The sequence below is a fragment of the Pongo pygmaeus genome, chromosome 7, assembly GCF_028885625.2.
Source record: "Pongo pygmaeus isolate AG05252 chromosome 7, NHGRI_mPonPyg2-v2.0_pri, whole genome shotgun sequence".
NCBI classification, from domain to species: Eukaryota; Metazoa; Chordata; class Mammalia; order Primates; family Hominidae; genus Pongo; species Pongo pygmaeus.
In genome coordinates, this window is record NC_072380.2 from 10,242,875 (window position 1) to 10,364,770 (window position 121,896).

General features: G+C 44.9%; 2 protein-coding genes and 1 non-coding gene across 9 annotated transcripts; 1 reads left to right on the top strand and 2 right to left on the bottom strand.

Moving 5' to 3' along the window:
• Positions 1 to 18,234: 18,234 nt before the first annotated feature.
• Positions 18,235 to 101,905, bottom strand: PRSS55 (serine protease 55). 3 transcript variants are annotated; one of them, XM_054499907.2, is made up of 5 exons: positions 46,521 to 46,758; positions 42,550 to 42,742; positions 40,703 to 40,953; positions 39,200 to 39,342; positions 18,235 to 18,324 (listed from the first exon to the last, which is right to left on the bottom strand). In XM_054499907.2, the coding sequence occupies exons 1-5, from the start codon at positions 46,672 to 46,674 to the stop codon at positions 18,235 to 18,237; spliced, it is 831 nt and encodes a 276-aa protein (XP_054355882.2). In that variant the 5' UTR covers positions 46,675 to 46,758. The 3 variants fall into 3 exon arrangements, 2 of the variants coding, with proteins under 2 accessions (XP_054355882.2, XP_054355881.2); XM_054499906.2 differs by lacking the exon at positions 18,235 to 18,324 and adding an exon at positions 33,443 to 33,791 and having other exon boundaries at positions 46,521 to 46,768; XR_008504336.2 differs by lacking the exons at positions 18,235 to 18,324; positions 39,200 to 39,342; positions 40,703 to 40,953; positions 42,550 to 42,742; positions 46,521 to 46,758 and adding exons at positions 87,891 to 88,013; positions 88,546 to 94,350; positions 94,828 to 94,988; positions 97,947 to 98,160; positions 101,176 to 101,905.
• On the top strand, positions 24,664 to 89,099 carry PRSS51 (serine protease 51). Of its 5 annotated transcripts, XM_054499904.2 has the most exons (8): positions 54,245 to 54,368; positions 73,448 to 73,640; positions 74,281 to 74,368; positions 74,480 to 74,540; positions 75,520 to 75,662; positions 75,830 to 75,886; positions 75,977 to 76,039; positions 76,197 to 77,201. In XM_054499904.2, the coding sequence occupies exons 1-8, from the start codon at positions 54,248 to 54,250 to the stop codon at positions 76,248 to 76,250; spliced, it is 780 nt and encodes a 259-aa protein (XP_054355879.2). In that variant the 5' UTR covers positions 54,245 to 54,247; the 3' UTR covers positions 76,251 to 77,201. The 5 variants fall into 5 exon arrangements, with proteins under 5 accessions (XP_054355880.2, XP_054355877.2, XP_054355878.2 ...); XM_054499905.2 differs by lacking the exons at positions 54,245 to 54,368; positions 76,197 to 77,201 and adding exons at positions 24,664 to 24,877; positions 88,609 to 89,099 and having other exon boundaries at positions 73,448 to 73,528; positions 74,281 to 74,540; positions 75,830 to 76,039; XM_054499902.2 differs by lacking the exon at positions 76,197 to 77,201 and adding an exon at positions 88,609 to 89,099 and having other exon boundaries at positions 54,237 to 54,368; positions 74,281 to 74,540; positions 75,830 to 76,039.
• On the bottom strand, positions 95,780 to 95,886 carry LOC129043236 (U6 spliceosomal RNA). The gene has a single exon (XR_008504342.1). It is a non-coding gene; the product is annotated as a U6 spliceosomal RNA (small nuclear RNA).
• Positions 101,906 to 121,896: the final 19,991 nt, after the last annotated feature.

The following is a 121,896-nucleotide window of genomic DNA, read 5'->3' on the forward strand; positions in this document are numbered from 1 at the left end:
ACGGAAATAAGGGATTGGCATTTCTTGCCCCCTAGAAAAGCGGGACTTGCCGCTAAGGGTGAAGGAGAAGGGGTTGAGGGGTTCTTGCCCCTCCCCCAGAAAAGTGGAGAAGGGGTAGAGACATGGAGAGAAGGAGTTGGGGTACTTCTCCGTCCGCCAGAAAAGAGGGACTTGGCGCTAAGGGTGAAGGATGAAGGCAGGCGCCCTTGCGTGGTCTGACACCTCTCAAACCTGGGTGAATAATCAGAGAGATGTCCCTGCAATGATTAAACACCAAGGGAAGGCTGCCTTCCCTAGTCCGTGACTGGCGCCGGAGTTTTGGGTCCACAGATAAAACATGTCTCCTTTGTCTCCACCAGAAAATGAAAGGAATTGAAACTAAGAGAAGGGAGAGATTGAAGTGTGGTGCCAAGATTGAAAGGAGAAAGAGGTTGAGGGATAGTGAGGGAGGTTGGAGAAGAAAGTAAAAAGAGGCTGCTTACTGGATTTGAAATTGGTGAGATGTTTCTTGGGCTGGTCGGTCTGAGGACCTGAGGTCGTAGGTGGACTTTTCTCACAGAGCAAAGAGCAGGAGGATGGGGGATTGATCTCCCAAGGGAGGTCCCCTGATCCGAGTCACGGCACCAAATTTCATGTGCGTCCATGTGAAGAGACCACCAAACAGGCTTTGTGTGAGCAATAAAGCTGTTTATTTCACCTGGGTGCAGGTGGGCTGAGTCCAAAAAGAGAGTCAGCGAAGGGAGATAGGAGTGGGGCTGTTTTACAGGATTTGGGTAGGTAAAGGAAAAAGGGGGGTTGTTCTCTGGCGGGCAGGATTGGGGGTCACAAGGTGCTCAGTGGGGGAGCTTTTGAGCCAGGATGAGCCAGGAGAAGGAATTTCACAAGACAGTGTCATCAGTTAAGGCAGGAACAGGCCATTTTCACTTCTTTTGTGGTGGAATGTCATCAGTTAAGGCAGGAACCGGCCATCTGGATGTGTACGTGCAGGTCACAGGGGACATGATGGCTTAGCTTGCGCTCAGAGGCCTGACACGTACCTTAATTTGAAAATACGTTATTGCTAAAAATGCTAATGAAGTAAGCTCATGCTGTTGGAAAAATGGCACTGATAGACTTGTTTGATGCATGGTTGCCACAAACCTTCAATTTGTAAAAAAATGAAATAGCTATGAAGTGCATAAAGTGAAGAATAATAAAACGAGGTGTGCCTATAAAATGTTCTTAGGGACTATGGGGTGAGCTATCCATATACACGAAGCAGGGTCCCCAGGGTGGGGCAGTCAAGACAGGCTCTCTGGAGGTAAACCTTCTTACCTGGTCAACCCCCTGGGCTAGGGGATGAGTGACTGGTTCCCTGAGCAGGTCAGAACTATGGCTGGTCCAAGATCTCTTGTCCGTTCAGCTAGTGTGTGATGCAAACCATCTGCTGCGTAAAAAGCCAAGTCATTCATGAGATATTTCCTACCTCCAGAGAATGAACCCCCTCTTTCAGTGACAGGGCAGCATGTCTGCAAATGTGCTCCCCTGAAACAGTTAAAGCACAGTGTGGACTTCACACCCCAGCAGCCTCCCCAGCATCCAGTGACAGGAAGGCTGTCTAAGTGGGCCCCTCACCTGGTAGCAGGCAGGTATACATTCCGGGGCCTGTGTGGTGTTGCAATACACAGACCGTGGACATCTGTAGGAGGGTGGTGGACCCGTGCCCCACGGCCCCCATTCCTCCCTAAGGTCTTGTGCCAGGCCGACTTTGCTCATCTGTGTGTCCTGCCTGGTTCACGTGAACAAAGCCTGCCTTTCCCTGTGTGCAATTCCACAGACGTGTGTGTGATTCCGCAGACCTGTGTGTGATTCCGCAGACGTGTGTGTGATTCTGCAGATGTGTGTGCGATTCCACAGATCGCATCCTGTGTGGAATCTGGTTTTGGATCATTTCAGGTAGCACTGGGTGAGCAGGCCATCCCCACCTCCTTGTTCAGGAACTAAGGGCCAGCTTTGGCGAGGCAAGTGATGAGCTCAAGGTCACAGGGCGAGTTGGAGGCAGCAGCCTCCAGGTTCCTGGCTCTGACTTCTGTGATGTTCCCCTGGCGTGGCTGTGCCTTAGCTCCTGCAGGCGGATGGATGCTCCTCCTCAACTTCTAACCCAGTCCTCCCTGCTTCGCCGAGGCCCTCTTGACTCCAGTGTCTCTGCCCCCCATCACCTGTGGCCACCTGTCTCCATGTGCACCTGGATCCCCCCTCCTAAGTGTCTCCTATGGAGAATGAGGGGGCGACAGACCTGGGGGAGCTGTCATCTGGTGACCACCTTCTCTCTCCCACCCCTCACCACCTCCTTCAGAACAGATCTCACAGAGCTGGGGCCATAGGGATCAAGCCATGCTCATCACAGAGTCCCAGGAGCCCAGGCCCGAGGGGCCTCTGGTGGACATGGTGAGGTCAGGGGCACGGGGCAAGGCGCCGGGGCTGGGTGGGGGATGATTTGGCCCCAGTGGCCATCCCGAGCCTGAATGGATGGAAGTCCTGGCGGAAACACCTGGTGGGGACGGAAATCCAGGACAACTTTTATTATCCCTGTTCACAGGTCCATTCAGACTATATTGGGGGCTTCCTATTTCCTCTGCTGGCACCTCACACTCATTCATAACAAGAAAGGCCATTGTGCTCCTGAGTTATGGGCCCAGGAGCCCCATGGGGTGGGCATTAAACACATCAGCCCCAATACTTATTTTTAAAATCGTATTCCCTGCTGAGTTGCGATTCTTATTTTTTCCTCCTCCCACAAAGAAAACTTTATGAGTAGTTTTGTCCCAACTTTGAGGGTGAAAAATAAGTGAAGTCCCTTTCAGGCACCCTGTGGGATCCTGCTGATTGGGAGGGGAGCTCCCCGCAGCTCCACTCCAATTCCAGTCCTGGCTGTACCCACATAGTCGCTGCTTGGTGTTGAGTGAGGGATTTAACCCAATGTTCAGTCCCTAACTGTCAAATGAGGGAGTGAGCAAGATCTCTAGTGTCTCTTTCAGGTCCTAAATGCTATGATTACATGGAGCGTGCAATGAAGAGTGAAATCTTCCGCTGGGATGTGGCCCGTGGAGAGGAGCTCCACTCAGAGAAAGCAAGGAGCCAGGCCCGGTGACTCTTGCCTGAAATCCCAGCACTTTGGGAGGCTGAGTCAGGCAGATCGCTTGTGCCCAGGAGTTTGAGACCAGCCTGGGCAACATGGGGAGAACCTGTCTCTACAAAAAATAAAGTTAAAAAAATTAGGTGGGCATGGTGGTGTGCACCTGTAGACCCAGCTACTCAGGAGGCTGAGGTGGGAGGATTGCTTGAGCCCGGGAGTTTGAGGCTGCAAGTAAGCTATGATCACCCACCTGTACTCCAGCCCGAGCAAAAGAGACAGACCCTCTCTCAGTACACACACACACACACACACACACACACACACATACATACACACACACAGCAAGACATGGCCACAAACCTTGTTGTTCATCTCCATGCAAGAGTCAGCCACAGCTCCAGGAATCACAGCTTCCAACACAGACCCTGGCCAGCACCCCATGATACTAGGAGACTGTCTCCAGGGGTGAGGGTGGCTTTCAGCAGAGGCTCCATTTTCAAGTCAGACCCTCAATAAAGAGGCATCCAGCCTTGGTAACCACCAACAGAGCAGTGGCTGGCACTCTGCTAGGGCTCCCCTCCAGGGCTGCTGCCTGTAGCTGCTCAGACTCTCCTCCCCAAAAGGGAACTCCCGCACAACTGGGTCTTCCACCTGCCACAACTCGGTGTTGGTATAAGGCCCCATAATGGCTCCTCGAGTCACCGGGTCAGCTCCACAGAGCGTGCAACTCATGGGCAAGCGCCGTATTCAACAGAGCACCCGACCAGAGCAGATATGCATTTGTTTGTCTTTGTGTTTGCTCCTAATATTACCTGTTAAAGGAAAAATTATTTTGATGCATGTTTAAAGGGCAAGGAAGGCTTTACTCAGGACTATCTGGGCAGGTTTCAAGATGGTCACAATAGAGGAGAGAGATTGGCCCAACTTGGAACATAAGAATAAGTGGGGATTTATCACCAAAGAGCAGGTTAGGGGTTCAGTGGGTGGAAAATCACTAAGGGGAGATATCAACGGGCAGGGATTCTGGCAAAACTGACCTACCAGATTCTCGCTGAAGGCAGAGGCCAGGGTGACCAGACACCACGGAGGGGATGGGGCAGAGCAGGAAATTGACCTGCTGTCAAGGGTGACTAGCGGGATTCTTAATTAAACAGAACTCCATAAGGACAGACAAGGAAGCCCAAGGAGGAGTCTGTGCTGAAAAGAGGGCCCAGAGGAGCCTGTCTCATGTTTGACCATGGCAAGTGACTTGGTCCTGCCCCTGCCCAAACATGGGAAATGGATTTTCCAGGGAAAAACTATGCCTTTCTCTTCTGGGTCTTGATGATCCTGCAATTGATGAGTTCTCTCCTTTCTTTTCCTGGCAGGGAGAGAGTCCTGGCCTTGGGGGGAGTTGGGTCTGGATCCTGACTCAGTTGCCTTTGGATTCCGGAGTCCATGATGGGAGAAGTACTTTGGGAATGATGGGGAGAGCCCAGGGCTACTGGGTGCACCAGTCCCTCCCCCAGTGCAAGTAGCTTGCAGGAAGCTGGCTTTCTTCTTCTTCTCCTTCTTCTTCTTCTTCTTTTTTTTTTTTTTTTTTTTGGAGTCTTGCTCTGTCTCCCAGGCTGGAGTGCAATGGCATGATCTCAGCTCACTGCAATCTCTGCCTTCCGGGTTCAAGTGATTCTCCTGCCTCAGCCTCACAAGTAGCTGGGATTACAGGCACCTGCAACCATGCCTAGCTAATTTTTAGTAGAGACAGGGTTTCAACATGTTGACCAGGCTGGTCTCAAACTCCTGGCTTCAAGTGATCCACCTGCCTTGGCCTCCCAAAGTTCTGGGATTATAGGCATGAGCCACTGCTCCCAGCAAAGCTGGCATTTTTCTTTGTCTCTTTTTCTTCTTCCTTACTTAGCTGCTTGTAGCCAAGGGGAGGGGCCACATGGATTGTCAAGCCTGGGAGGAAAGGGCTGGGGTAGGACCTGTTCTCTGTGCAGAGACTCCTCGAACACTGCCTGCGGGAGTGAGCGAATGAAGAGCAGATGGGATGGGGGCAGAGACGCAGGGTGGGCAGGTCCCTGGGATGTGAGGCTTTGTGAGGTTGTGGGACCCTCGGCCCACTGTGGCTTCTGAGAAAGGTCCAGGTTCCCCTTGTCTGCCTTCTTAGCTCTGATCTGGGGTTTTTCTAGTTTGGCAGACATTGGAAGTGAAAAATGGAAAAGACAAGACACTGATAACCCTAATTACTCCTAGTCCCAGACCTCAGTGGGTCAGATTAGAGCCAGCCTTGGGGTGGGACAGCTGAGCAAAGAGGCCTCTGTAGACCAGCTCTGCTCTCTGCTGTCCTGGGCTGTCTACCTGCCCTCTTGGAAGGTCAAGGAAGCAAGGAGGGGCTGCCACATCTATCTCCAGCTGTGCTTCATGGTTTACTTACTTTGTCTCATCAACCACTGCGAAAGTCCTTTGATAGATTCTAACATCCACATTTTACATCTAAGGGCGTTGGGGTTCAGGGAGGTTAACCTTGCCCTAAGTCACACAACTGCAAAGAGGCTGGGCCAGGATCCCCGCCCTGATCCCCACCCATGCTGCCAAACCAGGCAGTACTACCCGCTCTGCCACAGTGCCACTGTGAGAACCCGGTGGGCGCGTCTTTGTGTGGTGTGGAAGGGCTTCCTAGGATGATCTGTGTCTCTCCCAGTCAGAAGATTCTTCTTCTCTCAAATCCCGATCACCTCTGTCTCTTTAAAACGAGGGGCTTCCTGGAGAAAAGCAAACAGACCAGCAATGAGCCAAAGGAAACCTCTGAAGAAGGAACGGGCTGTAGGGGAGAAGCACATGCCTCCATCTCTCCAGGGTGCAGCCAGTGCTTGCTGTGCTGGCCCCCCTCACAAGGAACCCTGCAGCCGGAACTGCAGACTTCTTATTCCTCCTGGGCCCAAGGGCCTTTCCTCACCTCATCCAGGGCACTCAGCCACTTGTAAGGCATGAGGGTGCGCACACACGCATGCATGGGGACACACACGCACACACATGCACACACATGCATGCCCACACATACAGGCACACATGCACGCACACACACAGGCATGCACACACACGGCACACACGTACATGACACACACACATGCATGGCACACACATATGCATGCACACACATGCACACACACACTACGGAGTAGAAGCCTAAATCTCAGGAGCACTCAGGGACACCCAGGACACCACACATCTGCAGGGCAAATGACTCGTGCTAAGTGGAGCTGTGGCTGCCATAAGGACAGAGGCAAGCGCTCCTCAGAGAAGCTTCCTCAGGGCAAGCGAGCTGTAAAACAGTTACCAGGTGGACTCATGGGGACATGGGCTGTGTCAGGGGCAGGTGGGAGGTAGAAATCCCCAGGAAGGAGGAGCTAGTTCCAGAGAGGGGAGCCCCAGCAGCTCATGGATTTTCTGAGCTGGAGCTGGGTAGGCCAGAAGACAGGAGGTGAGAGGGATTAGTGAGGGATGAATCGGATTTAAATGCATGGGCACTAGTAATGGGGGAGTGGGAAGAGTGGGGTGGGGGTGCTGAACAGTCCTCAAAGACTGGCTCTGAGTTTGGAGGAGCCCTCAGCCCCCCTGGCCTCCCCCTTCTTTCACAGGTTTGACCTGGGGGGCTCCTTGACAGGGCAGCTGGGCTCTGGTTGAACATGAGTGTGGGACGGGACTCCCTGGGTTCTAGTTTTAGCTCTGTCCAGGCTCCCTGGGTGGCCTGGGTTGGTCCCAGGGTGAGCTGAGCCCCAGCTTCCTGGCCCCGTCTCAGTGGTCTCCAGACACCCTCTGGCTCCTAAATGCCGCTGCTCTGCTTCTCGTGGTGGGAGTTTACAGCCTTCCCAGGGTTGTACGTCCACCTCCAGCACAGGGGAGCATCCTTTATTGACAGGATTTAGGCTTCAAGGAGTTTCCACCCTGGTTCTAGGGTCTGCCCTTGAGTTATTCAGAGTAAATATGCCCCTTGCTATCAGGCAGCCCCTGATAGATCAGGAACCCCCACCTGCCACCGCCCCACTGGCATCACGGTGCCCTGGTCTTCTCCGGGCCTGGCCTCTGGAGTCCACTTGACTCCTTTGCCTTCCATGGAACTTCCAGGCCTTTCTAGGGCCCCTCTCCCCTCCGCCTGGTCGGTCAATGTTCCTTTGAAGACATATGTGTCTCATCAGCTTGTGTCCCTGTGGCTGCAGAGAGTTGGCCCTTTCTCAGGACAGCCTCAATTTCTAAGATGCCACCCTCTTCCCCTCCAACCTCTCCCATGTGCCACCAATCACCCAAACTGCTCTTTGCCCAGGCGCTTCCTGGAACCCCGTGTCACTGTCCCCAACCAATACCGGGAAGATGGCCGGGGTCTAGGCTGGCTGCACCTGTTGTTAGAGGAGCCCCATTCCTTCTCTTGCTCTTTGAAGGGTTAACAGAACCTCGAGCCCAGAAGGCCAGGGTAGCAAGCTGGCTCCAGGGCAAAGAGAAACCCCCTGAGATCTGACTTTCTTATCCAGGCCACAGTGCTGAAAGTGAGCCAGTGGGGGGACGGGCCACAGCCAAAACCCAGCCACCCCAAGCAAAATTCTGAATGGGCTGCTCCACAATGTGCAAAGTTTGGTGGGGGTGGGGGGCCAGCCTGTTGACAAGTAGCAAGGTCACAGCCCCCGTTAGCACTGTAAACAGGGGCGCACAATGCCCTCCCTTCCTCCGGAGAGGCAGCTCCTCTCCGGGCCGGTCCCCTGGGTCCAGGCCTCCCTGTCCCCCATCCTTGCGGGAGTCTGACACTGAAAAGCCGCTGCTGCTTCCTCAAGGAAAAGCCGAGCCTTTTGTGAGCTCTCACTTCCTCCTTCTGTGGGAACCGCTCCTGGGCCTATGAACATCTGCCTGGGGCGTCTTTCTCAGAGGCCCGAGGTGGGAAAAGAGGAGGGGTGTTGGCTGCCAGGGAGGGGGCTGCAACCTGCAGGGCTGGGATTGTCATCATTAGGCTGAGGAAGAGAACAATGGGGGACCCCCAGCCCCCCCTGGCTTGGCTTCCCTCTTCCCACAAGCCTGCTCTTTTGTGCTTAGAGTGAGGCCAGGGGAATTCTTTTGTTTGCTTTTGTTTCCCTTGTTTTGTTTTGTTTTTGTTTGGCATTTGGCTCGCCCCCCCAGGTGGGGGGGTCGGGAGTGCGGAGGGGGTGGCCCAGGCAGAGGGGCAGCGATGGGGTTGGTGGGAAATCCCGCAGCTCCTCTGGGAGGAAATGTTTTGGGGGCTTGGTGAGGTGAGGAGAGTCAGATGCTGGGAGTTGGTGCCAGATGTTTCACTGCTGGGCAGACCCGGCCTCCGAGGTGTGTGCTCTCATCTGGGCAGCTCATGGAGGCCCTAGGCAAGTGCAGCGCGGGTGACAGGTGCCCCATGGTCATCCGAAGGGCCACTGGAGGTGTGGCCTAGAGCTCTCTCTGGAGGGGAAGCTGGAAGCAGCTCAGACTCGGGGACTCCGATACTTGCTTTCAGGCTGCATTCCAGAAAATGTGTCCAAGGAAGTCCTGCCCGTGTTCCCAGGGTGCCTGTCCCAGGGGTTCACCTTGTCCGCTGCCTGGACAGAGCCGATTTCTCAAGACAGAGCCGGCTGTGTCGGGGATCGGAGTTTTATTATTACTTTGTTGACGAAGAGAGTCAAACTCTGTAAAATATTTGAAGAGATTTGTTCTGAGCCAAATATGAGTGATGGTGGCCTGTGACCCAGCCCTCAGGAGGTCCTGAGAACATGTGGCCAAGGTGGTCGGGGCGCAGCTTGGTTTTATATATTTTAGGGAAGCACGAGACGTCAATCAAATATGTTTAAGAAATACATTGGTTTGGTTCAGAAAGGCGGGGCAATTCAAAGCTGGGGGCTTCCAGGCTATAGATAAATGTCAACATTTTCTGGTTGACAATTGGTTATCTGAAGACCTGAGACCAATGGAAAGGAATGCTTAGGTTAAGGGAAAGGATTGTGGAGACCACGTTGTATTATGCAGAGGAATCTTTCAGGTAGCAGACTTCAGAGAGACAGCAGGTTGTAAAATGTTCCTTATTAGACCTAAAAGGGTGCCTGGCTCTTGGTCAATTATCTACTGGATCTGGAAAGAAAGGAAGGAAGACAAAGGGGGAAGGGGATTCTCTATAGAATGTGGATTTTTCCCACAAAAGACTTAGCAGGGCAATTTCAAGGTATGAAAGGAAATATATTTTGGGGTTAAATATATTTTCCTTGTCTCATAATGTTATGCCAGAGTCAGACTGAAAAGTAAGTCACAAAATATAGGGTGAAATAAAACCCTTCTGATGAGAATTTATGGTTTATAGGGCATGGCTGCCTAGACCCCTTAGGTAGGAATTTGGCTAAGATGAAAAATCAGAGCTTAGTCCTCAACTTAAATCAGTCTCCCCAAGCATTCAGGGATTAGCGTTTTCAAGGATAATTTGGTGGATAGGGGCTCAGAAGAGGGGAGTGGTGATTGGTCAGGTTGGAGATGGAATCACAGGGGGTCAAAGTGAGTTTTTCTTGCTCTCTTCTGTTCCTGCGTGGGATGGCAGAACTGGTTGAGCCAGATTACCGGTCTTGGTGGAGTGCAGGGTCTGCAAGATACCTCCAGCACTGATCTTAGGTTTTACAATAGTGATGTTATCCCCAGGAGCGATCTGCGGAGGTTCAGACTCTTGAAGTCAGAGGCTGCATGACCCCTGAAGTGTAATTTCGAATCTTGTAGCTAATGTGTTAGTCCTGCAAAGGCAGACTGGTCCCCAGACAAGAAGGGGGTCTTTTTGGGAAACGGCTGTTATCAATTTTGTTTCACAGTCAAACCTTTTGAATCTTGTAGCTAATGTGTTAGTCCTGCAAAGGCAGACTGGTCCCCAGACAAGAAGGGGGTCTTTTTGGGAAACGGCTGTTATCAATTTTGTTTCACAGTCAAACCATGAACTGAGTTCCTTCCCAAAGTTAGTTTGCCTCTGCCCAGAAGTGAACAAGGACAGCTTAAAGGTCAGAAGCAAGATGGAGTCGGTTAGGTCTGATTTCTTTCAGTTTTGTGAGATCTCACAAGTCATAACTTCCTCAGTTATAATTTTGCAAAGGCGGTTTCACCAGCTGCAAATGCTATTTGCTCCTCATGGCTGGAAAAGACATGGAACACTCATCCCAGAACACCCAAGGGTGCCCAGAGAAGTCACACCTCTTGGGAAAGAAACTGCCTTGACTTCCATTCTTTGCAAGCTCTAGCATGAGGCTCAGGGCACAGGAACACTGGGCTATGGCAAAAGAGCACTGTTCTGGAGAAAAACCCCTCAGCCTCCAAGACAGAGTGCCAGCAGTCAGAGGAACAATTGCCCCCAGTCACAGAGCTCAGCCAGATCCCCCAATCAGCTGCATTTTATGCCAGTTTGCTACCCCTGAGACCTGTGTAGATGTCATTGTGGACACTGACATTTTCTTGAGCTCACACCCGAGTGGCCCACACATAAGTACATTAAGAAGACAGAGGAAACAGCCCACTTCAGTAGCTGGGAGATGATTCAGAAAGATTTCCCAGGAAGTATCCCTGAAAACAACTGAGCGCCTTGTGTTATGTGTGGATGAAATGAAGACCTCAGCTTCATGAGCTGACATTTCTGCCACATCTGGGATGCCTCAGTTTGGCTTCCAACGCAGCAATGCTCAGCCCTGACTACACAAGAGTCATAGGAGAGTTAAAACAACAACAACAACAACAACAACAAAACCCATCTCTACAAAGAGAGAGAGAGAGACAGAGACAGAGAAATTAGCAGGGCACAGTGTTGCAACCATGGTCCCAGCTACTTGGGAAGCTGAGGGGGAGGATTGCTTGAGTCCAGGAATTCGAGGCTGCCATGAGCTATGATTACACAACTACACTCCAGCCTGAGAGACAAAGCGAGACATTGTCTCAAAACATACCCCCCAAAACCAAAAAGCAACAACATCAACAAAGACATTTATTGTAGAAAAGAATTAGGCTGTATCTTATAAAACTGAAATGCAATTATCACAGAACCCAGCATTTGCACTCTTGGGCATTTATTCTAGAGAAATGAAAAGTTATGTTCACAAGAAAACCTGCACCTGAACATTCATAGCAGCTTTCTTTGGGACAGGCCCAAACTGGAAACAATCTGGATGTTCCTTCATGGGTGAGGGTGAAACAAACTGTGCTCCGTCCATGCTAGGGAAGTCTGCTCAGCAGCAAAGACGATGGACTCTTGTTGCGCATGACACCTTGGGAAGATCTCAAGGGAATGATGCTGAGTGAAAGAAGCCAGCCTCAGAAATGTTCTTGGAGAATGTGTGATTCCATCTAAATAACATTCTTGAAATATCAAAATCGGAGATGGAGAACATGAGTGGCTGTTCAGGGTTAGGAATGGGGATGGAGCCTGAGGGGTAACTCGATGGATGTCATTGCCCTGTGGTCATAAAGCAGTTCTGGCTGTTGTCACTTGTGATGGTCACACAAATATGCACACATAAGGAAATTGCACAGAACGATACACACCCACACCCACAGGCATGTAAACCAGTGAAATCTGAAGAAGTTAGGCCGGGTGTGATGGTGCATGCCTGTAGTCCCAGCTACTTGGGGGCTGAGACAGGAGGATTGCTTGAGCCCGCGAGGTCGAAGCTGCAGTGAGCTGTGTTCCCACAACTGCACTCCGGGCTAGGTGGCCAAATGAGACCTTGTATCAAAAAGAAAAAGAAAAAAGAGAAAAAGAAATACGAAGAAGTTCTGTGGATGGTACCAAGGTCGCCTTCCAGGTTTTGCCACCCTGGAGTTCTGCACGGCGTTACCATTGGAGTTGAGGAAAAGACGTACAAGCCTGCTGTTCATTGTTTCGCAAATTTCTGTGAATCCATAATTGCTTCCAAATAAAAAGTAAAAACCAAAACCTCAAACAAAGCATTCCAGCCTTCATCCCTACCTGCTGTTGAGTCAGATTCTTGTCAAGTACACCCATGGAACAAGGCCAAAGCCTCACACATGAGCCACTGTTAGAGCCTTTTATTATGCACAGAGACGGAGAAAAGAGTTAGGCCAAAGGTGCCATCTCCCCCCGAGCCTCGTCCCACACACTGGAAACCCTGACCAGGACACCACCAAGACAATGGGCCGGATGGCTGGGATAGGAGCTGTGGGACACCCCTTCGCTAGGGAGCTGGTTCTAGACTGCAGCAGAGTGGTTTTTTATCCTGCACCTGCACTCTAAGCACTGAGAGTGTGGGAGAAGACCTTTACTTCATTAGCCCTGAGGAGAAGGGAGGGGAGGTGGAGGTGGCTCCAGAGCAGCTCCTCATAGGCTCCCATCCTCTTGCGTTCTGGGGGATCACAAACTGTTCTGCCAAGACCCAGATAGGCAGTGCTTCGATGGAGCCTGTGTGGATCCACACAAGGTTGTCCGGGCACCACAGCAGAGCAGTTCCCATAGAACTCTGTTGGAGTGGGCCCTGGCATCAGTATTTGTAAAAGCCTCCCTGCTAATTCTGCTGGGAAGCTGGGCTTGAGACGTCCTGTCTAGCTTGGCAGTAGGAGGAGCCAGAAACCTGCTTTCGGCTTCTGCCTGCAGCGTGGCCCCAGGCAAGTCAGCATCCTGCTCCACTTTGGTTCCTCACCTGCAAAAGTGTGGGCCTGGCCAGCCTGAAAGGGAAAGCCACTGGGTGTAGGATTTGGAACTTGCTCCCTGGCCACTGTGGCACCTGCTGCTATGAGCTGCGGCACAGCCTCCCTGTTGGCAGAGAAATGGTCAGGACATGCAAAAGCCACAATCATCAACCATAGGCCCCAGTGAGGCCTTTTCCTGGCCATAAGCAGGACAGTGAGAAAGGCTGGGGAAAGAGTGCACCTGCTACCGTATGCCACAGCTGCATGCTGTGTCTAGAGCTTTCTAGAGCAACTCCTCCTTCAGATTGGGAGAGTCTTTTGCACATTCACATACATGTGTCTAAGAGGGGAATATGATGGTTTTCAGCTACACATAAAAATACATTAGAACAATGTCCTAGATCCTAGCTTATTAGCTTTCTCATTCATTCAGCTAATCCACGTGTCCATTCAATCCCTCATTCATTCAGTCCACGCACACTAAAATGTGACTCATCATCACCGAGCTCCACTTACATCAGGTTTCAACTTCTCACTTGGGATTTCACATTCAGGCTGGAACTCTGGGGCCTCTAGAAAAGTCCCAGCTCCTTGAGTGACAGAAGCAAATAAAAAGAAAAGAAAGCCCCAGCTCCTTGCTATTAGATCAGGGCTTGAAATATAACGAAGTAACCAGGATAAAGGCAAGGCTAGGGGCTTGGGGAAGAAGCAGGGAGCTGGGCTTGGGATACCTAGGAAGAAAAGTGCTGGTGCATGTGTTGGTAGCCAAATTATTGGTGCTTGGCTGGAGCAATCACATGTGCACGCCTGTGTCAAATGTCTGCGTCTGTCTGCGTCATTCGTGGCATGTTCACAAATGTCTGCGTCTGCCTGCATCATTCGTGGCATGTTCACAAATGTCTGCGTCTGTCTGCATCATTCGTGGCATGTTCACAAATGTTATGTGGACATGGGCATCCAGGGTCATGAAGGTTTAGGGAAGGCCCCGTTCAGCAGATGGAACAGTAGCTTATACTGCAGAACTTTCCAGAAACTTTACTGTGCGAACACAGTGAATCTCCAATATGAAGATGGAGACGCAACCCGGAGAGTTTCCCAAACATGCATTGATAAGGTTTGGATCTGTGTCCCTGCCCAAATCCCATGTCAAATTGTAATCCCCAGTGTTGAAGGTGAGGTCTGGTGGGAGGTGATTGGATCATAGGGGTGGAAACTTCATAAATGGTTTAGCACCATCACCTTGGTGGTGTCTTGTGATAGAGTTCTCATGAGATCTCATTGTTTAAAAGTATGCAGTACCTCCCCCCTCCTGCTTCTTTCTTGCTCCTGCTCCGGGCATATGAGATGTGCCTGCTTCCCCTTTGCCTTCTGCCATGATTCTAAGTTTCCTAAGGCCTCCCCAGAAGCAGAAGCCACTATGCTTCCTGTACAGCCTGCATAGCCATGAGCCAATGAAAGCTCTTTTCTTTATAAATTGCCCAGTCTCAGGAATTTCTTTATAGCAGTGAGAGAATGGATGAACACAGCCATGAACACAGAGCATCTCATGGGACCCTTGGAAGTGTTACCTGAGGGCAATGACAAGATCTGTTGGAAGGGACCACTGACTCTGGGTCCCTGGAGAGGCCAGGCTCATGCCAAGGGCCAGGCAGCCAGGTCAAGGGTGGGGACAGGAGGAAAAGGAGTCAGCTGGGATGGCAAGGGTGTGAGCTGGGAGGTTTTTGTAGGATTTGGGACCAGGAGTGACCTGAAAGTGACAGGAACACATTCCGTCGACTCTAGAGGAAAAGGCAGCTGCTTCTCCCTGGGTTCTGAAGGACTTGGGGCAACCCAACTTAGAGTGAAGGCCCACTCTAGAGAGCAGGAAGAAGAAGCCAGATATCTCATCTGCAGGGCACTAAGATCCTGGCAAGACAAGGAGCAGCCCTGGGGGCTGGCAGAGGCTTCCGTAACAGAGGCTTCTTCTAGACTCACAGCCCAGGCATGATGGGGCCTGCTTTTCTAGTCTGAACCAGAACCTTCCCTCCCATGGTTAATCCATCAACTTAGCAGTCATAAGAAACCATAACGGGGATTGCTGTTGGTAGAAGTATCAGAATCCAAAGGCCCAAGAGTCAGGAGCTCCAATGTTCAAGTGCGAGAGAAGATGGATGTCCCAGCTTGAGAAGAGAGAGAACGAATGTACCCTTCCTCTGTCTTTTTGTACTATCTGGGTCCTCAGTGGATTTGGTGATGCCCACCCACACAGGAGAAGGAGGATCTTTCTTACTCAGTCTTCATATTCAAATACTCATCTCTTCTGGAAACAGCCTTGCAGATACACCCAGAAATAATGCGTTCCCAGCTATCTAGGCATCACTTAGCCTAGTCAAGTTGATACATGAAATTAACCATCACACCCTCTTTCATCTTCTGAGATCCAGCATGTCCTCTCTTGCTACAAGGGTGTTGAGCACATTGTGCCCTTTGCCTGGAATGCTCTTTCCTTCATTGTTCTCCTACTTGTCACTTCCTATTTTGGTTTTAAAACTGAGTACTTCCATCTTTCTAAGAACAAGAGAATGAGTTTATTATTTTTTTCTTCTTTTCTCTTTCCTGCTTTTCCTCTGCTCCCCGCTTCCTACTTAACTCTTTAGAAGTGCAATTATAGCCTTTTACCTCCACTTCACCAGGTACTGTCTACAGGGCAAGTTCAGCTAACTAGGTGCTTAGTAGCTCCAGTGTGGAACTCTCTTGTCACTTTGAGAGAGAGCAATCTACAACTCAAAGTATCCCCAACATGAAACTCTCTCCCACCTGGAGATTGCCTCAAGACAGCAGTCTATCTACAACTCAAAATATGGCCAACATGAAACTCTCCCACCTTGAGATATTCAATCACTTTTACAACTTAGTTCTGCCCATGAAGGTGCCAACTCGACCACCTAGTAGATAAACCACCAAAGTGAATTACACAGACCCCTACCTGCCTGCTTCCTCCACTGCATGCCATTTATGTCAATTTTCCTTTTTTTTTTTTTTTTGAGACAGAGTTTCACTTTTGCTGCCCAGGCTGGAGTGCAATGGCGCGATCTCATCTCACTGCAACTTTCGCTTCCCAGGTTCAAGCGATTCTCCTGCCTCAGCCCGCCAAGTAGCTGGGATTACGGGCGGGCACCACCATGCCAGGCTAATTTTCTTGTATTTTTAGTAGAGATGGGGTTTTGCCATGTTGGCCAGGCTAGTTTCGAACTCCTGACCTCAGGTGATCCACCTGCCTCGGCATCCCAAAGTGCTGGGATTACAGGCGTGAGCCACTGTGCCCAACCTGTGATTTTTCCTTTTAAAAGCACCTGCTTTCTGTTCCAAAACGGAAGCAGCACCCTTAAGGCAGAAAGCCTGTACTTCTTCCCCTAAGCTAGCTCTATAATAAAAAGTCACTTTCTTTATACTCTTGTTAATTAAACTCTGCTAGCAAAGAACAACTGAGCCTGTGTTTTGGTTACAGTTTCAACGCCATGTTCACAGGAAGACTTCTAGGAGACTGTCCAGAAACCATCTCCTCCTCTCATCTCCACTTTCTCTCTACAAAGTCATGTTGACAAAAGGAGACAAACTAAAATATTTGAAGAGATTTATTCTGAGCCATATATGGGTGACCATGGCAGATGGCACAGCCTAGGAGATCCTGAGAACATGTGCCCAAGGTGGTCGGGCTTCAGCTTGGTTTTATACATTTTAGGGAGACAGAAGACATCAATCATACATATAAGATGTACATTGGTTGGGCACGGGGCTTCCACGTCATAGGTGGATTCAAAGATTTTCTAGTTGGCAATTGGTTGAAATAATTAAATTGTTATCTAAAGACTTGGAATCAATAGAAGGGAGTGTCTGGATTATGATAAGGGGTTATGGAGACCAAGGTTTTTATTATGTAGATGAAACCTCCAGGTAGCAGGCTTCAGAGAGAATAGATTGTATAATGTTTCTTATCAGACTTAAGAAGAGGCCAGACTCTCAGTTAATTCTCTCCTGGATCAGAGAAAGATCTGGAAAGGGAAGAAAATTATAGAATATAGATTTTCCTCACAAGAGACAGCTTTGTGAGACCATTTCAAAATATGTCAAAGAAATACATTTTAGGGTAAAAAGCTTCAATTTCTTTCAGGGCCTGCTATCTGTCATGTTGGTATCTTATTGCTACAAAGAGTCTGTTTGGTCAGTCTTAATGCCTCTGTTTTAATGTGAATGCTGGCCAGCTGTGCCTGAATTCCAAAGGGAGGATGGCATAATGAGGCATGCCTGATCCCCGCTTCCCATCATGCCCTGAACTAGTGTTTCAGACTAACTTTGGAATGCCCTTGGCCAAAAGGAGGGGTTCCATTCAGTTGGTTGGGGGGCTTAGAATTTTTGATTTGCATTCATGTTTATTTCAGATGCAACTTATGTATATTTGTGTAGTGATTTCATAGATGCTAGTCTTCCTCATACCGTATATGCTCCACAGAGCAATGCCTGTTCCTTTTTGCTCACTGCTCCATTCCCAGCCCCATGCCCATGGATGGCTTCTCAGGAGGCATCTGTTAAATGGTTGTGAGACAAATGGAGGACATAAGGACAAACAATAGGTGCAGGTGGTGGGGCTAAGCATTCAGAGTGAAAGGGATTGTAATTAAAACTTGTCTCACCCTTGGATCCTTTACAAAATAATTGTTGGGTTATTTTCTTGGTGATGCAGTGATCTGTTCTGATTTTAGAAAATGCATGCATCTTGGCTGGGGGATCTGGAAGTCTGGAGGGTGGTGGCCACAGAAGCAAAGACCATGCAGCGCAGGCAGAAGAAGTCCTTGGAGCCCTGTTCCCTAGCTTACGAGACCACATGCCCCAAACCTGGCTGGCCACCAGGGCTTGCTCTTTCCTGGGTGGTTCTCAGCAATTTCATGGAGGATGACCCAGAAGGCAGGAAGTCTACTGTCAGTTCTTGTGTGCCCTTGGGCAAGTTATCCAAACCCTTCTATGTCTCATTTTCTTAACTAGTCAATAGGTATAAATAGTAGGGCCTACTTCATTTGGCCATATTGAGGATTAAGTGGGATTTTACATACAGTGCTTAATAGTACACATAAAAAGTGTTAAATAAGTATCATTATTAAATCAATCATCATTCAAAGGTCCACCAAAGCAAGCAGACTCCTGGCCCCCTCTCTTGCCATGAAATAAAACCAATAGTCATAATCATGATGAGGCCTAATTCTCCTACCAAGGCAACTTGTTCTCTTTGCTAGTAATTGCCTGGATTTTCATTATTAGACAAGAAAAGGGAACCCTTTAGCAATAATTTGAGGCTACACCTATCACAAAGCATGAGCATCATCAAAATGGAGAGGCTTTGGTTGATTTTTTCAGTCATTTGGACAGAAAACGCCCTCAAAGATTTTCAACTCAAGGCTATGCCCAAGAGTATGTTTTCTGCCCCAAAAATGGCTCCATGTAGAAGAAAGAGCAAAGCATCAGTTTTGCAGATGAACGGTATGAGACCCAGGTGGCTTTGTTTGAGAGCTTCCGGTGTTCATTCTTTGTAAAGTGGGAAAATAGCTTTGCTTTTAAAAAAAAATTAAATATAATTGACAAAAAAATTGTATGTATTTATGATGTACAATGTGGTGCTTTGATTTATGTATACATTGTGAAATTGTAACTCCAATTAAACTAATTAACATATCCATCACCTTACATATTGCTTTTTTTGTGATGAGAACATTCAAGATCTCTTGTCTTAGCAATTTTCCAGTCTATAATACATTATTACTGTATTAACAATAGTAACCATGCTGTACAATAGATCTTCAAAATTTATTTCTCCTGTCTAACTGAAATTTTGTGCCCTTTGACCATTTCCCCCACCCCGGGTCTCATAACCACCATTCTACTCTGTGATTCTATGAGTTCATATTTTTTAGATTCCATATGTAAGTGAGATAATGCAGTATTTGTCTTTCTGGGCCTGGTTTAATTCACTTAGTCTAATGTCCTCTAGGTTCATCTGTGTCATTGTCAATGACAGAATTTCCTTCTTGTTTAAGGCTGAGTAGTATTTTATTGTATACATATATATCACATTCTCTTTATCATTCATCTGTTGATGGACACATATGTTGTTTCCATGTTGTATTAGTCCATTCTCACACTGCCATAAAGACATACCCAAGACTGGGTAATTTATTAAAAAAAGAGGTTTAATTAATTCACAGTTCCACATGACTGGAGAGGCCTCAGGAAACTTACAATCATGGCAGAAGATGAGAGAGAAGCAAAGGCATGTCTTACATGGCAGCAGGTGAGAGAGAGAGCAAGCAAAGGGGGAAGAGCCCCTTATGAAACCATCAGATCTCGTGAGAACTCACTCACTATCATCAGAATAGCATATGGAAAACTGCCTGCATGATCCAATCACTTCCCACCAGGTCCCACCCTCTACACATGAGAATTATGGGGATTACACTTCAAAATGAGATTTGGGTGGGGACACAGAACTAAACCACATTTCATGTCTTGGCTATTATGAATAATACAAGCATGAGAGTGCAAATATATTTTCAACATACTGATTTCATTTCCTTTGAATAGATACCCTGAAGTGGGATTGCTGGATCATATGGTAGTTCTATTTTTAGTTTTTGAGAAGCCTCCATACTATTCCCCATTTTGGTTGTATTAATTTACATTCCCACCAACGGAGTACAAACATTCCCCTTTCTCCACACCCTCACCAACACTCACTATCTTTTGTCTTTTTGACAACAGCCATTCTAACAGGTGTCAGGTCATGTGTCTTTGTGGTATTAATTTGCATTTCCTTGATGATTAGTGATGTTGAGAAGTTTTTCATTTAGCCACTTATGTGTCTTCTTTTGAGAAATGTCTATTCAGGTCCTTTGCCCATTTTTAAATTGGGTTATTTGTTTTCTTACTACTGAGTTGTTTGGATTTTTTGTATATTTTGGGGATTAACCCCTTAAAAGATGCATGGTTTGCAAATGTTTTCTCCCATTCCAAAGGTTGTCTCTTTACTCTGCTAATTGTTTCCTTGGCTGTGTAGAAGCTTCTTAGTTTAGTGCAACCCCATTTGTCTAATTTTTTGCTTTTGCTGTCTGTGCTTTTGGGGTCATATCTAAGCTTTGCTTTTTCAACCCAGTGCTCAGTAGATTAAAGTAGGAAGATGTTTCCTAGAGGCCTCCAGCCATCCATAGCTTTGCCATGATTAACACTCCCATGATTTCACTCTCTCAAAGAATGGGATTCTTTAAAAGTTCCAATCTTGAGGGCATCAGTAAGTTAGAAACGGGCTCTCTGCTTTCAATCAAACAGATCCCAGCGTTTGTTCTAAGAGAAAGATGAGGAGGTTCCTCATAACCAGTAGCTTCCAATATTCTTTATTCTAAGCATGAAGACATTTCCCTTTGCACAGAGTACATTAAGTCTTACTGAGGCAAGGCAGGAAACGGTGCCCTTTCCCCAGTAACTTCCAGCATGTTCTGCAGTGCATCTCAACATCCGGCTGCACTGTATTGCTATTATCCAAACTGGCAATGTTTCTGTCGTTTAACTGCCTTTTTGGCAGGAACATTTGAAAGCAGGGATTTTGAAAAGGTTCTGCTTTTGGAAGAATTTGTTGGTTCCTATTAAATGAGCAGATGGAAAGCACAGGGAATCTGGAGGTGCATCGCAGTGAGGACAGCAAGGGGCTTGACACAGGAGAGGGAGGACTGCGATTTTTTGTGCCCCCCTAAAAGGATGGGATGGGAGCTTCTCCCCATCACCAAGTGCTCTCAGAGCCCGTGCAGGTAGAGAGCCATGGTTCCACTGTTCTCAGCTGTTCCCTTCAGCCCCTCTCATTGGCACATTGGTCAGCGTTGCCAGGGTTAGGAGGTGAAGCCCCTCTGTGGGGTGCCCCTACCTTGCACAAGATGACCTCACAGGACATGCAGTCACAGGGAAGCTGGTCCTCGATCTGCCGGGATTCGTGGCCTCGGTTCATGCCTCCACCTGTGCTGCATCTCACAGCCTGCAATGCTGCCGCTTACCCTGCCTTCCCCACCAGAGGTCGAGCTCCCTAAGACAGCCACCGGGCACTGCCTGTCTTTGTGTTTCCCAGCACAAAGAACTGAACACTTACTCTGATTCAATAACAGGAAGAATAAGTGAATGAATGAATGAGTGAGTGAGGGCGTTTTAAAGCCAAGGGTGTTTCTGCCTCACAAGCTCATTGTCTTAGAAGAAAAGAAGGCAAATAAGGAGATCAGTAAGAAGTCCTGTGTGCCCGATTGCTTCCTGTGCCTTTCGACCTTCAGCCATGAAGCACGACCTTTATTGCTTGTTGAGCACAGACAGCTTTTAAAGGATATCCTTCTACTGCCCTCTCAGAAGGAAGGGGTCTTGGAAAGTGCTCAAAGCCCATCACTTGCAGGACCTTCTGAGTACGCTATGAATAAGAAGATAGTAAGAGAAGGTGGCGGCAACAGGGGATTTGAAAGTGTCCTGGAAGGCTGGGTCCATGTCAGCTGTTGGGGCAGAAAAATGTTTTAGTGGGAGTAATTGATTTATTCAGTGTCATCTGAATGTGAAAGAAGACAGGATAGCTGAGCAAGCAATCCTCCCTCCAGCTTTCCATCCACCCCTACAGATGTGTTTGTGCTCATGCACACACACGTGCACACACACACATGCTCACATGCACACACACACATGCCATGTCTTTTGCACGTACATCAGGTGATTAACATGGGTATTGAATGGAAAGCTACATCTTCAGGAGAAGCGGATACAGTAAAAACCAAGGTAACATATCCCAGGGTAACACAGTTGTCATCAAGCATTGTCTTGGGGCAGGCAGGAAGGAGAGGGGAAGGCTGGTTGGGAAACTGCAGGCAATCGGTCTCAGAAGTGGGGAAGCAGAGATTAGGTCCCTGTGCCCCAATTTTCTCCAGTCAACTCAACAAAACGGCATCAGCTGGGAGTGTTCTGGAGTTTGCATCTGTCTTGGAAGTCCCATCAAGAGTCCCAGAAATTCTTGATGTTTAAGGCACAGCAGCCAACTGCCACCAGGTGATGCCACACCAGAGCCAGGACTAGGACAGGCCTATGGGGCCAGGGATGTGAGGCCAGGCTGCTGACTCCACAGGCTTGGCCCCTTCCTTCATTGACTTGGCCATAACCAGCCTTGCATTTCAGGAGCTGGGAGTTCTAGACCCCCACTTATGTGTTATGGGGCTCACTAGGTAATTCTCTGTGGATAGCCATGACTTGGATAGCTAAAATGCCCTGTGGGCCGGGCGCAATGGCTCACACCTGTAATCCCAGCACTTTGGGAACCCGAGGTGGGTGGATCACCTGAAATCAGGAGTTCGAGACCAACCAGCCTGGCCAACACAGAGAAACCCGGTCTCCACTAAAAATACAAAAATTAGCAGGGCGTGGTGGCGGGCACCTGTAATTTAGCTACTTGGGAGGCTGAGGCAGGAGAATCGCTGGAACCTGAGAGGCAGAGGCTGCAGCGAGCTGAGATCACGGCACTGCACTCCAGCCTGAGCGATAGAGTGAGACTCTGTCTCAAAAATTAAAAATAAAAGATAAAAATGACCTATGGATTATCAATGCTTCTCTATGCATCATTTCACTGTAGCAAGACTGAGAGCCAGGCCGGGAACAGGGCCTTACCTCCACCTTGCAGATAGGAAAATTACGGTTTAGAGAAATGATAGAGCGAGGAGCTGCTGGCTGTGCCTGTGCTGTTTCATGGTCCCAAGCACGCCATCTTCTCCAAAGTCAGAGGGAGAGACACAGCTGAAAAGGGGCACTGAGCGTTGGAACTGACGTCAGGAAGCCCCTGCCTGGTACCCTAACATGGCCACTGAACAGCAGGTGGGCTGAGCTCCTGGGGCCTCGTTTCACATCTTAGAACCAGGGTCTTTTCTTGATGATCTGTGGGGTCTCATCACTGTCACATTTAACAGGGCTTGGTGAGCCCCTGTGTGACCCCCAGTGTGCTGGACACAGGCTGGACGCGGGCTTAGCCCCGAACCCAGCCCACATCCCAACATGCCGATGCCATCATCCACCCTCTGAAATGTCATCAACCTCGGGCCCTTCCCCATCCTCACAGGCCACCCCTCCTAGGCTCTTATAACCATCTTCCACCAGGGCACTGGCTCTGCGGCTGTCCCCTCACTCCCACTTCCCACACCAGAGTTTCTGGGATTGGATTGCATCACTCTTGCTCAAGCCTCTTCAGTGGCTCTCCGCGGCCATGGCTGCTGCAGGGACCTTTCAGAGGCCTAAAGGACAGGACCCAGCTCCATCCCTCATCTGCCCCCCCTCCATCCTAGCACTTATTATGATGAGGTGACTATCCGTTTACATCCATCTCCCCCTCTAGACCAGGGTAAGCGAATGTTTTCTGTCAAGGGTCAGGTAGTAAATGTTCCAGGTTCCAGGGGCCACCTAGCCTTGGTTGCATCTATTGAGCTTATGCCTATATATACAGCAGCACCCACAGACCAGATGCCAGGGAACAGGCATGGCCGCGTTCCAATAAGACACACAGTGGGCTTGATCCAACCCCAGCCTCAGTCGGGCCTCTGCTTTTGACTTTGATCTCTGGGGCTGGCCATTCCTAGTCTGTCTCCCCCACCACCAGGTCCCCAGCACAGTGCTTGACACACAGGAGATGCTTAATAAAAGGCTTTTGAGTGGATGTGTGACCAGCAGGGCTGCCTGGAGGGGGCACGGGAGCCCTGTGGCTGCCCTGCGGATCCAAGTCTGAGGCTTTGGAGCCGTGGGTACCTCATGCTGCCGGGTCCCGCCTGTGCCTGGGCTTCTGTCCCAACAGCTCCTCGTCTGCTTCCGGAGGAGACTTGCAGGCAAGGGGAATGGCCGGGGCTGAGGTGTTGGCCCAGATTCCTGGCTCACTATGTCAGGAAGGAAAGGGTCCAAAGTGACCCCAGCCTCAGAGTGAGGGAAACTGTCTCCCAGCTCCCAGGACCCAGTGGAGACCCGCGGTGTCACAGCCCATCGGATGCAATGCCTGGGCCCAGGGCCCCACCCGTGAGGGCCCAGCAGGGTGGCAGCCACCGGGAGGGTGGGGACAAGCCTCTCCTGGAAGGCTCCAGCCAGCTCTCAGGGAACCTCTGCTTCCCTCCCCCTCCAGGGCTGTGTCTGTCACCTGCCCGGCTGCCCCAGGTCTCCAGGCCTGACCAAGCACAGGGAGACACTGAAGCCCTCGTGCCTGGTCTGGAGTCACTCTGCCACCTTGAGGAGACATCTGAGAACTGCACCCTACTCCAGCCAGGCCCACCTGAGCGCTCGCTGCCTGAGCCCCCTCTCCAAAGCCCGCCCCAGCTGCCTAACGAAGCCTGTTCATTCTGCAAAGCTCTGGGAACCTCTGTTCTGCAAAGGCCCAGAGATCCCCGAGACACCCTTTCACACGGAGCAGTCCTGTCCTGAGCCTCCTTGTCCTCCAGGTCTCTGCTCTCAGCCGGGCCTTCCCTGTGACCTGCTGCAGGAAGCTGTCCCTCCTCCGCCCACACTCCTTCTTCCCTGTTCTCTGTGCCTCTCCACCAGTCGTGTTCAGCAAAGCTGTGTGTTTACGGTGTCTGTCCCCCTAGAGTGTCGGCTTCTGAGGGCGTGACATTTTGTTCCCTGCTCTTCCCCGTGACTGGAACAGCAACGGCACATAAAAGACTCTCAGCAAATGTTTGATGAGTAAATGAGCAACACCAGATCCGCAACAATCCACCAAGACTGGGGCGGGGCGGGGCGGGGGGTGGGGGAAGGGGAGAGGAGGGAAGGAGAAGGGGATAGGAGGGAAGGGGAGAGGGAGGAAGGAAGGGAAGGAAAGAAAAGGAGGAAAAAGGAGTGGGAAAGGAAAACGAGGGACGGGAAGGGGAAGGTGCCAGCTTGGGATTTCGAGCCTGGGTGATGCCTGCTGACGGGGTTGGCCGCAGGAGCAGAGCACCGGGAGGCCCAGGGATGTGGCGAGGCAGCCGCGGTGTCAGAAAGAGGAAGGCAGGAGGCTGAGGCTGAGGGCCCTGGAATCTCGCACATTCCAGGGTTCATAAAGATCACGGTGGGGTCCACCTCCGGAGTCCACAAAAGGTAAGTGCGGGGTGGGGATATGTCCAGAAGCAGCTCTGCAAAACAGTGCAGGTTTCCAGTCCACCGGAAGCTCAAAGAGGAGAGAAAAGACATGGGCTCTCGGGGAAGGAGGGGGGCGTTGTTGGAGGCCCGGTCTTTGGGTGAGGGCTGATGCCCCTGTGTCAGAGCCCACAGGCTGGCGCACGCCTGGACCACTACGCTCACCCCTCGGCGGCTCACTCTGGGAACAGTGTTACAAGGGAGGTTGTCTAGTGACAAGGATGGCGGGAATTGTGGAGCTATAAATAGGAGCGGTGACTGCAGTAGCTGAGATGTGTGGTTTGGGGATGTCATGGCTCCATGAAGCCAGAGCGTGGTCTTCCAGCCTGCACACTGCCATCTGCTGGGCTACAGCGAGGCTGATGTGGCTCAGCATAGGATTCTGTACTCTTGGTCAAAGCTGAGGGCTGGGTCGGGCACCGTGGCTCACACCTGTAATCCCAGCACTTTGAGAGGCTTGAGGTGGGAGGATCATTTGAGCCCAGGAGTACAAGGCCAGCCTGGGAAACATAGGCGGACCTTGTATCTACAAAAATAATTAGTTAGGTGTGATTGCACACTCCTGTGTGCAATCAGCTACTCAGGAGGCGGAGGTGGGAGGTTCACTTGAGCCTGGGAGGGTGAGGCTTAGGTGAGGCTTCAGTGAGCCGTGATTGGGCCACTGAACTTCTGCTGGGCAACAGAGTGAGACCCTGTGTTTTTTGTTTGTTTGTTTGTTTTGTGAAGAGCAGGCAGCAGAGGGCTGCCTGTAGGTGGTGAGTTCTCCATGTGCGACCAGGAGGGCTTTCTGGAGGGGGCAACAGGAGCACCGTGGCTGCCCTGTGGATCCAGGTCTAAGGCTTTGGAGCTCGCTGAGGCTGGGTTGACAGGGTGTGTGGTCAGTTTTCTGATGCTGGATGCCTTGTTACTGCAGAGGCATTCAAAAGTGCAACTAGCTGCTGGGATTGATGTGAAGAGCATCAAGGGGACTTGATCCTGTTGCAGGGAGGGATTTAGGGGTGAGATAGGGAACTGGCCAGCCCTGAGGGTTATAAGGGTCTGTGGCAACCCTGGGGTCATGTGGCTAAGCTTTGTCTGGGGCCGTTTAGTTCCCTGAGTGATTGTATGGCAGGCTTTGCTCATGGCTTTTTCTGCATCGTCACAGCCTCAATAGCCTTACTCTGTCCATGCAATGATTCTCATTTTACAGGCAAGGGACCTGGGACTTAGAGGCTCACGTTCTTGGGGCTAAGCTTTGAGCCATGGCCAGCTTCATTCTGGAAGCTGGCTCAGCTCAGGGGAGCCTAGTTCCCCTGGGCATAAGTGACACCGAGCCCTGCCTTTGCTCCTTGGACCTCAGATGGGGGCTACCTTCCTCTCCCCATCTGTGCCCAGCAGCTGCTCACGCAGCATCTGAGCCTCAGGGTAATCTGGGGACAGCGCTCTGGCAAGAAGCTCTGCAGGGAGGGGCCCAGCATTCACACATGCAAGCAAAGAGCAATAAGCCAGGACTAAAGATAGAAGATGCCTCTTACTGGGCCGGTTCTGATGTAAAAATGCAGAACTCAGAATTAAACAGGCACTTTGCATTGCAGAACAACAGTGCCCAATTAAGCTATTCTGGGCGAGGACACTGAGAAGCTTTGTGAGTTTTTACTGCTCAAGACAATGAATAATACATAAGTCTCTACAGTCTCAATTCAAACGATGATTCATGAGCCACACCAAAAGCTTCATTCCAATCCAATCCATATTCTGATGTGATCCTCTTATACCTTAGAAAGCCTGGGCTTGGTAGCCAGGTGGCCTCTATTTCTTGGTGATTAAAGTCTGGGTCTTCTAGGGAAATGCTTCTGAAGTGTGGAACAGGGACTACTGCTGGTCTGAAAACTGCTTGTTACTGGCCCACAAAGAGAAAAGCATAGAAATGGAGAGTAAATTCTCAGAAACTTTTACAGCAACTTAAAGTTAAGTGGGTTATGTGGTTGACTGTAATAATAAAGTTTGCAGCCTGGGCAACATGGTGAGACCCCATCTCTCCATAAAATAAAATTAGCTAGGCATGATGGTGCACACCTGTGGTCCCAGATACTTAGAAGGCTGAGACAGTTGGATCACTTGAGCCTGGGAGGTTGAGGCTGCAGTGAGTCCTGATTGCACCACTCCCCTCCAGCCTGGGTGATAGAGTGAGACACTCTCTCAAAAAAAAAAAAAAAAAAAAAAAAGCATGGGCTTTCATTTTATTTGTTCATTTTCGATTTTATTTTTCGAGTAGTTCAATTTTATGTTTTATGAAAGTATTGGTTTGAAATAAGTTGGAAATTTCAAACAAAGCAAAACCAAAAGCCCTGGTCTTTTTCCTCACAGATGGTCTGAGAAGCACGGGTCCAGGCCACCATGTCCTGTTGGTTGAGGCTGGGTCAACAGAGTACACAGTTTTCTGTCCCTGTTAAGGTTAATAAAAAATTCTATAAATACATACTTTATCTGCTTTCTTCTCTTAAAATCTATGAGACATAAAGTTAAATAATGTAATAATTACGGTGAGGTATTTTTGGATTTATAACATATGCAGATGTAATATATGAAAATAATAGCAAAAAAAAAGAGGAGGAGGAAATAGGACTATGTAGGAAGAAAGTTTTGATCTCCTACTAGAAATAAGTTAGTCTAAACCAGAAGTTAGTTCTAATAAGTTGAGATGTGTATTATAAGTTCTAATGCAACTACTAAGAAAACAACTCAAAAATATAATTAGCATCATTAAAAAATTAAAATGCTACACTAGAAAATATTGACTTGACACAAAAGGCTATAAAGGAAGGTCAGAGGGACAAAAAGGAAAAGCATCATACAGGAAAACAAACCAAAATGGCATATGTAAATCAAACTATATCAATGATCACATTAAATGTGAGTGGACTAAAAATCCAATTAAAAGACAGATTGTCAGACTGAACAAACAAATTCTATGTGTTGTCTACAGGAAACACATTTAAATTCACATATATAAGTAGGTTAAAAATAAAAAGATGGAAACAGATATACTATGCAAATGGTAATGATAAAAGAGCTGGTATGGTGCTAATAATATCAACAAAATAGACTGTAGGGAAACAAAAAAAAGTCATTAGAGATAAAGAGGGACATTTTATAATGACTAAAGGGTCAATGATTCAGAAAGATATAGCAACTGTAAACATATGTGCATCTAATAATAGAACATTAAAATATTGGAAGCAAAAAATGACAGAATTGAAGGAAGAAAGAGACAATTTAATACAGAAGTTGGAGACTTAAATCGCATGTTAAATAATGGATAGAACAACTATACAGAAGATGAGCAAGGATATAGATTTTGGCAATACTATAAACCAGCTAGACCTAACAAACATCTATAGAACACGCTACCCAATAATAGCAGAATATACTTTTTAAAATAGAGTACATAAAATATTCTTTAGGATAGACCATACTCTAAGCCATAAAGCAATTCTCAAATTTTTAAAAGGATTGAAATAATACAAAGTATGTTCTCCAACCTCAGTGGAATTAAATTAGAAATAAATAACAGAAGAATAATTACAAATATATAAAAATTAAACAGCACACTCTTAAATAACCAATGAGTAAAAAGAGCTCACATGGGAAATTAGAAAATACTTTAAGGTCAATGAGAGTGAAAACGTAACACACAAAAACATATGTGATGCACTAAAGCAGCACTGAGATGGAAATGTATAGCTGTAAATGCTTATATGATGTGGAAACTAAAAGATATTCATCTCATAAAAGTAAAAATTAGAACAGAGAATACTAGAAACTAGGAAGGATAGGGGAAAGGGGAAGATAGGGAGAGATTTATTAAAGAAAACAAAATTGTGCCACTGCACTCAGCCTGGGCGACAGAGTGAAGACCTTGAAAAAAAAAAAAAAAAGAGAGAGAGAGAGAAAGGAAGGAAGGAAGGTCAGGCATGCCTGGCTCTAGGGGCTATAAAAATGTCATCAGGATGTGATGTCTTCATGCTTTGACTTCACTCTCAGGGCAGTCAACTCCGCATGGGGCCTCCAGAAAGTCCGGGCTTACATTCTCCAAGGGTCAGTCCTAGCAGACAGAGAGCTGCTAATCTCAAAGAGCCTGTGCGCGTCCCAGGTGAAGTTCTGGGGCTTGCCAAGATTGCCACGCTTGGTTCTTAGGGCCATCCTGAAAGACATCCTGAGGCCCTGGGTTGCGGGCCTCTCACTGGCCAGGCCTGGTCCCATGCAACCTCTGGAGTCAGAGGTAGGGTCTACCTGTCCATAAGAAATGGATCTTGAGAAAGGTGAGATCAGAAACTGGCAATAAGGAAGAGGGTTCCCCCAAATAAACTGGAGCCACTGGGTACAGAGCAGACAAAACAGCCACAGACACCTGAGCCTTGATTTCATATCCCTGCAGGAGGTTGTCTTTTTTTTTTTTTTGAGACAAAGTTTTGCTCTTGTCGCCCAGGCTGGAGTGCAATGGCATGATCTCAACTCACTGCAACCTCCGCCTCCTGGGTTCAAGCGATTCTCCTGCCTCAGCCTCTCAAGTAGCTGGGATTACAGGCACCCGCCTCCACAGCCAGCTAATTTTTTTTTTTGTATTTTTAGTTGAGATGGGGTTTTACCATGTTGGCCAGGCTGGTCTTGAACTCCTGAACTCAGGTGATCCACCTACCTCAGCCTCCCAAAGTGCTGGGATTATAGACATGAGCCACCGTGCCTGTCCAGGTCATCTTTAAGGAGACGTTTGGGCTACTCTCAAATTACCCACCACAAAACTATTGTAAAAACTCACCCTTTATTCTTAAATACAAAACATTAACATCAGCAATTATCCTTTAGGCCAGAGGTTTTCAAACTTTCCCTTATTGTCTTAGCTTTTTTTTTTTTTTTTTTCCCCCATCGTGCTTCTAGGCCAAATGAAATACCTAACAATTGCATTTATTACGTTGTTAAGTTTAAACACCTTAGTAGCAGTGGTTGACTCCATGTCCAACAGACATTGTTGTTTCCCTTGATGTCCAACAGATGTCCTATGTGTCTGTTTTGTCCCCACACATCTGCACTGGGGCACCACAGTGCAGTTTAGACACTACACTGTGTGACTCTAGGTATGAAAACTCTCTTGGGACACACATGATAATCCTGTAGCCTGACTAATCACAATTGACTGGATAATGTTTAAACTGACAATTTCCATATCATGACAAAACGTTGCTTTCACTGGTGAAACAGGGCCAGGTGCGGTGACTTACGCCTGTAATCACAGCACTTTGGGAGGCCATGGCAGGAGGATTGCTTGAGCCCAGGAGTTTGAGACCAGCCTGGGCAACATAGTGAAACTCCCATCTCTACAAAAAATTTTAAAAAATGAGCGAGGTGTGGTGATGTGCACCTGTAGTCCCAGCTATTAGAGAGGCTGAGTTGGGAGGATTGCCTGAGATCTAGGTGGCAGTGAGCTGTGATCATGCCACTGCACTCCAGCCTGGGAAACAGAGTGAGACCATGTCTCAAAAAAGAAAAGTGAAACAGCAACATTGCTTCCACCTCATTATCTAAGAAGCCCCTTCACAGTACAGAAGCTCTTCCCCCATATTAGTCAGGGTTCTCCAGAAAAAACAGAATAGGAGAGATAGATTAGATAGATAGATAGATAGACAGACAGATAGATAGATAGATAGATAGAGTTAATATAGAGATGAGATATAGATATAGATGATATAAATATAGATATAGATACAGATATGAAGCTGTTTATTATAAGGAATTGGCTCACCTGATTACAGAGACTGGCAAGCTCAAACCTGGGGTGTGGACTGGCAGGCTCGAGATGCAGGAGAGCCGATGGTGCTGTTCTGGTTTAGAGACCGGCAGGCAGAGCCCCAGAAGAGCTGACAATGCAGATGAAGTCTGAAGGTGGGCGGCTGAGGAATTCCCTCTTGTGTGGGGAGGCCAATCCTTTTTGTCCTACTCAGGCCTTCAACGGATTAGATGAGGCCCACCCCATTATGGAGGGCAATCTGCTTTGTCAAAGTTTACCAATTTAAACATTAATCTCATCCAAAGATCCCCTCCAAGTTGACAGATAAAAGGAACCACGACACTCCCCAGCAGCCTTCACATGAGCAGTATCTTCAACATGCACCCTACCATCTTCGGAGTCCCAGGAGAGAGAGAGAGTCTTGTTCCTGATAACTCCAGCAGAAGTCTTGGTCTCACTCTTATGACCCATAAAGACCACAGCCCATTGGTGCTCCCATTTCTGTGGCCAAAATCAATGTCCTTCTAGGCCAGGCTTGAGTTCTATGCCCACTCCATATGCCCTTGCTGGGGCAAAGGGCCAGCCATCCGGAACTATGCAAATCGGAGAGTGGGTGAAAAGGGAGGGCCCCCACACAGAAGTCAGAGGGCGGTGAGCAGGAAAGTGGAGTGGACACTGGCGATGTCCTGAGATGGTGAACGCTCTGGCTGGGCACCCTCCACTGGGCCTGCCTGAGTCCCAGGTTCTTAGGAGCTTCTGAAAAAATGGCTTCTAGACATTGTAGCTGTAGGACCTCTGGAGGAGCAGGGTTAGAGTGGGAAAAAGGAGAACTAGGAAGCTTTTTTTCTTTTTTCTTTTTTTTGGAGATGGAGTTTCGCTCTTGTTGCCCAGGTTGGAGTGTAATGGCACGATCTCGGCTCTTTGCAACCTCCACCTCCTGGGTTCAATCCGTTATCCTGCCTCAGCCTCCCGAATGGCTGGGATTACAGGTGCCCGCCACCACATTCGGCTAACTTTTGTATTTTTTAAAGCAGAGACGGGGTTTCACCACGTTGGCCAGACTGGTCTTGAACTCCTGGCCTTAGGTGATCCACCCACCTCAGCCTCCCAAAGTGCTGGGATTACAGGCGTGAGCCACTGCGCCCAGCCAGGAAGCTTTTTTTCACAATCTCTTTCTGGAGAACACTCAGCCAGGCTGTAGGTCCCCAGGAAAAGCCCAAGCTTCCATTTAAGGATTTGCATTTCCTGAATTGCCTTTGCATCTTTGGTGGTGGCCCAGGAAATTCAAATCCAGAGGAAAGAAGCACGTAGCAGCAATGGGTCTACATGAGGGGAAGACAGGAGCACGTTCTCAAGGGGCTTCTTGTGAATGGTGGTCCGCCCCACACCAGCCTGTGCAACTGCATGCCGCAGGGTGGGGGAGTCCTGCCTGGTGTGGGCGGCGGGGGCATTCCACACGCTGGTGGAACACAGCAAGCAACTCGGAGGGGCTGAGCCATGGAGGGAGGTCAGCTGAAAGCAGAGGCGAGAGCCTCTGAACATGAAGGAGAGAGCAAGAGGGGAGCACCATGAGCTTGGCTCTAGGATGAGCCAGAAGGGAGAACTGGTGACAGCTTGAGAGGCGAGGGAAAGGGGAGCCCAGGCCTGCCCGCCCCAAAAGAGAGAAGGCCCAAGATAGGGAACGGAAAAAAGGTGATTTTGAAAAGTGGGTGTGTTAGTCCATTTTCACACAGCTCATAAAGATGTACCTGAGACTGGGTAATTTATAAAGAAAAAGAGGTTTATGGACTCACAGTTCTATGTAGCTGGAGAGGCCTCACAATCATGGTGGAAGGCAAAAGTCACATCTTACATGGCAGCAGGCAAGAGAGAACAAGGGCCAAGCAAAAAGGGAAACCTCTTATAAAACCATCAGATCTCGTGAGACTTATTCACTACCATGAGAATGGTATGGGGAAACCACTGCATGACTCAATTATCCCCCCACTGGGTCCCTCCCACAACACTTGGGAATTATGGGTGCTACAATTCAAGATGAGATTTGGGTGGGGACATAGCCAAACCATATCAGTGGGGTCCTCAGGAAACATTAAGGTTGCTCGATAGAGGGGTTACAATAAGCTGTTGTCCTTAAGGTAGGGTGAGCATAAGCACATCGTTCTGTCAGGCGGGAGTAATGTAAAACACCATGTGAAGGCTGCCTCGGCAGTGTGGTGGTTCATCTCATATGTCATCTTGGAGGGCATCTTTGGATGACATTGACATTTAAATTGATAACTTTTGAATCAACAGATTGCCCTCCATAATGTGAGTGGGCCTTGTCCAATCCACTGAAGGCCTGCATAGAACTAAGAGACTAACTTCCCAGCACAACAGGGAATTCTTTGTTCTCATCACGGCCACCACTGAGAAGCCCTCTTGAGGGTAATGGCCACAGACAACAGTCGCTGCCTTTACCTTTCAGCCCCTCGACTCAGCCATGCCTGAAGTCATCATGCCAGCCCTGGATATTTGTTTGTTGGCTTTTTTTTTTTCTGTTATATGTATCCATAAATGCCTCATCTTGGCTGAATTCAGTCAGAATTAGGTGACTGTCACCTAGAATGGAGAAAGTCCTGACTAATCCACAGACCCAAAGTGCAGTCCCCAAACCAGGGCCCCAGGGTGACTTTCTGGTCCTCCCGGTCCCAGTCTCACTTTCCATCCTTGAGCCCTGAGCTGCAGCCAGGCCTCTGCTGGAGACGCATTTGCATGCACCCTCCTTTGGTTAAAAGAATAGCCTCTGTTTTATTATCAGTACAAAATAGCTCTGAACAACACACGGGACAGGGGACAGAGCAGGAGCCAGGATCTGAGGCTGCCTGGGTCTGGGACTCCCGAGACTCGGGAGCCCATAGGTTTCTGTTTGATAGAGGTCCTCCTTTTCTCCGCATTGAAGGGCCTGCCCTCTAGCTGGGTCACTTTCTCGATCCAGAGGTTGTAGTTCACCAACGAGGTGTATATCCCTGGGGTGTTCTTCTCTCCACAGCTCTTTCCCCAGCTGATGATGCCCACCTGGTGCCACTTCTCACCAGGCTCTGGGGTGCAGACCAGAGGCCCCCCACTGTCACCCTGTGGGCAGAGAACACAGCTCAGCAGGGAGTCCGGTTCTAAGCTGCCCATCTGAGGCTGGGCACAGCTCATTCACGGAAGAGGATTCCTCAGCCTCCCCAACTCTGGCTGCCAACCCACCCCATCCCTGCTCCATGGGAGAAGCGTGTGGCTGCCAGGCTGGCTCTGGAGGTTGTAGGGGTGTAGAGCGTTGGGGGTGGGGTGCTGTGGATGAGACAGGACTGAAGATGGGGGAGGAAGAAGGAGGACTTGGTAAGAAAAGACCACTCCATCTGCAGCACAGAGAGATGCAGGCCAAGGGATGAGTGGAGACTTGTTTTGAGGGTCTTATCAAATGAGAGGCTCTGGAAAGGGCAGGAAAGGAAATGGGACATGTGAAGTGTTGTAGGGCTAAGAACTGGGTCTCCTTTGTGTTCTTGCAGAAGCACAGAGAGAAGGACATTCCTTTTTAATTCAGCCAAGCTTTTCAGAATGTGTGACCCTTCCAGGATGGAATCACATGGTCTGTGACTCGCATAGTTATCCATTTATGTTGAGCTTCTGAACCAAGTCCCTGCCACGCCTGATGTCTACATAAATCAAACAAATGCCCCACATCCTTCCGTCCACCTTCACACAAGGCAAATGAGCCTGCAGGAGGAGAAACGGCTTGCTGAGGGTTCTATGGTAGACTGGCTGGGATTGGAACCCAGGATTTTCTTTTTATTAATTTTAAATTAATTAGGGGTTCACAATAGTTTTATATGTTTATGGGGTACATGTTTTGATATAGGCATACAATGTGCAGTAATTAAATCAGGGTAATTGGGGTATCCATCCCCTCAAGCATTTATCATTTCTTTGTATTAAGAACATCTCAATTCCACTCTTCCAGTTATTTTGAAATATACACTTGTTGTCTATAATCACTTTATTGTGCTACCAAATACTAGACTTTATTCATTCTAACTAATTGTGTTTTTGTGTTCCTTAACTGGAGTCCCCACCTGCTTTCCTCCCCAGCCTCTGGTAACCATCATTCTTTATCTCCATAATTTTTTTTTTCTAAGCTTCCATTTATAAGTGAGAACATGCATTGTCTTTCTGTACCTGGCTTATTTTACTTAATGTAATGTCCTCTAGTTCTATCCATGCTGTTGCAAAGGACAGGATTTCATTTTTTATGGCTGAATAATATTCCATCGTGTATACTGCCTAATTTTCTTTATCCATTCATCCATTCGTGGAAACTTAGGTTGGTTCCATACCTTGGCTATTGTGAATAGTGCTACTATAAAAATGCAAGTGCAGATGTCTCTTTGATATACTGATTTCCTCTCTTTTGGATGTATACCCAGAAGTGGGGTTGCTGGATCATATGGTAGTTCTGTTTTTAATTTTTTTAGTACCCTCCATCCTGTAACCCAAGATTTTCTTATTTTCTTTTTCAACTTTTATTTTACATTCATAGGGTACATGAGCAGATTTGTTATGTGAGTAAATTGCATGTCACTGGGGTTTGGTGTACAAATGATTTAATCACCCAGGTAGTAAGCACAGTATCTGATGGGTAGTAAAAAACTACCTTACCCTCTTCATACCCTCTACCTTTAAGTAGGCCCTGGTGTCTATTGTTCCCCTCTTTGTGTCCATGTGTATTCAACATTTAGTTCCAACTTATAAGTGAGAACATGCGATATTTGGTTTTCTGTTCCTGCATTAATTCACTTAGAATAATGGCCTCTAGCTGCATCCAAGTTGCTGCAAAGGACATGATTTTGTTTTTTTTTTATGGCTGCGTAGTATTCCACAGGGTACATGTACCACGATTTCTTTATCCAGTTCACCATTGATGGACATCTAGTTTGATTCCATGTCTTTGCTATTGTGAATAGTGCTGTGATGAACATATGCATGCATGTGTCTTTTTGGTAGAATAATTTATATTCCTTTGGGTATGTGCCAGCATTGAGATTGCTGGGTTTAATGGTAGTTGTGTTTTAAGTTCTCTGAGAAATCTACAAACTGCTTTTTACAGTGGCTGAACTAATAATTTACATTCCCACCAGGAGTGTATAAGCATTCTCTTTTCTCTGCAACCTCACCAACATCTGTTATTTTCTGACTTTAATAACAGCCATTCTGAGTGGTGTGGGATGATATCTCATTGCGGCTTTCATTTGCATTTCTCTAATAATTAGTGATATTGAGCATTTTTTTTGTATGCTTGTTGGCTGCATGTATGTCTTCTTTTGAGAAGCGTCTGTTCATGTCCTCTGCCTTTTTTTTTGAGACGGAGTCTCCCTTTGTCACCCAGGCTTGAGTGCAGTGGCGCAATCTCGGCTTACTGCAAGCTCCGCCTCCTGGGTTCTCCTGCCGTTCTCCTGCCTCCGTCCCCCGAGTAGCTGGGACTACAGGCGACCACCACCACGCCCGGCTAATTTTTTTGTATTTTTAGTAGAGACAGGGTTTCACCGTGTTAGCCAGGATGGTCTTGATCTCCTGACCTCGTGATCCACCCATCTTGGCCTCCCAAAGTGCTGGGATTACAGGCGTGAATCACCGCACCCAGACCCTCTGCCCATTTTTTAATGAGGTTGTTTAGTTTTTGCTTGTTGAGTTGCTTAAGTTCCTTATAAATTCTGAATATTAGACCTTTGTCAGATGCATAGTTTGTAAATATTTTCTCCCATTGTGTAGGTTGTCTATTTACTCTGTTAATAGTTTCTTTAGCTGTGCAGATGCTCTTTAATTTAATTAGGCCATTTTATTTTGTTGCAATTGCTTTTGGAGACTTCCTCATGAAATCTTTGCTAAGGCCTATGTCAAGAATGGTAGTTTGTAGTGTGACTTTCTTTCAGTATTTTCACAGTTTTAGGTTTTATATTTAAGTCTTTTATCCATCTCGAGTTGATTTCAGTTGATGGTGAAAGGAAAGGGTCCAGTTTCAATCTTCTGCATATGGCTAGCCAGTTATCCCAACACCATTTATTGAATAGGAAGTCCTTTCCCCATTGCTTGTTATTTTTGACTTTGATGAAGATCAGATGGTTGTAGGTGTACAGCTTTATTTGTGGGTTCTCTAACCTATTCCATTGGTCTATGTGTCAGTTTTTGTACCAGGACCATGCTGTTTTGGTTACCATAGCCCTGTAGTATAGTTTGAAGTTGGATAGCATGATGCCTCCAGCTTTGTTCTTTTTGCTTAGGATTGCCTTGGCTACTTGGGCTCTTTTCTGGTTTCATATGAATTTTAAAATAGTTTTTTTCTAATTCTGTGAAGAATGTCATTGGTAGTTTGATAGGGATAGTATTGAATCTGTAAATTGCTTTGGGTAGTATGGCCGTTTTAATGATATTGATTCTTCCTATCCATGAGCATGGAATGTCTTTCATTTGTTTGTGTTGTCTCAGATTTCTTTCAGTAATGTTTTGTAATTCTCATTGTAGAGATCTTTCACCTCCCTGATTGTCTGTATTCCTAGATATTTTATTCTTTTGGCAGATATTGTGAATGGGATTGCATTCTTGATTTGGCTCTCAGCTTGTATGTTATCTGGTGTATATAAATGTCACAAATTTTTGTAAATTGATTTTGTATCCTGAAACTTTGCTGAAGTTGCTTATCAGTTCTAGGAGACTTTGGGCAGAGACTATGGGGTTTTCCAGGTATAGAATCGTATCATTTGCAAAGAGGGATAGTTTGACATCTTATCTTCCTATTTGGATGCCCTTCATTTCTTTTTCTTGCCTGATTGCTCTGGCTAAGACTTCTAGTACTACGTTGAATAGGAGTGGTGAAAGAGGGCATCCTTGTCTTGTTCTGGTCCTGAGAGGGAGGCTTCCAGCTTTTGCTCATTCAGTATAATGTTGGCTGTGGGTTTGTCATAGATGGCTTTTATTATTTTGAGGTATGTGTAACCTAGGATTTTCTGATGCCAAAGCCCATGCCCTCTCTACCTTTGTTATATTACTCTCTCACCAAAGGAACTGAGCAGCTACAACCTTGCAAGCAGTCTTCAGTGGAGAGATGATGTCCCATTCCATGATCCTTGAGAGGTGACTAGAATAAATGGAGTATTATAACAAACTCTAATCAGGGAGGACAATTATTGTTTTCTGGTCATGATGTGTGTAGTGTGTTCTTGCATTGCTATAAAGAAATACCTGAGGATCTCCAGCCAGGCCACCTTCTCTTCACCTTTCAGAGCCTTTTTGTTTTCATTTTACGAGATACTATCCTGTGCTTTTAGTTCTATTTAGTGGGAGGGGCTGGGAGAATTGTGTTTACTCCATCTTGTCTGGAACCAGAAGTCTCAATTCTGTGTGCATGTTTTTTTGTTTTTTGTTTTGGTAATATTTTAAATTGCCCAGAAAGTGAAGAAAATACAAGGTTCATGTGTCTTTTTGGTCCCCACAGTATTTGCCACATGGGGGGCTTCTAAACCTAGTGCTATGCTGCCAGGGTCTACTTCTTACCTCAGAATGCCTTCTCCTTTCTCTTTTCCCTTTCTGCCTCCAATCCCTGTTCCAGTACCCACCTCTCAAGGCTCTTATAGCCTATCAGGGAAACCTACCAATTTTCTCACATTAAACCATAACAGATAGATAAATATCTTTCTTTTTCCATGGGGCAGCCTCTCCATCACTGTTGAGAATATTCATCATCTTCATTTGTGGTTTTATACCAATGACAAGGTCCACTGCCTGGCCAATGAGCAGGTCCCTAGTCTTCAGCTGGGACTAAGCAGGTTCATCAGGGTGGCCACTTTTAAGACGAAGGGAGCACCTCTGAGCATTAAAGACAAATTTCATCATTCGTCCTTAGAGCCAGAGGAAATTTATGATTTTTTTTCTATTTTTCTGGCTATCAATAATTTTTTAGAAAGAACATGTGTTCATTTTATTAAAGAGAGGCAAAGAGACCAGTCTTTGGTTCCATGAAACCCACATGCAACACCCAATATATTATCATTGTTTGTTTATCCACTGCCTGCCCAGGAAACTGTAGGGTCCCTTAGGTGAGGAACCGTATCTCATTTACGGGTGTCCAGGGCCTTGCATGCTCAACAAAGGTTTCTAAATTAATGAACTAAAATGACTTCTTATATAGATACCAAATCCTCCTTGAATATTTTTTTTAAGAATTCCAAGAAGTGAGAAAAGACTTGGCACCCTGTTTACCTAGTGTACCTGAAGAAGATCAGAAATAATTAAGCAGGGTTGCAGCATATTGACTCCCAGCGTGCTCACTCATAGCTCCAGAGGCTCTACAAATCCACATACTCATTCTCATGGCTGAAGGCCCTAATTCCCATACATCTTCCAGACTCAGAATTGTCCATTCGCAGCAGAGAGAGAATACCCTTGCACTGGCCCTTCCAAGAGGGTGAGGACCTATAAGGCGAGGGAGGGTACCCCCTAGTTACCTGGCAGGCATCATAGCTCTCATTCTTGTATCCGGCACACAGCATATTTTTGGTAAGTTTTGGAAACACCTTTGAACACTCCTCCCAGTCCATGATGACCATTGGCGCTTTCATCAGATCCGTTTTCACAGAGTTTTTGTCAGCTGGCCCAGAGAGAAAGCACATTAGAGAAGCCATCAGGCCTCATGTCCCCACGCTCATGATGCAGCTGACTGTGCTCTCGGCCCTGTGTCCACCAGCCCCCATCCCCTGCCTTCACAGGCTCTGCAGCCCCTCACTTCCTTCAGGTTACCCAACGCCTGCAACTTACCCACTCCCCCAACAACTCCTGCAACTACTGGAATTATTCTTCTCATTCAAAACCAAATTTCTACTCCCAAGAAGACTTCTAACTTGACTCCAGTTAGCCCCACAGACTCAGCTTCTTGGAACTGGCTACTGACTGTTTCTCAGCATAATCCTGCCTCATCAATACATTTGCCTATTGTGACATTTTATTACATGAGGATGGCATTTCCTTCACACAGGGCCTTGGGAAGTGGGTTTGCACTCCTGGTGAAAAAACTTTAGGTCCTCAGCAAGGGCAGGTTGGCAGAGTGTCTTGAGATGGGATTAGAGGGGATTTGCAGAGGCCCTTTCTGGGCCGCCAGATGCCGGGAATTCACCTGGATTCCTCTCCATCTCATTAACTCTGACCACAAAGGGATTTCACATTTCTTCCCCTGATTGAAGATTTTTAAACTTGTGCATGTCCATGTGCCTCCTCTCCCTCTTCTACCTTTCCAGGAGTGCCTGGAGCCCAGAACCAAGGTCCCACCACTTTCCCCTCTGGTTGCTAAACTCTTGAAACACCCAAGGTCGTCCAGGCCCAGGCTCGCTGCAAATCATCCCTGTGGATCCAGAGCCTCCTTCAGGCTGACACAATGCTTTGCTGTTCTCATCCCCTCCCCTCCCCTATCTATTTGCTTTTGGTTTTGTCGGGTTTTTTTTGGGGACAGTCCAGTGGGCCCTTCGCCATATCTTTCTGTCCCAGTAGACTTTCTTCTATTTTGGCCAAGTAACAGCATTAAAAACAAGTAACAACAGATTCATTTCTAAGAAGAGCCAGGCAATGCTCCAGGACCATCAAAGCCTAGCCCAGGGTGGGCATCTCCAATGCCTGGAGGAGCCAGGTAGGAAACACGCCCGTGGAATCAGGGAAGATGTTTATGAACACAGAGTAGAGGGGCCTCTGGATGACTGCAGAGTTTAAATTCGATTAAACACACAAACCACACTGCTCTGTGCTAGCTGGATCAGACTACACTAGGGGACTGGCTCAGACCTGGTGTCTCAGCTTGGGGTTTCGGCACTCAAAAGGAGCTAAACTTTGGGCTCTGTGAGCCTCCACTGCGCGGGAGTCTGCTCCAACGCAAGTCTTGTCCTCACTCCTTCCTCAGCTTCCTCCCCTCTCCTTCAGATTGCAGTGGCTTTTTCCCCAGCGGAAGCTGAGCAGTCACATACCAGCATTGGTTTGGCCCCAACCTGCCACCCAGCATTCGTGCCACGTGGCGGGGCCGGGCTGTGTGGGGAGGCAGATGGGCACCTTCAGGTCATCGAGCGTGATGGGCGAGGCCAGCAGCAGCAAGGCAATGTCATTGTCCATGTTGGCTCTCTTAAAGTCCTTGTGAAGAATGATGCTGGCGACCTCCTTTATTTCCATGGATGAGCTAGTTAAGTCGTTGGTCCCTAGCACGACACTCAGTTCTTCTGGACTGATGGCAGAGAACCAGAGAAGGGCGAGTGGAAGGGGAAGGGAAGTCTCAAAAGCGGCAGAATTGGCTGTGCCCAGAAACCTAAATCCCATATAGCTCTAGGACCTTTAGACCCTGCTAGGGCTGTTGCTCAGAAGGTGTGAGGATTGGAAAAATGTAGGAAAAAAAAAAAAAACCAGAACAGCCAGTGAGCAGACCACAGCCAGACCACTGCACTATCAGGGGCCCCAGAGGTGTGAATGAGGTGCTTCTGTCTAATACAGCAAAGGCAGAGCTGGGTTCAGAGCACTCTACAGAGCCCACAAAAAGCCACTTGGCATGGATCAAACTGACCTTCAGATAGGTAAGGCATTCATTATTATATCTGTTTTACATCAACTGGTCTACTAACACTTTAGAAACTCAGGACCAGAAGTTAGTCTAGACCTGCCGCGACCAAGCAGACAGGATCTTCAGTAATAAGCCCACATTCAGAACCCCACGGGATATTTGATATCCCATGACAGCAGGTGCCACAAAGCTCACTGGTTATGCCATGAAGAAACTGTCCCTGGGTTTTTGATTAACCTTCTAAAATCAGCCTTTCTGTGTGTCTTCAAACTTCCTTGAGCTGGTGTGGCAGAAAGCACAAGTGCTAGAGCCAGAATTTGAATTTTGTCTCTATATACTAGGTGGGTACTGTAGGTTAGCGGCCTCAATTTATTGGACCTCAATTTCCTTATCTATAAACGAGGGCTATTCATTCTACCTGCTCCAGGGGTCACTGTGTGATTAAATGAGTTAATAGAGGAAAGTTTCTTTTTCTTTTTTTTCTTTTTTTGAGATGGAGTCTCACTCTGTCGCCCAGGCTGGAGTGCCAGTGGTGTGATCTTGGCTCACTGCAACCTCCACCTCCTGGGTTCAAGCAAGTCTCCTGTCTCAGCCTCCTGAACAGCTGGGACTACAGATGCACGCCACCACGCCCAGCTAATTTTTGTATTTTTGGTATAGATGGGGTTTCGCCATATTGGCCAGGCTGGTCTTGAACTCATGACCACCGAACTCCTGATACACCTGCCTCGGCCTCCTGAAGTGCTGGGATTACAGGCGTGAGCCACCGCACCCAGCCAATAGGGGAAAGTTTCTTAGCAGGGTCCCCAGCACATAGTTAGTCCTTGGTAATGCCAGGCATCCATCCACATGCTGTCACACAGAGAATGCTCTACAAGGAGCAGGAGAGTAGGGGGTCAGGTGGCCCAGGAAACCAGGCTTCCAGAATTAGAAGGATTTCCCCCTAGATGGACTTGAATGCCCTAGGAGAGGCATTTGGACCAAGCCGCTTGGCTCCATCAAGCCACAGGTGTTCTGGGAGAGGGTAGGTGTGACCTCAGGGAGGTCGTAGTCACTGGCTCTGGGTGATGTGAGGAGGACACAGCCTCAGGCTGGCTACCTCCGCTTCCCCATGGCTTGGGGGTGGGTGGATGGGTGGGAGCCATTCATGCCGACTGGATACCGAACAGCCGCAGGTTCCTCTCAGCCACCAGGTGTGGGTGAGGGGGAGGGTGCCCCAGGGGTGGGCGCCCTGAGAGGCAGCAGTGGGAGGCTTGTGGTACTTACAACAGCTCCTCAGAATATAAGCAGTGAGCCGCAGTGAGAATCCACCACTTGCTGAGGATGGAACCGCCACAGAAAGCTTCACTTCTTGCCTGAATACTCACCTGCCACGGAAACTCACCCACCTCCGCCTCCATCCCCCCTGTGATTCTGGAATACCGAGTTCTTCCCTCAAAAATGGATCTGTCACCACATTCTGGTGGAATGAAAGAGGGTGGAAAGGAAAAGGGGAAACATTTAGTCAGCATCTAGTGTGAGCCCAGGACCGGGCTGGGAGGAGGAGGCTTCCAAGTGGATATCCTCATCCCCATTCTAGAGAGGAGCTCACTGAGGCTGGCGAGCAGGGCAGCCCTTATGACATCAGCTGGCAGATGCTTTATTTTGTCTACACAGAGCTCAGCAGCAGATAGAGTCAGAAGCATTGGCTCTGACTCTATCCAGCATTTGTGACCTCAGGAGAGTCACTTTACTGAGCTTGTTTCTGCTCTCATCCAGGAGAAATCGGAAGAAAATAGTGTCCAAAGCCAACCCCCCATGGTGGGCAGGACAATAGTCCCCCAAAGAGGTCCAAGTTCCAATGGGCCATGTCCCCAGAACCTGTGAATATTTTAGCTTGCAAGGAAAGGGGGACTTTGAACATGGAATTTGGGTTGCTAAGCACTGCTCTCAGAGTGGGGACATGATGCTGGCTTTTCCGAGGGGCCAATGGAATCACTGAGGCTCTTAAGAGGGGTAGAGGGAAGCAGGAGGTCAGGCAGAGGGAGAAGTGACTGCAGAGGAAAGGCAGAGAGATGCAACATAGCTGGCTTTGAAGATGAAGGCAGGGGCCCAGAGAAGCTTCTAGAAGCTGGAAGTGGAAAGGCAAATAATTTTCCCCTAGAGTGTCCAGTAGGAACGCAGACCTGCCGCACCCTGAATTCAGCCCCAGAAGGTCTGTGCTGGAGCTCTGTCCCACAGTACTGTAGGATAAGACATTTGTGTTGTTTAAGCCACCAAGTGTGTGGTCATTCATTTCAGCAGCCCTAAGAAACCACAAGGGGTGGGGCATAGAAAGTGCCAGAACCTACCGGAAAGCTCTGGCTGTTCTAGGCTAGTCAAGGCTAAGCAGCTCCTTTACTTGGGGGACTGAGAGCAAAGCTGTAGCTGCCTGTGCTGAGGCAGGAAATTCCCCTTCTGGACAGAGGCTGGGTCCAGCTCCTCGCCCCCAGGAAGAGGAGATGCTCTGTTAATATTTGCTGATTTGAATGTCTGCCTTGTGTTCTGGGACAAGGCATGAGTTTGACTCTAAAAAGCCCAAGACCCTATTCTTGTCTCTTTATTGCTGCTCATTTTCCAAGCATCAGCTCAACAGAAGCTGTGAGTGTTTTGTTGTTTGGGTGATCCCGTGGTGGTCATTTTTGGTTTAAAAAAATGCGGGAGTGAGAACTTAGCAATGTGCATCCGGAACCTTCTGCTGTCGGCAATGCGTAAAGGCTCTCTTCGGGACTTTTTTTTTTTTTTTTTTTTTTTTTTTTGAGACACGAAGTCTTGCTCTACCACCCAGGCTGGAGTGCTGTGGCATGATCTCGGCTCACTGCAACCTCTGCCTCCGAGGTTCAAGCGATCCTCCTGCCTCAGCTTCCCAAGTAGCTGGGAATACAGTTTTTCTATTTTTTAGTAGAGACAGGGTTTCACTGTATGTTGGTCAGGCTGGTCTCGAGCTCCTGACCTCAGATGATCCGCCCGCCTCGGCCTCCCAAAGTGCTGGGATTACAGGCGTGAGCCACCATGCCCGGCCTATTCGGGACTTTTGGATCCACACTTCCTCTCTGATTTTATTTACATATGATGCTTACTGTGTGTCAGGCACTGTTGCAAGCACTTTGCAAACACCGATTCACTTGGTTATCATAACTGCCCTATTGAGGTAGGCCCTCTTATTTTCATCCTCACTTTATAGTTGAGACAACTGAGGTACAGAGAGGTTAAGTAGTTTGTCCAAGGTCACACAACTAGTCAGTGACTGAACTATGATATGAGCCCCAGGCCGGCTGGCAACAGAGCTGGTACTCTCACCACTGCGCCATGTGGCTCTCTGCCTGAAATATTCTTTCCCAGGCAGCTACCTGGCTCACTTTCTCCCTACACCCAAGAATCCCTTCTTCAGAGTGGCCTTCCCTGACCTGTGTCTAAAACAGCCCCTCCCATCCTGGTGACTCCTTATTTCCTACCCTGCGTTACATTTCTTCATTGCATCCTCGTTACATTAACTCCTACATTATCAGTCCCTTTTGCCTGACTCTGGTACCAGAATATAAGCTCCAGACGGAGAGGGCAACATGCTTGTGGGCTGATTCCCTGATTCAATGACTCCATTCCAGGAGTCTGGAAGGCAGCACATGTGTGCATCTGATGATGTTCACTGCAGCGATCTCTATCATTGTGACAAATTGAAAACAAGCTAAATGCTAGGGTTGAGTAAGGCACATCCATATCATCAACTACTTCTCAGCCACAAAATTAGGTTCATGGGGGATTTTTAACGACACAGGAAGATGTTTGTGATATAAAATTGAGTGAAAAAGTCAGGATGAAAATCATATTTAAAACTTGTGATTTTATTATGTTAAGAATGTGGGTTTATAAGTATGGAAGGAAGTACATCAAAATGCCGAGTGTCTATGAGCCGGATTGGATGGTGAGCAGCTATGATGGGTGCCCTCTGTCTCTCTGTCTGAGATGCAGAACGTGGCACGTGCTCAATGTAGGCTCTGGGCCAGACAGCCCAAGCTTGAATCCAGGCTCTGTTGCTTATTCACTAAATGATTTAGGGAAAGCTACTTATCTTTGGGTACCCACTCCCCTTCCTTCATTCCTAAAATAAGCATAAGATAATGCCAACTTTATAAGACTGATGTGTGGATGAAATGAGAGGATGGATGTTGAAGCGACCGACAAAGTGCTTGGACCAAAGTCAACTCTCCAGAATGAACTGGCAGAAGTTCTCATATCCATTTTGCATCAGTGGGACCCACCCCCCCCACATTCTTGGTCCTGAGATCAACGCACAACATCTGTATGGAATCGTGTGGACTTTTAGGTTCATGCCAGAGCTGAGAGCCTGGAAGCAGTGATGGAAGCAGAAACGGCTGCTTCTGAGTGCTCTGAGCAATCATGCATTAGAGGAGCATGTTCTGCTGATGCTCTCCCCTCATGCCTCCCGCCCCCTGTTCACACAGAGTGCAGTGCACCCTAGGCTGGACTGAAGGAGGCCAGGTGAGCCTGCTGTGTTCTGGGCAAGAGGCGGTGTGCACAGGGCAGGCAGCCTGGCGCTGCGGTCACCCAGTGCAGGCCAGGCAGACAGCTCTATCATTTCCCCATGGGGCAACTTTGGGCAAATCCTCATCCTCAGTGAGGCTCTGAGTTCCTCATCCACACGTGGTCTGAGAGCAGATGCCCCACCGTGGTGCTGTGGGCATTAAACACGGGGAAGTGCTTGACCCCTAACAGTTGCTAGGTACCCCAGCATCCCTGAAGTCTCGGCCACCCCCTTGGAGAAAGAAATGAGCCATCAGGGAGCTCTAGGGGGCTGGGCACAAGGACAGAAGCACCCTTGAACTTGGCCTGACTGAGCTAGGCATCCCTGGGTGTCTGTGGCTTCTGGAAGCCTGGTGCTGATGGGAGCCACAGAGGCCCAGGGTAATGGTCCCCCTCCGAGTGGGAGCACTCAGTCTCAGCTAGTTCTAGGCAAGAGCTTCAGGGAAGCCTACTATTCCTTTGAGGATAAAGTGTCAGATTTCAAAACCAAAACTTAGGGTTAGACAGGTCAAACACTGGGCCAGAGGAGAGAGGAGAAAAAGGAGAAGTGGTTTGGAGAAGGGGTATGTGGGAGAAGGCCCTGGAGCTCTGGCCTTGTGCTCTGCGATCCACCCTCCTGGCAGCCAGTCAGCTGGACCATGAGCCCCCATCCATTCCCCCTCTGCCCCTGTACTCACCACTGACTGGGCCGGGGGGATGACGGGTCTGAGGGTGGTGGGCTCCCCTAGCCCCGCCTAGGATAGCCACTCCAGCCTCTAGGAGAGGAGTCCGTGGACTGAGCTGAGTTCCTGTGACCAGGGACAGGAGCAGCAACACTGAGAACAGGAGCATGGCCCTGGGCTGTGCTGTGGGCCCAGGGGTGACAGAGGCCAGGGCTGAGGGAGTGAGGCTGACAGCCTCCAGCTCAGATCCAGAGCCCCCAAGTGATGTCACAATGGGCTGTGGAGCCGAGAACTCAGACTGTAGCCATGAAGACTTCTTTTCTGGCTGCTTTGTTTCCAGGACGGCTGCACAGAGGCACCTCATCTCAGAGCCTTTCTTATCCCAGGTTCCCTTCTCCCTGACCTGGGCACCACCCAGCTTCCTGAGTGTATTAGTCCATTTTCATGTTGCTGATAAAGACATACCCGAGACTGGGTAATTTATAAAGAAAAAGAGGTTTAATGGACTCACAGTTCCAGGTGGCTGGGGAGGCCTCACAATCATGGCGGAAGGCGAAAGGCATGTCTTACATTTCGGCAGATGAGAGAGAATGAGAGCCGTGTGAAATGGGAAGCCCCTTATAAAACCATCAGATCTTGTGAGACTGATTCACTACCAAGAGAGCAGTATAGGGGAAACTGCCCCCATAATTCAGTCATCTCCTACCGGGTCCTTCCTACAACACATGGGAATTATGGGAGCTACAATTCAAGATGAGATTAGGATGGGGACACAGCCAAACCAAATCATTGAGCCCCCCCGCCCCGGTGGGCACAATGATGCTTTCAGCCATTGTCGCCCCCAAACATTTTTTGAGGCTCAGTTCAGGCCACGGCTTCTCTGTGAATGTGGGAGTAAGATGTGGGGGAAGGGCTTCCAGCCTGGACCCTCGGGAATGGGGTGGGGCCCGGGGACGCCTGGAGGCCTCTGCCAGCACCAGCACCCTGTGGGGTACGGCTGCCCGCTTAGTTCTCTGCCCAGGACTCTGATCCAGGGCCTCAGGTGTACCCGCACAGGTCAGGTTGAGAGGTTCTGGCTTCCCCTCATGCCCAGCGTGGCGGGTCCCAATCCCCCTCCTACCACCTTCTAGATGGATCCCACATGGCCCCCAAGTCTCCTGATGTGCCCCTGTGCATTCAAGATGAAATGACCAGCTTCAGATGGAGGTTGCTGGTGTGTGGCCTCCCTGGATGTCAGTGACTCAGTCATGGGCTTTGGACCTTGTGTATTTTTAAAATTTCCACACCCCTCAGCGCGCTGACCCAAGTGGACTTACTCAAGCAGCCTGGGCACTGCCTTCCTGGCCACAGGCTGAGCATAGTGGTTGGAAGTGACTTATGGGCTCAATGGCCAAAGTGCCCACGTGTCTACCTGCCCAGTCTTACCTCCTTGGTTTTCTCATCTGCAGCAGAGAAACACAGTGCTCACTGGCATGCAGGTTACTGTGAGGCTTAAAGTGAGATCACATGACCGGCGAGGTGGCCTCTCATGGGTGTGGCTCGAGCTACTGCCCGGGATGGAGATTCCAGGACTTCTCTGCTCTTTCTCCCAAGGCAGCTCCCTGGTGAAGGTTGCTCCTCACTGCTCAGGCATCCCCTCTGAGGCTGAGCCACAGCCTGTTGAGTGGCCCTAGGTGGTGCCCTCCCCACCTGCTCTGAACCATGCCTCATCCATCTCTTCAACAGGGAATGCCTGGCCCTGATGGAGGCCAGGACTTTCCTGACTGGCATGCGGGACAGGAGCCCACAGCACACTCAGGCACCTGGCCCTGGTCTCACCACTTAGTCTCACTCCTTGGCCCTAAGGGTGGCCTCATAGGGAGCTCCCTGGCTTTCCTCTTCCCCTCCTTCGGGCTCAGGTCCCTACTGGACCTGCTACTCACGCATCTGCTGTATGCCAATGCTTTCTCTTTCGCTCAGTTTCTATTGGTTCTGGGGATAGGGTGTGGAGGGGAGGAGGAGTCTGGGCTCCAGGTCTGATAAGGGAATGGAAGATGACAGCTAATCTCACAGATGGAGAGACAAGGGGCACGGGCATATCCACTGCAAACTGCTGCTCATTTTCAACAGAAGTATCTGAACAAAATCATTGGTCACCTCCAAAAAGATTGATTTCCTGCTGAAGACCACCCTGTAGAGTCTACGTCCCTCCCAAGAACATGACTTAGGTCTATTCTTGTGAAATACTCGTTCACTGTCCAGCATTGCTTTGCAAATCTTCACAGCGATGCTGGGTTGCACCATGTCCCATCTTCTGGATGGAGACATCCCAGCCTCACATGCTGAGCTCTGCACAACTCCAGAGACGTCATCCCCCATAGACTACGATGGGAAAGTCTCTCCCTTGGACTGGGCAAACTAGGGGGTCCAGGGTGAGGAGAGCAATGCCAGTGCTCTAGAAGGAATCTGATGAAATCCAAAGAGGAAAGGAGGCACATGATGATATAGGTCGGATATGGGTTGCGTGGGGACTGTTGCCTGGCTGGCGCCCCAGAGGCCCCCGGGTGGCATTGCCTTGGGGACTTTACCAAAGTCTTGGCCAGTGGTTCTCTGACTGTCTTAGCCTGTTTGTGTTGCTATGACAGAATACCACAGATTGGGTAATTTTTTTTTTTCTTTGAGATGGAATCTCAGTCTGTCACCCAGGCTGGAGTGCAGTGGTGCGATCCTGGCTTACTGCTACCTCCACCTCCTGGTTCAAGCGATTCTTGTGCCTCAGCCTCCCGAGTACCTGGGATTACAGGTGCACCATGCCCAGTTAATTTTTGTATTTTTAGTAGAGACAGGGTTTCACCATGTTGGCCAGGCTGGTCCTGATTCCTGACCTCGGTGATCTGCCCTCCTCGACCTCCCAAAGTGCTGGAATTACAGGCGTGAGCCACCCTGCCTGGCCAGATTGAGTAATTTATAAAGAACGAAAATTTATTCTTTCACAGTTCTGGAGGCTAGGAAGTCCCAAGATCAAGGTGCCGGCAGGTTTGGTCTCTGGTTCCAAAATGGTGCCACATTTCTATATCTTGGGAAGAGAAATGTTGTGTCTTCAAGTTCTTCAGAGGAACAGAAGAGAGTGAACCCATTCCTGCAAGCCCTTTGTATAGTGGTGTTAATCTATTCATGAGGACAGAGCTTTCATCACCCAAATGCTTCCCGAAGGCCTCACCCCTCGATGCTGTTGGATTGGGGACTAAGTTTCCAACGCATAACTTTTGGAGGAGACACATTCAAACTGTGGTCCTGACTTGGATGTGCAGCCTAGGGAGCTTGTTCAGTGCAGATGAGGGTTGCCAGATTTAGCAAATAAAAATACAGGATGCCTTGTCAAATTTGAATTTGAGATAAACAAATATTTTTAGTATAAATATACTCCATACTGTGTTTAGGACATATTCATCCTAAAATAATTTGCTGTTTATTTGAAATGCAAACATAACTCATGTCCTATATTTTATCTGTCAACTCTAGTACCTGTTTACAGGCTTAGTCCTTCAGATCCTGATCCAGTGGGATGGGGCGGGCCGGGGGTGGGGGAGAGGTCTGAGCACTTGTAACAGCACAGCTTCTTCCAGATGAATCCAGTGCAGATCATCTCTGGACATCTTTGAGAAGTGTCAGTTACGCCTCCTGTAGAGAGCTTTGCTGGGATCGCTGGGGTATAACTCACACCTGGGAAATCTGCAGGTGAGAGAATGGTTCTGGGAGGGATGCTGCTGGGTAGGGACTGTCCTGAACCCACAGTTTTCCCTTGGAACCAGTGTGTGCTGTACAGAGAGAGAAATGCCCAGGGGTGGTCTTAGGATTCATCCCATGAGGCTTCCTGGAGGGGGCAAGGAAATCTGTAAGAAAGAGTCTGGGGTGTATCACCAGGTGCACACAGGATGACAAACAGCAGAAAGCAACATGGCACAGAGAGAGCCCCACCCTGGCCTGGGGACTTCAGGAGAAAGCCACCCAGCAGGGGAACCATGGAGAGCCCATGAAGACACCACCTAAGAGCCAGCCTTCAATGTCTGCCAGGCCCAAGGAACAGTGAGCTGATGTGTGGGCTCACCTGGACCTGTGCCTTCCCCTAAACTTTCACCTGTTGGGGGCAGGTGAGCAGAGCGGGACGTGAGAAAGGAACCATGTTCCTAACTGGGCCCAGGTGGGGAGGAGGCTGAGCACTGAGTCAGATTCTGTGTCGAGAATGTGACAGGGGCTTGGATATTCTAATATATAAATCACCCTGAATTCCGACCCAAGTGACCGTAGGACTATTACCTAAGAATAATCAGAAAAGCTCTGAGTCCAAGTTTTATCTGGACAGAACGCATCATGCCCTCTGAATGGCTTTTTTATTTTTTTATTTTTTTGAGACAGAGTCTCATTTTGTCCTCCAGGCTGGAGTGCAGTGGCATGATCTCACCTCACTGCAACCTTCATCTCCCGGGTTCAAGAGATTCTCCTGCCTCAGCCTGCCAAGCAGCTGGCACTACAGGCGCCCAGCACCATATCTGGCTAATTTTTGTATTTTTAGTAGAGATGGGGTTTTACCATGTTGGCCAGGCTGGTCTGGAACTCTTGACCTCAGATGATCCACCCGCCTCATCCTCCCAAAGTGCTGGGATTACAGGGCATGAGCCACCGCGCCCAGCCTCTGAATGGCTTTTAATAGGACCGTGGGAGACAACGAGCTGTGTTTTGATCACAAGCCACGTTGCAGTGCCCATTCCACTCCTCAGTGCCTTTGCTGCAGTGTTTTCCTTTCGGGCTGGTGGGAAAGGTCTGGCTGAAGCCTCATGATTCCTCCATGTACAGCAGTTTGCTGAACAGCATGTGTGGAAACCTAAAAAATCACACAAGCATGGGCAAGTCCCCTGGCACAGGCAGGCAGATGTCTGGAACAATGGCCACACTCTACCTCCTCCCCCTCCCTAGCTCTTATGTCGGTCTTGGCTGATGGATCACAACTGAGCCAAAAATTGGCCTTGGAATCTCTTCCAATGTAGCAGTTTGGGCATCTATCACCTGGTGGGCAGATGAAATCCACTGTCATTGTTGGAGTAGGACCTTACAGACATAAGGACCTCACAAGGATGAGGGATCTCCAGCAGAGATGAAGGTCAGAGGCTTTGGGAGGATGCTTCTTGTGTCCTCTCTGATGTTCACGCAGGCACTTGCTGTTCCTAGAAGCTGTTCTTCTATTTAGATTGCGTGCATTGTTTAGGAGGTGGTCTGACTGTTGCTTTAGAGAGTGGGTTCTGGAATCAGACGTACCTTGCATCTAATCCTGCTTCTGCCATCTCAACAAGGGGCTTTGGACAGGTTATTTAGCCTTGCATAGCTTCACTTTCCTTATCACTAGATGGGGGATAAGAATAGGCTGACCTCTGCAGTCACAGTGACGATGGTATAGTAAGGCGTCCATAACTAGTGTGCTATGATGATGGCGTTGATGTTCTGCAGCTCAGGTTACAACTTTAACCACCGAGTTGGCATTTTCAGCCAGTGATAGATCACAGCCATAGACTTGGCTCAGGCACATGGGATCTCAGAGGCCATTCCCATTTAACCCTGTCTGCTTCCAAGTGAGTCACTGGGGTGCCAGAGGGGCCGGGTATTGATTGGTTCTGATGCTTTCCTGAGTGCTGATGGGTTTGCATTTCAGAACAATCCCGAGAACCAGATGAAGTCAGCCCCTGTCTCATTTCATGGAGAAGGATACAGCCAGCACCACAGGTCACTGAGCATCACACCTGGATTCCAATGCAGGTTGCCAGTCTCAGAGGCCATGCTGCTGTCACGTGTGATTTTATACACAATCCTATTGAATGCTCACATGATTTTCCTTAATCCTCTCAAAAAACCTACGAGGGGGAAGGAGACTCAGACTTTAAATGACTTGGTCAAGAGAATGCAAGTCATCAGGGTGAAGCCAGGACCAGAGCACCTCAGGGTCAACCCCTAGCTTGAGTGGGAGGCAAGGCCTTCTCTTCTCAGGGCCAGCCATGCATGCATGCATTCATTCATTCCGACTATTTATAAGTGCCTAATATGTTCTAAGCCTCATTCTGAAAACTGGAGATAACGGAGTACATATAAAGGAAAAAGCTCTCACCCTCATCCAGGTTATAGTCTAGTGAGACAGACAGAAAGTAAATAAATACTGAAGGCATAGATGATGTCAGAGGGTGATAACTGCTAGGGAAAAAAATGAAGCAGAGAAAGGCATGGGGAGGGCAGGCAGGGAGGGGTGGGTGCTGTTTTCTGCAGGATGATCGGGCAGGTCTCTATGACAGGGTGACTGGGAAGACACTTGAAGGAAGGCGGGAGTGAGCCTTGCAGATAACTGGGGGGCCTTTTGGATAACTTGGGAGCCTTGTAGATAGCTGCTGTTTCAGGCAGCAGGCACTTCATTCATTTCTTCTGTGGTTGCGAATGAGACGAGATGGGGATGTGGCTGTAGGTAAGTCACTGACAGGGAGGGGATTGGGGAGCTGTTTATTTTGAAGGATTTAAGGTGGCATGACTAAAGCACCTTCAAAGGCTGATGAGAAGGATGTGGAAGAGCAGGGGAAGGGGAGGATGAGGGAGAGTGCACATAACCGATGGTATCAGATCCCTGAGGCTGTGGGAGGAGCAGAGGGGAGGGATTATCTGTAATCAGAGGCACCTCTCCTTGGAGCATTCTTGGCCCATTTTCCGTTTTCCACAGCAACTCCCTCTTCTGGGTTTCCTCCAGCTCTTCTGGCAATTGCCAGCTTCCTTTTCCAGCTCTGCCTCCTCTGTGTGGATGCTGAGGGTTCTTCAGGGTCCAGCCTGGGCTCTCTGCGCTCCTCTCTGCAGATGCTCTCCCTGGGCAACCTCACCCACCCCCGGACTTCAATAGGCTGACGACTCCCCAGCTTATCCTTCCACCTTAGACTTTTAGATTGGGCTTCTGGCTGCCTGGTCATCCTGCAGAGCCCATCAACCACGGTGCCTCTCTGCTCCGCCTTGTTGCCTGTGTTTCTCTCCAGGTCCACCGTGTCTTTCCTACTTGATACTCTTCTAGTTTCATCCGCTCCAAAGTATTCTCCACGTTATACCAAGAGCCATCTTTTTTTTTTTTTTTGACAGGATTTTGTTCTGTTGGCCAGGCTGGAGCAGTGGAGCAATGACAGCTCACTACCGCTTCGACCTCCTGGGCTCAAGCATCCTCTTGCCTCGGCCTCTGAAGTAGCTGGAACCACACGCACGCACCACCATGCCTGGCTATTTTTTATTTTTTATTTTTTTAGTAGAGATGGGTCATCTTTTAATGCAAATGTTACCACATGACCCTCTTTAATTCTATCCCTTCCTCCCCAGCTGACTTCATGGGTAAGATCCAAATGTCCTAACAAGGCATTTCAGGCTTTTTGTAACCTGGTTCCAGAGAACATAAAAAATCACCCAAAGACCTAGAGCTATTTAACACCAAGGCAGACAAGGAGTAAAAAGCACAGCGTCAAAGGTGGGAGGGGAGCATGCCGACAGCCGCTCACCCAGCCTGGCCCTTCCAGGGTGCCCCGTTAGCCCCTGCTGCAGAGGGGACATGAGACAGGGAAGGACTGGACATGCAGATTCTGCTCACCCAGGCTGACCTGCATCCCCTGCCCCTCCCTGAGCCCAGGGCTCAATGTGAAGTCACCAGCCCCACTCTGCCCTACATTGTGACGCCCCTGCCAGAAACCACTGTGGCTGGCATGTTATCAGCTCTGGCTGGAGGCAAACGTTTGGCAATTTTGGACTGGAATGACAAGAAGATGTTCCAGCTTCTAATTCCCCTGCTTTTGGCACTCAAGGGGCATGCCCAGGACGATCCAGGTCTGTGACAGGCCCGCCAGGAGCAGAGGTTGGGGGAAAGGGATGCCACCTCTTACCTGGCTCCTGGAGAGTTGACTTAGAGGCTCCAGGGATGCCGAGTTAGGGCCAGTGACTCAGGAAATGAAGAGATTATAATTGATCAATCCAATCCGTGTATTGGTTCTGCAAAGATGCTGTCTAAAATGATTCCCCAGGGTCTGGACCCAGAGTTCTGGAAGCTCAGGGGAATTGGAGGAATGATTTAGCAACTGACTTTGCTTCTCATCTCCACCTTCCTCTTTGTAAAATCATTAACAATCTTTCCAGGTCGAACACCCTGAGGGAGGCAGCAAAGTAGTGGTGGAATAGGACCTTATTTAATTTAGAATGCCGGTATTAGATTATATAATCTCGTAACTTGGAGAACATGATAGGGCTATTATGTGGAGTAAATGAGTTAATGCAAAGTTTGTTCTGCAGAGCCTCAGTCCTGGGAAAAGCTCCAGAGGGAAAAGTTCTATGTTAGACATGATTTGGAAATGTTCTATTTGATAATTTTTTCTGTAGTATCACTGTGGATAACCATATATAAAAGGCTCTGATATATTTTACAGTAAAGAAAGTGACCTAAGTTTAATTTTATTGAATCTGGCATTTTTGAGATGTATCTATCCATAAGATCACTCTTGCCCCAACTGCCAGTATGATTCAGAACATTTTATATTTATTCTTTTGAGAATTACCTGTTCCTAGGGTTTCCCCATTTTTCTTATCTGGGTGAGTTTTTAAAGTTGATTTGCAGTACCGTTTTGAATTTTAATGACATCAGACCTTTGTCTCTTATAAGTGCTGCAAAATCTTCCTAATTCTTCAGTTCTCTTGCAATTTTATTTTGGACAAACAAATTTAAAACGTGTGTAAAAAAATTGTCGGTATTTTTACTTATGATTCTTGGCTTTTTTAAATTTTTATTTTATTATTATTACACTTTAAGTTTTAGGGTACATGTGCACAATGTGCAGGTTAGTTACATATGTATACATGTGCCATGCTGGTGTGCTGCACCCATTAACTTGTCATTTAACATTAGGTATATCTCCTAATGCTATCCCTCCCCCCTCCCCCCACCCCACAACAGTCCCCAGAGTGTGATGTTCCCCTTCCTGTGTCCATGTGTTCTCATTGTTCAATTCCCACCTATGAGTGAGAATATGTGGTGTTTGGTTTTTTGTTCTTGCGAAAGTTTACTGAGAATGATGATTTCCAATTTCATTCATGTCCCTACAAAGGACATGAACTCATCATTTTTTATGGCTGCATAGTATTCCATGGTGTACATGTGCCACATTTTCTTGATCCAGTCTATCATTGTTGGACATTTGGGTTGGTTCCAAGTCTTTGCTATTGTGAACAGTGCTGCAATAAACATACGTGTGCATGTGTCTTTATAGCAGCATGATTTGAAGTCCTTTGGGTATATACCCAGTAATGGGATGGCTGGGTGAAATGGTATTTCTAGTTCTAGATCCCTGAGGAATCGTCACACTGACTTCCACAAGGGTTGAACTAGTTTACAGTCCCACCAACAGTGTAAAAGTGTTCCTATTTCTCCACATCCTCTCCAGCACCTGTTGTTTCCTGACTTTTTAATGATCACCATTCTAACTGGTGTGAGATGGTATCTCATTGTGGTTTTGATTTGCATTTCTCTGATGGCCAGTGATGGTGAGCATTTTTTCATGTGTTTTTGGCTGCATAAATGTCTTCTTTTGAGAAGTGTCTGTTCATGTCCTTTGCCCACTTTTTGATGGGGCTGTTTGTTTTTTTCTTGTAAATTTGTTTGAGTTCATTGTAGATTCTGGATATTAGCCCTTTGTCAGATGAGTAGGTTGCAAAAATTTTCTCCCATTTTGTAGGCTGCCGGTTCACTCTGATGGTAGTTTCTTTTGCTGTGCAGAAGCTCTTTGGTTTAATTAGATCCCAATTCTTGGCTTTTATTTCATGTTATTGGAAGGGCTTTTTCATCCCAAGAATATAAACCCAGCATATTGGACAGCATAGAGTGAGCTCTGAAGTAAGATTGTGTTCTAATTATATTTCCTCCAGGTACCTGCTATGTGACCTTAGGATGAGTTACTTAATGTTTCTGCATTTCAGTTTCCTCATTTGCAAAATGGCTGTATTAAGGTTGTTGTGAAAATGAGATTTGCACAAAGCTCTGAGAACTGTGCTTGAAACTTTGTACATACTCAAAATTCGTTAGCTTTTATTATTCTAGAGCTTTTGTGACTTCACTTCTTAAATTAATTTTTCCGCATTCTGGATTAGTAAAGATGTTTTCCTATGTTATTCTCTAGACGTTTCATATTTTCATCTTGTACATTTCGATTTAGAATCCATTTGGTATCAATTTTCATATACAATAAAAGGATCCGGATGAATTTTTTTCCACCTGGATATCCTACTGACCCAGCTCAACTGGGATTCCCCAGCCACCACCTTTGTCAAAAATCAGGTCTCATTATATCTATCAGGCTGTTTGTAGACGCTGCTTATTTCATTGGCATATTTACTGATCTCTGTGTCACACCACACAGTCTGAATTCACACAGTTTTATAAAAGTCATGAACGGGCTAGGCGCAGTGGCTCACGCCTGTAATCCCAGCATTTTGGGAGGCCGAGGTGGGTGGATCATGAGGTCAGGAGTTCAAAACCAGCCTGGCCAACATGGTGAAACCCTGTCTCTAATAAAAATACCAAAAAAAAAAAAAAATTAGCCAGGCGTGGTGGCGGGCGCCTGTAATCCCAGCTACTCAGGAGGCTGAGACAGGAGAATCACTTGAAGCCAGGAGGTGGAGGTTGCAGTGAGCTGCAATTGTGCCACTGCACTCCATCTGGGCAACAGAGTAAGACTCTATCACAAAAAACAAAACAAACAAACAAACAAACAAAAAAACCCAACAACACTGCACCAATGCTTGCTGCTTCACCTCTGCCCCCCTCTGACCGTCACATCCAAGGGGCTCAAGCTGTCACGTGCTATGTAGGTGAAGCTTCTGGGCCGTGTGTTGTTATTTCCTAGTATATTGCAGCAGCTCTTGAGGAGATGAAATATTATTCCATGTGTACCCTTGTAGCCCAGTTTGTAGCCCAGTTTACTTGTGAAGTGCCCATACTCCTAGAGTGCAGACCATGAAGCTCCTAACCAAAGCCACAGGAACTTATGAGGCCCCTCCCCATTGACTGGTCCTAGAGTCACAAACTGCCAAGTTGCCCCCAGGGCATTCCTATTGCCTGGCTCACCTCTCTGGATTTCCTTCTTTTGCTATAAACTGGCCCAGTAACTCTTCATTAACTTAACTCTCTAGTGCTTTGGAGCAAGAGATGTTACATATTTTACACTTTGTAGTTATTCTCAGCAACAAGGTTGTCCAAATTTCATATTCCATCTATTTTGGTTTTAATTTTTCTTTTCTTTTTCTTTTTTTTTTTTTTTGAGATGGAGTCTCGCTCTGTCTCCCAGGCTGGAGTGCCGAGGCATGATCTTGGCTCACTGCAACCTCCGCCTCCTGGTTCAAGCGATTCTCCTGCCTCAACCTCTTGAGTATCTGGGATAACAGGCACCCGCCACCATGCCCGGCTAATTTTCCTATTTTCAATAGAGTTGGGGTTTCACCATGTTGGCCAGGCTGGTCTCGAATTCCTGACCTCAAGTGATCTGCCCACTTCCGCCTCCCAAAGTCCTGGGAATACAGGGTTGAGCCACTGTGCCCGGTCTAATTTTTCAATTCTGTTATTACACCTTATTTTTTCTCTGTTCCTGCCAGCTCCTTTTTATTTTATTCTTTCCTCTTATGAGCTCCTGTTTTATAGTGTTTCATCTTTTCTTCAACATCCTTGCATAAAACAGCTCTAAGCTATTTTTCCCCTGATACTAGCCAAACAAATGTATTATTCATGTGTATGTTGTACATTTTGTTTCTTTTTTTTGTAATAGTTTTGCAAGATTTTCCTATTTTTCAGCTTGTTTGTTTTTAACTCGGGCCAAGTTCTAGGAGATCTGCCTTTTGGTCCACATGATCTAGATAGAAACCCACTACTGTCCTTCCCTTTTGACATGAGCCTAGTCATGATCTTGTCTCTGTACCTGGAAGGCTGTATGCTGGCAATTTATTATCTCTGTTCAGCCTGCCTGGGGACAGTGGCGAGGGAGTTGGGGTCAGGATCAGTCACAATCGAGGAATACATTATTGGAATACTTTCCTTCAAAAGGGGGCCAGGAAAGGAGTGAAGTTCTATTAGCTTGGATGGAATCTTTTCCTGTGTAGGGGTATCCCTGGATTTCAGGAGGTTCTTCCCTCTTTGTGGTGATTTTCTTGAAACTCAAAGCCTTTTTAATTTCCCGAGCCAGATACATATTTTTCTCTGCAAAGATGGCTCTAGTACCGGCTGGGAAACTTAGTTGCCTCCTCATCATGCCCCCAACCTTGTAGAAGCCGTGTCACGGGTGGGAGGGGAGGCATCATACAGGCAGACTGTTCCCTCCAGCCTGTCCCAACAGAGGTCAAGTGGCTTCCTAGGAGAGCTCCCTGTTCTTTCATTGTCTGCCTGGCCACAGGCTTTTGTCCTCTGAGCTGTAGGCGGTGGTGGGACTCTGTGGACTTTTCTTCATGTTGTTCCCAGGCCTCTGCATTTCAAGGAACTCTAGAATAGCAATGCTACGTGTCTTTGTGTATTTTCTGGGTCTCCTTTCATCCTGGTAAAATTACAATGAAAACATACAAAGTTTGCAGCAAGAGTTTGGTTCTTCTAATTTCAACACAGATACTTTTTTTTTTTCTTTTATAAAAATGCATTTTGGCCGGGCGTGGTGACTCACTCCTGTAATCCCAGCACTTTGGGAGGCCGAGGCAGGTGGATCACCTAAGGTCAGGAGATCGAGACCAGCCTGACCAACATGGTGAAACCCTGTCTCTACTAAAAATATAAAAAGTTAGCTGGGCGCAGTGGCGGGCACCTGTAATCCCAGCTACTTGGGAGGCTGAGGCAGGAGAATTGCTTGGACCTGGGAGGTGGAGGTTGCAGTGAGCCAAGATCACACCATTTGCACTCCAGCCTGGGCAACAAGAGCTAAACTCAGTCTCAAAAAAAAAAAAAAAAATTAAAATATATTTGGTTAATTTCAGTATGCACCTAGGATGGGTGTATATGTATATTGTGTGCATGATGTATTTATAAGCCATCTTTCCTCAGATGTCACTGTAAAGTTATTTTACAATTCAAACAAAAGATTATATATTGAAACTCAAACTACAGGCCCAATTTTATTTTAAAACAACTGAGGTGTATTGAAAATATCTAAATATATTAATAAAGGGTCCAAATCATCAAAAAGAATGGTGGTGGAACTATGGCCAATATCTTTTCATAAGGGCCATAGTGTAGAGAATGTATGTCAGGGCCTGGAAACTATTTTCCTGGTTCATCCATGGAAAATGTCCAGATGGTGGAAATCCTTGGTGGAAAAATCTCCAAGGTTTTGCTATGCATAAGGCAAAAAAGTGATGATTTCCCATGGGGGGTAGTGAAAATAAAGCATATAAAATGTAAGTTAGAATGGGGAGCTTGCTTCTTTCAGCTGTGTCCAGAGAAGCAACCCTAAAACATGAGTCTAGTGTTACAGTGGCCAGAAGGAGCAACGGCACGTGAGTAGGCAGAACTGTGAACTGAAGGCAGTATAGTGTTGTATTAGTCCATTCTCACATTGCTATGAAGAAGTACCTGAGGCTGGACTGAGACTGGGTGATTTATAGGAAAGGAGGTTTCATGATCAGCACACTGCACAGGAAGCAAAGCGGCATCTGTTTCTGGGGAGGCCTCAAGAAGCTTCCAATTATGGCAGAAGGCAAAAGGGAAACAGGCACATCACACGGCCAGAGCAGAAGCAAGAGGGAGAGAAGGGGAAGGTGCTACACACTTTTAAACAACTAGATCTCGCGAGAACTCACTCACTATCACGAGAACACCACTAAGGGGATGATGCTAAACCAGTCATGAGAAATCCACCCCCATGATCAAACCCCCTCCCTTCAGGCCCCACCTCCAACTCTGGGATTACAGTTCAACATGAGATTTGAGTGGGGACACGGATCCAAACTATATCAAGTGTAGTGGTCAATTCCAGTAACTCTAGAACCAGACCACCTGGCTTCCATTCTGGGTTCGAGCACTTACCAACAGTATGCCCCCAAGGAACTTGCCTGCCTCTCTGGGCCTCCATTACTTCTGTGAAATGGATTTAATAATAGAATCCATCTTATAAGTGAAGATTAAAGGAGTTAATATGTATAAGATCAAGAACATAGCACAGTGCCTGGGCTACAATAGGTGTTAGCTCTTACTATTATAATGTCCTGCCCTGTAGGGTCCTTGAGGAAGGGGCTGGGCCTGATTGACAGATGGTCTATGTGGAAGGAATAGCATTGAACTAGGATTGAGAAGACCTGGGTTTGAAGCTCAACTTTGCCACTAAGATAATATACAACCTTATGCCTGGTTGATTTTCAATAAATATTTCTGAGATGAATAGATGAGTGAGTGAATAATGAATAATTGATAGCTCTTTATCACTACCCAGATTCAACCAGTTCCTGAGAGAGAATCAAGGAGGTTTCCAAGGTTCTGTGCCAGAAGAACTAAGACTTTCTGATTCAATCCCCTAAACGAGTTGTTCTGAGCACAGTTTGAAGATCTAAAAAGCTTAAAATTGGGATAAATAGAAACTGAAAATTATGGGTGGTAAACCTCTGTGAGTAATGACTCCAAAAGGTTGCATAAGCTGAAATTATAAAATGCTTAAAACATTCAGGAAATGTATAGCTTTTTTGTTCACTCATTTATTCAATAAACATTTACTGAAACTTAGACTGTGTTAAATGTTAGCAATACAAAGAGGGCACAATATGATTTACAGCCTCAAGACATTTATAGTCTAGTCACGGAGACAGACATGTCAACAGATAATTAATACAACATGGAAAGTGCCCTGTTGACATGTTTTCAAGATGCTTTGGGGTCTCAGAGCGGGGCTGAATGTTGAGTTGACCACAAATGGCCAATGATTTAATCAATCATGACTATGTAAAAAGGCCTCCACAAAACCCCCAAAGGAAAGAATTTGGAGCAATTCCAGGTTGTTGAACACGGGGAAGGTGGTGTGCCCAGAGACGGCATGGAAGCACCACGTCCCTTCCCCATACCTTGCCCCGGGCATCTCTTCATCTGGCTGTTCATTTGCACTATTTAAAATATCCTTTGTAATAAATGAGCAACACTACGTAAATGGTTTTTCGTGTGTTCTGTGAGCTGCTCTAGTGAATCATCAAACCTGAGGATGGGGTTGTGGGAATCCCCAATTTGTAGTCAAGTCAGAAGTTGTGACCTGGGAACCTACTACTTGTGACTGTCGTCTGAAGTGGGGGTTTGAAGTGTGAGACTGAGCCCATACCTTGTGGGGTCTGTGCTAACTCTGGTTTCTATCAGATTGAGTTGAATTGTAGGAGGCCCAGCTGGGGCCCCATGGAAAATTGCTAGTGTGGGGAAAACACCCATCCATCTGGCGTCAGAAATGAACTATTGAGAGTGGGGGCGTGTAGAGTAGGAGGAAACTGTTTGTTTTTTCCTATCCACTGAGCAATGTGACTTGTCTTGTTTGCGGATGTGGGAAGGGACCATGGAAGGGTTTAAGGAGAAAATCAGCAAGATCACCCCCACATGCTAGCCAGGGAACTGGGTGGCCGTGTAGGAGGTGGGAGGAGGGGGTCGAGGGATCAGGGCTAACATGAGGGTGAGGAGACTGCCCCACAGTCCCAAGGAGAGATGCCGCGGGGGCTGACAGAGGGAGTGGCACAGGAAGAGGAAGGACAGGGTCCTCCTCTGTGTGTTGGAATCTGGGGGACTGTTGGAGCTGCAAGGGCTTGAGGAAGAAGTGGCAGCTTCAATGGGGAAGAGAACAGCTCCAGGCGACATAGGCCAAAGCAATCTCTGATGCACGTGGGGATCAACCTGGGGAAACAGGACTGAGAACAACCAACTCAGAGTAAATTGCAATATCCTCACAGGGTGGCAAGAGTAAAAAAAAAAAGACAGTGCCAGTTTCTGCAAAGTGACATCTTCTAACATAAATATTACTAATTTATTGCCATAAACTTGGTGTCCTGGGCAGTCTATGTTTATTGAATTTTAAGCATTGTCAGCATTAAACATAAAGTGAGTGTTTACTCTGTTTAAATGCTACTAGCTGTGGGGTTTTCCTTAGTGCTGTGACCAAGACTGTTAAAAAGTTCTACCACTGCAACCACGTGTTCTTAAACTTGGTGGCTGTGAGCTCTGAGAATTGAATGAACCCTTTGATGAAGAATTTGGGCACTGAATTCAGATTTGGCTTAAATCTTCAATATAAAAACAAACATTTGTCTATTTTTGTATTGGTGGAGAATGACTACCACTCAGTTTCAGTGTTAACAACCAAAATTGAAACCAACCAGGCATCTGTATAACAGCAGCTATTGCTACACATTCATGCTAAGCTGGGTTCAGAGCTCACCGTGGGCTTGCATCCTCCGTGGATATGTGTTCGCTTGGGAATCTGAGAAACTCTACAGAGATGGGGAGGGAGCAATGCAGAGAGAATGGGGAGAAAATGAGGAGATCAAGAGTGGAGCTGTGAGAAATGGGGAAGACCTTTTCTACTCTGATTTAAATTTCAAGTCTGGAATTGCAAAATGTGAAATAAAAATCTGGGGCAAGAGATGGGATGAGAAATATCCACCCTGAATTAACAAGAGATGAGCCCTAAATAAATTCTCCTAATGATATTACAGCATTCTAATGCTGCAGAGTGACATCTTCTAACATAAATATCTACTAATTTATTGTCATAAACTTGGTGTCCTTGGCAACCTATGTTTATTGAATTTACATTCTAATGCTGTAACATCACTAACGCTGCTTCTCTTAAAGAGAAGATTATTAGAGCAAACGATGGCAATCATGACAGATGGACATGGACAGATTCATTCAAAAGAAGCTTCTTCAATAATTTCTTAGAAAAGAGAATGACTTTCTAAGCATTTAAACCGTAAGAAGAAATAAGAAGGAAAAGGTTTAATCAAGCAACGAATTTTAACTTCCAAACATCAAAACATAAGAAATTGATACATTGGGTGAGCTGAGTATTATTCACTGAAAAACACTTTTTTTTTTCCAGAAAAAGGTTGTTCAGATATCCTTAATATTTAAATAACTTTTTTACAAAAACAATTGGTAAATATTATACTTAAAATGAACTTTAAACAAGTTCACAGGTGAAGTCCTAGGAGCACACAGGTAGAGAAATGACCTTTCAGAGCAGATTCTTGGGGGGAAAAACCAGGTGGGACCCCAGATAAGTATCCTGAAGGAGCCAGGGCAAGATCACATCCCTCAACTTTAAATACAGTCAGGGGGCCGCGCGCAGTGATTCACGCCTATAATCCCAGCACTTTGGGAGGCCGAGGCGGGCAGATCACGAGGTCAGGAGATTGAGACCATCCTGGCTAACACGGTGAAACCCTGTCTCTATTAAAAATACAAAAAATTAGCCGGGCGTGGTGGCAGGCACCTGTAGTCCCAGCTACTCGGGAGGCTGAGGCAGGAGAATGGCGTGAACCCGGGAGGCAGAGCTTGCAGTGAGCCGAGATCGCACCACTGCACTCCAGCCTGGGTGACAGAGCGAGACTCTGTCTCAAAAAAAAAAAAAAAAACAAAACAGGGGATGCATAACAATGTTTGGGGCAATGACAAACTGCATATATGACACTGGTTCCACAAGACTACAATGGAGCTGAAAAATTCCTGTCCCCTAGTGACATGGTAGCTGTCACCAAAGCACAACTCATCACTGATGTGTCAGTGGTGCTGCTGGTTTTAGCAAACCTCCCTTACTGTCAGTTGTATAAAAGTCCAGCATATACAATTATGCACATCAAATAATACTTGATAATGATAAGCGATTATGTTACTGATTTATTTATTACACTATATATTTTTCATAATTTTAGAGTATACTCCTTCTTATTAAAAAATAATTAACTATAAAACAGCCTGAGACAGGTCCTTCAGGAGGTATCCAGAAGAAGGTGTTGTTATCATAGGAGATGACAGCTCCATGCATGTTCTTGGCCCTGAAGACCTTCCAGTGGGACAAGAGGTAGAGGTGGAAGACCGTGATATCGATGATCCTGACCCCTGTGTAGGTCTATGAAGGGCTAATGTGTCTGTTTTTGTCTTAATTTCTTTAAAAAATGTTTAAAAAGTAAAAAAAATTAATTTTTTAATCTTTTTTATTATACTTTAAGTTTTAGGGTACATGTGCACAACGTGCAGGTTTGTTACATATGTATACATGTGCCATACTGGTGTGCTGCACCCATTAACTCGTCATTTAACATTAGGTATATCTCCTAGTGCTATCCCTCCCCCCTCCCCCCACCCCACAACAGGCCCCAGTGTGTGATGTTCCCCTTCCTGTGTCCACGTGTTCTCATTGTTCAATTCCCACCTATAAGTGAGAACATGCGGTGTTTGGTTTTTTGTCCTTGCGACAGTTTGCTGAGAATGATGGTTTCCAGCTTCATCCATGTCTCTACAAAGGACATGAACTCATCATTTTTTATGGCTGCATAGTATTCCATGGTGTATATGTGCCACATTTTCTTAATCCAGTCTATCATTGTTGGACATTTGGGTTGGTTCCAAGTCTTTGCTATTGTGAATAGTGCCACAATAAACATGCGTGTGCATGTCTCTTTATAGCAGCATGATTTATAATCCTTTGGATATATACCCAGTAACGGGATGGCTGGGTCAAATGGTATTTCTAGTTCTAGATCCCTGAGGAATCGCCACACTGACTTCCACAAGGGTTGAACTAGTTTACAGTCCCACCAACAGTGTAAAAGTGTTCCTATTTCTCCACATCCTCTCCAGCACCTGTTGTTTCCTGACTTTTTAATGATCACCATTCTAACTGGTGTGAGATGGTATCTCATTGTGGTTTTGATTTGCATTTCTCTGATGGCCAGTGATGATGAGCATTTTTTCATGTGTCTTTTGGCTGCATAAATGTCTTCTTTTGAGAAGTGTCTGTTCATATCCTTCGCCCACTTTTTGATGGGGTTGTTTGTATTTTATTTCATAAAATAAGGATATAAAGATTTTTTTGTGACGGAGTCTTGCTGTGGCTGGAGTGCAGTGGTGCAATCTCGGTTCACTGCAACCTCTGCCTCCGGGTTCAAGTAATCTCCTGCCTCAGCCTCCCAAGTAGCTGGGATTACAGGCACGTATCACCATACCCAGCTAATTTTTGTATTTTTAGTAGAGATGGGGTTTCACCATATTGGCCAGGCTGGTCTCGAACTCCTGACTACATGATCTGCCCGCCTCGGCCTCCCAAAGTGCTGCAGTTACAGGCGTGAGCCACCGTGCCCATCCAGAAAGAAAATATTTTTACACTGTACAATGTGTATTTTAAGCTATGTTATAACAAAAGAATTTTAAGACATTAAAAACATAAAAGTTTCTAGGTAAAAAAGTTACAGAAGCTAAGATTAATTTATTAATGAAGAAAGAAAAACTATTCTTTATAAATTTAATGTAGCCTAAGTGTACAGTGTTTACAAAGTCTACAACCATGCAGAGTCCTATCCCAGGCCTTCACATTTACTCACTGCTCACTCACTGACTCACCCAGAGCAACTCCAGTCCTGCAAGCTCCATTCATGGTAAAATGCCCTGGACGAGGGCACTATAATATCTTTTACGTCATATTTTTACTGTACCTTCTCTATGTTTAGATACACAAATACCATTGTGTTACAGTTGCCTACAATATTCAGTACAGTAACTTGCTGTACGGTTTTGTAGCCTAAGAGCGATAGGCTATGCCATACAGCCTAGGCGTGAGCAGGCTACACCATCTAGCTATATGTAAGTTCACTCTATGATGCTTGCCTTTAACCACATATTTCTCAGAATGTATCCCTCTTTTCTTTGCCATATTGGTGTTTATTGTGCAGTATCATTATGTTCAATGCGTAGGAGATACGAAAATATCACCTAGGTTATATTATACTTTAATTTTCTATATAAGACTTTGTAGATTTCTTCTGACAGAAGCATTTGTTGATGTGGTATAGTAAAGAGGGAATAATGTTTGGAAGAAGATAAATTTGTGTTTAAACCCTGATATGTCCTCAAGTTAGCAGTGTAATTTTTCCTGTTCCTTGAAATCTTCAAACCAAAATTTTCATATTCGTAAGATGTGCTAATAATACTTGTCTCAGCGAATGTTAGTTATCTCTTTTTTTATCCCAAACTCCTCCCTGCCCTCTCTGCCAACCTGGATCAATAGACCTGGTTACTGTTTGAGGATTATTAAGTTTTGAAAACCTCTGTGACAATCATAGATGATCTGCTCCAAGAAAATATCACTTTTTGTTTAACTACATCAACCCTACAAAGGATCATGTATCTCCATACTCACTTTTCAGTGTCAAGAGCCACCATCGTATTTTCATCCTCCTCTGGCTAATAATAGGAATCACCTGACCTTAAAAACTTCCTTCCTGTGAATGCCCCTTATTTTTCTATGTTAATGGAATTTGGTTTCAAACTTGAAAGACTTGCCTGTCCCTTTCATGATTACTGTTTACTTGTCAACCAGTTGTTCTTATTAAAAAGATACAATATGCCTAAACATATTTAAGAGTCATATATTCATAATCAAGAGATTGCCTTACCTATTGAGAATATGAAAGTTGGAAGGTCTTTTTTTTTCATAGGGAGAGGAAGAGGAGAGAAATGGTAACAATATTGACTTTGGACTAAAAAATATAAAATATGTTCATTTGTTATGGATTTCACTATTTGATTAGATGTTATTTGAAATGAAGAATGTTTTCCTGATAAATTCATATTTTGAGGCTGTATTAGTCCATTCTTGCACTGCTATGAAGAAATACCCAGGACTGGTTAATTTATAAAGAAAAGAGGTTTAACTGATTCACAGTTCTGTGTGGCTAGAGAGGTCTCAGGAAACTTATAATCATGGTGAAAGGCACTTCTTCACAGGGTGGCAGGAGAGAGAATGAGTGCCAGCAGGGGAAATGCCAGATGCTTATGAAACTATCAGATCTTGTGAGAACACACTCTGATTCAGTTACCTCTTATGGGGTTCCTTCCATGACACGTGGGCATTATGGTATTACAATTCAAGATAAGATTTGGGTGGGTTCACAAAACCAAACCATATCAGAGGCCAATATAAAATAGCATCTCGTCTTTTCACTATTCAGCTTAATGAAAATTACACATGTTCTCTAAATAATGCCTTACTGAAATTAACATATTTCTACTGAAAATTTCCTCAGGCCATCGATTCACAAATTTTAATGAACAAAGTTGAAATTAAGTTTCCTTTGAAAACACTGAATGTAGTCATAATGTTTCGGAGTTTGAAATTTAGGGTCACCAATTTTCATTTATGAATGAAACATTCTCATGTCATAATAGAGATGAGAGTTTTTCAATGAAGAACTAAGTATGTGTTAGTTAATGAAGAATGAGAATTAAAGTATATTTTGTCAGTGTGATTTTTGTCATTACTGAAAGTGTAAACTAACCTTAACTATAAGGGGAGTTACTTGAAAATCAGTAATATTTACATAGTAATTGGTAAGAAGAGAGTTTATGAAATCTGTACTTTTTAGTTGTGTGTTTCTTGTAAAATTCTCCTGTTACCACTTAACTTTTCTCATTACTTGGAAGAACCTTCCACCTTCTGTATTTAAAACGTCTTGCTTTTCACGGGGCTTTCTGGGTCCTTGCCATAATTTAGTTCATTTTAGTAAATGCTTTTTGAGCTCAGTGTTAGACACTGTGCTAACCATGTGGGATATGCACTATATTTAAATCTCAGAGCAGGTAAAGCAATTGAGAATTTTGTTATTAGAAAGAAATTATTAAGTGCCTAGCACTTAATAATCAAAAACCCACTTTTTGATGGGGTTGTTTTTTTCTTGTAAATTTGTTGGAGTTCATTGTAGATTCTGGATATTAGCCCTTTGTCAGATGAGTAGGTTGCGAAAATTTTCTCCCATTTTGTAGGTTGCCTGTTCACTCTGATGGTAGTTTCTTTTGCTGTGCAGAAGCTCTTTAGTTTAATTAGATCCCATTTGTCAATTTTGGCTTTTGTTGCCATTGCTTTTGGTGTTTTAGACATGAAGTCCTTGCCTATGCCTATGTCCTGAATGGTAATGCCTAGGTTTTCTTCTAGGGTTTTTATGGTTTTAGGTCTAACATGTAAGTCTTTAATCCATCTTGAATTAATTTTTGTATAAGGTGTAAGGAAGGGATCCAGTTTCAGCTTTCTCCATATGGCTAGCCAGTTTTCCCAGCACCATTTATTAAATAGGGAATCCTTTCCCTATTGCTTGTTTTTGTCAGGTGTGTCAAAGATCAGATAGTTGTGGATATGTGGCATTATTTCTGAGGGCTCTGTTCTATTCCATTGATCTATATATCTGTTTTGGTACCAGTACCATGCTGTTTTGGTTACTGTAGCCTTGTAGTATAGTTTGAAGTCAGGTAGCGTGAATCCTCCGGTTTTGTTCTTTTGGCTTAGGATTGACTTGGCAATGTGGGCTCTTTTTTGGTTCCATATGAACTTTAAAGTAGTTTTTTCCAATTCTGTGAAGAAAGTCATTGGTAGCTTGATGGGGATGGCATTGAATCTATAAATTACCTTGGGCAGTATGGACATTTTCACGATATTGATTATTCCCAGCCATGAACATGGAATGTTCTTCCATTTGTTTGTATCCTCTTTTATTTCATTGAGCAGTGGTTTGTAGTTCTCCTTGAAGAGGTCCTTCACATCCCTTGTAAGTTGGATTCCTAGGTATTTTATTCTCTTTGAAGCAATTGTGAATGGGAGTTCACTCATGATTTGGCTGTTTGTCTGTTATTGGTGTATAAGAATACTTGTGATTTTTGTACATTGATTTTGTATCCTGAGAATTTGCTGAAGTTGCTTATCAGCTTAAGGAGATTTTGGGCTGAGACAATGGGGTTTTCTAGATATACAATCATGTCATCTGCAAACAGGGACAATTTGACTTCCTCTTTTCCTAAATGAATACCCTTTATTTCCTTCTTCTGCCTAATTGCCCTGGCCAGGACTTCCAACACTATTTTTAAGTGACCCATGACTATACCTCCAACTATCCCTGGCCCAGTCAGAGACTTTTTTTTTTTTTTTTTTTTTTAACAGAATCTTGCTGTGTGTCCCAGGCTAGAGTGCAGTGGTGCGATCTCGGCTCACTGCAACCTCTGCCTCCCGGGTTCAAGCAATTCTCCTGCCTCAGTCTCTCAAGTAGCTGGGACTACAGGTGCCCACCACCATGACTGACTAATTTTTGTATTTTCAGTAGAGACGGGGTTTCACCATGTTGGCCAGGCTGGTCTTGAACTACTGGCCTCATGTGATCTGCCTGCCATGGCATCTCAAAAGTGCTGGGATAACAGGCATAAGCCACTGCGCTCGGCCCCTCATAGACTCTTCTAGATGGAAGCCCTTTCTCACTCTCTCCCCGTGTGCGGAGGGATCCTCTGGGCTCCCTCTGCTCAAAATCTATCACCATCTCCTCCTAGCTGCCCGTACAATGGTAACAAGTAGCAGAGGTAGTGGACATCTGTGCTGTTCTTGACTCCGTGGGGAGGCTTCTAGCTTTTCCCCAGTCAGCATGCTACTCACTTTCGTGCCAAGATAGATACACTTTTTCATGTTAGGGAAATGCTCATCTATTCCTATTTTTATGTGTCATTTAAAATTCAAGAACAATCATTATCTATATCCTCTATCATTTTTCTAATTATTTTTACAAAGAGTAAAATTTATGTTTTGGGGTACCATTCTATGGGCTTTTACACATGCATAGATTCCTGTTAACCTCACTTATAGACAAGATATTGAAATTTTTAGTACTCCCAAGAATCCCCTCTATCTGCTCCTTTGTACTCACCCCTCCCCCACCCCCAACTCCTGGCAGCCACTGACCTGTTATCCACACCCAGAGTTTTGCCTTGTCCAGAATGCCATATAAATATAACCCTACACAGTATGTGACCTTCTCAGCCTGGGTTCTCTGACTTAGCATAATGCACTTGAGACTCCTCTGTTGTTGCATGCACCAATAGTTCCTTTTTATTCCTGGGTGGTATTTCATCATGTGGATAGATTACATTTCACTTATCCATTCACCCATTGAGGGATATTTGGGGATTTCCAGTTTGGAGGATTGTGAAGAATCCCACAATAAATATTCCTGTGTGTCTGCTACAATGGCTAAAATAAAAACTTCTGATAGTACCAAGTGTTGGCAAGGATGTAAAGATGTAAAGTGATAGGAACTCTTATCCACTGTTTTTTTTTTGAGACAGAGTCTTGCTCTGTCTCTCAGGCTGGAGTGCAGTGGTGCGATCTTGGCCCTTCAACCTCTGCCTCCTGGGTTCAAGTGATTCTCCTGCCTCCTGCCTCAGCATCCCAAGTAGCTGGGAATACAGGACCATGCCACCATGCCCAGCTAATTTTTGTGTTTTTAGTAGAGACACGGTTTCACTATGTTGGTCAGCCTGGTCTCAAACTCCTGACCTCAGTTGATCCGACTGCCTCGGCCTCCCAAAATGCTGGGATTACAGGCGTGAGCCACTGCACCCAGCCGGAGCTCTTACCCATCATTGATGGGAATGCAAAATGGTGCAGCCATGTGGAAAGCAATTGGGCAGTTTTGTAAAAGGTTGAGCGTGTGCTGACCACAAGACCTAGCAGTCCCTATCTAGGTATTTATCCCCCCAAAATTAAAAATTACATTCACACAAAAATCTCTCTTTTAAACTCTGCTATAATTTTCATTGCTTCTCTAATTTACATACTCCTTATCCCTTACTATGCTAAATAATTTTCTGTATTTTATTCTTCAGTTTCTAGCCCAACATCTGCCAGCTCATGCCCCATCTCCTCCTGTTTTCTTACTTTCTCTTATAACTTCTTCCTTGAGTTTTCTCAAGGTTATATGTTTTCTTATAACCTCTTCCTTGAGTTTCTAGTTTATAATCTTCTTTCACATAGGTGATTGCTTTATAAGGTTTTATTTTTTATGATTTATGGCAAAATACTACTCCGATTTTTTTATTTGTTCTTGGTAACATTTTCCTATTTAGAGTTTCATCTAGTAAATGTTGCTGTTTTTTCCCATCCCTGTTCCTTTGAAAAAGAATGCATATTTATTATGCCTGTGCCAAATCTCTATTTGCTTCTCATTTTCCTGGGCTATTTCCAGGAGTCCTTCAGGGCATGGATATTTGCTGGAGACTGGTGGCCATAGTGACCATGTCCTTTACTCTGCATGTCTTTTTTGCCCCCCAACCCCCTACAGGCCTTCTTTGGATCCCTGTAAATTGGGTTGGCAATAATGCAGCTGGACCCTGTAAGAAATTTTTCTTTGTAGCAAGCACAACATTAAGCTTTCTCAGCAGTAGGTGCTGGAAGGATACTGCAGGTGGAAGGGGCCTTTCTTCCTGGTCCTCTCCAGCATGCTTCTGTTTGCTGCTTTTTGCTCCTATGGCGTGGTTGCCACCAGCATGTGGGGAACACCTGGTGGTGCTCGGCTCTGCCATGCCTCTCTCAGTGAGCTCAAGCCCTGTCTTCTGTTCAGTGACCTGTTCTACAAATGAGCCAAGGACGGCCCTTAGCTTGTCAATTTCTTCACGGCAGGCTTCTCCTCATTAGCTCAAAAGCCTGCTGGTCCCAAACTCAATGTTTTACACATCCGGCTGTTTTTGAACATAGTCTAAATAAACAGATATTTAGCCATCTAAAGCTTGTCTGCTTTGCATACCCTGTGAAACTGCACCCAACATCTGCTAGCCACAGGTAATATGAAGCCTGTGGCTATAAAAGACCCCAAGCCACTGCTGCCCTTGAGAGCTCTCTGACCTAGAGACTCCCCACTGTGCCAGTGAACCACATCACCTAGACAAGTAACACTGTCAAGAGTCCTCTTCCTCTTCTGGATGGTGTCTCCTTAACCTCCAGATAGTCTCAGGCTGTAAAGGGCTTCTCCTGCATGCAACCTCCCAAAGCATTTCCCAAATGAAACTTGTGTGTGCTGCCACCACCTCGTGATCATATCTTTTTCTTGGATCAGCCTTGAAATCCCCTGAGCCCTCTACACCTTTTCACTGCAGCTGTCCCAAGACAGACACACACACCCAGGTCTTGCACCTCCCTAGCCAGTGGGCAGGCTCTTGACAAGCTCCCTTCAGGCACCTGTGTGCTTCACCAGTCCACCTGCACTCCAGAGGTGTGTTCCTTGTTGCCAGTCCTGGCCACCGTTTCCTGGCCACCTGCACTCCCGAGGGGTGCATTCTGCTTCTCTAGCAAAGGGGATCATCTCTGGCCCGGGGCAACCCGGCAAATGTCTCTGCCTTCCACTGGGCTGCAGACACTTTCTTCAATGTGTTGTGAGTCCCACTCCTGGGGAGGGGGAGAGGCTCCCCTGCCAAGTTCGGCTCCTCCTCAGACACTCTTCTCCTGCCCTGCCGTATCTTAGAGTGCTCCTGATGCTTTGTAGTCGCTCCCCAGTTACAGTTTGTGATTCTTCCTGTTAAACTTTCCTTGTTCAAATCACTGCACAGTTTCCATCTCCTGAGTGGACCCTGTGTATCTTTGGTGCATCTCCATGGCCACTCTAACCCCATACGCCTCTGAAAGAGCCCTGCTCAGACTTCCCCAGCTCTCTCAGCTCTCTGCGGCTGTGAAGAATGAACATGGAAAAAGGTGCAGGTTGCTGGTGTTTTCTGAGCTCTCCCTCTCTTCGGCCTGTTTGTGCTACCCTGCTCAGCTTTCAGCACTGGTCTTACTTGGGAAGATTCCGAGAATAAGGCATAGGGATCTGTCCGTGCTTCTCATGTACAAATGGCTCTTTCCTTTCTCTTTCAGAAAACGTTCAATGTGGCTACAGGCCTGCTTTTCCAAACTCATCATGGTTACCATTTCATGAACGGCTTCAAGTCCAGAATGGTGAGTTCCCGTGGCAAGTGAGTATCCAGATGTCACGGAAACACCTCTGTGGAGGCTCAATCATACATCGGTGGTGGGTTCTGACAGCCGCACATTGCTTCCCAAGAACCCTGTAAGTGTCTTCATCTACATCCTCCCGTCTTGTCAATGTATTGTCTGGGCTGGGCAGCTCAGTAGGCTGGTGCACAGGCCTATGAAGCCCTAGGTTCTATGTGCAAAATGTTGCATTGGCTTTGTACCCCAGGGTCTCTGCTGTACACCCACTCTCTCCCCTTTATTTAGCCAACCATATCCAAATGTGGGCTGCTAGTCAGAGCTATGCACCCAGTACATCCAACACACTCTCTCCTGCCTGTCATCTGTGTCTGAAGACAACACACTGGAGTCATTGATTGAACACCTTCCTGTTGAGCACCTACTATGTATTGTTCCAAGTGCTGCGGACATAGGAGTTGACGAGACTGCCAAGGTCTCTGTCATCAAGGAGCTTACAATCTCATCTCTCAGAGGGATTCGTTCCTCTTCTTTTGGTCAGGAGAGTTTCCCTGGACTGTCAACCCACTGGTTCAGAGATTTGTCAGAGCTTGGGCCCCTGATTCCTACCTGATCCTAGCCATGCTCCAGACCACTGTAGCTCATCTACTGCACTGGACTTCTCCTTAGTTGTCAACTCACTGTTTACAAATGTGTCTACGAATGTGAATTGCACTATCACCCTTGTTAGCACTGGTGTTTTTATATTCGTTCTTTAGGTTAGACACGGCCGTGGTAAATGTCACTGTGGTCATGGGAACGAGAACATTCAGCAACATCCACTCAGAGAGAAAGCAAGTGCAGAAGGTCATTATTCACAAAGATTACAAACCGCCCCAGCTCGACAGTGACCTTTCTCTGCTTCTACTTGCCACACCAGTGCAATTCAGCAATTTCAAAATGCCTGTCTGCCTGCAGGAGGAGGAGAGGACCTGGGACCGGTGTTGGATGGCAGAGTGGGTAATGACCAATGGGTATGGTACGTGCCCTCTTTTCAGAACCCATAGAAAGCCCCAATGTAGGGTACCCTAGGCTAGAGAGCATGATGCTTTGGGTGTGGGAATGCTTGGGTCTGAATTGTGGCTTTATCTCTCTTGAGCTCCTTCACCTTCCTCACCTTCAGTTTTCTCATCTGCAGAATGCCAGGAACACCTCCTCAAAAAAGGTATGGGGATTAAATTAAATGAGATCCCCTAGGATTAAAAAAAAAAGCCTAGGACATAGAATAATCTCAAAATAGGAGACCGATGATAATTTTTGTGGAGCCAAAAGCATGATAAGCCAGTTTGGATATTCCCACCTGTGGCTCTTTGATGATGGCCATCTCCCCATCTATTGGCCACATCATGTAAAACACCATCCCAAGATAGCTCTGAGCCAGTGATTCTCCAACCAAGCTCCATTACGGATGACTCCACCCCTTTCCCTGCAAGGCACCAGGCTGCCTGGCCAGGGAAGATCTCTGGGATGGTGGGAGTGTGGTGGGGAGAAGGCCAAGAGTTCCCCTGGCATTGTGGTCAGTTCCTTCCTACAAAGTGGCGACCAGATGTGTCTTCTTCTTGGTTTCTCCATTTGGCTTGGTGAAGACACTGGACAACACCATTTCAGAGGTTGGGCTGCTCTGATCCTCTGCATGGGGCAAAGCCTGGCTGTGAAGAGATGGTGGGGCCAGGGAGGACCTTCATTCCAAATTCCCCTGGCAGGGGCTGAGGCTGGGACTTTTGTGGGCTGCTTCTGGAGAGAGTGAGCTTCCCACAGGAAGCACATTTAGTGGAGGAACTTCTTGTTGGGGCTGTTGGAGAGGAGACTGAAGTCATCCCAGGCATCCATGCCCTGTGAATTTGTGATCTGCTGGACGTTGGTGGCCTCCCAGGCTTCCATGCTGATCGCGTGTGGGCTGTTCACTGTTGGCGGCTGATGCAGTGCTCACTCTCACACCAGCTTTCTCCCTTTGTCAGACCAATATGATGACTTAAACATGCACCTGGAAAAGCTGAGAGTGGTGCAGATTAGCCGCAAAGAATGCGCCAAGAGGGTAAACCAGCTGTCCAGGAACATGATTTGTGCTTGGAAGGAACCAGGCACCAATGGTATCTGCAAGGTACTCACCCCTGCCCAGCCCCCTCCTCCCTCCAGGTACCCCATCACTTTCTGGGTTCCCAAATTGGGGGTCCCTAGCCTACACCACTAGGACCCTCCCATTTCCCCTCCATGTTCTTGCTGGAGGTACCACTGATTGCAGACTATTGTTCCTTTTCTCATTCCCAGGGAGACAGTGGCACACCTCTGGTTTGTGCTATTTATGGAACCCAGAGACTCTTCCAAGTGGGTGTCTTCAGTTGGGGCATAAGATCTGGCTCCAGGGGGAGACCTGGTATGTTTGTGTCTGTGGCTCAATTTATTCCATGGATCCAGGAGGAGACAGAAAAGGAGGGGAAAGCCTACACCGTAATCTCAGGATCCACGAGAAGCTCACTGGTGTGTGTTCCTCAGTACCCCTTCTTGCTAGGATTGGGGTCTCAAATGCTGCTGGCCACCATGTTTACCGGTGATAAACCTAATTGCTAAGCTTTGGACCCATGCTTTTTCCTTCTCTTTCTTCTCTCTCCTCTCTTCCTTTCCATTCTCATACAAGCATCTGTGGAGCATCTGCTGTGGGGTAGCATCTACACTGGCCCCCAGAAGTTAGACATGGACTCAATTCTCCCAAATCTCACGGTCTAATGAAGGAATGTTAAACACAATGCTAAGAAGAGGCACGAGCAGTGCATGGGGAATCCCAGAGGAAGACAATAACCTTCAACAAAGAAGGATGGTTTCAGGAAAGCATTGGAAACTCAACCTTGGGAAATCACTTATGTTTCTTGATCTCAGTTTCCTTATCCATGAAAAAGGAGATTCCATTAGATGAAATGTAAGGTCTTTCATCACGCCAACATTCTGTAATGCTTAATAACTTACTTCTCTCATGGAACGCAATATTACCTCGTCATTGCCCCACTCTAATTCTGTCAGTTCAGTGCATGATATAGACGCACACACAGGGAGCCCCCATCTGAGGTGCAAATGCATTCATCTCCTGGGCCATCCATGAAAGAAAGTCTCTGGTAGAGTTAGGATCAGGGTTTTTTTGTCCAGTTTGAACTTGAACATGGGGAGATTATGGCTTGCTACTTACAGACCACACCATTCTTTCTTTCTCCTTAATAATCCAAATAAAATGTTAGGATAATGAGGTGGATTGGAGGAAGTGGCAACATCTGCCCTCTCCACATATGTGGGTCACTGAGTGAGGCCCACTGCCAGTCGCCAAAGTCATCATCCAGCCAGTGAGAAAGGATAAAAATTCCAGATGAGAAAGCAAGCACATCTTTTCACTGAGTGGAAACAAAATTGCTTGTGTGGCCAGACTGAAATACAAATGATAAGAATTTGTTTTTAGAAAACTAAGAGACCATGTTTATTTAAAGATCGGTGCCATGAAGGACAGTCAGGGACTAGTGGTAGTTTTCTGGGCAGTCCTTTCTTGGTTATGTCTACCTGGCATAGCTACAAAGGAGACAATCATATGTGGCCCCATAAAAGAGAAAGACATTCATCTGCTCATTCATTCATTCATTCATTCATTCAGATACTTTGTGAAACAGGCACTGGAAAGATACAGGAATGTAGATGGTATGGGTGGTTCATGACATCTAACGTATATGTCACAGCTAAATTTGTGCCTCTTCTCATAGGGTCCCTCGCAATTAGTAATTAGTTTCATTATATAAATGCAGTTGTCCCTTGGTATCTGTGGGAAATTGATACCAGGATCCTTCTTGGATATGAAAATCCATGGATGCTCAAGGTCCTCATATAAAACAGTATTTGTATATACCCTATGCAATCCTTCCATATACTTTTAAATCTTCTCTAGATTACTTATAGTGCCTAAAACAATGTCAATGCTAGGTAAAGAGTTGTTATACTGTATTGTTTAAGGATAATAATTTTTAAAAAGTTCGTGCATGTTCAGTACAGATACAACCATCTGTATTTTTTCCAAATATTTTCTATCTGAGGTTGGTTGAATCCACAGATGCAGAACCCATGGATATGGAGGGCCAACTGAACTTGTATACATACATGTATACATATACTTAGGTATGTACATGCATTTGTATACATACCTATGTATGTATGCACGTGTCTGTATACATACATAATTTTATATATACGTAAGTATATAAAAATACATACTGTTTTATTTCTAAATACATATCATTTATTTATGGATAGTTTCCTTTCATTACATATATGTAAAGAGAGAGGGATTTATTTTAAATAACTGGCCCATGTGATTTTGAGGGCTGGCAAGTCTAAAATCTGTGGGGAAGGCAGGTAAATTGGAGACCCAAGGAAGAGGTGATGTTGCAGTATCAAGTCCGAAGGCCATCTGGGGGCAAAATTTCTTCTTTGGGGGACTTAAATCCTTTCTCCTAAGACCTTCATCTGATTGGATGAGGTCAACTCACAAATGGAGGGCAATCTGCTTTCCTCAAGGTCTAGTGATTCAAATGTTAATCACGTCTAAAAATAGCCTTCAGAGCAACATCTACACTGCTGTTCAACCAAACTGGGCACCAGAGCCTGGCCATGTTGGACACATTAAATTAACCATCAACAGTGTCATAGTCCCATCTCTTGGACTACTGGGAACAACATGAAATACAGGACTTCCCTCTTTGAAGTTTAATGGCTTACCAACCAAAAAAAGTCCAGGACCAGATGCATTCACAGCTGAATTCTACCAGACGTACAAGGAGGAGCTGGTACCATTCCTTCTGAAACTCTTCCAATCAATAGAAAAAGAGGGAATCCTCCCTAACTCATTTTATGAGGCCAGCATTATCCTGATACCAAACACTGGCAGAGACACAACAAAAAAAGAGAATTTTAGACCAATATCCCTGATGAACATCGATGCAAAAATCCTCAATAAAATACTGGCAAACCAAATCCAGCAGCACATCAAAAAGCTTATCCTCCATGATCAAGTGGGCTTCATCCCTGGGATGCAAGGCTGGTTCAACATACACAAATCAATAAATGTAATCCAGCATATAAACAGAACCAATGACAAGAACCACATGATTATCTCAATAGATGCAGAAAAGGCCTTTGACAAAATTCAACAACCTTCATGCTAAAAACTCCCAATAAATTAGGTATTGATGGGATGTATCTCAAAATAATAAGACCTATCTATGACAAACCCACAGCCAATATCATACTGAATGGGCAAGAACTGGAAGCATTCCCTTTGAAAACTGGCACAAGACAGGGATGTCCTCTCTCACCACTCCTGTTCAACATAGTGTTGGAAGTTCTGGCTAGGGCAATCAGGCAGGAGAAGGAAATAAAGGGTATTCAATCAGGAAAAGAGGAAGTCAAATTGTCCCTGTTTGCAGATGACATGATTGTATATCTAGAAAATCCCATTGTCTCAGTCCAAAATCTCCTTAAGCTGATAGGCAACTTCAGCAAAGTCTCAGGATATAAAATCAATGTGCAAAAACCACAAGCATTCTTATACACCAATAACAGACAAACAGAGAGCCAAATCATGAGTGAACTCCCATTCACAATTGCTTCAAAGAGAATAAAATACCTAGGAATCCAACTTACAAGGGATGTGAAGGACCTCTTCAAGGAGAACTACAAACCACTGCTCAATGAAATAAAGGAGGATACAAACAAATGGAAGAACATTCCATGCTCATGGGTAGGAAGAATCAATATCGTGAAAATGTCCATACTGCCCAAGGTAATTTATAGATTCAATGCCATCCCCATCAAGCTACCAATGACTTTCTTCACAGAATTGGAAAAAACTACTTTAAAGTTCATATGGAACCAAAAAAGAGCCCGCATCGCCAAGTCAATCCTAAGCCAAAAGAACAAAGCTGGAGGCATCACACTACCTGACTTCGAACTATACTACAAGACTACAGTAACCAAAACAGCATGGTACTGGTACCAAAACAGAGACAGAGACCAATGGAACAGAACAGAGCAGTCAGAAATAATGCCACATATCTACAACTATCTGATCTTTGACAAACCTGACAAAAACAAGCAATGGGGAAAGGATTCCCTATTTAATAAATGGTGCTGGGAAAACTGGCTAGCCATATGGAGAAAGCTGAAACTGGATCCCTTCCTTACACCTTATACAAAAATTAATTCAAGATGGATTAAAGACTTAAACGTTAGACCTAAAACCATAAAAACTCTAGAAGAAAACCTAGGCATTACCATTCAGGACATAGGCATGGGCAAGGACTTCATGTCTAAAACACCAAAAGCAATGGCGACAAATGGGATCTAATTAAACTAAAGAGCTTCTGCACAGCAAAAGAAACTACCATCAGAGTGAACAGGCAACCTACAAAATGGGAGAAAATTTTCACAACCTACTCATCTGACAAAGGGCTAATATCCAGAATCTACAATGAACTCAAACAAATTTACAAGAAAAAAACAACCCCATCAAAAAGTGGGCAAAGGAAATGAACAGACACTTCTCAAAAGAAGACATTTATGCAGCCAAAAAACACATGAAAAAATGCTTACCATCACTGGCTATCAGAGAAATGCAAATCAAAACCACAATGAGATACCATCTCACACCAGTTAGAATGGTGATCATTAAAAAGTCAGGAAACAACAGATGCTGGAGAGGATGTGGAGAAATAGGAACACTTTTACACTGTTGGTGGGACTGTAAACTAGTTCAACTCTTGTGGAAGTCAGTGTGACGATTCCTCAGGGATCTAGAACTAGAAATACCATTTGACCCAGCCATCCCATTACTGGGCATATACGCAAAGGACTTTAAATCATGCTGCTATAAAGACACATGAACACGTATATTTATTGCGGCACTATTCACAATAGGAAAGACTTGGAACCAACCCAAATGTCCAACAATGGTAGACTGGATTAAGAAAATGTGGCACATATACACCATGGAATACTATGCAGCCATAAAAAATGATGAGTTCATGTCCTTTGTAGGGACATGGATGAAATTGAAAATCATCATTCTCAGTAAACTAACGCAAGGACAAAAAACCAAACACTGCATGTTCTCACTCATAGGTAGGAATTGAACAATGAAAACACATGGACACAGGAAGGGGAACATCACACTCTGGGGACTGTTGTGGGGTGGGGGGACGGGGGAGGGATAGCATTAGGAGATATACCTAATGCTAAATGACAAGTTAATGGGTGCAGCACACCAGCATGGCACATGTATACATATGTAACTAACCTGCACATTGTGCACATGTACCCTAAAACTTAAAGTATAATAATAATAATAATAAAGAAACAAAACCACAATGAGATACCATCTCACACCAGTTAGAATGGTGATCATTAAAAAGTCAGGAAACAGCAGGTGCTGGAGAGGATGTGGAGAAATAGGAACACTTTTACACTGTTGGTGGGACTGTAAACTAGTTCAACAATTGTGGAAGTCAGTGTGGCGATTCCTCAGGGATCTAGAACTAGAAATACCATTTGACCCAGCCATCCCATTACTGGGTATATACCCAAAGGATTATAAATCATGCTGCGATAAAGACACATGCACACGTATGTTTATTGCGGCACTATTCACAATAGCAAAGACTTGGAACCAACCCAAATGTCCAACAGTGATAGACTGGATTAAGAAAATGTGGCACATATACACCATGGAATACTATGCAGCCATAAAAAATGATGAGTTCATGTCCTTTGTAGGGACATGGATGAAGCTGGAAACCTTCATTCTCAGCAAACTATAGCAAGGATAAAAAACCAAACACCGCATGTTCTCACTCATAGGTGGGAATTGAACAATGAGAACACATGGACACAGGAAGGGTAACATCACACACTGGGGCCTGTTGTGGGGTGTGGGGAGGTGGGAGGGATAGCACTAGGAGATATACCTAACGCTAAATGACAAGTTAATGGGTGCAGCATACCAGCATGGCACATGTATACATATGTAACAAACCTGCACATTTTGCACATGTATCCTAAAACTTTAATAATAAAATAAATATAATCAGTAAACCAGTATATGGATCTGAACATTACTCAGGATGCTAAAAAGCAATATGGGAAAACATGAGAGAGAAGTTATGAAACAAGGCAGATGGAGTGAAAAGGACTAACATATGACTACCGAAGTTTCAGAAGAAAAGAATAGAAATAATGGAGAAAAGGAAACATTCAATGAGTCCGTGACCAAGAATGTTCCATAATTAATGAAAGACATTGATCTTCCAATTCTGAAAGCACAATAGAGTCCAAGCAGAATTTATATATCTCTAAACACATTTTAGTGAAATGGCAGAACAATAAAGGCAGAGAAGATCTCAAAAGCAGCATATGCGAGGAAAAAATGGATTACTTACAGAGGAGTATCAAATCAACAGACTTCTCAACAGCAGCAAGGGAAGCTAAAAGATGTTGGAAGAATACCACCAATGTGCTGAGAAAAAATAACTGCCATATTTAAATTGTTGACACTAAAAACTATCATTCATGTAAAACAGATTTTAAAAAACGGTTTTCCACTAAAAAATTTTAATAGAGACATGCCGCAGAATGCCATTTTGGTCAATGATGAACTATATATATGATGGTGGTCAGAGCAACACACTACACCATATGGCCTAGGTGTGTAGTAGGCTATGCCATCTAGATTTGCATACATTGATGTGTGCCTAGAAATGAAATTGCCTAATGATACATTTCTCAGAACGTGTCCCGACCTGACTGTATTTTAAAACACTTAAAATTTTAAAATTTTGAAGGTGGCATGTACAGGAATATTCATAGCACCATAGTTTATAATAACAAAAAATTAGAAACATAATCGCTAAATTCATAAATAGAAAACAAACCAATCTAAATGCTCATTATCAGAGACCTGAATAAATTTTGGTATAGTCAAACAACAGAATGTCATTAGGGGATGATTACATACATCAGCTGGAGTTAAACAGATCAACATAGCTTAATCTCACAATGCAGTGCAAAGGCAAGTTACAGAAAAATGTATTCAGTGTGGTATTTCTATAAATTTTAAAAATGTGTCAGGATATATTCAGATGTAGAAAAAATAAGCAACTGCAAAGGGAAAAGAAATGCAAAGTTCAGGATATTCGTTATGGCTGGAAGAAATGGAGAGATCCTCAGAGGGCTTCAACTCTGTAGTGTTTTATTTTATGGTATTATTGTTTTGCATAAAGACAAAAACATTTTGTATATTTAATATTTTACCGTAAGTTTAGAAAGAAATGGAAAGGAGTGAAACAGAGGGAGAAAATTTGAAGTATTTATAAGCTCTTCTCATTTTGCAAAACAAAATGCATATTTAATGGCAAAACTAGTACTTGCGAGAGACGGTTGAAAGGGGAACAAGGATGAAAGAATAGAGCAGCTCTAGGTTAGTAAACAGAAACCCTTATCTTACCAGCAGACTTGGTTGCAGGGCTGCTCTTCCAGCTTGCCAGGGATTTTAGGAGGTCATGTCATTGTGGCTGTGACCTAAGGCCAGGAGGCTGGTGCGCCAGTCAGTGGTTGGGAGGTAGTGGGAAACATGGCTACCCTGTCTCCCCCAGGCTGTCTCACAGCCTGTAGCTGATGACCAGGAGGAAATATCACACTGAAGAGTTAGGTCACTGTAAAAATCCAATCCAACTCTACCAGAGCTCAGCTTTAGCTGGTGCTGCTGCTGCCTACATTGTACATTGCAGATATTAGTAAGTGCATCTCATTGGACCCAAAATCACATCCAGAATACTAGCGTAAGGCAGCTGCAACATGACACACAAAAATGGAATTAGGATTTAGGGGAACTGGATTTTGAGTGCTTATTGAGACACTATCTAGCAAGCCTACCACTTTGGCTGCTCAGCATATGCACACAACCTTCTTTATTAAAATTTCTAGAAAACAATAATAGTAACAGCATGCTCCTAACACAATACGACTATTCTCTACGCAAATAGAACACTCTGATCCTCTCTGAAAAGTCTCATAAAATCATCATATCCATCTTTGAGTGAGATTGTTTAATCACAATCTCAGCTTCACATCCCTGTCAGTTTGGGTCCTCCAAGAGCCAATGCCAAGACTGAATTATATGTGAAAGAGATTTATTGGTGGAAATGCCTGGCAAGGATAAAGGATCTTGGGAACAGGAGGAGGCAGAGTATCTTCAGACCCCATTGCAGGTCTGAGAAAGTCTGGACCAGGTTGGTGAGAATTCCTGAGCAAAGGGTGCCAGGTTGAGCAGTAATGGCCCAAGAAAAGTTGGCCCCTGCCACTCTCAGCCATTGGCTGGCTATACTCCGTAGAAGTGCAGTGTTGGTCTGACAGCTATCATGGATCTGGAGGAGTAAGCTGAAGGCTGTCATCAACTATGCTTCCCACAGCAGATTCTTTTGAAGTAGATCTGGGCGGTACACTTCCATGGCCACCACAATCTTATATCCTAAAGATCAGTAATAAATGTAACCAATGTGAACACTTGGGGAAAAGAAGGAAAAAAAGGAAATTGGTATATACAAACACATAAAACAAACACAAAAATCCAGGCTGCTGCAATTGTTCTCAAGTCTGCAACTGATCCTGAGGCCACAGTTGGCCTTCTTCCAATTTGAACCTCAGCTGATTTTGGTTATTTGTTGGGGTGACCAGACATTCATTTCTGAGCTCTTGATGGTTTTTCCTGTATGGGGTTGCTATAGTTTTCCACTGATTTTTCCCTTTGGACAATGAAATAGAAAGAGCATCTTCAAAGGATGTAATGGATTTCAGACATATTCCTCCTTGTCCCCATGTGTGGAGCAAATCTCTGTTCTTTGATATTTGGGGTCAGTCTTCTCAGCCAAGACACTAACCTCTTCCTTTGCCTATTGGCTTAGTGGTATAATGAACTCCAGATGTCCAGGTGGCAGTCTCAACTCTCCATGCAATAAACCATCGTATTCCCTGGTAGAGGCATTCTTCCCTTGGGAACCAAGGTCTCTAAACCTCCAGAGCTCAAAGTTGCAGTGGTAAGAAGCAAAACTTTATTGGGTGTGGATTATTATGTGCAATAGTGAATGAAGCCAGTCCCATTCTTATCCCTTGGTTCCCAAACCCAAGTTTTCTGGCCATACAAGAATCAGCTCCTGTTGAATGTGCTACATAATAGACACGGTACTTTGTAAAAGAGCACTCCAGCCTCACATGTCATGAGATATCAACAGGCTCAGTTGCATAACCCCTATGGGGCCATTCCACTGTTCTATCAGGCATGCTGCTTCTGGGTGGTGGGACCTATGGGAAGATCCGTGAATCCCATGGGCACCAAGTGCATTGCTTCAGTTCTGCTGCATTTTGATCTGTTGCATTTTAATCGGTTTGTAAGAAGTAATGCCAAATGCAAAACCATCGTGATGAATAACTAGGCATTTAGTAAGTTATGTGTGATGAGGCAGCAAAGGCCTTGTGGGCCTGGGAGACACATCCATAGACAGAATGAATAAATATCTACTACTGTGATGGAAAATTGCTGACTACTCCATGAGGGAAGGGGTCAACTGTAATCAATTTTCCACCAGATGGGTACGTGCTACATCACCCCCAGCCTACAGACAATGGCCACAGCAGGGCCTTCCAAGGATGCTGGTGCTCTCCTTGGAAATGTATTTTTCAACGCCTGATATAACAAAGCATCCTCAGGAATCTCATAAACTAGAGTTAGAGGATGGGGGAGCAGGTCACAGTAAATCCATTCTGGCATTCTTATCTAAGACTTTGGATTCCTTCTTTTATATTCTGGAAAGCAATTCTGTTTAACGTAGGCCATTTTTTTGGTCCAAGGTTTTAGTCCTTCAACCAAATAGAGCCACTTCCAGCTGCTCTAGGTAAACCACTGAATTCAGAATTTCTCTTAAGTGCACTTAAACTGATAAATTTGGCCCAGTCAAATAAAATTCTAAGTCCCTTAGAAACCATTCTTGCACATAATCCTCAGGTTTCTACAAATATATATTAGAAGAATGTTGCAGTTATTTTAATGTTTTCTATCTTCTCCTGGGTCAGATTTGAACTGATTTCTATGAATTATACTGGGATGACTCTAATGACTGCTGTGAGAGGTGATGGGGTGTAGTGGGCTATGGGAGAAGCAGCATTCCCTGGGAAAGTACTTTCTTCAGATGAGTCTTTACAAAGTCTTCAAGCAAGAAGGGACTAGGTTCCCAGAAAGGAAAGGAAGGGAAGCTCAGTGGACTTTAAGGTTGTGAAGTACGTTGATTCATCTTAACATACCCAAGTTTCCCAATGCAATACTCCTGGTCACAGTCCTTTCCAATTAATCACCTTTCATGGAAGCACCTAAAGAGGCTCTGAATTCAAGTTAGGTTGTAATTCTGCCACCTTGTAGGAACAACTCTGGGTTCAATTTCTGCTATGATAAGAGATTCTTTCAGGGGCAGTTGTAGAAGCTTCTTTGATGCTTCTCCAATGCTTTTGAGTTATGCCTCTGAGTTGAAATTTTAAAGGCCTGAGATTGTTGGGGTATTTTGTTCTGTATTTTTTCTGTAAATTTTCCATTGCATTCAATAACTTTAACCCTTGTACTTATCTCTTCCACCAGAGTATTCTATCAAAAAGGTGCTTGGTGTCTTTTAATAGGCAATTGATTCTATGAATGACAGGTCATAACTTAAGACACTGCATGCCATGGACTACCAGAAACCCATTTTCCACTAGCCAGGAGGTCATTATTGGCTTCAAGCTAATCCATGCCTAATAACACATCTTAGATTTCCCTCCATCTTTGCAGTTGTATTTCCTGGAACCACTTTCAGTACCAAATACTGTATCAGTCAGGATTCTTTCAGGAAAATAGAAAACACTCATGTATCTCAAACAGAAAGGTATTTAATACCTGAAAATGGGTACTTCTAGAACCATCAAAAGTGCTTGAGTGTCAAGGTCAGGAAAAACAGTTGCTTCAAGAGCTCAGTAAACTAAAGGAATCATTGGAACCCCCTGCAAATGATATAATTATCTTCAGTATCAGGATGATTTGCAGAAGACCCAAAGTTAATGGCAAAACCTCATGACTGCCGTCTGCTGAAATCTGCATGCCTGCACACAGCTGCCATGGGAAAATGATTGCTCCCTTTCCTCTGCCTCCTAGAACTTGGCTGAGAATCTAAATTGGAAGCCTGCTGGGATCCTGAGAAACACAGCTCTTAGGCTTTCAGCCTCTACAATACCTGGGAGATTTAGAAAGGAAGCGATGGTGCTAAAAATCAGTATATAATATCTGGCATATTGACCTGCTAAATGTGGAAAACAAGAAGAGTAATTCCCTCATGTGGTTGCTATGAGGATTAAGCAAGATAACACTTGCAAATCCTGGGCATAGTATATTGTACATGATTAGGCTTAATAATGGGTAGTGTGGTGTCTTTCTCAGCCCTAAAATCAGAATAGCTCATAGCTGTCAACTCTGTCCTCTGTGAGAATGTGTTAGATGACGCTGAGCCATTATTTTCCATTTGTCTCCCATTTCCCCAATACAGATCCTTGTGCTGTACTTCCCTGGGTCCTGGGAGGCTGGCTCCTAGGGACTGAGTTACCTGGGATCCTAAATGCCACTTGGCTTGACCTCAGCAAGTACCAACAGGAAGTACCAGGGCAGGAAGGGATAGGGTTGGGGTATTTCTTCCCTGTCACTTTCCTGTTTGGGCCATTGTTCTGCCGCTGGCTGGGTCCCTTCTATACTCAGTCCTCACAGGGCAGTCCCTCCTTCACACTTGCAGTCCTCACTGGATTCCAATGACAGTAGCTTCCCCTATGGCTTACGGCTACTGTTCAACTCTGGACATCTTGTTCTCCTTCGCTGAATCCCTTTACAATGCACACAACTTTCAGTCCCTTCATTAAAATGCCTTCATTTGCACTTTCAGAGTAGAATCCTGTTTCCTTCTGGAGTCCTTCCTAATTGACATACTTAGGGCCATCTTCCTTAACGCCCCAGATCTGCTGGTTTCGGAGTCATCAACCTCCTCATTTCCACTGCAGAGGGCTGGAGGGAGATTCGAAAAATCAGGGCAGGGCCCAGGAGAAGGTGAGGAGTGATGGTGAGCAGAGAAGTGGAGTGACGCTGAACTCTAAGTTGGCATCGCGTGCCCCTCTTGGCTGGCATGGGGATTTCATCTCCAGGAGGCCAAGTGGAGTGGACTGTGGCACACAGACAATGCCCTCCTGGACAAAAGTCTGGGGCCCACACCTGGCACCCCTGTCCAAAGTGGTATCGCTACATCTGGAGTTGCACCTCTGTTGCATTGCCTGCAAAGATCCAACTGTCCCCGTACAGGGAAGAATTAGGGCACAGCTGAAAACCAAAAGGGAAAAGAAATGGGCTGAAATCCATGGGGAGCAATGTCTATTTCTTAGTCTGTCTCCTGCCCCAAATAGCTCCCCTCTCCTTTCGCAGCTTGTGTTGATGCGTGGCTTTCCCTGGCAGCAGATGCCACCGGAATGTAAACTAGGACGCAGAGGGCGGTGATGAGCCACAGGCCCTCAGGCCATGTCCTGTCCTGCCCTGACTCCCCAGGCTCCCTTGCCTGGAGTTCAGAGCACAGACCCTGAGTGACCCCCTGCTCGCCAGGATGTCCCAGCAGGGCCCCTGCTCCCCAGAGCCACAAAAAATTAGGGGGACCCTCTGTTCAGCCTGGGAGGGGGCCAGGGTCACATTTGTGAACTGGTGGGTAGAGGGGGTAGTGCCGGGTGGAGCTGCAAACCTCCCTCCTATCCCTGCCCCATCCCTACCCTGTCCACCCCTTTCATTCCCTCCCACTGCGCCCCTGATGAGGCCTCTAAGGGAAGCCCATTCTCCCCCTGGACCTTCAGGGAGCCAGGCTTACCTGCTCTTTCCCCTGGGAGAGCTTTCAGGTCGGTCTCAAACAGGTCTTTCTCTCCCTGCACAGGTTCTTTCAGAGCATGGCTTCAGCCTGGTTACTTCTGACACCAGCCAGGAGGAACAGACTATTTCCCATACAGCAGTTACCACCAGAAGTACCCGAGCAAGATCACCCTCAGCTCCTGCAGCCTCAGGGCACCCGAGTGTCCTGTCCACTGGGCATTTGTTATGAACAAAGATTTGTGTGGCCTTTCACTTTGCACGCTGAAGCGCTAACCCTGGCTGCAACGGGACAGGGGGCCACCAAGGAAGTCATTAATGTTAACTGAGGTATAGGGTGGTGCCCTGGTCGACAGGATGGTGGCCTTATGAGGACACTTATAAGATGGATGCCCGCTTGTCTCCCTGACCCCTCTGACACAGGAACTGAGGAAGAGTCACAAGAGGACACAGCAGATGCTGGTCACCTGCAGGCTAGGAAGAAAGCCCTCCCCAGGAACCTGGGTCTTGGGGACTTCCAGCCTCCACTGTGGGAAATAAATGTGTGTTGATCAATCCACCCAGTCTATGGTGTTTTGTAACGGTGGGCAGAGCAGACAAAGACAGTATGAAAACATAACTTCTCCCCACATGTTGAAGTTACAACAGCAATGCTTTCAACAAATTGGGCAATGCCTTTGTGGTTCCCACTGGGCGAGGGTTGAAGCTTACAAAACACAAAGGCATTTTTGAACGTCGGGTCTTTGAGGTATAATTTCTATTCAGCAAATTCACCACTTCAAGATGGATGGTTCTGTGAATTCTGATGAATGTAAATGGCTGTGACCAGACATAGAACTTTGGCCGAATGTGGTGCCTCATGCCTGTAATCTCAGCACTTTGGGAGGCTGAGGTGGGCGGATCACCTGAGACCAGCCTGACCAACATGGTGAAAACCTGTCTCTACTAAAAATACAAAAATTAGCTGGGCGGGGAGTCATGTGCCTGTAATCTCAGTTATTTAAGAGGCTGAGGCTGGAGAATTGCTTGAATCTGGGAGGTGGAAGTTGCAGTGAGCCAAGATCATGCCATTGCTCTCCAGCCTGGGCGACAAGAGTGAAACTCCATTTCACAAAAAAAAAAAAAAAAAAAAGACATAGAACATTTTCATCACCCCAAAACATTCCCCTGTGCTTCTTAGTAATCCATCCTCTTCCTGGAACCGCAAACCTGGGCAACAAGTCATGCGTTCTCTGTGCTTGGAGTTTTGCCTTTCCCAGAATGCCATGGAATCATACAGTGTGCAGTGGCTCGTGTCTGGCTTCTCCAACTACGTGCGATGCTCCTGAGATCCGAGTTGTTATACGTGTCAGTCGGCTGTTCCTCTTCGCTGCTGTGTAGCACCACTGTTGTGTGAATGCACCACAGTTTGTTCATCGCTTCCTCTGACGATGGACATTTAGGTTGTTATCAGTTTTTTGCAATTAAGAAGAAAGCAACCATAAACACTGGGTACTGGTTTTCATGTGGATGTATGTTTCCATGCAATCTTGTTTTGATTAAAATGTGAACTCATCTACTGCTGTGCTAGGCAAGTTTTGGATGATTTGGGGTCTAAATGAAGATAATGCAGGTGCTTGCTGTGTTCTCCCTTTCTGAAGTCTGGGACTGCCGTGGAAGTTGTGTGGTTTCTTTGGGCAGGATGGTGGGTAATGCAGGAATTCTTTTATCTATGCCCTGTTCCATCTCATATGCATGTCCCCTCCAGTGCCCAAAAGTTTGCAAACACTTAGAGCAGCAATGAGATGTTTTGCTCTACTGACCCCAAATACATGCTGTTTCCAAAGAACAGAGGCAAGGAGGCTTTCTCTCCCATTTCAGGACCCCGCTTGGCAGAGAAAAGAAAAGCATTAGGTTGCTGAATTCTAATGCTTTGCTTACAGCTATGAGAAGTACAGTAAATGCTGGTTCTGACAAAACTCTACGTCCAATAAAATGAATGAACTGCCTAATATTTTATCTGTCTTCCAGTTATTCCGATGGGATAGTTCCAAGAGGTTCTAAGATAAATTTTAAAGCCTCAAAACAGCTGGGGAAAGAAAGTCCCATAGTCATTTTCCCTAAAATAGAATATGGATAGAATTTTGGAAAATGTTTGCAAACTTCCCTTATGTATGGAATTTCGGAAAATGTTCACAACCAGAGCTCCTTGCCATTAATTAGTAATACTAGCCATTCTTCATACACCTGTCACATCCACGGTGATTTCTTATCAGAACGATTCACTGGCCGCATAGCAGGGAAGATGGTTTATTCGGATTTGAGCTTTATTCAGTAAACTGACCCCCCCCCCCCCATCTACCACTCAACCTGGTACATTATTCCAACTTGATAGCTTAACTTGAACCATGCACATTTGTCAATATTCTCCTATTTTTGAACTACCAAAACAACAATTCTGATTTAACTCAGAAGTTCCCGCAGTTCCCGTACACCTCTGTACCTTTGCCCAGATAGAATGCTGCTTGAGTTTCAGGGTTGCTGTAACAAAGTTCCACAAACTGTGTGGCTTAGAACAACAGAAATATTGTCAGGAGCTCTGGAGGCCAGAAGTCCAAAATCCCAATGTTAGCAGGACCAGGCTCCCTCTGAAGGTGCTAGGAAGGATCTGTTCCACTTCTCCCTCCTGGCTTCTGGTACATTCTTGGCTTGTGGCAGCACAACTCCAGTCTTCACATGGGGCTTTCCCTGTGTGGGTGTGTCCAAATGGCCCCTTTCTATAAGATCACCAGTCATATTGGATTGGGGGCCTGTCCTACTCTAGCATGGCCTCCTCTTAATCAATTACATCTGCAAGGACCCACTTCCAAATAAAGTCACATCCTGAGGTCTGGGGGTTAGAACATCAACATAGGAATTTGGGGGACCATCACTTAAACTGTAACAAATGCATTCCTGCCCTCCCCCCAGGGCTTTCCCTTTGGGAATTGGCTTAGCCCAGACAATCTTTATTTCCTCTAGACAATTTTCCCCCTCGCCTCTTCTCCCACCCACCACACACCCGTGCCCCTCCCCTGGCTTCCAATGATACCCTTACCCCATTGTATTAAGGTAGTCTCTCTGCCAGTGTGTCTCTCCAGATGATTATGAGCTTCAAAGAGAGAGAACATCTATTGGTCATCTTTGCATTGTCCTCCAAGCCCAGCAAGTAGAAAGTGCTCCAAAGAGCTCCGGATGACCTCACGAACAAAGAAATGAAAGAATGGCACCACCAAAAGCTACCCTGCAGCTGATCCAGGCATGGATCTGTATTTTGGACGTGTCTTGTTCATAGAAACTGCTGGCCAAGGTGCCTTCCTTTGCAGGAAGACATTAGTAGAGATGACATGGGAGAACTAAAATCGTGGGCTTGGTATTTGCCACATCCTGTGCTCAGATACACCCATTAGCTCGTTACTCCTCTCAACCATATAGTGCTGCACTATCATCGTCCACATTTTACAGGGCAGTCATCAGAGGCACAAAGCTAAGAGACTCCGCTAAGGCCCCACAGCCAGTGCCCTCTCTGCTGTTTCACTTGAGCGGTTTGGAACAGCAGCCTGAGTCCTTCTCATTCCCCAAGGCTATTTCTAGAGCGCGCTTCCAGCTATTTTGTCCTGACACATTCATGAAGCTGAGACGCTGCCTCTTATAGGAGCACAGCTGGCTGGGGAGTCCTCCCACTCCGAGCCTCTCTGCCCCAGCTCCATCCTGACCTCCACACCCCACAGGGTTCAGGGTGATCCCGGCTTTGTCTGGACTGTGGCGGCTCCACCCCTTCCCTATTGTGACCTGGGCAGTCAGGCTGGGCTGGGAGATAGCAGGCGTGGAGAGTGAAGCCCCGCCCAGCCCCCCTTCCACACCAGAAGCCTCTCTGTGGCTGATGGGAGGACCAGGGCTGAAGAAAGGATGGAGGGATGAAGGGCAGCCCTCCTGCTGCGGGTCGCCCTGCTGCTGCCCTGGGCCTGCAGCTCCTGGCACGTGGGTCTCTGGGAGTCCTTGTGGATGTGCCTCTCCAGGGCCCTCCATCCTCAGTGGGCAGGAGAATCCCCTAGGGCGCTTGCTCTCAAAGTCAGTTTCCAGGCGTGCTGACTCGGTAGTCACGGGGTGGGATCCGCGGGTGGGAACTGCATTGCTAAGAAGTCCCTCGGGTCAATCAGATGCAGGTGGTCCCTGACCAGGCTCAAATCATGGCTCCCATACAACCCAGACGTTAAAGTACGTGTGGGAGAGAAAGGGAGAGAGAGAGAGAGTTTACTGTCTGTCTTCAGTACCAGTTTTCCAGAGTGAATGGCCATTGTAACGAACCCCTTCAGGAGAGCTACCCGGCTGTCAAGGTGGAGATGTTAGGCAGTGTTGACGCCAGTGTGTGACCCTCAAAGGGGTCATCTCCTGCTATCGCTTTGCAAATCTTCTGAAGGACTATGCAGCACCTACCAGGTCTAACACAAAACCATGACATCATGCAGCTACAGCAAAGGCGGTGCATTAACATCTACTATGGATCCATCTTCTCGAGCCTGATAATTTCTGTAGCCTTGTTCCATGTCCAGCCAATTTATTGGTCAATGAATATCAAATCTCTGCCACATGCTGGGAGCTTTTTTTTTTTTTTTTTTTTTTGAGACGGAGTTTTGCTCTGTTGCCCAGGCTGGAGTGCAATGGCATGATCTCGGCTCATTGCAACCTCCGCCTCCCAGGTTCAAGTGATCCTCCTGCCTCAGTCCCCCTAGTATCTGGGATTACAAGCACACACCAACATGCCTGGCTAAATTTTTTTTATTTTTATTTTTAGTAGAGACAGGGTTTCACCATGTTGGCCAGGCTGGTCTTGAACTCCTGACCTCAGGTGATCCACCCACCTTGGCCTCCCAAAGTGCTGAGATTACAGGTGTGAGCCACCACGCCTGGCCTGGGAGCTGTTTTAAAAAGCTTTTAAGCTTTTTAAGCTTAACATGGCTTTTATCATGCTTGAAGTTAATGCATGTTCTATTTTTACAGTAAATTCATGGCCATCAGACGATATTAATTAGACATACACGGCATCAGGACCTTCACAGCCACCACAGGTTTTCCCCTCTCCACCCATTATGTTCTTAGGAAATTCTACTTGCTTTCCCCAAACTTTAGTAGTTTCCCATCAGCCCCACAACCACTGCAGCCCGACAACCACTGCAGCCAGGTCCTCACGTACCACACAGCCCCTATTCCAGGGCCGCCCCCACACCCCCAGCTGCCTGCCCCGATGGGTTCTGGGGCAGTCGGAGGAATTACTTCTGCTTGGTCACTGGATTAGGGTCTATTTCAATCCACCATGACCTCATCTTAATTTAACTAATTATATCTGCAAAGACTCTATTTCCAAATGAGGTCACATTCTGAGGTTCTGGGTGGACGGGAATTTTGGGACGATACTATTCAACCCAGTCCAGATCGTCTGTAAGATCTTAAAAGAACAGGTCCTCTGTAACCAAAGGGAGGCAACGAGGGGCAGTGGTTAGGGGTGCAGGCTCTGAAGTCAGATGACCCAGTCTCCCTCCAGGCTCCCCTACTTGAACTGCCTGTGTGACCTTGGCAAGAGGTATCCCCTGTGCCTGTGCCTTTTCCGATTTCCTCATCTGTAACATGGGAATAGTAAGAGTTCCTACCTTTTTGGGCTGTTGCGAGAATTCAGTGAGGTAATGCACATGAAGCGCTGAGCTAATAGGTAATAGGAGATGAGATGCTATATAGACTGTTGTCTTCATCACTCTCTTTCACTCCCGTCCAGTTCTCAATAGCATACACACGGCTGCCACAAATACACAGAAGTGTTGGAAATTAGCTCTGTGAGACAGGCCTATTTCATATAAGAAAAATGAGGATCAGAGAAGCTGAAAGTCTTGCTGAGGACACCCCAGCAAGGCGAATTACAGGCCCAGAATTCTAACGAGGGCATCCGGACTCTGGGATTAGAACCGCCTTCTGCGTCCCAGGAAAAACCTCCCCTAGTCATGCCCAGATCTGCCTGGTCTAAAAACCACAAAAATAGCAGGAGTTTCCACTGAGTCAATGCTTGTCATATATAAAGACCTGGATTTAGCTGTTTCCTTCCATTCACAGAGCCGTCCTGCAGGAGAGATGTTACTTTTACCATCAATGTAAAAACTGAGCCTTAAACTGCTTAAGAAACTGTTTAGATTCATTCAACTGAATATTCACACTGGAGTTTGAATCAAGGCCTATGTGACTTCAGAAATTTAAGATCCAAACCATACCACTGTTGTACCTGACATCTTTCGTGCAGCTCCCTCATCTTCAGAGAAACAATTATAATTCTTCACTTTAAAGCAAGGTCATGTGACTTTCCAATGACTTCAGGGCATTCAGTAAAGAACAGCTTGGTTCAAAGTAAGTTGATGAGCACAGCAATTTCTTCATAATGGCAACCTGGTTAAAAAAAAAAAAAATAAACCCATACCCGGCTTTGGGAAGGAAGTTGTTTGTTTTAATGTTTTGTATTTCGACTTGCAACACATAGAGTGGTGATTTTTTTCAACATTTTCTGTGTCACTTAACATTTTTGAAAATAAAGCCTTTTCAGCTGTGAAACAATATGAACATCCTGATCCTATCTCTGTAAAATATGATGGGTGCACATTGATAGACGAGGGTGTGGAAAGTTAACATCTGAAGGTGGCAATAGGAGTTGCCTCTGCATGGGTGGAATTAGAAGGATTGTTGATTTATTTATTTGAATATATGATAAAGAAAGTTCAAGTAGCACAGACGGCTGCACAATGAAGAGGAATTTCACCTCTTACACTCATTCTCAGTCCACTCGCCAAAGGCAATTATATGGATATGTATTCTTCCTGAAATATTCTTTTCATACACAATCGTGTATAAAATCGTGTATGAAAAAAAGTCTGCCCATCATGTAGTGTGTTTTTATATATAAATGTACTTATTTATATAGTTATGGGTATTCTTCGTGGTCTTTTTCCGTATCTGAGTTTTCCAACTTTTTATCATTATACATTTCTTTTTTTTTCTTTAAGTTCTGGGATACATGTGCAGGATGTGCAGGTTTGTTACATAGGTATACATGTGCCATGGTGGTTTGCTGCACCCATCAACCCGTCATCTAGGTTTTAAGCCCCGCATGCATTAGGTATTTGTACTAACGCTCTCCTTCCCCTTGGCCCCCACCCCCACCGACAGGCCCTGGTGTGTGAAGTAAACATACGGAACGCTTCACGAATTTGCATGTCATCCTTGCGCAGGAGCCATGCTAATCTTCTCTGTGTTGCTCCAGTTTTAGGATATGTGCTGCCGAAGTGAGCACTACACACTACTTTTTAATAGAAGTTTTTGAAAGGTCCAAAAGGTTTGGGGAAACCTTCAAAACCATGAGAGTTACCATATTCCTCAATTTTCACATTAATTACGTCTGCTCCATTTATTTGTGCTATTTGGCCATCTTTTTCAGCATGTTTTAGGATCTGTAAGTTGTTTGTAATTCAATGTTTTGTGCCACAAGATAACATTTTGATACAATATTTGTAATTTTTGCATTGGCATATGTCAGTTTGTATATCTACTGTATTTGTCCAGTGACCTATTATGAGGTGCAATGGGTTTTTGTTGGTTTTTTTACTTTTTGTTATTGTGAACAACACAGAAAGAGAAAAATGGGTTGGCTGAAAATGGATTTGGGGTGAAAAGGCTGGGGGAAAATGTGAAGAATTTTGAAAAAAACATACAAAAGTGCTTAGAGGTAAAACAGATTATCAAACCAGCCCTTGTTGTATTAAAACTAATGCACGAGCTGGGCGTGGTGTCTCTCACCTGTAATCCCAGCACTTTGGGAGGCCGAGGTGGGTAGATCACCTGCAGTCAGGAGTTTGAGACCAGCCTGGCCAATATGGTGAAACTCCATCTCTACTAAAAATACAAAAATTAGCCAGGCATGGTGGCATTTGCATGTAGTCTCAGCTAGTCGGGAGGCTGAGGCAGGAGAATCACTTGAACCCAGGAGGTGGAGGTTGCAGTGAGCTAAGATTGTACCACTGCACTCCAGCCTGGGTGACAGAGTGAGACTCTGTCTCAAAAATAATAAAACTAATGCATGAGACTAGATGGTGATGATTGAGAGTCCTTGTTGACCAAATTGTTTGTTTTCTTTTCCAGAAGTCCCAGAGCATAGCTATGTGGTTGGAGAGCCTAATCAAAACTATTGTCCCAAAGGCTGTAGTCCCAGCCCTTTCAGAGACCAAGTCAGGAAGATTGCTTGAGCCCAGAAGTTCAAAATTGCAGTGAGCTATGATTGCACCACTGCACTTCAGCCTGGGCAACAGAGCAAGACCCTGACTCTTAAAAAAAGAAGTCTGCTCATCAAAAGGTGCCATAAGTGCTTTTTGCCTCGTGCCAGCGGGCTGCACCTCAGTAGGCTATAGGAGTAACTTGTTCCTGCCCCTTCCCCTCCCAAACAACCTTTCTTTCCTAGGGTGACAGTAGCGGGAGCTCTGGTTTGCCAGAAAAAGAACAAAAGCACATGGTACCAGCTGGGTATTATCAGCTGGGGTGTGGGCTGTTGCCAGAAGAACATGCCTGGAGTGTACACCGAGGTGTCCAATTATCTGCTTTGGATCAAGAGGAAGACTGTGCTGGCAGGGAAGCCTTATAAGTACGAGCCAGACTCTGCGTACGCTTTGCTTCTCTCACCCTGGGCCATTCGGTTACTGTATTTTGTGATGCTTCTATCATCCTGGTGATTAAACACCACGTTGTCTCAAAAGCCAAGCGTCCTTCTCAGTTTGTGCACTAAGGTACAGAGCAACTCCAGGTTGCAATGAGTGGCTCTCAGATGATGCGTTGTGCCTGAACTAATCATAGAACTATAGTAGTACTTAAAAGATAGCTAAGACCCACGTCACAGCCTATGGGTCACCTGGAACTTGGAAGTAGCTTGCCACTTTCAACCTGAGCCCTCTCCAAGAGTTTGGAGGGAGTGCCTTTCCACCAGCGGGGAGCATGCCAGGGACCTGGGAAGCAGGAAGCTTGCTCTTTCCTCCTTGCAAACAGGCATCCTTCCACAGCAGCTTTTATCCGACAAAAGGGTAGACGGTTCATGAGATAGGAAATATGTTGAACTCCCTCCCCCTTCATTGGTAGTTCATCCCAGAAACCTGCAGATTTGGTTTCCAGAAAGATCCTTGTCCTTCACCCTGCTTGCTCCCTCAGCCACCATCTGGTCCTGAGTCCCCACTAAAAGTTGCTTTTGGCTCTCAGAGATTATGAGCAACAACGCTAAGATTCAGGATCAGAAGTCACCGAAGCAGAAATGTCCTAGTGTTGGGGTGGGAAAAAAAACACACAGCTAATGAGATGTAGCAGTCAAGTTACCTTTGCTCGCAAGCATCAGGAGCTCCAATTGAAGCTTAAAAGGATGTCGGTGGTGCAGACTCAAAAGAAGAGCAGAGACCCTGGGAGCTGCCCCAGTAAACAGCAGTCTGACAGTCTGATGGACACCAAGGGCACCTTTCGGGCCATCTGGATGAGAGGGTGGACTGTCCATTCTTCATGCAATCATCGTTGAGCAGAATTTTTTCAATCAGGCCTGACATACAAAACAGCATTCTTTACTGAGGCAACTTGGCATATTTTTGAAGAGAGAGAATGAAAAAGTTGCAGAATATTTTTAAAAAATGAGAGCATTTTATATGAGTTTGCCTTAAGTGGAATTCCATGAGCTGTGAACAACAACAACAACAACAACAACAAAGGAAAAGCATCAATCTTTGTGCATATGCATTTGAGAAGAAAGAAAATATGATGTAAAGACAGTTCCTTTAGCCTGGCCTTCATTAGCTTTCTCAGAACAGGATAGCTTGTCCACCATCTGAGTCTAGAAAGCATTTAGGTGAGGAAGCACCTAAACGCCTTAGCAGGAAGAATCAGTATATACCTGCAGTCCGTTTTGGTCTAAAGCTGCAGTGGCCACAAGAATTTTGGCAGCTGGGAAGCAAAGAATGGTGGCTACATGCAGATGGGGTAGTGTCCCCAAGAAAGCTGGGTTTAAAAAGGATTTCCTCTTGTCTATGAACTAAGAGCAGTGATGATGCTCTGGGCTTAAAGTTCAGAAGGCTGAGGCTAGGAAAAGCTGAGGCTAGGAGAGGCTGCAGTCTTGTGCCTTCAGCTCAGGCCAGTAGGCAGATAGAGAAGCTGAAATGACCACACCACTCCACCAAGCTCCTGTGAGAGGGTGTGTGTGTACATGTATGTGTACGTGTGTGCATGTACGTGTGTATGTGTGCAGATGTACTATGTGCATGTACGTGTGTGCACATTTACTGTGTGCATGTATGTGTGTGGGTACTTGTGTGTGCGTGTGTGCACTTGTGTGTGTACTGTGTGTGTACTTGTGTGTGCAGGTGTGTGTGTACGTGTGTGTGCATGTGTGTGTTTAGTGGTGGTGCTTCTCTGCCTCCATCACAAAGTAGTTGTCAAACTTTCAGATTTTTGCTAATTCTATAAGAAAGAAATGACAACTCAAAGTAGGTTTTTTAAAAAATTGAAATTTGCACAAAGAGAAATACTCTGATCTTAAGTATACAGTGTGAAGAGTTCTTAAAAATGGTTTTAATTTTTATTAAACCCATGTGATCAATTATTTATTTCATGGTTAGTACATGCTGAATCCTAAGAAATTTTCACCTATTCCAAAATTGAGAAGATATTGTATTGTTTTCTTTTACAAGCTTTATCATTTTAGCTCTAACATTTAGGTCCATCATCTATCTTGAAATTATTTCTGTGTATGGTGTGATATGGGTCAGGATTCATTTGTTTCATATACACAGCCAACTGAATTGAAAAGGCCTTAATTTTTCCATTGGATTGCCTTGGCATCTTGGTCTAAATCAGTTGGTCTAAATTAGTATAAGTATAGGTCTATTTCCAGAGTTATGTCTTTTTTTTGCTGACCTGGGTATTCTAGGACTGGGTATCTGGTTTGGTTTTTATTTGATATCTGACCTGGATGTCTTTGTTTCCACTAGAAAGTGGCATACAGATAGTCGGTAAAAATAGCTATTTAAGGCAAGCTTTTGGTAGCCCAAGTGGTTGCTGCTATTGGCCATTATGATGGGAACGAGGAACACAAGTGCTAGAGTAGGTAGCGAGGCAGACACGAGCAGAGCAGGAGAGGGCCCCACCCCCCAACGAGGAGTGGCAGGTGACTGTCAGGTAAGTAGCGAGGCGGACATGAGCAGAGCAGGAGAGGGCCCCACCCCCCAACGAGGAGTGGCAGGTAACCGTCAGGTAATGGTCAACAGTTGGTAAGCTGTCTCTTTAAAACAATAATCGGTCACAGCTGGCACCAGGGACAGGCGGTCTCACAGCAGACAGAAAACACCTAAAGCTGGTGATCAGCAGCTTCCCGGTAAGATCTCAGGAGCTGGGTTAGTGGGCTCAAGCATGTGCACTAAGAGGCAAAATGGCAGAGTTTAACTGGTATATGGCCTTCCTCCAGAAATGTTCGACTGATAAGGGAAAAAATGCCTCAAGTGAACACGCACACAACTTTAGTCAATACACTGCACATGCTCACCTCCCAAGTGCTGGCAGGCCACTGGGCACGTGGAGAGCCCACCCCAAGGGAAGAATCAGGGAAAAAGAGATGCAGACTCCTCAAGCCTGCCAACGTATAAAACCCCAAGTCAAAGGTCAAACAGCGCACTTGAATCTCTCAAGTTGCCTGCTTGGCCCTCTTCCAAGTGTACTTTACTTCCTTTCTTTCCTGCTCTAAAACTTTTTGATAAACTTTCACTACTGCTCAAAAACTTGCCTTCATTTCTCCCTCTGCCTTATGCCCCTCAGTCAAATTCTTTCTTCTGAGGAGGCAAGAATTGAGGTTGCTGCAGACCCATATGGATTTGCTGCTGTTAACACAAGAACTGTGGGGGTAAGCTAATTGTTTAGAATAGAGCTTTAAGAAAATAGCAGCTCAGGTTTTTATTTTATTTTATTTTTGGCTTAAGTCTCTTCTCTTTCTTTTTTTTTTTGAGACAGAGTCTTGCTCTTTTGCCCAGGCTAGAGTGCAGTGGCACTATCTCGGCTCACTGCAAGCTCCGCCTCCTGGGTTCACGCCATTCTCCTGCCTCAGCCTCCCGGGTAGCTGGCACTACAGGTGCCCACCACCGCACCCGGCTAATTTTTTGTATTTTTAGTAGAGAAGGGGTTTCACCGTGTTAGCCAGGATGGTCTCGATCCCCTGACCTCGTGATCCACCCACCTCGGCCTCCCAAAGTACTGGGATTACAAGCGTGAGCCACCGTGCCTGGCCAAGTCTCTTCTCTCTTGTAGCTGTAGAACCAGTGTGGCAAATACTTGGGCTCCAAATTTCATCCTATTGATTGCATGAATACAATATAAATAGAATTCACAGCCTTTCTAGGTCTCTCATGTGAAAGGTAGGGTTGGAGGAAAGATTAGACATCTGAGACTCAAAATAGGGAGATTTGGGTAGATTTTCATCTATCTGTTATAAAATGGAAGCATTATTATTATTTATGTGTGGTAAAGCCAACAGATCAGAAGACAACTGCCATTGAAAAGAGAGTTTGTTACTCACAGTTTCTGGGAGGAGGAGCATGCAGAACCACATGGGGAAGCACCAGAGGCAGAAGGAGCAGGGAAGAGCATGTAGGCAGAGTCTTTACTGTGGGCTTTGCAGGAAGGAATGGGTGAGGCAGGCTCCACAGGCTGAGGATTGGCTAGTGTGGATAATTCAGCAGGCACTGGAGGATAGAGATTGCTGCCAGTTGCCTGGCACTTGGCTCTGGTGATTAGGGGAGAGAGAGCACAATAAAGGAGGTATTTGGTGGATAGTCGCTTTGCATTGGTTGGGTTGCATATGAAAAGTGCACTTGCAGATGAGTCTTTTACTCTGTCTAGGAATTGTCCAGCCCTGGGATGGGCAGACACTCTAGGATGAACAAGGTCCCAGATGTCAAACATCAAAATACACAACATTGAAAATACAAAAACTTCAAAAACACAAAAAGGCACGATTAATACAGTATTCAAATACCTTGAACACACAAATCCCACTGAGTCTCACTTACCAGCAAAAAAACCTTTCCTCTCTTCTGAAAACTCTGGACATTTCCTGCTTGAGAGTCCTGGAATGATCTCATACGAAGCAGTTACTTTATAGAAGGATGCTAATTATCTTCAAAACTCAACCCACCAACTCTCATGGCCTCCAGGATTATAAATACAACTCAATTTCATAGTATCCCACAGGAAAAAAAGTACAAAAAATGGATCTGGAGGACATTAAACAACAAAAGGATGCTAAAATTTTGCTAAGACATCAGAATGCACCTGCAAAATATGGTTGAGATAAAGTCTAAAAGTACAAAAACAAGCGGGAAAAACATAGCATTGGAGTGGACTGGATTAATCCATATAATTAGTTTATGGCATATTCTGAATTCAATAAACTAATGAACAGCTGGGAGTGGCTCTAATAGTTTGCTTGGTTGGTTGATTAAACCTTGCATTTAAAAGTGGTCTACATTAAATGATGCAGTCATGTCAGAAATTTCTAGTTACACTGAAGAGAAAGGGATACAAATTCTTAGGGAGATGAGAAGTTGGGGCAGATTCATTATGCTAATGAATCCCTCTCCATCCCTCTCTATGTCCCATAAGAAGGTCTAAAGATGCTTCTTTCACCAAAGCAGTAGGAATGCATCAATGAAGGGTAAGGGGCAATATGCTGGAAGTGGTTAACTGTCTACAGAAATCACGCTTCCTTTCCATGTTGTAGAAGGACACTAGAAAGTGTCTCTGCCCAGCTGGGCGCAGTGGCTCACGCCTGTAATCCCAGCACTTTGGGAGACTGAGGTGGGCAGATCACGAGGTCAAGAGATTGAGACCATCCTGGCCAACATGGTGAAACCCTGTGTCTACTAAAAATACAAAAATTAGCTGGACGTGGTGGCATGCGCCTGTAATCCCAGCTACTTGGCAGGCTGAGGCAGGAGAATTGCCTTAACCCGGGAGGTGGAGGTTGCAGTGAGTGGAGATTGTGCCACTGCACTCCAGCCTGGTGATGGAGCGAGACTACGTCAAGGAATGAAGGAAGGAAGGAAGGAAGGAAGGAGGGGGGGGAGGGAGGGAGGGAGGGGAGGGGAGGGGAAGGGAGGGAGGGAGGGGAGAGGGAGGGGAGGGGAAGAGAGGGAGGGAGGGGAGGGGAGAGGGAGGGGAGGGGAAGAGAGGGTGGGAGGGACGGGAGGGGAAGAGAGGGTGGGAGGGAGGGGAGGGGAAGGGAGGGAGGGAGGGAGGGAGAGGGAGGGAGGGAGGGGAGGGAAGGAAGGAGGGAAGGAAGGAAGGAAGGAAGGAAGGAAGGAAGGAAGGGAGTCTCTGCTCATCCAGACATTGCATTTCATAATGTCCCCTTTGCATCTAGGCAAGACCATGGGGCTAATTTTCAACACTGGAATTTAAGCATAAGTTAAAAAGTCTGCCGACTTCACTGTTATTCCTCTGATGATAGTATGCATTGTTTTGCTGTTTTTGAGATTTTTTTCCCTTCTACTTAGTTTTCAGCAGTTTGAACATGGTATTCCTAGGTGTGGTTCTCTTGTATTTACCTTGCTGGTGACACACAAAATTATTTCAGTTGATGAGTTGATGTCTTTCATCAATTCTTGGAAGTTCTTGCCTGTCATATCTCCAAATACTGACTCGGCCTCAATTTCTGCTTTCTTCTTCTTCTAAAATTCCTAGCCTTGCTTTAGCAGGTCTTTATGCTCTTAAACATAAGGTTTTTGCATTTTATCTGAGTTTTCTAGTTAATTTTTGGCAAGTGCTTTAATTTCCTGCAAAGTTTTCCATCCTGCCTGGAAGAGTAAGTTCTTATATAAAATCCTTTTTCTCTGTAGTTTAAATCTTTGTTTCAAGAAAATTGTTTTTATTCCTTCTGTTATGGATTTCAAAGGCTTTTCAGTTCCAATTTTTTCCCTTTTCTTTACTTCAGGTATACTGGTCACTCACATGCCGGGTCTAAGTTGTCTGTCCCCTGTGTCTTTCATCTTATTCCTGCAATTCCGCATTGAATCGTGCATGAATGTCTGCTGCATTCTTCTTCTTTTCTGTTTGTTTGTTTGAGGTGGAGTCTTACTCTGTCTCCCAGGCTGAAGTGCAGTGGCATGATCTCGGCTCACTGAAACCTCCACGTCCTGGGTTCAGAATTGCTTCAACCTCCACTTCCAGGGTTCAAGCAATTCTGGTGCTTGAACTAGAGTAGCTGAGACCACGCTCGGCTAATTTTTGTATTTCTAGTAGAGACGGGGTTTCACCATGTTGGCCAGGCTGGTCTTGAACCCCTGACCTCAGGTTATCTGCCCGCCTCAGCCTCCCAAAGTGCTGGGATTACAGGCATGAGTCACCATGCCCGGCCCATGTCTTCTGCATTCTGCATGAATAGCTTACGTCAGCCCACATTGTCACTTACAAGGGATTGGGTTCTTGTTTTGCTGCTTCTTATTTGGTTTTAACTTCAATTATTCTATTTTCTTACTTTTTATGTCTCTATCCATTTCATTTATTTTTTTTCTTTTATAAACTTATGTATTATAGGGGCAACTTTAATTTCTTTGGGTAAAGATAATAAAGCAGCTAAAATTTTCTATTTCCTGGAGTACATCCAACAAAATTTTATTTTTATATCTATATATGTGTATTTTATCTATCTATATCTGTATCTACCTATGTCATATGTCATATGTATCTACCTATGTCATAGGTACATACATACCTATGTCATAGATACAGATATGTATCTGTATCTACCTATGTCATATGTAGACAGATTTATAAATATTAATATATATAACCTAATGCTAAAGTGTATTCATGCTTTTTTGTTGTTTTCATACATTTTTGTTTTTGCGGTTAATTTATAACCTGAGGTTAGTTCTAACCAGCTCAGCCTTTAACTCCAAAATACAAAAGATAGAATATCTTTTCCTATTTTTATTAGTTTTTATTTTTGAGGCAGGGTCTTGCTCTGTTGCCCAGGATTCAAGTGCAGTCATGTGATCATAGCTCACTGCAGCCTCGACCTCCTGGGCCCAAGTCATCCTCCTACCTCAGCCTCCTGAGTAGCTGGGAGCACAGGCATGCACCACCATGCCTGGCTAATTTGTTGTATTTATTGTAGAGATGGAGTCTTGCCATGTTGCCCAAGCTGGTCTTGAACTCCTGGGCTCAAGTGATCTGCCCGCCTCAGCCTTGTGAAGTGCTGGGATTACAGGCGTAAGCCACCGCGCCTGGCCTTTTCCTATTTTTCTTGAGAATTAGCACGAGATTATCCTCTTTACCTGCAGGTCTGAGTATTCATGATTTATGTTCTCGATTTCTCTATTAAGTCATTCTTCTGTTTGAGGAGAGGAAAGAGGAACTGGAGCTGGGGCTGGAGCCCAGAACAATCACCATGTGGGGATGCTGTTGCTTTCTTTCTGAAGAGGGCCCGAGTCTGGGATTGAACTCCATCAGTTTGGGAACTCTCCTATTCTGGAAAAGCATCCAAGATTTTCAGCATCCCCGCTCTTTGTGATTATCTCCCCAGAGCTCAAAGTCTTCTTTTTATTCCTGAGCCAACACATAATTTTCCACAAACAGTGCTAACATCATCCACAAAATCTCTGTGCCCTACGTTATACCACTGCCAGTTAAGCAGCTGCGTCAGGGGTAAAAGAAAGGCATCATATTGCTATTCTGTCCCCCACAGCCTGCTCCCTGGAAGTATGGGGCTGTGAAGGGGGTGCTCCCTGTCCTTCCCGTAGTTTCCCAGGTTACCAGCCCTTGAGTGCCTGAGCTGTGAGTGCAGGTGGAGCTTCATAGAAGTTCCTCATTTTGTTTTGCTGAACATCCCTGAGAACGCCCCAGAACCGGGGAGCCACGTGTGGATTTCCAGCACTAACTAAACATGAAAATGAAGAATGTCTGAATCAGAAGGCACAGGTGTGAGAATAGGAAAAGATATTTGCGACACCTGTAGCTGAAAACCGCATTGATCTGAGAACGTATTTAACACATCCACACATCAATAAGGAAAAGGAGAGACAATCAACCAAGAAATGAGCACAAGGGCCGAACGAACACCTCAAAGAAAGAGGATGTTCAGTGGCCAATAAAAATGTAAAAATGTGCTAGACTTGTTAATTATCTAGAAAATGCAAATTAAGACCACAATAAGATAACTCTATAACCTTCCAGAAAAGATAACATTACAAATATTGATACATTGAGCATTGGCAGCACGTGAGCAAACAAGAACTTTCAAAGTCTGCTATTAAGAGGGCAAATAATAGGAAACCACGTTCTCCGCATCTACTACAGATGGGAATATATTAGCCTGTGACAGAAGCTCTACTTATAATTATCTACCTGTATGAGTTTCCCATGGCTGCTATAACAAATCGCCACAAATTCAACATAAATGTATTACTCTACCATTGCGGTCAGAAGTCCAAAACACCTCTCACTGGGCTCAAATCAAAGTGCTGGCAGGAGGCAGTAAGGGACATTCCATTTTCTTGTCTTTTCCAGATTTCAGAGATGTTCCACATTCCTTGGTCCATGGTCCCTTCCTCCATCTTCAAAGTCAACATCAGGCCAAGTTCTTCTCATGCTGACCTCTCCCTGGTCCTCTTTTCTGCCTCCATTTTCGACTTATAAGGAATTTTTGTAATTACATTGGTCCCGTTTAAATAACGCAGATACCCTCCCCATCTCAAAATCAACTGATGAGAAACCTTAATTTCATCTGCAAACTTAATTCCCCTTTGCCATGTAAGCTAACACATTCGTAGGTTCTAGGAATTAGACCGCGACCATCTTTGGGTCAGGCAACACTCTGCCTACCACAGTACCCAAGAGGAACTCTTACACATGTAAACATATACATGTTTACAACATACACAAGGCAACATGTGCAAGAAAGCCTATAGCAGGGCTGTTCAGAGCAAGACTAAACAAAACAAATACCTAATAATTGAGTGCTAGAGGACTAAAGTGATGTCTATTCATATAATAACAAAAGAATCAGCCATATGTAACAATATGGATGAATTTTAGCAATGGAAGGTTAATTATAATTAAAACAAAAGATTACATATAGAATGATACCCATCTTATAATATTAAAAACATCTAAAAGACTCCTATTTGTTCTAGAAATACAGTCCTAGAAATATATGTATATTATATATAATTACTACATACAGATATCTATAGATATATGTTTCTATATGCCTGTAGATATCTATAGTAATTCAATCACATAAAAGGATATCAAGGGCAAGCAAGTCATGAATATAAGACTCAAGATGATGTTTATTATGGGATAAAGATCGAGGATAGTTGTTGATGGTGATAATATAGTTAGATATTACATTTCAGCTATTGTTTAGGTAATTGGTTCATGGTTGCCTATTGAGTTATTAAACATAAGGCTGGGTGGTACAGTGGCTCATACCTGTAATCCCAGCACTTTGGAAGGCCCAGGCAGGTGAATCCCTTGAGCCCAGGAGTTTGAGACTAGCCTGGGCAACATGGCGAAAACCCATCTCTACAAAAAATATAAAAAACTAGCCAGACATGGTGGTGTGTGCCTGTAATCCCAGCTACTCAGGAGGCTGAGGTGGAAGGATCACTTTAGCCCGGGAAGCAGAGGTTGCAATGAGCCGAGATTGAGCCACAGCACTCCAGCCTGGGAGAAAAGTGAGACCCTGTCTCAAAAAAAAAAAAAAAAAAAAATTAGAATAAAATAAAAAACACCTAATTTATTTTTAAAACCATGTATGAACCAGTGAGAAATGTTTATAAACAAAAGACGAGGATTAATATCATTCTGTGCAGCTGCATGCCAGTCCAAGACAGTCTCTGTTTTTGCGAATTTGATAGTTTAATGAGGGAGATAGTCATATAAACAAGGATTTTCTTTTCACTGTTATTAGTGCTTTACAGGTGTGTGGTTTCAGGTGCTTGGACAGCACAGAGGACACACCAGTTGCCTGGTGTGGTCCAGGAAGGATTTACAGAAGACATGAAGGCTACACAGTTTCCTGAGTGGACAAGGGATGTGTCAAGGGCAGAGAACCAGAACTGCAAAGGCATGGAGGCAAAGAAGGGTCCTGTGTTTTCATATCTGAAAAATAACCATGACTCGTATTCTTTTGCTAGGGGTGCCATAACAAAATACCGCAGGTGGGCAGGCTTCAACAACAGAAATTTACATTCTCACAGTGCTGGAGACTGAAAGTCTGAGGTCAAGGTGTCAGCAGGGCTGGTTTCTACCCAGGCTTCTCCCCTTGGCTTGCAGATAGCCACCTTCTCTGCATCCTCACGTGGTTTTGTGATGTGAACTTGCATTCCTGGTATTTCTCTGTTTGTCCAACAGGTATCTGTTGTATCTAAGTGTTGTTATAATGTTGGGACAAGCCTGCGTGCCTAAAAGAAGAAACTGACATGTGGCTTGGTGAGGGCAGTGTGCAGGGTCTCAGCTCTACACAGAGTCCTTATTCTTCAGAAAATGTGCTTCTCCTCTGGTTTTGTGTCAGTCTCTTGTCTGGAACTCCCTGGGGTGCCACCTGCCTCTCTGCTTTTTCTTGTTGAAGCATGAAGCTAACGCTGCCTCTTCTGCTGCAGGAAAGGACTTTGCCACCCCTTCCATTCCAAAGGATGCTTGTACATCTGCCTCCAGCCAAGTTTAAAATATGAGCATCAGAATGTTCTTCTGATGGATTCTTCTTGACCCCTTCCAAGCTAACCTAGAAAGCATGACATATTTGGGGCTAACACACCCTTTCTAACTCAACGCTGGCCTTGGCTTCTGACTTTTCCAAAGGGAGCAAAGCCATCTGCTCAGCAAGCTTCCAAAATGCAGGCTGAGATCTCCTTGACTGATATTTTTTAAATCTGAGTTGCTATGGTGGGATGATCACAAAGAGAATTGAAGGACAGACATTATTGCACAGGATCAAGGTCATGAGCCTGACCAATGACAGAGAAGAAAGAAGGCAGAGCCCTGACCCCTGCATGCCTCATGCTCTGTATACTTGACTGATCCGTAGACATAGCTGAGGCCAATGCTGGTGCCAGGGCAGGAACTACTGGCTCTTATGTGAATCATTGCCCATGTCCCCAACACACATGATGAGAAAGACATTTGGTCTTGAGACAACAGACAGTGTAATCACTGGTGTCACTGAAGCAAGACAGAACGCTAAAGTAATACAAGCAGACGGTGCTGGTGCCTGGCTGCAATTCATTCAGCAGGGATTAGTGCCTCACATGACATGCTGTCATTCTGGAGCAGAGATGGGTTTGCTATCTACCCACCCTGGCTGTTTCGTTTTAGCTCATTACTGACATTTCAAAGACATTCTGCAATTTGGATCTGTATTTTCACTGTGATCCAGCGGTGGTTTAATAAGATCCTTGTAAATTCACAGATTATTTTAAAAGTGTTTTATTTTATTATTGTATTGTTATTGATTTCTAGCTTTATCCTATTGTGGTTGGAGGATGCTGTGGGTATTATTTCTAATTTTTTTAATTTAGTGAGATTTTCACTGTGGCCCAAAATATATTCATTTCATAATTGATATGGTTTGGCTGTGTCTCTACCCAAATCTCATCTTGAATTGTAGTTCCCATAATCTTCCCCATGCATCATGGAAGGGACCTGGTGGGAGGTAGCTGAATCATGAGGGAGGATCCCCCCATGCTGTTCTCATAATAGTGAGTGAATTGTCACAAGATCTGATGGTTTTATAAGGGGCTTTTTCCCCACTTCACTCTGCACTTCTCTCTCCTGCTGCCATGTGAAGAAGGACCTGTTTGCTTCCCCTTCTGCCATGATTGCAAGTTTCCTGAGGCCTCCCCAGCAATGCAGAACTGTGAATCATTTAAGCCTCTTTCTTTATAAATTACCCAGCCTTGAGCAGCTCTTTATAGCAGCGTGAGAATGGACTAAAACAATAATGTTCAATGTGCACTTGGAAAGAAGGCAGATTTTTCATTATTGGATTTTGCAACTTCAATATATATTTATGTGTTCTAGCTTACTGATAATGCTGGTTTTTCCACATCCTTACTCAATTTTTTGGTCCACTTGATTTCTATAGGTATGGGAGAGATGTTTTAACATTTCCAAAAATATTAATAACTTATATCTTCATTGCACATTGTAGCAGTAAACATGAACTCTCCTTTGTTCTTTCAATGACTTCTCGTCTTCATTTAAAGATGTTGAATATCAATATATCATAAAACTTATCTCTTATGCATTTGCCTTGTATGTCTTTTTTCTCAATCTGAAAGTTTGTTCTATTTTTTATATACTAGTCTTAGGGTTGTCCAGAGAAACAGAACCAGTAGGAGGATAGATGTAGATATAGATATAGACAGATAGATTTATTATAAGAATTGGTTCATGTGATTATAGGTGCCAAGAAATCTCACAATCTGCCATGTGCAAGGTGGAGAACCAGGAAAGCCAGTGGTGTAATTCAATCCAAGTCCAAAGGCCTAAGAAACTGGAGGGCAGGGAAAGGAAGGAAGGCAATAATAGTTTAAGTCCTAGTCTGAAGGCCTGAGAACCAGGAGTACTGATGTTTGAGGATGGATGTTCCAGTTCAAACAGGAAGCAAAGGTGTCCTTCCTCAACCCTTTTGTTCTATCTGTGCCCCCAACAGACTGGATGATGCCCACCCACATTGGTGAGGGCTGGTCTTCTTTATTCAGTCTACAGATTCAAATGCTCATCTCCTCTGGAAACACCTTCTCAGACATGCACCCAAATAATGTTTTAACAGCTATCTGGGCATCCCTTAGCCCAATCAAGTTGAGGCATAAAATTAAGCATCACAGTACTGTTCCTACTTCCTCTGAATTTTTTATCATTGTCCTATGGCTATATTGTCAAAACATAACACTATTATATACTATATTGCCTTCTTCACTCTTATCTTATGGTCTTAGTTCTACTGCAAGTATATTATATGCTCACTATCCACCCTTATATAATACCTCTCAAATTATTTTGGCAGGCTCAAGTTTGTTCTGCAGTAGATTCTTTAGAAAAGGTTTATGGCAACAAAATTTTCTGAGCTCTGGTATGTTCATAAAGTTGAATGTGGCCTTTATAATTTGAGGTCAGTTTGGCTGGATATAAAATGTTGGCATAAATTTTCTTTTTATAAATGTTAAGTAGGCCGGGCGCGGTGGCTCAAGCCTGTAGTCCCAGCACTTTGGGAGGCCGAGACAGGCGGATCATGAGGTCAGGAGATCGAGACCATCCTGGCTAACACGGTGAAACCCCGTTTCTACTAAAAATACAAAAAATTAGCCGGGCTTGGTGGCGGGAGCCTGTAGTCCTAGCTACTCGGGAAGCTGAGGCAGGAGAATGGCGTGAACCCAGGAGGTGGAGGTTGCAGTGAGCCAAGATGGTGCCACTGCACTCCAGCCTGGGCAACAGAGCGAGACTCTGTCTCAAAAATAAATAAATAAATAAATAAATATTAAGTATAGGATTCTGTTTTCTTCTAGCCTAAAGCACTTCTATCAAAAAGTCTAAGGTCAAACTCATTTTCTTTTTCTTAGGAATGATATGACCTTTTAGCCTGGATGTTCAAAGGATTTTTTTCTTTTTCTTTAAGCCAAGTAGTTATATTGAAACAGTGGCTCTCAGAGTGTGAACCATGAACAACACATGGGGGTTCCTGAACCTTCCAGTGGACTCATTAGATTAAAAACTACCTTCATAATGATACATTTGCCCTTTTAAATTTTGTTGATATTTGCAACGACAGTCCAAAAGAAATAGTATGTCTGATCATGAATCAAGGCTCTAGTAACAAATTATAGTATTAGTTACTGAATTCCTCACTACCAACCACTCACAGTACTAAAAAATGCGTTTCACTTAAGAATATCCTTGATGAAGTACTAAAAATGATTAATTGTATTAAATGTCAATGCTTGAATATACATTTTTTGAATACTCTATGTGAAGAAATGAAAATTACACATCAAGGATTTCTGCTCCACACCTGAAGTGTGATGATTAGCTCAAGGAAAAGTGTGTGTGAAATTGTTTAAGGTGCAAGTTGAACTTGGCATGTTTTTCAAAAAACACCATTTTTTTCTTCAAAGAGCAACTTATAGACATACTATCATTATTTGAATGTGGATATTTGGCAAGCATTTCTTGAAAATTAATAAAAGTAATCCTGTCATTTAAAAACATTTACTGCCAATGGTAACACTGAACTTTCAGGCACATTTTACAATTTCAGAGAACTTGGTATTCATAGCCAGCACCATCAGCTTGACAGCTTCCCAAACTTAAAGGTTTGTGTTTAAAAATTTTTCAATAGCTTTTGGGTTACAAGTGGTTTTTTGTTACATAAATGAATTATATATTCTGAGATTTTGGTGCATCCTCCATACTCTACACTGTACCTAATGTCCAGTTTTGTATCCCTGGTCCCCCTCCCACCATCCCTCTAAGTCTCTAAAGTCCATAATACTAATATCACTCTGTATGCCTTTGCATACTCATAGCCTAGTTCTCACTTATAAGTGAGAATATACGGTTTTTGGTTTTCCACTCCTGTGTTACTTCATTTAGAATAACAGCCTCCAGCTCCATCCAAGTTGCTGCAAAATATATTGTTTCATTCCTTTTAATGGCTGATTAGTATTCCATGGTGTATACGTACCACATTTTCTTTATCCACGCATTAGTTGATGGGCACTTAGGGTTGGTTCCACATCTTTGCAATTGTGAATTGTGCTGTTATAAATATGCGTGTGCAAGTGTCTTTCATATAATGACTTCTTTTCCTCTGGGTAGATACCCAGTAGTGGGACTGCTGGATCAAATGGTAGAATCTACTTTTAGCTTTTTAAGGAATCTCCATACTGTTTTCCATAGAGGTTGTACTAATTTACACTACCATCAGCAGTGTAGAACACTCCCTTTCCTCACATCCACACCAACATCCACAAAACAATGCATGTTTTTAATAATGGCCATTTTTGGAGGAGTAAGGTGGCATCTCATTGCAGTTTAAATTTGCATTTCCCTGATAATTAGTGATGTTGAGCATTTTTTCATACGTTTGTTGGCCATTTGTATATCTTCTTTTGAGAAATGTCTACTCATGTCCTCTGCCCGCTTTTTAATTGGATTATTTGTTTTTTTCTTGGTGATTTGTTTGAGTTCTTTGTAAATTCTGGATACTAGTCCTTTGTCAGACGTGTAGTTTGCAAATATTTTCTCCCATTCTGTGGGTTGTCTGTTTATTCTGCTGATTATTTCTTTTGCTGTGCAGAAGCTTTTTAGTTTAATTAGGTCCATTTATTTATTTTTGTTTCGTTGCATTTGCTGTTGGGGTCTTAATCATGAATTCTTTGCCTAGGCTGATTCTAGAAGATATTTTCCAATGTTGTCTTCTAAAATGTTTTTTAGTTTCAGATCTCATATTTAAGTCTTTGATCTATCTTGAGTTGATTTTTGACTTAAAGGTTTTTATAGTAAGATTGGTGATGATGTTGATGAATCTGATTTTTTAATATTGTATCACAAACTGTGTGAACATTTGGTAAATCTGCAGAGCAGTGAACCAACATTTTCCAAATAATGCCTGTTTGATGCTATAAAATAATGGATAAGTAAAAGATCCACAAAAAGCCTGATAAATATTAATATAACAGAGTATGAAAAGCTCATTGATTTTGCTATAGATTCCATACTGCAACTGATCTTTAAAAATGACCACTTTTCAAATTTTGGAATAGTATCAAGAAATATCCACAAGTATCTGAAAAGACGGTTAAAATAGTCCTCTCTTTCCGAACTACGTATATTTGAAAGGCCAGATTTCCTTCACATACTTCAACCAAATGATATAATGCCACAGATTGAGTGCAGAAGCACACTGAAGAATCCAGCTGTCTTCTATTAAGCCAGTCTTTAAAATAATTTGAAAAAATGTAAAACATGCCACAGTTCTTTTTTTTGTTTTTTGGAAAATACAATTATTTTTATAAAGTATTCTATTTATATTATCAAAATTAGTTGATTATTTTAAAATCAATAAATACATTTTTAACTTTCTCGGTGTTAGTTTTCTAATATGATAAATATTAATATATGTAACCCATGTAAACATAAGATCTTTGGGATTATCAAGAATTGTTAAGATTGTATAGACATCCTAAAAGGAAAATGTCTGAGAACTACTATATTTAAATATGTCTCAATTTTGAGCATTTTGGACTGATTTTTCCAGCTCAGTAGTGTGCCCTTTCAATACATAGGTTAAAGCTTTCCTTTATTTCAGGATATTTTTAACAAATATAACTTTCAGTAATCATCTTTTGCCCATCACTTTTTTTCTTTAGGAAAATCTATTATACATATGTTAGATATTTATTATCTATTATATCAATTACTTGGAAAAATTAATCTGTTTTTCAGACTCTTTTTTCTGTTTCTATCTTTGTATTCCCTATTATCCATATAGTACAATCCATAGAGGCATTTTGCTTACGTTAATTCTAGTTTAGTCCTCATCATTTTAGTGGCTTTTTCATTTAAAATATTTCCTTATCACTGTCAGATCTCTTTTCCATTTTTCCTTTTGGCATATTATCTCATTTCTAACTCTGATTTGTGCTGTTCTTTAATAGCTTTTTTCATCTAAAAAACTTATTTGCTATCATTTGTATATATTTGGTGACGTTCCCATGTATTTTATAATCATATTTTCTGATGCACCATCATTGTCAATAGAAATATTAGCTTGCTTATTTTTTCATTTTTAAAAATACATGTGTGAGTTAAACTCAGTATTTTCCTTCTGCTCATGTTTTAATGAGATGGTATAGCAAGGAGCTTCTCAAATGGCTTCCAATTATGCCCACATACTTGTATATTCACTACTGTACACCATTCTCTTCCCCTGAGTACCTTGCTTCTAATCAATAGCATACTCCACATGGAGGGGATCGCACTTCTCAATGATTAAAATACTAAGGATTCTGGCTTCCATCTCGCTGGCAGACCCACTCCTTGCTGGCTGTTATTAAAGCAAGTTTCCATGTGGAGGAGGCCACTTGGCAAGAAACTGAGGGCAGCATCCAGCCCACAGCCACCTAGGAACTGTCCCTCAGTCCAATAGCCCTTGAGAAACTGAAATTTGGCCAGCAACCCCATGAGTTTGGAAACAGATCCTTCCTCCAGTTAAGGCTCCAGATGAGATCCCAGCCAGCACGAGGTGACACTTCGATTGTAGCCTGTGAGAGACCATGAAATCTGAGCTATGCCCAGATTTCTCACCTGCAGAAACTGAAGTAATAAACATGTGGCTTTTGCAAGTTGCTAAACTTATGGTAGTTTGTTACACAGCAATAAATAACACAGATGGGTTCCCCTGTGCTCTTTGGAGAAGGATAGCTTTTATAATTTCACAGTTCTGGCTCTCTAGAATTGTGACCACAAAATACTGAATACAGTATTATATTGAATTAATCCCTCCTGAAGAGGCATTTAATGACTATGTCCACATTTCAAATGCTGTGTTGTAACTGGAGAGTGGAATCAGCTTCCAATGGTCATTTCATTAAATAAAAGCCATGTGAAAATTGTGTGAAATTTGTTTAAAATTTAATTATACTAAAATCTTAAAGGAGAAGAACTTCTGGCTATGGCTTAGTGACGAAGTCAGCAAATTTTCTTCCTAAAAAGCAATCATAAAGCTGGACAAAATTAACAAAACCATCTTAGCACTCTGGAAATCAAAGACATATAATAATCTGAGAAGTAGCTTTGCTTGAAAATGTGCTGAGCTTCAGGTACGAACTGTGGGAATCTTGCCCTGTGGCTGTTCGCATACCTCCCAGCTTGGCTGACACAAAAGTTCTGCTGAGACAGAACTGTAAGAACTGGAAGATTCTCTGCCACAGTGGAAGGAGACTCAATAGATTCTTAGAGGAATGAATAATCTTGGTGGTAGATTAGCAGGGAAGTCCAAAGGCTCTACTAGCTTGAGTTCTGGTAATGGTTGAGACAAACATATTCTTGGATTAAGCTGCACACATGTACCCCAAAGACCAGAGAGGGGCTGAGCTATCCACACATTCCTGGCTGACCCTGGGGCTGTGTTTATGCACAGAGGAGACGTGAAAGGGCTTGCTGGAAAGTAAACGCCAGGGAAGACTTTAAAATGGCTGAACTTTGAATGCACTTTGCTAATCAGACATAGATGAATTGGCAAATGATGGAAGCCTTACTGGATAAAGATGTTTGAGCCCAACCTTATCTAAACAACTGCTTGGCCACCATGCTACATGGGCATAAGATCAACCCAGAGGAAGTCAGACTGAAAAATGAAGAAGCAGAGACATCAGAGTCTACACATCATAAGGAAAATAGATTTCACCAATTGAGCCCAGGCAGATTACTAGACAAAAAATAAAGAAACATACAAAAACTCCAAAATGACAATTGTAACAATTTTCTGGGGAAAAAACAAGCATCTAGGGTTGTTACAATAAACAAATAGAGTATCCCTTATGTAAAATGCTTGCGACTAGAAGTGCTTCAGATTTTGTATTATTTTGGATTTTGGAATATTTGCATATGCAAAATGAAATATCGTGGAGATGGGACTCAAGTCAGTCTTAAAACAAAATTTATGTATGTTTCTATATACCTCATATACATAGTCTGGAGGAAATTTTATGTAATATTTTTAAAAATCTGGTGCATGAAACAAAGTTTTAACTGCATTTTTGATGGCAACTATGAGGTCAGGTGTGGAATTTTCTACTGTGGCATCATGTCAGTGCTCAGAAACTTTTGGATTTTGGAGAACTTCAGATTTCAGATTAGGGATAGTCAACTTATATTTAAAATGTGTAGTTTTTATCCAAAAAATTTATAAGATATGCAAAGAAACAGCAAAGTGTGATCCATACTCATGAAAAAAAGTTAATAGTCTCTTAGTATCTGCAGATGTTGGATTTAGCAGACAAGAACTTAAAAGCAACTGTTATATTTAAATTACTAAAGGAGACCAGTTTCAAAGAATTAAAGAAAAGTAGAACAAAAATGAATTAACATATAGAGAATTCCAGTAAGGAGACAGATGTTGTAGGAGAAAGATCCAAATGTAAATTCTGTACTTGAAAGGAACAACTGAAATAGAAATTCACCAGATGGGTTCAACAGAAACTTCTAGATGGCAGAAGAAATAATGTGTGTGAAGATAGATCAATAGAAAGTATCCCATCTTAAAAACAAAGTAAATGCTATTGAATAAAATAAACAGAGATTCAGAGACCTGTGAGACAAACCCACATACGTATAATGGAAGTCTCAGGAAAGGAGGAAAGAGAGAAAGGTACAGAGAAAATATTTTAATAAATATGGCCCCAAACTTTCCCATTTTGATGAAAAATATCAGAATACAGGCAAAATAGCTCCAAAAACTCCATATAAAATAAAGATATTCACACCTAAACCCATTATAGTTAAATGATTGAAAGTCAAAGAGAAAAAAAACCTCAAAAGAAACAAGAAAAAAATGGACTCTCTTTATATTTCTAGGGAGCCATCATCATGATTAACAGCTTACTTCTCACCTGAAACAATGGAGGCCACGCAGTAAAGAACATACTCAAAAGCACTGAAGGAAAAAACAATTATCAACCGAGAATTCTATACTCGCCCAAGCTACCCTTCAAAGATGAGGCAAAATAGAATTCTGGTGCTGGACAAAATGAAGCAGATACACCTCTCCCTGTTTTAGCTAAGTACAGCTAAAATCCCTGAACATTATAAACAAGACAAGTATAAAAAGACTCTGAAAGGTGGAGAGAAAAGGCAGATCACTTCGGTATCTCAGGACCTGAGGAACGAGAAAGTGATGAGTTCCATGAATTCCCCTGTTGTTTCATATATCCCAAACTGAGTGCTGGAGACATCAGCAACCTGAGAACACCAACAACAGCAGGCCAAAAAAGCTCCAAGAAAAGTCTTCTCTCTCTAGCCAAATTACAAGAAAACGGGCAATCTAAAAATATAGAAAAGAAAAAGAGGAGAAGGCTGAAAAAGCATTTAAAGAAATAATGGCTGAAAAAGTCCCAAATTTGGCAAAATACATAAATCTGTATATTTGAGAAACTGAATGAATGCCAAATAGTATAAATACAAAGAAATCCATGCCAAAACACAACATAATAGAGCTTCTGGAAACTAAATTCAAAGAAAAAATCTTTAAAGAGGCAAGAGAGGAACAGCACATAATCTATAGCAGAACAAAGATTCAAACACTGTAGATTTCTTATCAGAAATCATGGAAGCCAGAAGGAAGTAGCACATTTTTCAAAAGCTGAAACAAAAACAGTGTCAGTGTGAAATTCCATATCCAGCAAAAATATCCTTCAGGAATAAAAGAGAAATCAAGACATGTTCAAATAAAGGAAAACTAAAAGAATGTGTTACAACTAGACCTATGCAAAAAGAATGCCTAAGAATACAGAAAGAAATAAAAAAAATAATAAATTTTCTGAGACCAGTCTGGGCAACATGGTAAAATCCTATCTCTACTAAAAAAATACATAAATTACCCAGGCATAATGGCATGTACCTGTGGTCCTAGCTACTTGTGAGGCTGAGGCAGGAGGATCACCTGAGCCTAGGAAGTCGAGGCTACAGTGAGGAGCCAAGATCACACCACTACATTCCAGCCTGGGTGACAAAGCAAGACCTTGTCTCAAAAATAAACAAATGAATACATTTTGTAACTTCAGGAAAAAAGAGAAAACAATGAAAAAATTAAAAGTAAGTATAAAGGCCAGACGTGGTAACTCACACCTATAATCTTACCACTGTGGGAGGCTGAGGAGGGAGGATTTCTTGAGCCCAGGAGTTTGAGACCAGCCCTAGCAACAAACTGTGACTCTAAAAAAAACAATAAAAATAAAAAAAATTAGCCAGAAGAGGTGGTGCACACCTGTAGTCCTAGTTACTCAGGAGGCAGAGATGGGAGGGCTGCTTGGGCCTGGGAGGCTGAGGCTGCAGTGAGCCATGATTGTGTCCCTGCACCCCAGCCTGGGCAACACAATGAGACCCTGTCTCCAAAAAAATAAATAAATAAATAAAAGACTTTCCTCCTCCTCTCTTTTTCCTTTTTCTTTTCTTTCTTTCTATTTATTTATGTATTTATGTATTTATTTTTGAGACGGAGTCTTGCTCTGTCGCCAGGCTGGAGTGCAATGGTGTGATCTTGGCTCACTGCAACCTCCACCTCTGGGGTTAAAGTGATTCTCCTGCCTCAGTCTCCTGAGTAGCTAGGACTACAGACACGTACCACCATGCCCAGCTAATTTTTGTATTTACTAGACATGGGTTTCACTATTTTGGCCAGGCTGGTCTCGAACTCCTGATCTCAAGTGATCTGCCCGCCTCAGCCTCCCAAAGTGCTGGGATTACCGGTGTGAGCCACTATGCCCAGCCTCTGTTTTTCTAACTTGTGTTTCATCACTGAAGACAAAGTTATAATATTGTCTGATGTTCCCAATGTATAAAGAGAACATATTTAAGAGAATTATATTATAAATGGAGATGGTAATGAATCTTAAATGGAGGTATGCTTTCTATACTTCACTTGAACTGGTAAAATGTCAAGATCAGTACACCATAAGGAATTACATAACACTTAGAGTAACCAATTAAAAACCTACATACACTAAGATGTACTCAAAAACACTACAGACATCTAAAAAACATTCAAGTAACCCACAAAAGACAGGAAAAAGAAACAGACAAAACAGAGAAACACAAAAGAAAACAAAAATGAAGGCAAAATAAAGACATTCCTAGATAAATAAAGACTAAAAAAAATTATTGGTAGCAATTCAGCCTTATAAGAAACAGTAAACACTTTGGGAGGCTGAGGGGGAAGGATTGCTTGAGACCAGCAGTTTGAAGCCAGCCTGGGCAACGTAGCAAGATAGCAAGACCCTATCTCTACAAAAAAAATTTTTTAAAGAAGAAATATTAAAGCATATTCTTCAAATTGAAAAAAAAAGGCACAGAAAAAAAATTACCATAAATAATAAATAACTGAGTTACTATAAGGGACTCTCTAATATACTTTATGTGTTGCCTTCTTTAAAATACATAGAATTAGATAAAGAAATAATTATAACCTTGTATGGTTGTTACCATGACATATCTACAGGACCATCTATACGACAATAATGGCACAAAGAGTGGGGGATACAGCGATACTGGAGCAGTGTTTCTATCTTTTACCAGAACTAAGTTAGTATTAAGATAAAGCTGACTGTGGTTAAAGGTATGTATTGTAATCTCTACCACAACCACTAAGAAAATAACTTTAGGCTGGGTGCAGTGGCTCACACCTGTAATCCCAGCACTTTGGGAGGCTGAGGCAGGTGGATCACTTGAGGTCAGGAGTTGGAGACCACCCTGGCCAACATGGTGAAACCCCATCTCTACTGAAAAATACAAAAATCAGCTGGGTGTGGTGGCACACGCCTGTAGTCCCAGCTACTTGGGAGGCTAAGGCAGGGGAATTGTTTGAACCCAGGAGGCAGAGGTTGCAGTGAACCAAGATCACACCATTGCACTCCAGCTTGGGAGACAGAGCAAGACTGTCTCAAAAAAAAAAAAAAAAAAAAAGAAAAAGAAAAAAAGAAAGAAAGAGAGGAAAGAAAATAACTTTAAATTATATAGCTAACAAGGACAATTTGACTTCCTCTTTTCCTACTTGAATACCCTTTATTTCCTTCTCCTGCCTAATTGCCCTGGCCAGAACTTCCAACACTATGTTGAATAGGAGTGGTGAGAGAGGGCATCCCTATCTTGGGCCAGTTTTCAAAGGGAATGCTTCCGGTTTCTGCCCATTCAGTATGATATTGGCTGTGGGTTTGTCATAGATAGCTCTTATTATTTTGAGATACGTCCCATCAATACTTAATTTATTGAGAGTTTTTAGCATGAAGGGTTGTTGAATTTTGTCAAAGGCCTTTTCTGCATCTATTGAAATAATCATGTGGTTTTTGTCTTTGGTTCTGTTTATATGCTGGATTACATTTATTGGTTTGCGTATATTGAACCAGCCTTGCATCCCAGGGATGAAGCCCACTTGATCATGGTGGATAAGCTTTTTGATGTGCTGCTGGATTCAGTTTGCCAGTATTTTATTGAGGATTTTTGCATCAATGTTCATCAAGGATATTGGTCTAAAATTCTCTTTTTTGGTTGTGTCTCTGCCCGGCTTTGGTATCGGGACGATGCTGGCCATATAAAATGAGTTAGGGAGGATTCCCTCTTTTTCTATTGATTGGCTACCTGACTTCAAACTATACTACAAGGCTACAGTAACCAAAACGGCATGGTACTGGTACCAAAACAGAGATATAGATCAATGGAACACAACAGAGCCCTCAGAAATAACGCTGCATATCTACAACTATCTGATCTTTGACAAACCTGACAAAAACAAGCAATGGGGAAAGGATTCCCTATTTAATAAATGGTGCTGGGAAAACTGGCTAGCCATATGTAGAACGCTGAAACTGGATCCCTTCCTTACAGCTTATACAAAAATTAATTCAAGATGGATTAAAGACTTAAACGTTAGACCTAAAACCATAAAAACCCTAGAAGAAAACCTAGGCATTACCATTCAGGACATAGGCATGGGCAAGGACTTCATGTCTAAAACACCAAAAGCAATGGCAACAAAAGCCAAAATTGACAAATGGGATCTAATTAAATGAAAGAGCTTCTGCACAGCAAAAGAAACTACCATCAGAGTGAACAGGCAACCTACAAAATGGGAGAAAATTTTTGCAACCTACTCATCTGACAAAGGGCTAATATCCAGAATCTACAATGAACTCCAACAAATTTACAAGAAACAAACAAACAAACCCATCAAAAAGTGGGCAAAGGATATGAACAGACACTTCTCAAAAGAAGACATTTATGCAGCCAAAAGACACATGAAAAAATGCTCATCATCACTGGCCATCAGAGAGATGCAAATCAAAACCACAATGAGATACCATCTCACACCAGTTAGAATGGTGATCATTAAAAAGTCAGGAAACAACAGGTGCTGGAGAGGATGTGGAGAAATAGGAACATTTTTACACTGTTGGTGGGACTGTAAACTAGTTCAACCATTGTGGAAGCCAGTGTGGCAATTCCTCAGGGATCTAGAAATAGA

Bases quoted from the DNA above. Each gene is read 5' to 3' on its own strand.
- PRSS55 (XM_054499906.2), bottom strand. From the start codon at position 46,674: ATGCTCCTGTTCTCAGTGTTGCTGCTCCTGTCCCTGGTCACAGGAACT. The intron at 40,954-42,549 runs GTAAGTACCACA...CTCTGCCATCAG, and splicing joins TTATATTCTGAGGAGCTGTT to TCCAGAAGAACTGAGTGTCG. The intron at 39,343-40,702 runs GTATGTGACTGC...TCTCTGGGCCAG, and splicing joins TTGGGGCCAAACCAATGCTG to CTGACAAAAACTCTGTGAAA.
- PRSS51 (XM_054499902.2), top strand. From the start codon at position 54,248: ATGTTATCAGCTCTGGCTGGAGGCAAACGTTTGGCAATTTTGGACTGG. The intron at 73,641-74,280 runs GTAAGTGTCTTC...TTCGTTCTTTAG, and splicing joins CATTGCTTCCCAAGAACCCT to GTTAGACACGGCCGTGGTAA. The intron at 76,040-88,608 runs GTGTGTGTTCCT...CTCCCTGCACAG, and splicing joins GATCCACGAGAAGCTCACTG to GTTCTTTCAGAGCATGGCTT.